The 144179-nt window shown below is 40.9% G+C and overlaps 1 protein-coding gene across 1 annotated transcript; it reads right to left on the reverse strand.

Moving 5' to 3' along the window:
• Nucleotides 1–55474: 55474 nt before the first annotated feature.
• LOC126455441 (glutathione S-transferase 1-1-like) lies at nucleotides 55475–102212 on the reverse strand. The gene is made up of 6 exons (XM_050091191.1): nucleotides 102068–102212; nucleotides 89329–89477; nucleotides 88881–88939; nucleotides 67595–67733; nucleotides 56000–56161; nucleotides 55475–55683 (listed from the first exon to the last, which is right to left on the reverse strand). Exons 2-6 carry the CDS (start codon nucleotides 89467–89469, stop codon nucleotides 55534–55536), a joined length of 651 nt encoding a protein of 216 aa, XP_049947148.1. The 5' UTR covers nucleotides 89470–89477; nucleotides 102068–102212; the 3' UTR covers nucleotides 55475–55533.
• Nucleotides 102213–144179: the final 41967 nt, after the last annotated feature.

Below are 144179 nucleotides of genomic sequence, written 5' to 3' on the forward strand. Positions count from 1 at the left end.
TTATACATCGACATAAATGCATATATATATATATATATATATATATATATATATATATATATATATAGTAAAACAATTACAATATATAAAGACACAGAAATGTCATATCTTGAGGTAACAAAACAAGGAAAAATAGATGGAAATAGGAGGATATGCATTTCCGGCGTTACATACCTACTGCAGCACAGTTCAGTGCTAATGTTCGTATGTCTCCCCAGATAACACATGTGGAAACTCACTTACAGAAACCATTTTATTAGAGATGATCATATCACTGTGAAAATAATAGTTTTACTTATTTTGATGTACTTGGGAGCGTAGTAACATCATGTACTTTCCAATGTTGGAGAGGTATATAATAAAAAAACTTAATCGACGAAAAATTAATTATGATGAATTTGTTTATGTTTGGTGCAAAGGTGATGGCTGTTATAGTAATATATCTGTCATTCATGATACGACTTTGTATTATTATAAACGAAGTTTACTGTTTATAAATCAAACACTCATTTACCTCCGCTCGGAGAGATTTCGTAACCACTTTAAGGCAGCTCCGCTTATCAGAAGGACGCCGCTTATCTCAAGATTGCCTTGACAAATGTATGTTTAAAGTACCAGTATGCGTATGTTAAAAACACGGATTTCGATTTATTAGTCTGCTTGTCGGCTAACGCTGTTGTAAAACGGCGAAAGCAAAATTCAGTGGGAAAATACGAAATATTTGTGCTGCCCAAATTCTTAATTTACATTTTTAATGTTATTGCAAGACTTTATATTCGTAATTTATTCGTTATTGAACGAAATCAATTAGTTTGACCGACTAATAGTAGCGAACAGTGCTGTATGATATGTGCGATTGGAGAATGTGTGGACTATATAAAATGCTGCGATCTGAAGTTTTCCCGGCGTATTTCCAATTTGAACAGTTCTCGGGTATCCGACCGACGCCACCCGGTCGGATACCTGAGAAATGTTCAAATGTATAAAATGCTGTTGATTAGAACGGAAGCTCGATCGAAAACACTCTTAAAGACTCAATAAACGTCACAGTGCACAATTTCTTAACAGAAAAATAATCAGCCTCAAATTGTTACACTCTCTTGCGATACTGTTTAAACTTTGTAGCAATTTGACGGTAGTTTCGCAGACTTATCTCGAACTGTGGGGTTTCTGAAGGACTATTTAAGTTGCCCAATGACTGTGTCAAATTGATACTATGTATAACTAGATTAAGGGACATAAAGAAATTCAGATCGTCGGACCTGCAGTTTGCGACGAAGATAATATCTACAGTAGCACCAAGTTTTTTAATTTACTGTAATTCAGCTGTTAACAGGGGATGTGTGAGGCACGAGTCAGTCGTTGATACGGTGCTGCTAGTACTCTTCTTCTCGCGTAAACGTGTACACGGAACGTGACGTGGACTCATTATGTTTCTATGCTCAACTTCTGCAACAAATTGTTATTGTTTCAGCAACTAGAAACAGTTCAAATTGAAATTATCACAGCTTGTTTCGACATTCTTAATGTTTCCTGAAGAGACATTCATATCGAAACAATAAGTGTTTCTTAGCAAAACCTGATACTGTGTAGCACATTTATTAGGACAGATCAATAACGAGTTAAATTGAATATTCTGAGTAAATGAGAGAGCAAGCGTATAAGCTAAGGAAAGTTCTTTCTCTAAATCCGATTGACGCTGATTTCCGCGCATTCACAGCACGACATCGTGATTTCAGAATATTAACCGTACCTTTTTATCTTCATTTTGAAAACAGAAACCCGCCGCTGTTTTAGTTGCAACATATTCTCTCCCTCAAGGTGAAGCCTGCGGCCATCAATGCATTTGGGCCGAAATGCTTTGTCTGGAGTTGAGTTCTGCCATGTTCATACCTTTCTTCTCATAAATTTGGCACTTGCTGTATGACACCCAATTACGTAGGCGGCGAACACACAGTACTACATAACTGCAGTACGGTGAAGGACCATCTATTTATCTGCTGATTTCTTTTCCAGTATTCGTGACGCCTGTGATTACTCTGACAATTGCAGTCGCTTCATTGTCAGTGTCTGCAGGAGAGTCGGTGCATACTTCCGAAGCAATGTCTCAGCATCCGGTGGTGAATACGACTGTTAAAGTAAGTGGTGGGATGCGTACTATGAGGTGGCAAATCTAGATGCTTCTTTCTCATGTGATACTCTTGGTCCATTCATAGACGACCGTGAGTCCCAGGACATCAAACTCAGGACACGATGCTGGTAAATCGGCGGCTTGCTTGATATACGAAATCGTTGTCACGAATCACATCACAATAAGCCAATTCAACCAGGGGTCTGAGGAAGTGACACATGGGTCTCTGGAAGCGACAACAGGTGAGAGAAGTTCTGTTGTTTTTGATCGTCAGTGGCCTCTGATGCATGAAATATTAATAACAATATATTTTAAAAAATTTGCTGTTATTAAGTAATTCATAGACACATTTGTCTGTTGAATTTCTGATTTTCTCTGAATTTAGGTTAACTCTGATAGACAAATAGCTCCGTACAGGAATATAAATACTAATATGAGTAGGCAGGCAGTTGAGAAAGCGTCGGACGCCTATCTCGACTACTGCTGAACATGTTAAAAATCTCCCTCCTCCTCGCATTGAAATGTTCGATCTCGAGACTCCTGCAGATACGCGGAGAGCTGTCGAAATTTTTGAATTAAATTGCCTATTGCAGATGGGGACTGTAACTGAAAAATGACTTCACTAATAAGTCAGCTACCAGAACTTAGCTGACACTACAACACCTATTTAACTGATAATTAAATAGCAATCTGTAATTTCTATTGTCAATAACTGGCGGCTACAAGAGTTGCAAGATTTTAATGGTGCATCATTTACATGGTATTTCCTATTAAATCTGTAAATAAGATAAAATCGAGATTCTTCTTGTTGGATCAGCTCCTATAACCTTCTGGGTACGTCTAAAGGACAGTGTACAACTGACTGACTCCAACAAAAACCATTAACATACACATTACCTGACAAAAAGTGAAATAGCCACAAATCATGGTCGGATGTCAATGTAGCTTCTTAAATACCATTGGCGGTTATTAAAATGATCAAAGTTGTAATTTGTCTGTGTCAAGTAAAACGGCCACCACAGTGCCTTTGTGTTATTACCAGGCCTGGCAGAGTATGTAACGATCGTGCGCGGCTTCAGATGTTGAGTGAAGGACAAGGACATGCTAGGTACTTTACATGTACATGTATATTCCGCTAGCCACCAACCGGTGTGTGGCGGAGGGCACAATTCCCGCCAAAGTCATATTCCCCCCCCCTCTGTTTCACTCGCGGATCGAGGGAAAAACGATTGTCTGAACGCCTCAGTGCGAGCTCAAATTTCCTTTATCTTTGAATGGTGATCGTTACGCGATTTGAAAGTTGGTGGAAATAATATATGCTCTACATCCTCGGCGAAGGTCGGCTTTCGGAATTTAGTGAGCAGCCCCTTCCGTTTAGGGCGTCGTCTATCTGCAAGTGTGTCCCACTTCAAACTTTCTATAAGATTTGTAACGCTCTCGCGATTGCTAAATGTACCAATCATGAATCTTGCCGCTCTTATTTGGATCTTCTCAATCTCTTGAATCAGACCCAACTGGTAAGGGTAGCATACAGATGAACAATACTCTAATACAGGACGAACTAACGTATTGTAAGCAATTTCGTTTGTTGAAGGACTGCATCGCTTCAGGATTCTACCGATAAACCGCAATCCAGAGTTCGCCATGCCCGTTACTTGTGTAATCTGATCATTCCATTTGAGACCATTTCGAATAGTCACACCCAGATACTTGACGGATGTTACCGCTTCCAAAGATTGGGCATTTATTTTGTACTCATACATTGATGGGGATTTTCGTCTTGTTATACGCAGTGGGTTACACTTACTAATACTCAGACATAACCTGCCAGTCATTACACCGCGCATTTATTTTCTGCAAATCCTCATTGATTTGTTCACAACTTTCGTGTGATACCACTTTCCTGTAGACTACAGCATCATCGGCAAACAGTGTAATGCCGCTGTCAATACCATCAACCAGATCGTTTATGTAAATCGTAAAAAGCAGCGGTCCTTTTACGCTGCCCTGGGGCACACCTGAAGTTACGCTTGTTTCTGTTGCCGAAGTCTCTCCATTCAGGACGACTGCTCTCTGTCTGCCAGAAAACTTTCTATCCAACCTCATATTCATCCGATAGACCGTAAGCGCGCACTTTTTGGAGCAAGCGACAGTGCGGAACCGAGTCGAACGCCTTCCGAAAATCGAGAAATATGGCATCAACCTGGGAGCCGCTATCTAGAGCCTGTTGTATATCATGCACAAAGAGGGCCAGCTGTGTCTTGCATGACAGCTGTTTCCAAAAATCGTGCTGGTTTCGGCAGATGAGCTTCTCAGACTCTGGAAAGGTCATTATGTCTGAACACAAAATATGTTCCATGATTCTACAACAAATCGATGTCAGTGAAATTGGCCGGTAATTATGTGCATCCGATTTCTACCCTTTTTATAGATTGCTATGACCTCGGCCTTCTTCCAGTCCCGTGGAACTTTCCGCTGTTCCAATGATCTCTGATAGATGATGGGTAAGAATGGCGCTATATTTGTAGCATAGTCAACATATAATCTTACGGGGACACCGTCTGGGCCAGATGCCTTCCTGGCGTCTAAGGATCTTAACTGTTTTACAAACCCGGATACACTAAACACGGTGTCACCATCGATCAGAGACTCGTGTGAGATGCGTTATCAGTACTGGCAGAGTTTGAAAGGGGCCTCACTGTGGATCTCCGTTATTTCGACCCAGCTTTGTGAGGCATTCGGATAAAGCCATATGTTGGACGGCATGAGAACTTGAGGGCAGACATACTGGCCGTGAAGGTTCCCCCATTCGACCACGTCTGACCACCACAAGGGAGTATCACAATACTCTACACCAGGCACATAGTAACCCATTCACGTTTGCGCCTCGCATCCGAGAACAAGTAATGGACTCACTGGAGCATTCCGCATCCTTCCACACCATCGATCAGAAACCAGCAGCAACTGGGCTAGGGAGTTAACAGACCCAAGCGTAGGCTGCCGTCAGTGCCACAGCACAAACGTCTCCGCTTGGAGTGGTGCCGTGATCAGGAAGCATGGAGTGCTTATGAAAGGCGTCGGATTGTGGTCGGCGATGATTTGCAGTTCCGCGCTGTCCTGGTCGACCTTCGTCGGCGACCATGGTGACGACCTGCGGAGCGGTCTCATTCTTCCAAATTTTTGGAGAGGCGCAGCGGCATTACTCCTGGCGTCATGGGGTGGTAAGCCATGGGGTATGACTTCAGGTCACGGATGGTAACTATCGAGGGAACTCTAAAAGCACAATGGTACGTAACGTACATCCAGTGACCTCATGTGTCACCTCTCATGCGATAGTACCGTGTTGCAATTTTTCAGGAGGACAATGGTCGTCCACACTTGGCATGTACCAATATGAACTATCTACTATATGTTGAAGTAATCCCATGGCCAGCAATAACACTAGATGTGTCCTCAATGGAACGTGTGGGGTCTTCTCTGGTGTAAATTCCGTTGCACCGCCGGTATGAAGGATATCAAGCACCATATACAACATTCGTGGACCATCTTGTATCAGGTGAGGACACAACAACGTTATGACACCCTTCCCAACTGAATCAGTGCACGCATCCAGGCCGTAGGTGATTCAACATGCTACTAACGAGTGAGCTCATACTGCCAAGCTCTTTATACATTTGACTCTGTTTTGTAATCACTGAAATGACCTTCGCAAACCTTGAAATTTCAATTCGTTACCTCTTGTCCTTCTGAGTTCTTCATTCATTGGATCAGATAGTGTAGGTTCGGTTATAAACAGCTTTCTTGCAGTTGAGTGCTTTGTTTCAAACATTTGCTACTTCGCTTGATCTTGTAGGACGAGTTGTCATACCTACAATACCACTGTTGCTCTCCAGAAGCAGATTGTAATTCAAAACGTTTGCTGTTCCTCTACATCCGGGATACTCACAAATTCAGCAGGACGAACTGTTATTTGAGGCACGCACTGTCAGGGAAATACGTCTGTTACATACATTTAGTGGCTGAAAACTCATGCAGATGATGTTGTTTTGTTACTATGGTGTTCAGTCCGAAGAGTAGTTACACGTACCTCTCGATGCTATTGTATCTCGTGCAAGCCTCTTCGTCTGCGAATATGGCTCTGAGCACTATGGGACTTAACTTCTGAGGTCATCAGTCCCCTAGAACTTAGAACTACTTAAACCTAACTAACCTAAGGACATCGCACACATCCATGCCCGAAGCAGGATTCGAACCTACGACCGTAGCGGTCGCACGGTTCCAGACTGTAGCGGCTAGAACCGCTCGGCCACCCCGGCAGGCCATCTGCGAATAACTACTCCAGCTTGCACACTTCTTGTTTTCATTACTGTGTTCATCTCTTGTCCTCCCTCTATGTTTTTTAGCCCACACACTTGCCTCTAGTACTAAACTGGTGATACCTTGATGTCTGAGAATGTGCCCTATCAACCAATCCATTCTTCCAGTCATGTTGTGACACAGATTTGCTTCTTTCCTCATTCTTTTCAGCACCTCCTCATTAGTTATGTGATTTACCCGTCCAATATTTAACACTCTTCCGTAGCACCACATTTGAAAAGTTTCTAATCTTTTCTTGTCTAAACTCCTCATCGTCCGTGTTTCACTTCCATACATGGCTACACTCCAGACAAATACTTTCAGAACAGAGTTACTTCCTAACACATAAATCTACATTCGATGTTAACAAATTTCTTCAGAAACGCTTTTCCTGCCATTGCCATATGTGAGTCATGACACGTCCTGTGCACCAGATGGAAGAGTTTTACGATGCCTGCGTCCCTCGAGGCTGTCAGTTCATCTGATGGAAAGTCGTCTACTCCCGGTGCCTTTTTTCGACTCAGGTCTTTCAGTGCTCTGTCAAATTCTTCTCGCAGTGTCATCTCATATTCGTCTACGACCTCTTCCATTTCTGTAATACTGCCATCAGATTCATTGTGCAGGTCCTCTAGTTCAGAAGGAACTGTGGTTGAGAAAAAACAACGTTTTTAAAGTTTTTTATATGTGCCTGTCGACTTTATTTAACGTAGAAGCCCTGCTCGGAGCTGTCTACGTGAGTACCATGCAGCTACCCGTGGGTAAAAATACTGAGTGCATGGCGTCGCACTACTGCTGTCTGCTCAGAGGGAACCAATGGTGTGCGAGGGATATATGACGTGAGTCCCTGGTGCGATCAGCGAAGGGACGTAGCACGGCCTCCTGTATTAGAAGCCGGAGTCGTCAAGCTGACAACGTCGTAGCCTGTGACGTCAGTAGGCCGGCTAGCGTGACCAGCCAGGCCCAGACTGAAGTTTTAGATTTCGCCGAATGCAGACGACGTGTCAGATATAAATACACAATCACTTTCTTTTTTTGCAGATTTTGTCCCTATAAATAAGACAGTAACCTAGAAAAGCTAATTTCTCGCAGTATTACGCCGACTTTATGTCGGAATTACGCATTTTATTCTCGTTTCCTTGCAACGACGAACTTTTCAATAACTCACGTGCTTCATAGCAGTATATTATGACGTTTCTTACCCAAGATTTGGAGATACAAGTTCAGCAAACAATTTTGTGAGGTGCCTACTGACATTATTTGCAGACTTGCAATTATTTCAGTCTGTTATTTGAAATGTATTATCATGTTCCTTCCTGTATAAATGACAAACTAATGTAAAAGTTTCTGACAGCTGCAACATATCTTTCACACCTTTGCATATGAGGGTGGCATAATAATAATAATTTTTAACCAATGTTTTTTGTGTATTGTTCATTAGTATGTTAGATTTTTTTTAAATCACAGGTCTTCAGAAAAATCTATAGTATAAAAGAATATCTTATTCTCTTTAACACTAACACTCCACTTTCATACACTGTTTATTCTATCCTGGTACTCAGCGCACAAACACTGAAAATTTGCAATAATGTCCTCATTTAGTAAAAGCAATGGCCTCTGACGAGGAAACTCGTAACAGTTCCCTTCAGAGTCCTTGTAAATCTCCACTCTTGATACATCACATTCTTCAAAATGTTTAATGCAAACAACACTTCTATTTGATGGAGTCCAGTCCTTTCTGGGGATATTTCTTGTCCATCGTTTTCTGTTTTCCTCTTCAGTAGGGAATCTGGACACTCAGATGTAACCCTCTTCCTTGCTGGATTGGAGTTGCTATTGCAACCAGGAACACAACTTTTTTCTGGCATCTGCAAATAGAATTATGCATTAATTGCGAACATGTTAAATCAAAATACTATTATGTAAAAATAGCAAATGAGAATTTGAGTGGACTGGCTTTTTCTACTGCTTGGACATCACGAAACACAAGTCTACAAATAGAAACAAATGTGTAGAAATATTCATAATATTAACACAAAATCACTTAGGAGAAGATTCTGTTACTAAACTTATGAATTCAAAACTTTATTTTCAAATTGTATTTAGAATATAGTAGAACTTTTGTTGCAATTGTGTAGACGAAAGTCGTTCACGTAGCACACTTGCACATGTACATGTAAAAACACCACAAACTTCACAGAATTGTATACTTACATTGTGTTATATCTTCGACTGTTGCTACAATTTTTGCAGAGTCCACTATAGCATAATTACACTGTAATGTCAGATAAAACAGACACCGCGAAAATATGTAAACAAATGCTTCCGTTTGCTACAGGCGGCCGTGGACGTAGCCTCGAAGGCGACGCTCTCTTCTCTGCTGGCTCCCGAACCGAACAGACGCACCCCCTTGCCCTGTACAGACTCTCTATATGCAGCTTCACCTTCCAGCTTTACCTTCCTTGCTTAGGACTGGTTTTCCATCTCTGCTCTTGATATTCACACTGACATACAATTAGATTTTCATAGGACATGGACAAAATACCAGCGCTACCAAAATTCTGCATGTAACAGAGAATTGACGATTTTTAAATACGCACCGGCTAAACGACAATTGTTTTACAGTTGCTCAAACCACAGAATTTCTCAGTCAGAACAATATAATATATCACAAATATGTAGTGAAGCATAGTAAGGACCTTCTCGTCACAGTGAACCAAATGTGAGAAATGGACGTTTCCGATAATAGTGGCAATTTAATATTCGTGTTGTGTAGTTCATTTACCGACACAGGGGATGTAGATTTGGTGTAAGTGATTCTCTTCGTGCCCTATACTACAAGACATTTTACATGTGTTTTCTTGAGTATCAGAAACAGCGTTTGGTATTGCCTTTACTTTCCAATATATTTTGTCCACCGTGATCAATTAAAGTTCGCTGAAGGTAGTAAAGTGCCTGAACGCTGTAGAAAAGCATTCGTTCATGAAATAGTTTCGATGAGGTGAGCCTCAGCACCTCGTACAGAGTGAGTAGATAAATAAAACAAATACAAAAATGTTCTCTCTGAAGACTTATCATCGTCGTCTGATCAATGATAGCTCATTACCCCGATCCTGTCATTCATTTCCTTTTTTTATTATTATTTTGTTTTCGTAATCCACGAAAACTGTACCACCATCACTCAACATGCTCTTACATCCTGTCGCTGCCGCTAACAAGTGGCCTGGAACTTCATACACAATTTTCCGTATTCCGAGACGAGAAGAGATTGCGGCACCGACCTCACAGACACTGGCCGATGCTAACCAAGTCGTCGGTGCGTCGTCTGTCTCGTGCGTGAGAACATAAAGTTAATGATTGTCCCGTGACTTGCTTCAGATTTTTCAGAGAATCGTGAATTAACGCGTAAATTCACTCTGGACAGGTGCAGGAAAAATACGGGCAGAGCTATGTGGAGTCCTAATGGTCAGCAGCTGGTGAAGAGCTCAAGCTGACAAGGAGAACACGAAAGAGGTGTGACACGATTTTCCAGAAACTTCACTGAGTGGAAGAGGAGTCAAATTAAGCGAAGACTTGTCTCGGCTTATCCGTAGATACTCGACCGTTTCTGAAAAAACGACCGTCAAGGTTCTCGACGCAATTTAGGGCCTTTTATCGAGCGGTAAGTTCGGCTGAAGTGTTGGCAAGGTTGGTAGGGTCGCGTGTTTACACTTTTACGCCCCGTGTTAGAAACAGAAAACAAAATGGTTCAAATGGCACTGAGCACTATAGGACTTAACATCTGAGGTCATCAGTCCCCTAGAACTTAGAACTACTTAAACCTAACTAACCTAAGTACTTCACACACAACCATGCCCGAGGCAGGATTCGAACCTGCGACCGTAGCGGTCGTGTGGTTCCAGACTGAAGCGCCTAGAACCGCTTGGACACTCCGGCCGCCCAAACCGACTGAAATTCACTTTGCGGGAAAAAGTCCACACAACGGTAATTTGACTGAAAACCATTTTAAATTTTTCTCATTCATTTATTGTTTTACACATTTATGCAGTAATCTTCTACGGATATAGGTAGATGTGAAAAAAAAATAATAATTTAAAGCAATAACCGCGTTTCGAACACGAGAACAAAAGCGTGTAGACGCGACACTAATCACAGTGGCAACGCTTCGACTAAAGAGGTTGCTTGCTGACCGGAATATAAAGTGCATCAGAAACTTTGACTGTCATTTGCTCAGAAACGATCGATTATCTACAGATAAGCCGACACAACGCTTCTTTCGACCGCTTTTCCACTCAGCAAAGATTCTGGGAAATCGGGTTATGCAACGGGGCTATTCTCCTTATGAGAACGACCACCGCGGAAAATCGAGAACTTGGTGACAGGATCAATAATTTGAACACTCCTTTGGTAATTGGTATTCGAAAGTTGCATCCCCCTACCCGTCATGTAACTACAAAACAAATAGTATAAAAATTCAAGAGAAAAGGATCGAAAGCCTTTAAAAAATTTACGAACAACGGCGTAAATTGTAGAGAATTCGTATCGGTTGTGGAAGGCAACATAAGAAAATTATTTAAAAGCACAAAAAGAAACGCAATAGAAAGCACTCTTTATACACTAAAGTACTTGCTTTGTTTACAGATAAATCAAATCGTTGCCCCTGTGTCCTTAAAGAAGTCTCAGAGAAGAATCGGTATGACCGGCCTGATTACGAAAAATATGTCGGAGTTGGTTCTTACAAATTGCATCAGTCACCGAGGACCTGGTCGGAGGCGAAGAGGATGTGCGAAGAAGAAGGCGCCCATCTACTGGAAATTAACTCAAAGACAGAAGAGGAGGTCATAAAGAGACTCATAGCTCGTCATCGTCGCTTGTTTATTGGACTGCGCCACAAGATACAAGAAGACTATTTCGACACAGTTGTTGGTAAGTGTCACAGTGTTCACAATAAAGCACTGCAGAACGTTTTCAAGAGAAGGCGAATACTGAGAATTATAACTTTCGTCAGCGTGTTTCAAACGTACCGACAGGCTTCATAGCTCGAGCTACATTTCAAGCTCCCCCAGACATTAAAAGCATAAGGAGATTCATATAGCTGGATAAATGACTTACGCTTGAAAGTATGTATCCCCATTCCTTTTTGTGCCTCTCGCAATGCCGTAATACACACATCAAAAGAAGTTTGCATCACCCCGGTTCTCAGAACTCCTGAAGAGAGACGTTGACTGTGGATATTGCATCACAGACGACACAGTCCCTTTGACTGTTCAGAGATGTCACTAAACCCGCCCAAAGATGTAGACAACCATGCATGAGCAGCGCCTATTAGACGGTGATGAGGGGGAGGGGGGGGGGGGGGGGAGGGAGTCCGACAGCCCATCAGTGCTATTCATTCCACCAGGAAGGAGGTACACGGCTCGTGTTGTGTTCAGCCATGCCTAGACGGTCAATACCACGGTTCGATCGCGTCCGTATTGTCACTTTGTGCCAGGAAGGGCTCTCAACAAGCGAAGTGTCCAAGCGTCTCGGACTGAAACAAAACGATGTTCTTCGGACACTGATACAGAGAAACAGGAACTGTCGATGACATGCCTCGCCCAGGCCGCCCAAAGACTACTATTGCAGTGGATGGCCGCTACCTACGGATTATGACTCGGAGGAACCCTGACAGCAACGCCACCATGTTGAATAATGCTTTTTGTGCAGCCACAGGACGTCGTGTTACGACTCAAACTGTGCGCAATAGGCTGCTTGATGCGCAGCTTCACTTCCGACGTCCATGGTGAGGTCCATCTTTGCAACCAGCGCAGTCTGATGGGTGCAACAGTATGCCGAATGGACCGCTCAGGATTGGCATCACGTTCTCTTCACCGATGACTGTAGCATATGCCTTCAACCAGACAATCGTCGGAGACGTGTTTGGAGGCAACCCTGTCAGGCTGAAAGCCTTAGACACACTGTCCAAAGAGTGTAGCAAGGTGGAGCTTCTCTGATGTTTTGGGGTGGCTTTATGTGGGGCCGACGTACTCCGCTGGTGATCATGGAAGGCACCGTAACGTGAATGCCATCCCTCGACCGATAGTGCAACTGTATCTGCAGCACATTGGCGAGGCATTCGTCTTCATGGAAGACAATTCGTGCCCAATCGTGCACATATTGTGAACGACTTCCTTCACCATAACGATGTCGCTCGACTAGAGTGACCAGCATGTTCTCCAGACATGAACCCTATTGAACGTGCGTGGGATAGATTGTAAAGGGCTGTTTACGGACGACGTGACCCACCAACCACTCTGAGGGATCTACGACGTATCGCAGTTGAGGAGTGGGACAATCTAGACCAACAGTGCCTTGATAAACTTGTGGACAGTATGCCCCGATGAATACAGGCATGCATCAATGCAAGAGGACGTGCTACTGAGTATTAGATGTACCAGTGTATATAGCAATCTTGACCACCACCTCTGAAGGTCTCGCTGTATGGTGGTTTAACTTGTAATGTGTGGTTTTCATGAGCAATAAAAAGGGCGGAAATGATGTTTATGTCGATCTATATTCCAGTTTTCTGTACAGGTTCCGGAACTCCCAGAACGGAGGTGATGCAAAACTATTTTTGATGTGTGTAGTAGTTGAGTTTTCTCTCGTGCCGAATTGCAGTAATCCCGCCAACTTTCAAACTGAAATGTGGATATCTTTGATGCTGAATTTGCATGCACATGCCTTTGACAAGAGAATGTCACGAAGGGGTAGAAGCATTTTTTTCTGCTGGAGTTGAAAATAGCAAGGTAACGCTAAAACCTCCATAGCCTGGAACTGCTAGCGGAGACAGAGTGGGATCACCAACGGTCAGAGGACATCGATGATGATGATGATGATGATGATGATGATGATGATGATTGTTTTGTGGGGCGCTCAATTGCACGGTCACCAGCGTCCGTTCAAACTCCCAATCTGTACACAGCCGAATCTAGGCAGTTTCACGAGTGATGATGGAATGATAAGGACAACACAAACACCCAGTCCCTGGTCAGAGAAAATCCTCAACCCGGCTGGGAATCGAACCCCAGGCCCCGTAAAGGCGGTCGCGTATGGACGCAGGTGCAGCTCATCTGGCCTGCTATGTTTCCATCCGACTTAAGGGACCGCTTTGTCTCCTCCCTGTATGGATTTACGAGTGCTACTTAGCTGTTTATATGATCGCGGAGCTGTTTTTAAATGTTGATTTCATATGAATTCCAACTGCATTAAATGAATTGATGCCACGTGCTTCGTGCATCTTCTGCGTATCATTCTGCACAGAATTGTATTTCGACACATGACCTCACTGCCACACACAGTAAATGAACATAATCACACTCAGATTCAAGTAGCGTACATGTAACTGGAATGCACCTGATGATGGCAGCACGCTGACGAAACGCGCATTGCTTATTAAATATTAGTACAAAGCGACTGAAACAATAACAATTAAGTCATAAAAATAAATAAAATGGGTGTACTAAACTTCGTCGTTGGTGGGACTAAAGTCAACACAGCTTCTCCCGGCAGTCGCTCTTTGATGACCGGTATATAGGTTCTGTCTGGCGGTAGAAGTTTTGTGAGTAAAATGTTCCGCCATATTCGGGGCAATTCGTCCTTTGTTGCTCTGGAAAATTAAAACAATAACTGAGCACCTTCCACTTTTGCTTAATATCTTCTTCATGATCTCTCATACAGTCTGCGGCAAAGGCGCTTCGGACTGCCTACCATGATCACTTCTCGTTGTCCTTTCTGGCGCAACGTCATTTTGCCTTCGCTTACCGGAAAGCTGAAGAGTTCCCCACCGATGGCCTGCGCTTGAATCTCCGTAGTGCTGTGCACCAAGCCCCTGTTGTGAGGTGACACTCTTTTACTCCGACAGTGAACAGGCTGTTCTCAGCTTGTCTCGACTAACGGGCAGGGATGCATCAGTAGCCTGGTGGATCGTGCTGCTCACGTGATCCACTCTTGCTGGACGCTCTCTCTACGTTCAAATACAGCCACTTCGCTATACAAGCTCCAGCTTGCGCTACTGAGCACGGACCTTGGCAGTTGTCTTTAGAGAACTGCTTCTTCTGGTAGATGTATCCAAACTGGGAAGCGGACACTGGACTCTTAGTATCCCCAGACCGGACTGTGCGAGAGACTGAGATTATAACGAGTGATAAATGGCGGAGTACGATTCTGTAGCAGTGCTAAAGTTTGTGCTCTGTTCCATTTTCTGTACACAGAAAGCCTCTGAACAACTCGAGTCCGAAGGTCGGTGGTAGAGGAGCCCCATGGCACGTGATGAGCATTAAAATCCTCACATAGATCTAAAGCCTGTGGAGTTCTGTGACAATGTCACTGAAAATCTTTATGTTAGTTGGGTTCTGGACAAGCAGCTAGGAGGAGCATTATGAACCTCTTGCCACACATACGCTCTAATAAAATCTGCTTGTAGACTGATATTGATGGGGACAGGAGAGCCATGGTATGCAACATATACAAATATTGCCTCTCCTCCCTTAACTCCCTCCCCACTTAAGTCGTTCTCCTGTGGTGATTATAACCGCTTAGCACAGGGGCCTCAGTCAATTTAAAATATATTTTTTGCAAACATAAAGTCTCGTCTGTCCCGGAAGCCTGACTTTCTTCACATATCTCTTGAAGTCATTTACATTCTTCTGTAAAACAGGAGGCATCTTATAGGTGAGATATTTATGTGTTCTTTGCTTTTACATTTCAGTCGAGATGAGGATGTTGCGAAAGAATGCAGTTTATTTGAGGGGGGTTGTTGGTTCTCTCAGGCTGATTTCAGAGTCCATAACCTCTGAAGTTTTGTCGTATTTGACCCACCATAAGAGTGAAGAGTGATCTGACGGCTTCCCTTTTTGTTATTGTGCACACTCCGCTCAATTTTGGTTTGAGGACCTGGAGAGATGGACTTGTAGCATGAGAAATCCGTTTGTCTATGGACTTTGTATGTTGTGTGGGATAGTCTGCGTTGAGGAACTCCGTAGATGAAACGCTCTTTTGGCGACTGACGAAAGTGACCTTCCGAAGGATTGTTGTTTTGGAGCCATTTACATATCTTTTTTTAGAGTGCAAATAGACTTTTGTTGTAGTTGCTTTAGTCTCCTGAATTTTGCTTCCATTCAAGAATACATGACAATCACAGTTCCAAACAGACTGGTTGCCATTGCAGTTAACACAGAATAAAGGTGGCGGACAACAGTTCGCAGCTTCAAATAGAGCTTGTCCAGATTTTGCGCTAGTTGCATGTGTGATGGTTTGCCCACAGTGGTGACGTATGAAACAGCATATGATCTCACTTTCAAACCGATGAATCCAGTCATCCCATAATGTTCCCACTCTTCTTTAAGTTTTATCACTTTAGTATGAGTGCCACCTCTGCACGATAAGGCCCCCTTACCAAAATTCAGGGTACTGTGCAGTTCAGCATCAATTGGGTATTCGCATAGCGCTTTTGCTTTCTGTATCTGTTCAGGTAGATGTGCTTTAGCTGTTTGTGCCAGTAGTGTTCTATTCCTCATTCTACCTGCTATACATTACAATTCTTTATGTAGATAAAAACCACTTGCCTAGTTGTATACAACTGAGATGTGGCAGGCTCCCCTGAAGGTGTGCCCTGTCAACTGTTTCACCTCAACAGTCATCACCCCCATTTGCAAATAACTCATCTCGAGATCAGGTTTTTTTTTAAAAAAAAAAATAGACGTTTCTACCATCCTCACGATTCAGCCGACTAAATGGCGAGCCCCAGTACTTGTATCACAAACCGCACCACCACAGTGCTGTACTGTTGTCATTAAGAGAAGCCTGCTTGTCATGTTAAATTTGTTCCAACAAATTGTTGTCTCTCAAAACTCTGCCACGTTACATTTGTTCCAACAGATTATTGCCTCTCACAACTCTATCATTTTACGTTTGTTCTGACAGATTGTTGTATCCCATATATTCTACACATACATCAACATCCACATTTATACTCCGCAAGCCACCTGACGGTGTGTGGCGGAGGGTACCTTGAGTACCTCTATCGGTTCTCATTTCTATTCCAGTCTCGTATTGTTCGTGGAAAGAAGGATTGTCGGTATGCCTCTGTGTGGGCTCTAATCTCTCAGATTTTATCCTCATGGTCTCTTCGCGAGATATACAAAGGAGGGAGCAATATACTGCTTGACTCCTCGGTGAAGGTATGTTCTCGAAACTTCAACAAAAGCCCGTACCGAGCTACAGAGCGTCTCTCCTCCAGAGTCTCCCACTGGAGTAGCGCTTTCGCGATTACTAAATGATCGTGTAACGAAGCGCGCTGCTCTCCGTTGGATCTTCTCTATCTCTTCTGTCAACCGCATCTGGTACGGATCCCACACCGCTGGGCAGTATTCAAGCAGTGGCCGAACAAGCGTACTGTAACGTACTTCCTTTGTTTTCGGATTGCATTTCCTTAGGATTCTTCCAATGAATCTCAGTCTGGCATCTACTTTACCGACGATCAACTTTGCATGATCATTCCGTTTTAAATCAATTCTAATGCGTACTCCTAGATAATTTATGGAATTAACTGCTTCCAGTTGCTGACCTGCGATATTGTAGCTAAATGATATGGGATCTTTCTTTCTATGTATTCACAGCACATTACACTTGTCTACATTGAGATTCAATTGCCATCCCCTGCACGATGCGTCAATTCGCTGCAGATCCTCCTGCATTTCAGTACAATTTTCCATTGTTACAACCTCTCCATATACCACAGCATCATCCGCAAAAAGCCTCGGTGAACTTCCGATGTCATCCACAAGGTCATTTATGTATATTGTGAATAGCAACGGTCCTACGACACTCCCCTGCGGCACACCTGAAATCACTCTTACTTCGGAAGACTTCTCTCCATTGAGAATGACATGCTGCGTTCTGTTATCTAGGAACTCCTCAATCCAATCACACAATTGGTCTGATAGTCCATATGTTCTTACTTTGTTCATTAAACGACTGTGGGGAACTGTATCGAACGCCTTGCGGATGTCAAGAAACACGGCATCTACCTGGGAACCCGTGTCTATGGCCCTCTGAGTCTCGTGGACGAATAGCGCGAGCTGGGTTTCACACGATCGTCTTTTTCGAAACCCATGCTGATTCCTACAGAGTAGATTTCTAGTCTCCAGAAAAGTCATTTCACTCGAACATAATACGTGTTCCAAAATTCTACAACTGATCGACCTTAGAGATATAGGTCTATAGTTCTGCACATCTGTTCGACGTCCCTTCTCGAAAACTGGGATGACCTGTGCCCTTTTCCAATCCTTTGGAACGCTACGCTCTTCTAGAGACCTACTGTACACCGCTGCAAGAAGGCCGGCAAGTTCCTTCGCGTACTCTGTGTAAAATCGAACTGGTATCCCATCAGGTCCAGCGGCCTTTCCTCTTTTGAGCGATTTTAATTGTTTCCTTATCCCTCTGTCGTATGTTTCGATATCTACCATTTTGTCATCTGTGCGACAATCTAGACAAGGAACTACAGTGCAGTCCTCCTTTGTGAAACAGCTTTGGAAAGAGACATTTAGTATTCCGACCTTTAGTCTGTCATCCTCTGTTTCAGTACCAATTTGGTCACAGAGTGTCTGGACATTTTGTTTTGATCCACCTACCCCTTTGACATAAGACCAAATTTTCTTAGGATTTTCTGCCAAGTCAGTACACAGAACTTTACTTTCGAATTCATTGAACGCCTCTCGCATAGCCCTCCTCACACTACACTTCGCTTCGCGTAATGTTTGTTTGTCTGCAATGCTTTGGCTATGTTTAAGTTTGCTGTGAAGTTCCCTTTGCTTCCGCAGCAGTTTTCTAACTCGGTTGTTGTACCACGGTGGCTCTTTTCCATCTCTTACGATCTTGCTTGGCACATACTCATCTAACACATATTGTACGATGGTTTTGAACTTTGTCCACTGATCCTCAACACTATCTGTACTTGAGACAAAACCTTTGTGTTGAGCCATCAGGTACTCTGAACTCTGCTTTTTGTCACTTTTGGTAAACAGAAAAATCTTCCTACCTTTTTAAATATTTCTATTTACGGCTGAAATCATCGATGCAGTAACCGCTTTATGATCGCTGATTCCCTGTTCTGCATTAACTGTTTCAAATAGTTCGGGTCTGTTTGTCACCAGAGGGTCTAATATGTTATCGCCATGAGTCGGTTCTCTGTTTAACTGCTCAATGTAGTTTTCAGGTAAAGCACTTAAAATATTTCACTGGATTCTTTGTCCCTGCCACCCGTTATGAACGTTTGAGTCTCCAGTCTATATCCGGCAAATTAAAATCTCCACCCAGAACTATAACATGGTGGGGAAATCTACTCGAAATATTCTCCAAATTATCCTTCAGGTGCTCAGCCACAACAGCTGCTGAGCTAGGGGGCCTATAGAGACATCCAATTATCATGTCTGAGGCTGCTTTAACCGTGACCTTCACCCAAACTATTTCACATTTCGGATCTCCGTCAATTTACTTCGATACTATTGCATTTCTTATCGCTATAAACACGCCTCCCCTTCACTGTCCAGCCTGTCTCTGCGGTATACATTCCAATCTGAGTTTAGAATTTCATTACTGTTTACATCTGGTTGCAGCCAACTTTCTGTCACTAGTACTATGTGGACATTGTGACCGTTTATTATTGAGAGCACTTCTGGGACCTTTCTATAGACGCTCCTGCAGTTTACTATTACCATATTAATATCTTCATTCCCTGTTGCGTTTTGCCTACTGCTACCTTGTCGCGTCTCAGGAGGCGTCTTGTCGGGCCTTGGGAGGGTATTCTCTAACCTAAAAGACCCACATGTACACTCCACACCTACTCCGCTACCCTTGTAGCCGCTTCCTGCGTTTAGTGCACACCTGACCTATCCAGGGGGACCCTACATTTCTCCACTCGATAGTGGAGGTCGAGAAATTTGCACCCCAGATCTCTGCAGAATCGCTTGAGCCTTTGGTTTAAGCCTTCCACTCGGCTCCAAACCAGAGATCCGCGATTGGTTCTGGGAACAACATTAGAAATAGTTAGCTCAGATTCCACCCCACAAGCGAGGCTTCGCCTTCACTGTCTCCGCCAACCGCCTGTATGAACTGAGGATGACCTTTGAACCCAGACAGCAGGAGTCATTGGTGCCGACATGAGCAACAATTTGCAGTCGGGTACACCCAGTGCTCTCTATCGCCGCCGGCAGGCCTCCTCCACATCTCGGATGGGACCCCCCGGCAAGCAGACAGAGTGAACACTGGCCTTCTTCCCCGACCTTTCCGCTATTTCCCTAAGGGGCTCCATCACCCGCCTAACGTTGGAGCTCCCAATCACTTATAAACTCCCCTCCCCCCGTGTGCCTGCTCGGACCTTGCTGAAGGAGCGGCCACATGTCCACTCACAGGCAGAGCGGGCAATGCCACACGGCCAGCCTCCACATTGACCCTCCGCCTCGTGCGCCGCGAACGCCGTTGAACCCGCCACTCCCCTTGGGGAGAGGGTGGCCCAACCGCGCCCGGTACCCGCGAAGATGTCTCGACAGCAGGGACAGTGGGTGAAGCATGTAACACCTGGGGTGTACCATGCGACGCACCAGACTCCCCACTGCCGCTACACTCCGAGGCAGCAGCCTGAAGACAGCTGACCGCGGCCATCAACACGTTCAGCTGTTCGCGAACAGTGGCCAGCTCCTCCTGCGTCCGTACACAGCAGTCACACATCCTATCTATCCTAAGAAATCAATTTACTGTAGAGAGTTAATCAGCTTTTAACTAGGTTGCTAATTCACTAAAGACGGCTGGTAGATGACTAAACTGTGGTTACTAGACACTTCTTGTAGAAAACAATGAAAATAGCACTACCTGTCTCTGGACTGTATTCAAAACAAACACTAGCACTATTGGCACTGTGGCTGACTAAAGGGACTCTCTCTGACTGTATTCAAAACAAACACGATATCTATGGTATTACTACCACTCGGCAATTAAAGCTTCGTAAAAGCAAAAACACACCGAAGAAGTGACAAGTAAGAAAAATACAGTTAATACTTAAATTAACGTAGCTCGCTGCACAGCAGACGTGACACAGACGGCAGTTGACTGTCACAACTCTATCATGTTAAGTCTGATCCAACAGACTTTTGTCTCTAACAATTCTGTCATGTTACGTTCGTGCCAACAGACTGTTGTCTCCCACAACACTATCATGTTTAGTTTATTCCAACATATTGTTGTCTCACACATCTCTATCATGGTAAGTTTGTTCCAACAGATTTTTGTCTCCAACAATTCTATCACATTCAGTTTGTTCCAATACATTACCGTCTCACACAACTCTATCATGTTTAGTTAGTTGCAACAGATTGTCTTTCTCAACTTTATCACGTTAAGTTGGTTCCAACAAATTGTTGTCTCTCACAATTCTATCAAATTAAGTTTTTTCCTACAGATTACTATCTTCCACAACTCTATCACTTTAAATTAGTTCCAACAGACAGTTATCCCATACAACTTCATCAGTGCAAGTCATAACATCCTTAGTGGCTGTGGTGTCACCGCCAGACACCACACTTGCTAGGTGGTAGCTAAAATCGGCCGCGGCCCATTTAGTACATGTCGAACCCGCGTGTCGCCACTGTGTGATCGCAGACCGAGCGCCACCACAAGGCAGGTCTCGAGATATGGAATAGCACTCGCCCCAGTTGTACGACGACTTTGCTATCGACTACACTGACGAAGCCTTTCTCTCATTTGCCGAGAGACAGTTAGAATAGCCTTCAGCTAAGTCAATGGCTACGACCTAGCAAGGCGCCATTAACCAATTTAAGATAGAGTCTCACTTGTATCCTCAAGCAATGCTGTATACCAATGAAGGATTAAAAGTTAAGTATAATAGCAGCTACGTACTTTTCTTGCTACCATTTATTACGTATCCTGTTTCAGACCTTTCTCTAGCCTAAGTGAGATTACGCGTGCCTTTCGGCTACTTCAGTGTGGCGTAGCTGTCTTGTTACGCCACAACAGTGGCAGTAATACACATACAATCATAAAATGGTGTAGACAATTTAAAACTTAGGCTGTATTTTATTTACTTTAGCTGGAATTAGATTATGATGGTATTAAATATTTCAGTGCTCAAGACTGCCTTCACATGAATTTTTCAAATATTTTGTAGAGTCTGAACTGCTTGAAATGTCATTTAAATGAGAGTGGGTGAGATGAATAACACCTTACTAAGGATATCACAGATACTGTTATACTTAGCATTATGGAATGTTTTCAGATGTGTTGAGCCACACCACCTGTTGGCATTAACTTTACATCTAATCTTGTGGTACGGAGGCATCAGTATTTTCAGTAATTTGTGACTTTGTCTAATTGTGAGAGTATAGCACTATATAACCTGGGGAATTGTGTAACAGATGTTTGTGGACAAGCTTTCGAAAGCAATGTTGTACTAAATTTTTTCTTCACTGGAAGTAAAATCAAGTTGGTAAGTGGATACTTCTAAAGAAATACAGCAGAAAACACTGATTCCCAGACTCCTCATTTTAGACAGACTGCAGGCGATCAAGAGCCCTGTCGTTCACCACTGCCTAACTACTCCTTCTTCTCTTTCGGTAGGTGAACCTGTCAGATTGACTGAGTATGGCAAATGGATCAAGAAATCAGACTCCAGCGACAGCAGTAACTTATGTAGCGCCATGTCGTTCACAGGAGAGATTGTAAAAGTCAGCTGTAACGACATTAATGGGTTTATCTGTGAGATGCCAGCGTAGAGCCGCCATCCACACCAGCTGATATGTCTGATACTGGTGGGTTCTTGCATTAACAGTCTGTGATGACAAGTTTGTGAAATAAATTATCTGTATATGTGTTGAAAATATTCTTACAAATATCTGTAATAGATACTTCTAGCTAGTTATAGATTTTAATGTGCCTTCAGTTGATCCTGCGAAATATAAACAGGCATTGTGAGTATCCCCACTGCGTTATATCGTTGAGTACATACTCCAGCACAAAGGAAGAAGGAAATGTTACTCATAGGAGCATTTAGTGATATTCAGTATTTTTAGGAAAGACATGCTACGTATTGAAGTACTTGAAAGAAAATGTCATGCTTTACATAAAAAAGCAGCTATAAAACAGCTCCTACATAACGGCCTGTAGAAGTTTTAAAAAGTCAGGTCAGTAGCTTGGCCCTCTCTTATATTAAATCGTTTCTTGATGTTATATATGCAGGTCCACTACTGATTTTTAATGATCATATAAGCAAACATAAAAACACTCAGACATTAAATTTGATAAGGTTAATCACAATGAAACAGAAGTAGGTAGTAGTGTTATTTATCTGTGGATAGCTATTACAAGGAGATAGGACATGTGATAACCTTACAGTTTGAGAACAACAAAAACAACATAATTATTATATATGGGTATTTATGCAGGTGGAGGTGTAGCTTCAGGATGACACATGTAATCAGCTGTGGCCCTCTTGTAGGAGCCATCCATGTATTTCATTGAGCTAATTTAGGTAAACCGCTGGAAACCTGAGATGGCGAGATGAAAATTGGAACCTTTGTTCTCTTAAATAAAAGGCCAGTCTGCGTAAATCAGCGCTACCTAATTCAATTCACCGTTACTGTTCAATACTGTTTCCAAAGAGGTTATTTCATACTATAAGGGGCTAGTACTACACTGTTCATTCTTTTCTCATTCCTAGTCACTACATACTATATCCACACATAATTTCGCACTGTAACACTACTCATACTATCAGCTGACTTCAGGATTACAGTGACGATGGTTCTTATCTTGTGTTCTGCCTGAGAAACAACGTCAGCATATCCCTGCACTGACTGAGATATTGAGCTCTGAAAGAGGATAAGGTGTTTGTATTACACAGTGCATAGCATTGGGAGCAATGTTTTCCAGAAAATAAAAGAAAAAAGAAGAATAATCATATGGTGAATATGTTATGTGAAATGATAGATGTGTTATCATTATTATTGTTGTTGTTATTATTACTTACTTGTGTTACATTTTAATGAAACCCCTACAATGTGTGTATGTAATACTTCACTGCATAGACTTAGAGATTAACAAATTCTATTTACCTGTCTTTTTAAGTAACATCTTTAATCTTCTTTGGCAATTTGTCACACAATTTTATTCCTTGGTAAAAAATACCATTTTGAATTTTGTGTCAATTCCTTCTTCATAAATATCAGTTCATTGGAGATATTAATTCCTTTATCTTGGACAGAGTTATTTATGGAGGACTGCGCCATTTTATTTCTCATATGCACAACTGACTGGCAAATGATCCCATATAGTGTAATTAAAATATCCAGTCTTTGGAACTGATCTTTACAATGAGCTCACCTAATACTTTTAGCTATTATTCTTATGACCATTTTCTGTAGTCTGAGAACAGTGTTCATCTTTTGTGCATTTGTCCCTTAGAAGAGGACTCCAGAGTTAAGAATTCGTTATACATACACGTGCGTGAAAAAGTCATTGCTTAGCGGCATGCACATATACAGATAGCTGTAGTATCGCATTATAAAATGGCGGGGCATTGGTGGAGCTGTCATTTGTAGTCACCTGATTAATGCGTAAATTTCCCGACGTGATAATGGCCGCACGACGGAAATAATCAGACTCCGAATGCGGAGTGGCACTTGGAGCTGGACGGATGGGACGTTCTGTTTCAGAAGTCGTTAGAGAAACCAGTATTCCGAGATCCATCGTAACAATAGCGTGACAAGAATATCAAATTTTAAGTATTGCCGCACACCATGGACAACGTAGTGGGTGACGGCTTTCAATTAACGACTGAGAGCAGCAGCGTTCGCATTGAGGTGTCACTGCTGACAGTCAAGCAACACTGCGTGATGTAACCATGGAAACCAATGTGGGGCGTGCGACGAACATATCTGTTAGGGCAGTGAGGCAGATTTTGACGTTAATCGGCTATGGCAGCAGATGACCAACGTGAGCTTCTTTGTTAACAGCACGCCATCGCCCGCAGCGCTACTCCTGGCCTCATGACCATATCGGTTCTACCCTAGACGACTGAAAAACCATGGCCTCGTCAGGTTAGTCCTGACTTCAGTTAGTAAGAGCTGATGGTAGTGTTCGAATGTGGCACAGACCCCACAAAACGTTGGACCCAGATTATACAAGGGCACTGTGCAAGCTGATGGCGTGGGCTGTGTTTTCACGGAATGAACTTGTCCAAGTGAATCGATCTTTGGCTGGAAATAGTTCGGCTACTTAGAGACGTTCATGGGCTTAATGTCGCCTGACAATAATGGAATTTTTATGAATGTCAATTGGCCATGTCATCATACTACAATTGTACACGATTGGTTCGAAGAACACAGTTTGGGTGAATAATTGCGCCACTCAGATCGCCCAAAATGAATACAACGAACATTTATAGGACATTATCGAGAGGTCAGTTCGTGCACAAAATCCTGCACATGCAACACTTTCGTAGTTATGGACGGCAACAGAGGCACCATGGTTAAATATTTCTGCAGTGGACTTCCAAGGACTTGTTAAATCCATGCAGTTCATGTTGCTACACTACTCTGGGTCAAAGGAGATCAGTGTATGAATAGTATGTTACCAAAAGACACTGGCTGCTATGCTCTTATGACAGGAGTCGAAGGACATGAATGCTGATGACATTCAGTTTGCAAGTATCTTTCTGTGATCACATCATTTCAACTGAGAATCTATGTTCCCTTCTAGTTATTCTGTATTAGTAAAGTAGTCTACAGTGGTACCATCTACATTTAATTTAACAGTGCCATTTTCCATTTCCAAACTGAAAATTTCGGCGTATGTTTTCTCCATGTCACGTTTAACGTAATTGCATACTGATCAATACTAAAACTTCTCTGAGGTGTAATTTATTTACTTAACAGTTTTTATAAATCAAGTGAAAAGTACAAAGTATGTAACGTCTCCATGAAAAGAAACTCTCTGCAACCATGACGGGCTGAGCTACAAGCTTCCATAACCTAGCACACCCGCAAACTCATCTGCTGATTGCTGCCATCTGGTCTGTATTAGCGAGTTGCACCCTACCAAAAGCCCAGGTGGCTTACCAGTCCCGCACGAGAATCGATGTTGTGGCAGGACTGGTGGTACATGCATAAACATTTAATGAAGTGTTGAGATGGGGAAGAGGCTTGTTGGTCGGAAAATAACTACCCAATGTATCTGGTAAAAACAGATTACATTTTTAAGTCCCTGTGTGCATCGCACCAGAATTCACGGAAGCCACTAATTCAAAGCAACATAACTGTGACGTACTAGCGACTGCAGTCACATATCAAACAAACCATGAGGTCCATAAATGGCTGCAAATTGTCTCCAACTAGATGAACATAATTATTTCTAGTCAATGATCGTTTCGGTGGGACCAGAAGACCTGGTCCTTCCCATGTAAACACACCCCACACCATTATGGAGCCACCAACACCTTGCATAGTGCTTTGCCGACAACCTGGATCCATCACTCCTTGGGGTCTGCACCACACTCGAACACTACCATCAGTTCTTACCAACTGAAATCGGGACTCATCTGACCATGCTTCATTTTTCCATTCGTCTAGGGGCCAACCAAAATGATCACGAGCCCAGGAGAGGCGCTGCAGCCCGTGTTGTGCTGTTACGAAGAGCATTCGCGTTGGTCGTCTGTTGCCATCGCCAATTAAAGCCAAATTATACCGCACTGTCCTAATGGTACGTTCACCGTACGACGTACAACGATTTATGCGATTATTTCACACAGAGCTTCTTGTCTGCTAGCAGTGACAACTCAACGCAAACGCCACTGCTCTCAGTCGTTAATTGACGGCCGTCGGCCACTACATTATCCGTGGCGAGAGGTAATGCCGGAAATTACTCGCCTAAAGTCTGTTAATTCCCTTTGTGCAGTTATAAAAGCTTCGGAAACCTTTTCAGAAGAATATGCTGAATACAAATGACTGCTCCAACAATGTCGGTTTGTACTCTGTGTAAGCGATACTACCGCCATCTGTATATGTGTATACCGCTATCTCACCTCATTGTAAATGTGAAACGCCAGGGTAGTTCGGATACTGCTTAGGACCACACCCCAGAAGATTCTGCTACATTTCCACACTCAGTCGAGACCACAAAGTCATCTACAACACTCAACAAATTCACAGTAACACAATAAGCATAGCTCTACTTACAGGTACCTCTGAGTTACTTAACACAACCGAATGAGTTAAACTTTGCTTTCTGAACTAACGACGTCTCAACCTTCACTTATCATCACAGATCGGAATATAACATTTGACCACCAATCAAAGTCACTCCCTACGAGACTGCACATGGATATATCTCGCAAGCATAAGACGAACTAGCAATAATGCTTACTGTGTCATTGAGGTTGTTCTGCTACCAGCTACATAGTCTACCTAAGCCAACATCCATTGAGTACTACTCAAAGCAAGGGAACACTACTCCAATAGCAATCTTCTGTCAGCCTGTGTCGTCAGAGATCTTGCTTTTCCTAATACGCTGAACTGAGTTACTTTTATGAGTCACAACAGTAGGCCATGCTTATACTAACTCAGAGGCCTTCTTGTGATGATTTTAGGGTCGATGCATCTTACACAACACATATTTTTTCTGCAAAGACTGCTTCTACCATGCTACAAGGATATGGAAGAGACCATATTCCTGCTACTTAGGAATGTCTTTCCCTTCTGACTGCATCTTACTTTTTAGTTTCGACAGAAGTATTCCAATGTCAGAATTACAGAACATTTAAGACAGCTCTTTCTTCCCTCTCTTGGGCTCGCGGCCTCTATGTACTTGCAGCAGTCACTTGTGTCCCATGGCCATGGATTGTCATCTTGTGTGACAATAGCCAAATGTGGCTGCCACTCGCCTTCTTGAACTCTTGACGTGTTGTTCGAGTAGTTCTAATATGTTGTTCAGTCTGAACAAAAAGCAAATATTAATTTTTTCATCATAAAAAACTTGACTATAGTTATTTGAAGCCCAATTGCGTAAAATTTAATATATAACAAAATAAAATTATACAATTACAATTTCATATTTAACAAAATAACTTATTTCGTTCAAATTTTAAAAATATACAAATTTTAAAAATGCATTGAAATTTGATAACATGAATTGAATTATCTTTAATTTGTTTTTGACTTGACAAATAAATTTTAAATCGATAATTTTCTCCAGTTTATCAGTGCCTTCTGTAAAGATTTAAATATAACAACTTGGAAAAGTAATTTTAAATGTATTGTCTGTAACTAATAAAATACTTTGACCATATTTGGTTATCAAAAGTTCAGCTTTCGAAACATTGAAAGATATATTATTTTCAATTCTGATATTTTAGTAGACCCTTCTACACCACCATTATTAAACTATTAAGTTCACTTAGTAGATGTTACATTCAATCGGTGAGGGTCATTTTTTCCATCTCACTTATATATAATAAATTTAGATATTCAAAAATTAAAAAACTTACAATTGAAAAGAGACGAAGATGAACCCACAGGTATGCTTCAACAACAAATACTTTAACTTTTAGAAGTCTAAACCTTTTATACAAATAAAACGAAAATATGGACATACTGTCACACAAATCTAAATTATTAGGCTTATGTAATTTCCTAAAACAAATAAAGTAAAAGATTACTCGAAATTAATGTAGATGAACTCAGAGAATTTATTGCTAATTACAATGAGAATTTAAAAGTATTGTAATCTTAGTAAACAAGGATTACTCAAACTTAATAAAAATCCTGAGGCCAGTATTAATAGTAACAATGTTGAATTGAAAAAACTTTAAGAAAACTTCATTACATCTGTAACATGAGAAATTTAAAAAGATATTCTAAATTTAGCAAACAAGAATTAATCGAACTTACCGAAAAATCTGAGGTTGATAATAATAATATCGATATGAACTGAAAAATGAAACTTTAAATGTACTTCAAGCAATTTTTAAAACGAAAATTTAAAGAATTAGTCGAAACTTAATAAACAAGAATTAATAGAACTTATCGAAAATCATGAGAGCAAAATTAATAAACAAGAATTAATCGAACATACTGGAACTACAGTGGGCAATATTAATAATAACAACATGGATTGAAAAATAACATTTTTCTAGAACTTCTGGTAGGTAAATATCAAGAATTTAAACAAAAAACAATCAAAAATATTTTTCAGGTTACAACTTCCTAAGTATTGTTGATGACGAACTTAAAACAAAATGAACACAGAAAAGCTTCAGCTTTTCAATCTTGAATAATAACTCATGAAATTAATAATACTGATAATATTGTAAGACCACAAGAATTTTTTAATTGAATTAAGGACTTGATCACTAAATTTAAGAGTATTTTGATACAAATGTGGACAGTTAAAGTTATACAAAGTTTTATTGTAGTTTTATGAGGCAAGAAGAAATTAAAGTGTTTAATTGTAAAACAAGTACTGAATTTTATTAAGAATAATAGATTTAGAAGAGTATTACAAAAATCAACCAACAAACTATTAATATAAATGGAACAACTGCAAAAAAATTTGCATGGGTTTTACATTGTAAATTAATTTAGAATTATGTGTTAATAGCCACAATCCAATTTGTCGCTTTTCACACAACGATTCACCAAAACTATTTAAGAATAAAAATCTGTAATAAACGTTAAAAATACCAATCAAAAATATTTTCTATATGCAATGAAATCAGCTTTGTATCTAGTATGTTGTGAGGCAGAAAGAGGTAGCACATATAAAAACATAGGTCCGGAGTCAGGTTAAATTTTTCAATAAGAAGCAATCAATTATCTAGCACAATTAACAGATATTCCACAATTTGAGAAAATCAAATATTTCCATTAATATTTATGCTCATGATGAAAAATTTATTGTAGTTCTCTTAACAACACAAAAAACAAACTTGAAAAATGTGTTAATGTCCATTTAATTCGTAATAAAAATAATTCTCATAATTATTGCATAATAGATGTCTCTAGATTGATTAGATCATAATCAACTAAATATATAGAAAAATTTATTCTTAAGATTGATGTTTAAGATTTTTTATTGACAAGAAAAACGAAACAAACACGAAAACGATTGTAAACAACATACAGAAGAAACCTATGTACACCTGGAAATGTAAAAAACATTCTATTTAAAATTTTATTATGCTTTCCTTTGGAAATTTACGCCAATCTTGAATGATTCTTAAAAGATATTACTGCTTCCAACGTAAACTTGGAAAATATAAATATCACAAACATATACAATTTCCTTTTAGTTAATATATAAAATAACCTAATGTCATTTGTAAAGCACCTGTCACATATACCAGAAATAATGTTATACAAAAATTTGAAGAAATGTTAAAACAATAATAATTAAAAAAGATGAAATAAATTTTTAAAATTTAGGAACTTATTTTATTTTTGAAATGATTTAGTTTTGGAAAAAAAAGATGGGAGATCATTTCATTTAACAGGGAAATATCGGAAAACCATACATGAAGACAGTAATCTTAATTATCAAACTCCTTGATTTATTTCATTTTATATTCATAATTAGCAAATTATGATGTTCATTGAGTATTAACTATATGATGAAGATCTTAACACTATTCTGAATAAAAACCATATTTGTTTTAGTATAATAATTGAACATGAATTAACTTTAAGATTTTTCGATACTTTTAATTTATGGAAGCACGTATCAATAAATAGTCTGCTAAACTTAAAAAAAAAACAATTTCAAGAAACAACAAAATGTCTTAAAGATGAAATATTGTATTTAATGATTAATTATAGCTTTATCTATACAGATACATGGATTGTGAAGCAAAATTAAAAGACACAAAATTACATAACGAAGGCCTTTAATAGTCAAGGCTTAAGAAAGCTCGTATAGAAATTATAGACTCTTTCCATGCAAAATTAGCTTGAAACTGATTCTATATTAAAAAATTAGAAGAATGTACAAAATTATAAAATAAATTATACATTTTTATATTAGCAGATATTTTCGAAAATTTTAGAAGTATTGAATTAAGTCTTACAAATTTTTTCCACAATATTATTTTACTGCTCAGGGCTATCTTGTGATACTATGAGTAAAATTGGTCTAGAATCATTAATCGATTACGATATGTTTTCATTTGTTGTAAAAGGAATTTGGGGAGGTATTTACGAAAGTATTAAAAGATATGCTACAAATAAAATTAAACTAGAAGTATTAAACGATTATGATATGATTTCATTTACTTAAAAAGCAATTTGAGGGGCTATTTACCAATGTAATAAATGATATGCTAAAGCTAATAATAAATACATGAAAGGATTTTAATTAACCACATGATGTAGCATATTTGGATGTGAGTAATTTATATGGTTGGGCTATCTCCCAATTTTTTCATTTAAATATCCCGAGTGGTTAGCTCCAGAAAATTGTAATTTTGCCAAAATACACAAAACACCAATCCATTATAAACACGAATTTATTTCAGAAGTTGATTCAGAATATTCAAGGGAATTACTTGATTTACACAAAGTAGGAAATGAATTATTAACAACCTGAAATAATAAATAAAAATATATTTTTAATTTTAGAAATTTTAAGCATTGTCTAAATCTAAGATTAAAATGAACAAAAGTCCTAGAATTTTAGTATTTAACCAATCTGGTTGGCAAAAAAATACGTTGACTTTGGCACTGAAATGAGTAACATGTGGCTAAAGATTTTGAAAGGTATTTTTATATATTAATGAATAATTCAGTTTTCAGTAAAGCAGTGGAGAATATTAGAAACAGACAAAATGTTAAAATAATATCAGCCCAAAAAATACAGAACATGTTTCAAAGCATTTACGAACACACAACAGTATTTTCACAATATTTAGTTGAAGTCAGTATGAGAAAAACAGTAATGACATTCAGTAAAGCTATTTATGTTGGAATAGGTATTTTTAGGTATTTCTAAAATAAAAGTATACGATTTTTGATTATAATTTTATGAAACCAAAAATGGAGAAAATATCTATTCATTTTAGAAGGACAGCATTTCTTTTTATGATGATATGAAATAGATGATAGACGAATTTGATACAAGTGATTATCAAAAAGATAATATTTATGACATTCTGCAAGTCAACAAAAAAGTTCTATGAAAAATGAAACATGAAACTGGTGAAATTATTATGTTAGCACATGTTAGCAATTAAAATTCCAAAATGAATGCTTATAGAGTATATACTGTCAAAAGCACGAAAATTGTTTTGAATTATGATGGTGATAAAAGTTTTATATTACAAGATGGAATAAATATTTTGCCACAAGCTCATCATAAAATAAGAGAATTAAACATGAACAGTGATGCCAAAAATCTATTAAATGAATTTAAAAGCTATTGATACGATATCAAATATTAAATCAAAATGAAATGAAAGAAACATTGAAGACAAATAGTGTTAAAAATATATTAAACGAACTTAATGGTTATACTAAAGATTATCCTGTATTGGCACCAAATTATGTCTGCCACTAATCAGTTTTTCAATATTCTTTCATCATATTCTAATTTTTTATGTTTTTTTCAAATTTTATTCTTCAAACAGAATTTCCACAAAGCACTGAACTGTATGATAGTAATTGTCTTTCTGCATCTGTTAATAAGGGTCTTTACTCTCTTTATCAATGTAATTTAAAAATATTCTCTCTTTTTGTTGAACACTTTGAGCATATATAGAATGCTTTTTAGGCACTCATTTACAAATTTCACAAGTATACGTTACACAATATACCGACAGGTCTCAGATACATTATGTAATGGTAAGACAGAGATTTAGGAATCAGGTTTTAAATTGTAAGACATTTACAGGGGCAGATGTGGACTCTGACCACAATCTATTGGTTATGAACTGTAGATTAAAACTGAAGATACTGAAAAAAGGTGGGAATTTAAGGAGATGGAACATAGATAAACTAACTAAACCAGAGGTTGTACAGAGTTTTAGGGAGAGCGTGAGGGAACAAATGACACGAACGGGGGAAAGAAATACGGTAGAAGAAGAATGGGTAACTTTGAGGGATGAAATAGTGAAGGCAGCAGATGATAGAGTAGGTAAAAGGACGAGGCTACTAGAAATCCTTAGGTAACAGAAGAAATATTGAACTTAACTGATGAAAGGAGAAAATATAAAAATGCAGTAAATGAAGAAGGCAAAAAGCAATACAAATGTCTCAAAAATGAGATCGACAGGAAGTGCAAAATGGCTAAGCAGGGATGACTAGAGGACAAATGTAAGGATGTAGAGGCTTATCTCACCAGGGGTAAGATAGATACTGTGTAAAGGAAAATTAAAGAGACCTTTGGAGAAAAGAGAACCACTTTTACGAATATTAAGAGCTCAGATGAAAACCCAGTTCTAAGCAAAGAAGAGTAAGCAGAAAGATGGAAGGAGTATATAGAGGGTCTATAGAAGGGCGATGTACTTGAGGACAATATTATGGAAATGAAAGAGGATGTGGATGAAGATGAAATGGGAGATATGATATGCGTGAAGAGTTTGACATAGCGCTGAAACACCGAATCGAAGCAAGGCCCTGGGAGTAGACAACATTCCATTAGAACTACTGATGGCCTTGGGAGAGCCAGTCCTGACAAATCTCTACCATCTGGTGAGCAGGATGTACGAGCCAGGTGGAATACCCTCAGATTTCAAGAAGAATATCATAATTCCAATCCCAAAGAAATCAGGTGTTGACAGATGTGAAAAATTCCGAACTATCAGTTTAATAAGTCACTGCTGCAAAATACTAATACGAATTCTTTACAGACGAATGGAAAAACTAGTAGAAGCCGACCTCGTGGAAGATCAGTTTGGATTCCGTAAAAATAGTGGAACATGTAAGGCAATACTGACCCTACGACTTAACTTAGAAGCTAGATTAAAGAAAGGCAAACCTACATTTCTTGCATTTGTAGACTTAGAGAAATCTTTTGACAATGTTGACTGGAATACTCTCTTTCAAATTCTAAAGGTGGCAGGGGTAAAATACAGGAAGTGAAAGGCTATTTACAATTTGTACAGAAACCAGATGGCAGTTATAAGAGTCGAGGGACATGAATGGGGAGCAGTGGTTGGGAAGGGAGTGAGATAGGGTTGTTGCCTCTCCCTGATGTTATTCAATCTGTATATTGAACAAGCAGTGAAGGAAACAAAAGAAAAATTCGGACTAGGAATTAAAATCCATGGAGAAGAAATAAAACTTTGAGGTTCGCTGATGAAATTGTAATTCTGTCAGAGACAGCAAAGGACTTGGAAGATCAGTTGAACGGAATGGATAGTGTTTTGAAGGGAGGGTATAAGATGAGCATCGACAAAAGCAAAACGAAGATAATGGAATGTAGTCGAATTAAGTCAGGTGATGCCGAGGGAATTAGCTTAGGAAATGAGATACTTAAAGTGGTACATGAGTTTTGCTATTTGGGGAGCAAAATAACTGATGATGGTCGAAGTAGAGAGGCTATAAAATGTAGACTGGCAAAGGCAAGGAAAGCGTTTCTCAAGAAGAGAAATTTGTTAACATCGAGTATAGATTTAAGTGTCAGGAAGTCGTTTCTGAAAGTATTTGTATGGAGTGTAGCCATGTATGGAAGTGATACATGGACGATAAATAGTTTAGACAAGGAGAGAATAGAAGCTTTACAAATGTGGTGCTACAGAAGAATGCTGAAGATTAGATGGGTACATCACATAACTAATGAGGAGGTATTGAATAGGATTGGGGAGAAGAGAAATTTGAGGCACAACTTGACTAGAAGAAGGGATCGGTTCGTAGGACATGTTCTGAGGCATCAGGGGATCACCAATTTAGTATTGGAGGTGAGTGTGAAGGGTGAAAATCGTAGAGGAAGACCAAGAGATGAATACACCAAGCAAATTCAGGAGGATGCAGGTTGCAGTAGGTACTGGGAGATGAAGAAGCTTGCACAGGATAGAGTAGCATGGAGAGCTGTATCAAACCATTCTCAGGACTGAAGACCACAACAACAACAACAGTTTGTTATTCCAATTATGGACGATTTTGAAGGTAAACTCTTTTTTGTTATTTCAATCTCATTATTAATTCCTTTTTCATATCCGCACAAAGGGCAGATCACTTTATTTGTACTCAGTATTTGTATAAAAGAATTTAATACATATTCTATATGTAAATGAAACCTATCGTCGACCTCTTCAAGAACAATTTTGAATATAATAATAAGCAAGTGCTTATGATATTTGTTGAAAAGAATAATACATGGTTTTATTCATATTAAATTGCTGATATTTTAGGATACATAAGTTGTAGGATAGGAATTAATGTACTTCTTAAACAAGATCAGTGTAAGAGATACAACAATTTCAATTGCAAACAAGTGCTATCTAAGAATATTTCTCCTCATACGAAATTTATCAAGGAGCATGGAATTTATTTGTGATTTATTAGCTCTCAATTGCCTTTTGCTGAAAATTTCTAAGTTTGTTTATATGGAATAGTTCAACCATCGATTCGTAAATACGATGGACAGAAAACAGAAAATTATAAAAATGATATAATGCAGTTTCAATTGAAGCAGATGACCAAGTATACATAGTGACTGTTTAAATAATGCTGTTAATGTTTTGAGACAAAATTTTGTTATACCAAAACAAAATCCAGAATTATGGCCTTTTTTGTTTTTTTCCATGTATTTGATAATAAATTTAATTACAATTTTTATGTTATTTGAACACAAGTTAAAAATCTTCAAAAACAATGTTCAAAAATGAATAAATACTGTAAGAAATAGACATTCAAACTGTGATGATTTTTAAGAAATGATTAAGTCCCTAATTTGATAAATTTATTCCAAAGGAAGAAACCTTCAATATTGTTAGTTATGGTAATTATTTCTATATCTGGGATATCTATTCACAAGATGGGTTGTTTGATGATAATATTATTCTCAGCACCATTTTTGATTTTGTTAAAAATATAAATGATCATCTAAATGTTTTTTCATATTTCAATTGAAAATAACATTCATAAAGTTTTTATAAACATCTAACAAACAAAACTGATTGAAGGTATCTAATTCACTTGACTCAAATTTAAAGTCTTCAAAAGATACTGGCCTTAATGCATTTTCCTTAACCATTATTTTAATATCGAAATGCAATCTATCTTCTTTAATAAAACAATCAGCAGAATGAATACTGTATGTAATACCAAGCACGTGTAAATTTTCAGTAAAAATTTAGATTTATATGAAAGAATTTTTGTAAGACTATTTTATTTTTATTGAGTCAACTATTGTGTGAACTATTGAATCCTAACCATTTAACATATGCTTTATCACCTTTCTTCCTCAAAATTTTTTCCAGCAAGGTAGACATCTGGTTATTTTGTTTTCAACAGTTATTGTTTCCAAAAATTTCCTTTCATATCTTCTCTGACTAAGATTCTTAATTTATATTTGATTGGATTAGAATGAATAATATCTTCAATTTCAAATATATCTGTTGATCAGTAGCCTGTGCATCTTTTCTCAAAGATTCCTTTTAATTTACTTATTGTTACTTTATCGCCCTGTTATGTTCGGCAAAAATATCTCGCAAATTTGTTACATAAACATTTTTTCATTTTCTTTACTATCATTTTGCGTTTTCTTTTTATCCTTGAATGTTTTGTGTAATTAGGTCATCAATTAAATTTTTAATTAGACCAATCCATTTATTAGGACTGTTAAGGGCAAATTTTTTTCCACGTTTTTCTTTCAATGGTCTATTAAATTTTTTCTCAGCAGTTTACGTAATTCTTGAATATTTATGACCATTACGTACAAAATATTTTTAATGAATTCACTCTTTTTAGTTTTCCACTTGAACAAAGTACTTCACTTCTTTGTCTTCTATTTTTAGTTGTTACTCTATGAGAATGATGAGTTCCAGCAAATTTACTACAGTTTCAACACCATATGAAATAGTCATGAAGGACTAATTGATTCTCCATTTGTATAGATTAAATCTTAAATACTTACTTTTCTCTTTGATGTTCGTCATTTCATTCTAACATCAGTTAACCAAATAAAATAATTTTTACATTTACTGGAACCATTTTAATAGATGCAGTTTTGTCGATTGTGCATAGCAACCTGCCATAAATTGGTACCATTTTACTTTATTCAAAAACTAACATAACTGGTTTCTAATTTTTTAAAATTCATCATCAGACATTTTTTCGTGCATTCATCTATACATATTATACGTTGGTTTCCTGTGAGTTGCCTTAGGATAAACAGTTAATTAAAAATTACAAATGTGTAATGAAAATGGTTGTGCTAGATGGTTGTGTTTTAATGCGACTTACACGTAATGTCCATCTGGTGCATTTGTATTAGCAGTTTTCTTGCAATGAAATACATTCTCAAGGATGTTTGTATTTTTACAGTCAAAATCGTCGTACTGCAATGTAAACCACTTTCTTGAAGTCATAAAGCGAATTTTCAATATGCATCACATTCATCTGTTCTCAAAAAAATGTTAACAGTTCCTATCAGAAATGCTTATACAAATGTAGCAGTAGTTAGCTTCTACACAACTTCTTGAACTCTAAATTTTGTATCGAGAAACGATAAATTGTATTCCATTGGGTAACTAATAGATATTCCTGTTGGACAATGTAGCTTCAAAATTTAGAGAAATTAATTCATTCAAAAGAGTAAATATACACGTTAAAGTAGATGAAATTTTCAACAGAGCAGCTACTGAGAGGATACCGGATACAGGAGAGAGTACTGAAAGTGGATTAGGATTTAGTAGCCAAATTATTGATCAAAATCAAAAAAACTGCTGCAAACAGTATTCCTAAAATTATTCCATTTGAATTAATAAATATAAATTTTAATCTAACTGAAGCAATGTTTGTTAAACATTGAATCATTTCCATCAAGAAACGAATATTATTGCTTCATTTAACCAAATGCAATATTTGAAGGACCAATAGTTTATGAAGCACTTTGCTCTATAAATGTACCAATTTTGATATTATATACAATTTAAAAATTTCTATAAGTGATGAGACTGATAGTTTGATTGACTTTAATGGTGCGACTGAAACAGTTATTTTAAAAATGTCTTAATGAATTTTATCCTATATAAATGAATAAGACTAAAAGCTACCAGTTTCACACATTACCTGTATGAGAAAATTAAAAATAATTTAAATAACACTAACAAACAAGCAGAGATTAATATAAATATTGGAGACAGATGGATTCATCCTAATCATGTAGAACTTTACATGAATTTCAGTGTTATTGAAACTGATATAGATGCTCCAACACATGATGGAAAATCCAATTAAAAAATTAATCGATAATTATGTAGCAAAACTGTTTGAAGTTATTACAATTAAAACAGGAAAAAATATTTCGTCTAGGACAGAACATCCATTTATTTCTTTATTAACTCTAGTTCTTTTAAAGTTGTCTCTATCCAATGAATTAACTATGGAATTTCTTATTCTTAATAATGGCAAAACAGAAAGTAAAAACCTAGGTACTTTATCCTTTAGAATTATTTGGAGGATTTTTAAAGATTTAAAGAAATAATCTGAGAAGCAGATTTGACAGTTTTACTTGGAGTTCAAGTTCTGAGATTCTCTTCTTAGGTGGTCTGATAAAAAATTTCAGGTGTTGAAATAAAAGATACCTTCAAAAGAAGGTAAAATTGTGGGATCGATTGAAATTCGTGTTCCAGCGGTTAAATATGAACCAGAATATTCGCTTGGACTACTATAAGAAAGACTAAAAAATCTGAAAATTCCCATATATTTCTTTGAATGACAAACCATAGAGATTGCGTGCTAAGTGGAGACAGAAATTTTGAACTAGGTATCACTAATTATTATAATTCTGCAGAATGTGATATGCTCTAAATTATTATTGATGTTTTCCAAACAAACAGAAAAATTAATCAGCTAATTGATTTTTCATTGTTCGATCATGTTAAAATACATTATATCTACACAAAAATGGAAGAAATTCCTCAAGAATTATGGTATCTAGATCCACCAAAACACATTTTAAAAGCTTAAAACACTTTTAGAGATTCTAAAAGATCAGCATAATTAAATAATAATCTTCTTGTAAATCCATTAAATTTCATGTAAAATTATCTGATCTATTTTATAAATAAGACTTGAAGAACGAATGTTTTAACTACACAAACAACAATGATGAAATTATGCAATACTTTTAAGGAAAAAATTACAAATGACACAGTTGGAAATGTAACTATGTATGATACAAAGAATTTTACATTTGATTCACAACACAGAATATTAACTGAAAATTTTTAATTAAGTTGACTTTTTGTTAAACACTAATTTTTAACTGCTTAAATTTATTTTGTTAAGAATTAAATTTTACCCAAGTGGGCTTTAAAAAACTATAGTCAAGAAAATATGGAATTTTATACTGAAAACATTGAATATTTGCTTTTTGTTCATACTATGCCAGAGTATATATATCGGATGTAGGTATTTCATTCAAAATGCATAACACTAGAACCAAACATCAGACTTAGATGCAGGCTGCATCAATAAATTGTAGAACTTCAGTCATCTATATTATGATCTGTTCTACAAAAATATGGTTCTGCTTAACTTAAGAAGGATTATGTTCTAAAATAAGCGAAAATACCTTAATAACTCATCACTACCACATCTCAAGGCTCTCATTTACTTTCTTTGCAGTGCTTTCTCCTGTTCTCTGTGTAATTATAGCACTGCTGTCATCAGCAAAGACAACTTTTTTCCTATGACTAACACTATTGGTAAAGTCACTGATATATAAGAAAAAATATTTGTCCTGTTGCACCATTCTCAGGAACCACCACTCTCAGGAACTCTTATATTAAAGTCTTTCGCTTGTGATAAGTGTTTCACAAATATTTTACCATTGCGTGAGGCTTGTGTTATCACTGCTGTTTGTACACTATCTGCCAGGAATCTCAAGAACCACTCATCAGCTGTGTTTCTTATTTCTAATTATACTTACTTAGAAGAATCTTATGGTTAGTAGTATCAAAAGTATTAGAGAAATTTAAGACACACTAATCCCACTTATCTTTGTCAAGATTATGAGGAGCCACTCTTGTGGATTCTACTATGACTTATCCTAGACGTCTACCACTTCAGAACCCCAGCTGTGACTCATTTACATGGTTGTATTTATTCAGTAGTAACTTAGAAGTAACATTATTGCAGGTCTTCAGGCTCTCCCAGCGAGGCATTGTCATCCTGAGAAATCGAGTTTTCTGTCGGTAATCCGCATCGAACTTGGACATTTCGATCGCTTAAGTCCCAGCCTTCATCATCCTTGAGGATGACCCAATGTGGAACAGGTTCACTCTGTCCAAGACACACACTGGTCAGTAGTAACAGCCATAGTACTCTCTAGTTGTAGATGTTCCGTCAGCTGTGCATGTACTTTTCAGCTATTGTGAGTTAAAAATTTCATCTAACGTTCTGTTCCACCTCCAAGCTGTACTGGACGTTCAGTCTTCTGACTGCCATCATTTAAGCTTTCCCCTTAGACTATGCTGTTCTGTTACCGTCACCAGCCGCGTCTGGTACTCCCTCCGAGGTACTCGCGCTCTGAGGGCGACTTTACTGTCCTCAGGTACTTGATTTGACGTCTGAAGTATCACCGACTCTACAGGATTATTTGTTCTGTCGTCATTTCGAAAGTTATTTCCCCCAGAGTTTGGATGTTACCTTTGTTGCATCTGTTGGAGATCGAGAGCCGATTTCCAGGCGGAGCGAAGCTCATATTCCGTGTCGCCATTGACAAGATCCCGTGTGACTTTTACTTCGATGGATCCCAGTGTCTGTGGGTCTGTGGTAGAATCTTGGCATCATCATAATTCATCGAATCATTGATTTCCAAACAACGTTCTGCTATAGCTAACTTGGAAGCTTCTTTGAGTCTGGTGTGCCACTGGTGCTCCTTAGAGGTGATGTCAGAGGTTCTCGTGGTCTTGCCGATATATGACTCATCACGCTGACATGGTATGTGGTAAACACCAGGTTTCTGTAGGCCCACATAATTCTTTACACTCCCTAACAGAGTGTTGATTTTAGTTGGTGGGCAGAAAACGCTCTTGACGTTGTATTTGAGAAGAATTCTGCTGATTTTCGCAGATATTGGTCCGGAAAATGGAGAAAAGCAACTTTCTTTGCTTCTTGGTGTACTTCTACCGACCCCTCTGGCGGAGAAGCTGGGCGCAGTGCCTTGCGAATATGTCTGGAAGAATATTCGCTTCTCTAGTACGCAGATTGCAGGTATTCTATCTTCGCTAAGTTGTCGGATCCGAAAGAGTTTGCGCCCAGTGAACCATAGTTTTGAGTACACCATTTCTTTGTTCACCGGGATACTACTGAATGAACCCTAGAATTGATTGGAGAAAAGTTCGACGGCGCTCTCCTAGACATTCTAACTTAAACATACTTCCCATGACCAAACAGTAGGAGCGGCAATGGAGCAGTCCACTCTCATCGAACTTGCAGGGACGGCATCATACATTGTATCCCCCCCCCCCCTCACAATTGATGGGTGGGACATAATATGCTGTAAACACAAATATTTTATTTTGATGTGGCTTGATGAAGCGGAGTGGGGAAGGCAGGATTAGCTAATTGCTAAATAATTAAAGTATTTAGTTGAAAATAATAGTGTAGGCAGGGAAATGACTTCCCTTAAGAGATTCACATTTACGTTGGATCCACATACAAAATGATCAATAATCTGTTTATGGAGCGATTTGAAGATGAGGTACTTGTGTCAGCCCCAAATCAACCAAAGTGTTTCTACAGATACATGGCTTATTTGGCTCCATGGCAGGAGCAAGCTCTTGTTTTCCTGGAACAACTGAACTCACGTCTCCCTAACATAAAATTCACAATAGAAGTGAAAAATGAAAACCTCAGATTCCTAGATGATCAGTGTGCAAAATCGCACCCTGACTTATTCCTCTTTGACTGGCTCGATGATGTCTTCTTCATTTCTGGCTGCTTGTCGAACCGATGGATATGGCTGTTGTCCACAACGTTGGTCAGCAGCGTGTAGTTAGATGCAAATGCGTCTGCCAGCGCGTTGGCTTTTGCGCCAGGTTTACTAACATGGTCGTTGCCGGTCTGTAATGGTGGCTGTCAGCAGGGCAGGAGGTTCTTCACGACCCTCCAGGCGCTGCCTTGGTCGGGACTGAGCATGCACACCAGGTCCACCCACTCAGTACTACTATATTCTTCGACTGCTGCCTTAATCTCTCGTCGCATGCGGTTGATGTAGCATTTCGTGTCTTGGCAAGTGAGCTGCCATTCACGTGGAACAGTTGCTCCTTCTCGGTGATCGCCATGAGGATGTGGGACGGTACCTGATGTGAGAAATTTCGTGGTCGCTGCGGTCACCCTGTGATAGCTGCATTTGCTACTCAAAGCATTCTTTGGTTGAAGAAGGCTAGGGCTGCATTGGCTCCAACTAATTCGGGACTTGCGCTATCGAGTGATTCGAGTATTTCCGTGTGGAAATGCCCACGGTCCAGGTTTCCATAACTGATAATGTCCATGTCAAAGGTGACTGGAACGTGTTCAGAAGACAGGACGTTCTGCATCTTCGCATATGTGAATTGTCCGCTTCAGGAGCGCAAAATCGATCATGTTTGGGCAGCTCAGTGGGGTAAAACGGTTCCAGGCTGGCTGCGCCATTTCAGTGAATGACGCAGGAGAGTTAGCGTCCCACAGGTGGAAATTGTGGAAATTTGTGGTAAGGTCTTTGGGACCAAACTGCTGAGGTCATCAGTCCCTAAGCTTACACGCTACGTAATCTAACTTACGCTAAGGACGACACACACACAAATACACACACACTCAAGCGCGCGCGCCCTCTCACCCATGCCCAAGGGAGGACTCCAACCTCTGACGAGGGAAGCTGCACGGACCGTGACAAGGTGCATCAGACAGCTCGGCTACCCCGCGCCCTGCTGGTGGGGGTGAGGCGAGAGTTCTATTCTGGATTTTGTGTGTTGAAGTCCCCTGCAACGAATAGTCTCCACTGCACTGACAGCAGGACATCATATTTAGCTTCACGTAGTAGTCTGTCATGCAGCCGCCGGTATATTGACACGAACATAATCTTTCCTGTGGTAGTGTTGACAGCCACCCCAGCGGCCTCAAACATGGCAAACTGCTGTAGGTGGACCTGATGACATCACAGTGACCTCTTAATGTAGACAGCAGTGCCCCCTTGTAGGTGGTCATCTCAGTAGCAGCAGTAGTTTGTTGCCCTCATGTTGACACCAGGTTTGAGAAAGGTTTCCTTCACAAGACAGATTTCATCATCCTCAGCCTTTAGGAACTGGCGAAATTCACTCTGCTGCGGACGTGGGCCGTTCGCATAGAATGTACAGATAGTTAGGCCATGGATGTGGACACTATCCACGCTGGGCTTGGTTCTTAACGACATTGGCGCTGAGGGCCCTCATAACTGCGTCGACGAGTGCAGGTAGCTGACACATGAGCTGGCTCTGTGTTCGCAAAACCGTGAAAGGTATGTGCTGAGATTCGATCAGGATAGAGCCAGTGAAAAATGTCGATAGTTCCCAACCTCAAGGTTGGACGAGTAGTACATCTTCGAGTAGTAAGATCTTTGACAGCTAACAGAGCTAGGTGCACGGGGTTAAAGTTTGAGTGGTGAGGAGATGAGCACAGACAGCAGACGTGTTTCGAGTCGGAGCTAGATGCATGCTGGAGGCAGCCGGGTCGTGACAGAATCAAAGTAAGAATTGGGGCTACGCACATAATAAGCTATATATTGAGCGAAACTCGGCACATACCTGGGGAAACTAGAAAAAATAATTAATAAAATAGGTTTTCTTTGGTTAAATAATGTCTAAAAGCTAGATAGAAATCCCATTGTTGATGCAATAAGCGTTTTGTGAAACTTTCTCGTAAATCCATGCTATAGAAGTTTTTTTTAGTTTTTCACATGTGCCTTAAAAGTTTGAACAATAAATATTTTTTAGATAAAATTAGAGTTTCATCTCACACCTTATGTCGTTCTCCGCATCCTGTGCTTGCATTGAACCAAAAGGTTCATCAAAGTAAAGTTCCCATGAGTAAAGCTAATAACTTAATTTATGAGAGTAAAATAATATATATGCCATTGCACAGTTGGCAAATTATTCAGATCAGGACAGAATTTTTATTAAGTAAGAAACAGGGCCAAAATGAGTAAAGTTATGTAGAATGACAATTTTATGCCATTGCACTACGGCTGAGTTGAATATATGCTTTATTATCGGCTAAACGGGAAGGAGTGCACGAGCTAAGTCCACAGACGCAGTCAGATGCAGGTTGGTGACTTTCATTTATTTCTACCACTAAACTTTCATGCAATCAGATGTGTATTTTGAGTATTAGTTTTCCAACAAAGTTTTCATGCAGTCAGATAAAGTTCAGTTCACTTAAATACGCAGTCAGATGCAAGTTTTATTAAAGACTAAAGCAGTCACATGCAGTTCAGTCTAGTTTAAATAGAGAAGTTTTATTAACAACACTTTCAACCGTAGTGAATCGCTGGCGTCTTCTCTGGGGCCTGCGACATTGGTTTTTGATGCTGGGATGGTGTCCACTGGCTGGTGTGTGTTCTGCACACTGTTATGTGGCGCATTGCTCTGTCTGACGTCCGCGCCGGCATTCCGCAGCTTTTAGCAAAGATGGCGGCGCAGGTGTGATGGTCTCGATGCTGGTGTAAGCCCTCACCAGTGCACTGGTCAGCTCTAGGAATCACTGTACAGCAGGCGCTGAACAAGGCACGCCTATGACAAGAGAAGACCAAGAAACGTACCCAGGATACGTGCCATTAACGCCACGTAGGCAGCGTGCACATAGGCTGCTGCTGTCGACCGAGCTATCTCAATCTCTCAAGCTCAGTACCTCAGCACATCACATCAGGACTCAGTTCACATTGCACCTCAATATGTCACACTATGCTCTAGTCTTCCACAGTGATAGCCATTGCCTCGCACCTTAGCTAGCTGGAAGGGAGCATTAGTCATTATATATACACTCCTGGAAATGGAAAAAAGAACACATTGACACCGGTGTGTCAGACCCACCATACTTGCTCCGGACACTGCGAGAGGGCTGTACAAGCAATGATCACACGCACGGCACAGCGGACACACCAGGAACCGCGGTGTTGGCCGTCGAATGGCGCTAGCTGCGTAGCATTTGTGCACCGCCGCCGTCAGTGTCAGCCATTTTGCCGTGGCATACGGAGCTCCATCGCAGTCTTTAACACTGGTAGCATGCCGCGTCAGCGTGGACGTGAACCGTATGTGCAGTTGACGGACTTTGAGCGAGGGCGTATAGTGGGCATGCGGGAGGCCGGGTGGACGTACCGCCGAATTGCTCAACACGTGGGGCGTGAGGTCTCCACAGTACATCGATGATGTCACCAGTGGTCGGCGGAAGGTGCACGTGCCCGTCGACCTGGGACCGGACCGCAGCGACGCACGGATGCACGCCAAGACCGTAGGATCCTACGCAGTGCCGTAGGGGACCGCACCGCCACTTCCCAGCAAATTAGGGACACTGTTGCTCCTGGGGTATCGGCGAGGACCATTCGCAACCGTCTCCATGAAGCTGGGCTACGGTCCCGCACACCGTTAGGCCGTCTTCCGCTCACGCCCCAACATCGTGCAGCCCGCCTCCAGTGGTGTCGCGACAGGCGTGAATGGAGGGACGAATGGAGACGTGTCGTCTTCAGCGATGAGAGTCGCTTCTGCCTTGATGCCAATGATGGTCGTATGCGTGTTTGGCGCCGTGCAGGTGAGCGCCACAATCAGGACTGCATACGACCGAGGCACACAGGGCCAACACCCGGCATCATGGTGTGGGGAGCGATCTCCTACACTGGCCGTACACCACTGGTGATCGTCGAGGGGACACTGAATAGTGCACGGTACATCCAAACCGTCATCGAACCCATCGTTCTACCATTCCTAGACCGGCAAGGGAACTTGCTGTTCCAACAGGACAATGCACGTCCGCATGTATCCCGTGCCACCCAACGCGCTCTAGAAGGTGTATGTCAACTACCCTGGCCAGCAAGATCTCCGGATCTGTCCCCCATTGAGCATGTTTGGGACTGGATGAAGCGTCGTCTCACGCGGTCTGCACGTCCAGCACGAACGCTGGTCCAACTGAGGCACCAGGTGGAAATGGCATGGCAAGCCGTTCCACAGGACTACATCCAGCATCTCTACGATCGTCTCCATGGGAGAATAGCAGCCTGCATTGCTGCGAAAGGTTGATATACACTGTACTAGTGCCAACATTGTGCATGCTCTGTTGCCTGTGTCTATGTGCCTCTGGTTCTGTCAGTGTGATCATGTGATGTATCTGACCCCAGGAATGTGTCAATAAAGTTTCCCCTTCCTGGGACAATGAATTCACGGTGTTCTTATTTCAATTTCCAGGAGTGTAGTTGTGATATGGACACGGACTATACTCAAGAATTAGTACATGTTATTTAATTGCTGTTAACCACAGAACTTCAGACTGGACATCATGGAAGTTAAGTACTGAATTGGTTTCTGTAATAAAGTGTAGTTTAATCACATCCAGTCAGGAACCACAAAGCATTACAAAAGGGCACAGCCACAACAGTCTCTGCTGTCGCAGGTGGTGAATTCCCCTTGGCAGCATCGCCAAAACAGCATCCTGGCAGGATGCATATGGCAGCTGTTCTGTGACTGAATGCATTGTAGCCCCTGTAAATTGCCACATGTGGTATTCCTTGGTCTGGTGCGGCCTGGCACAGTTGGCCCAGTGAACAGGCATGTGACACCAGCACACCACATGGTCCATGCTTTGGCAGGAGTAACACTGGGCTCTTCTACCTTTATCACGAAGAGCTTTGACCTAGATTGAGATGTCGGTGGCATTGTCTATCTGGAAAATTTTCCGAGCTACGATGTTGCTGGCCAGGACGACTAGAAACAGGGACATGTCGCTGTGTGTCCAGGGTGACTTCATCAGGCAGGCAGAGAAGGCTCGGAAACTCAGGGGTACGAGCTGGTAATTCAGGAATTCCAGCTCCATATTCAAACCACCTTACGCTGCTTCTGCATCTTGGCATTGTGGATGAGACAATGCCATTTCTGCTCCTCTACAACCGTCATGAGCTTGCGGTAGTGACTGGCATTTTCCATCTGGACTGTGTAAAAGCCCGAGCCTCCCTCACGAAAGTAATGGGGTTTGGCGATGGAGTGGATCTTCTGATGGAAAATTTGGTAACCCTCCAGCCACCAGATGGTGACTGTCAGTGGATGATGAGATTTCTTAGCCTGTTTGAGATTACTTAATCTGTTGCAGCATGGTCCTACCCTCTTTGGCTGCTTCCTGTTTGTTGCCATACCAGTTTGCAGTCTCCAAATTAACCACCTACACTTGCTGGAGCTCGACAGCTCAGCCCGTTTGCTTCTGATAAGAAACGATGAAGCCACTCCCATCTGTAAAACATGGAGCGAATCTTCTGGAAGCTGTTCTCTTCTGCTTCGCCCTGCACATGCCAGCCTGGGGGAAAAGTCCTATGCGGCCGCGGCATGATGCTTCCATGAGGTTTGAGTCACCACCATGCCCTTATCATGAGCGGGTGAGCTCGTCCCACCCATCTTCAGTATGTCAGTCGTTGTCTCATCGGATGCAGTTGTGGCTGGTGCTGTTGACATGTCGTGGGTTCTTTCAAGTTCAGCAGTCTGCTCAGAAGTTATGTCACCAGAGATGGCTGCAGTAGTCTGCAGCATAGTGGCGTCATTTACAGGCGTGTAAACAGAGTGCATGCACAAAACAATGGTCTTGTCCCCCTCATGCCTGCAGGGAATTCTGCCAGCAGCAAGGCAGTGCATACCAGCTGTCACATCCGCAGACCCTATCGATTGAGTTCAGTCTCAGCACCACGTTCTCGCTGGATCTGTGGGACGACTCCACGATCTACTCCCGGCTTCCATCTCCAGCTTGGCGGAAATGAGGTCTTCTGCCAACAATCATTTACTCCTCGTCTCTAGGGGGCAGACATGGTGGTGAATCCATGACCTGAGGTGATTGTCCATTTCGTTATCCATCTCGTTGTCCGAGTTAGGATCTGAGTCTGTCGTAAGTGGGGGTCCAGGTGGGGGTGCTGGAAGAAAAACTTCCGGCAGACAGCGACCCACCATCCCTTTGCTTTAGCGCAACAAAAACCCTGGTCGCTCGCTCTCCCATGGCAAGGTTCCCATCATGACAATTTGCTTTGAGAGAACACAACAAATTTCTTTTTTGCAGCAGGAAGCCTTCAGTCAGAGTATCCTAGCGGAGTGTGCACAGGTTTGCACAGTACTGCTACTTAAGCAACACTCTTCTCTAGTCAGCATCTCCCTACAGAGTGCCTGACATGTGTGAGACTGGTTCTGATCTATCTTTATACCGCTGTTGCACAAGGACACTCTGTGCTTCAGGAACCTAGAAACCTACGGCTTGCAAGGTAGGAAGACACCAGCTCAACATGCAGAGTTCAGAAGAGTGCAGCAATATGGACAGTGACGTAATCAGACAGTGATTTCAGCGTCAGTTCTACTACACGTCCTGTAAAGGAAACGTTATTGCTAACAGAAATTAGTGTATGGGTTCACGCATAACTACATGTTAGCAAAACTGAAAATCTTACATTTTTGTTATTAAGGTTTATTTTTACTGTTAGTATGACTTCATGACGTAGTAATCATAATTATAATATGTACAGGATGGTAGAGTATTGATGTTGGGCATTCACAAATGTGAAGCGAAATTCCTAACTATTCTAAGGTTCTTTAATAGTAAGATGGTTGATGAACATATATGGGTGTCGATAAAATACAAAAAAATTAAATGCAGTTGGGGCCAGAGATATTAATTAAGCTAAAAATGCATAAGAAAAATACCCAAAAATGAATAGGGTATGTATAGGGTGCGTAAATATCACTTCTAACGTAATTGCACGATTAAAACTGTTCACTAACTTCAGAGTATAAAGCTCTCTGCAGTGGCTGATCAATCCTTTTCGTTAGATCGGATATATGGCATGTTTTCCACTCAATTAAGCTCGACAATCGTAAATAAGTTGAATGTACGAAAAAAATAGGAGAGACGGAGACGACCGGATTTCTGAGTGTCTATTGAATATCACTTGCTGGTGTAGTGCGAGCTCGCGTGTTTACCTTTCGTCGGCGGTGGCAGTGGCTGTTGCTGGCATGAGCAGTTAAGCTGACAATCTATTTCAAATCTCTCTCGACTGTTAAACACTAGTCTGATACACTTCGTACATCTTTGGCGAAGCCGAGACTCCTAGTTATTCCCCAGATAACTTAACTGGCATGGTACACGCTATTTGACTGGGAAAGCACATGTGTCATGCCTTCAAATCACTCACAAGTGTTAGCTGCCAGTGCTTGCTGCAATTCTCCATACTGGGAGACTTAGAAGTTTAACTCCTTAAGAGTTAAGACATGCCTGTGAATAAGTGTTCACATAATTACTTTCGTAATCGTCTCTGCGCGGCGCCAGTCGCCTTGTTCAAACACTAGACGATTTGCTGCAAGAGAAGAGCGAATTTTTCTGTCTGCATTTTGCCTGCATCAAAGCTGGTGGCCACACTTTTTCTTTCTGGCCAATCAGAGCATTCGTACTTGTTATAACTCCACGCATTGGAGTTGCTATAGCCTATCGAAGGCATCATTACTTTTGTAGGGCAGAGTTTAAATTCGGCTACGTAATACTGAGACAAACAGCTTTTTTCCACGCTGGTTTTTACGGAGGTGGCCACAGTGAGTCCCCAATGTTTGGAGTTGAATTCCTCCAGACGTTTATCTGCCATCTCCAGCAGTGTTCCTGCAGAAAGGCTTTCCGAAGGATCATCATTAAGGACTGGGACAAGGGCGGCTTCTGAGAACGGCCTGCGCGGTTGCTACGGCGTCTCATTGTGTCCGCTGGGTGTCGCACTATGAAGGCTTCGGCCGAACGTGGCACTGGCGTTGCAGTCGTAAAATTCTCCTTTCCTCGGAATTGCATCTCATAGCTCCAGTCTGAGAAATTACTTGCGTGCACTTACTAGTGTGAGTGTTAGTGGTTTATATTTACGAAATGTAGGCTTGTTTATTCAAACTGCACATCAGTAAAATTCGTACATTTTCATATTACTTTGTCGTGTGACATATCAATTTAGCTGGAATTGTTTCGGGAATTCAGTGTAAGGTGTGTTATTTGTCTGACACCTTACTATCACCACCCTTCCGCGATAATTTTTGTAGTGTAGTTAGACAATGGTTGTAGCGTTTTCTAAGTCAGTCGAAAATCGTATTTTTTCTCAAGCATTGAATATTGGTCAGCCACTTGCTCTAGTCCTTATACTATTTAATTCTATTCGTTTCTATACTTTAATTTTTATCATGGTTAACTTTGTTAATGATTTAATGGTCTCCATAAGCAAAGACTATAAAATTTTTTATCAATACCGATATCAATTTCTTTTTCTTTATTTATTTAAATGTGTTGTGTGTGTTTAAGGTTTCATGTCGAAAATGGGGAGCCTTTCACATCAGTCTTCTAATACTAAACTCAACATTTTAGTTAATGGCTTAAAATCCTAGTTTTCTTTCTAATCTGTAAATTTACCTAAAATTTTAATGACTTTACACATAATATAAACAATGCAATATCTACATTCAATTATTACAAGTAGTACTAGACTAAAAATATTCTTTTAATAAATCCTACTGATATGAAATTTTTAAAAATTCTGCATTAATAAACCATACAAATTTCAAAAATATAATAGTCACAAACAATGTAATTCATACATATTATTCTTATAGAAATATTATTCTAATAGACAATATAGGTTTTAGGAAATGTTACATTAATAAGTGTGCATCAATAAAATTTTAAAATATTACACTCACAAACCGTAAGCTGACTTTACAAAAATGTTGCTTTCACATGATACATATATAGATTTTCTTTTTAACATATTATTCTACCTGTCACTATAAGTGTACAAAACATTTTTTTTACAAAAATGTTTCTCCTGCATGACTGATGAAACAAAGATTATGGAAAGACTGTTATACAATTCTTATTCAGGCACTTACATGTATTGTATAGAGAGATGTAAATTGCATCAAATCGATATTAATACATCGAAGTCCGATGTTAATGGTTGCGTTTTTGCGGCTTTTTCACTGTCTAACACTGATCATTACACTATTTCAACAATTACCTTCACATGATATCTACGAATCTCCCTGGTTGTAGAAGAGCCGAGGCCAGCAAGTATTTCTAAGTCCCCACGTCTGCCGCAGAAAGACACAGAGGCTGTGTCGGTATGCTCTCTGGGTCTCAACTTACCAGCGACTGACTGACCCCTTATTTACACTACCTTCGAGCGTCACTGAAAGCTTCTAGAACATTCTAGAAGGTTCTATATATATATATATGGCCCAGAAGCTGGCTACACTTACTTGTACATTTCCATTACTATGAGACGCGTGGAAGCTATTTGGTTCCCTGTTACCGTCACGTAAGCTTATTTGCCTCTAGGCGCCGCTGTGTCGGCGCTGGGTAAACGCGATCATCAAATACTGTCGCAACGTTTCCTTCCTGGAACGTGCTGCTTCGTTGCTTTAAGATCTGAATTATTCTTACTACTGTTAATTTATACTTGCTGTTGAGTTAGATTCGCAACAATGTTTCGACAAGGACTACGGTGGTAGCACCAGCAGCTCTAGCCAGGGCTTCATGAGGTTTCCCTTCGGCCGTAAGGCAAATGCCAGACCTGTGTTGCATATCCCTCCTACATTCCCTGTTGGGAGAAACTAAATCCACCCAAAACCACGATGGCCAAGAAGCCAAAACAAAACCCACAAGAAAGTATCGCACTTCCAACTAGCAGCAAAATAAACGAACTGAACAAATAAAGAAATATAAATGTAAATTACCCACGTCCGGCTGAAAAGGGCAGAGCAAGCCTTCGAACAGCCCACCCTTCTCCTTCCGCAACAGGAATGGAAAGAGAAAAAAAAAGACAGCTCTGGATTCAGCTTCAATGAGTACATGTTGAAGACTGCGGGTTATGCAATCGAAATATCATACAAGTACAACGCGGATTACCTACAGAAAATCCGACTTTCCAACTTGACGACATTATTGTACTTAGATAATTATTTATAAGTGTAACATTTCTTAGGAATTTTTTTGCTGTAGTTTCTCTGCAATAATGGAGAAACGCTCCTCACACAGTTCGCTAATGAGCGTGGATCGTTTATTAGTTTGTTGAACCCTCCCTTACCAATATGTTATGCTTTTATTCGACTCACCTCGTTTCCTGTTTAATGACATCCCAGACTACGTTGTTGTTCTTCTCTGCATGCATACTATTAGTATTTTGCCACTAAATGACTCTTTACCAGCCAACCAAAAAGTCCTATAAATATCTTAATACCTGTAATAGAAATTTAAGAACTCTTTATGACTTTCTGTCATTGAACGAATTGGGAGAACTTCCTAGTACATGCTGTTGCCCATTTGTTTTTATGAGCTGTTGCTGCTGTAGTGAGTACTTTAGTACATGTCTTTCCAAAATTGGATCACATATTTCAGAAGGGCCACAAGTCCACTTCTGTGACATTTTGTGCTATGTGCATTTCTTTGTTCTTTAGGGGTCGACGCATCATTGAGGGTGGAGGGTCTTCATATATCTTATATTATATCAGTATGAGTGAATCTGACTGTGAAGTTGAACCTGTCCATTAGAAAAGGAGGAGGAAAGGTGTACGTCATACTAAGCAGTACGAATGAAATGTAGTCAAAAATGCTAAACTAAAGGGACTGGAGTATACCAATTACCGAAGTAAGCTAATAACAGCAAAATCTGCCGAACAACCTGTACATGCAGTTCTAAGTATTTTGAATCCATTAGGCAAGATAATCAGTTACCAATTCTCACGCATTCTCTACATCTTAGCAGTAAAGATGAACAAGATCTTTACCTTCAAAGCCTAATACAAGCAGGAAACGTAAAATGCCATAGATCAGGGGAAGGGAAAAGTATAAAGGGAAATTCTTTGAACATTTCTAAGCTTATTTGCAGTAGCCGAAAAAAGAGTGAGAAGAACAAGACAGCTACTTCTGCTTGGAAAAAGCGGTAAAGATGAACGAGGAAACTCAAAGAGCGGTAATTCAATATCAGGACTCGAAACTACCAACGTTCATGAACACATATCATAATTTCCGACAAAAGAGTCTCATTATGATGGTAAAGCGTACCTTTACTTAATACAAAGATCATGTACGAGCTTTACAACGAAGTGAACCATCTTTCTCCTATCAAATAGGAATACTATGTGAAAATATTTAACAAAAATTAAAAACAAAAGTTTAAATGAGGCATCGCGACGGTCTGCGGTTTGTGATTTAATGGTGCAAAAGAGAAAAGCCAAGAAATTTTAAACTGATTTCAATTTAAGTGAAAGGCTGTGAGATGAAAATAAACATATTTTGAGTCTGATTTCATGCAGAATCTTCATCTGCCAAAAGTACCTGTTCAAGACCTATTTTATCTCCGGCAGCAGAGCATTAATGTTTTCGGCATTCGCAATCGGCCGGACAATAAGGCATTTCATTACTTTTATCACGAAGGTGTCGCCCACAAAGGTCGTAAAGAAGTGTGCACTTTCTTGTATCATTTCCTCACCTCCTGTGTCCGGAAGGACATAAAAATTGTCCATCTGTTTTGTGATAACTACACAGCACAAAACAAAAGTCACTGTTTAATGCGGATGTGACAAGCTTTCGTGAATGCTGGAAAATTTCAGTAAATAGAGGTGTTATTTCCTGTCAGGGGACACTCTTTCTTACCGTCTGATACAGCATTTGGTACAATCAACAGATCACTACGAAGAATTCACAGAGCATATACTGTTATGGATTACGTTGAACTGACCGTATCATCGAGTACAAGACGACAATTCTCTATAAATGTTATCTCAACAGATGAAATCTTAGGCTCCAAGTGGTGGTGGACAAGAGTTTACAAGAGAACAACTCATTCACTAGAGACAGTTACATGACGAACAGACCTGAAAGTAGCGTTCACTGTTTCAACACTTCATCATTTTCTCTTCAGTGATGAGGTATTTGGTACTGTAACAGCCTGTGGTTTAAATACCCACACATTCAGATTAGGACTACTTGGATTGCCTTGATCCAACGTCTATTTCTCTGCTGTTGGAGCCTATTCACATGACTAAATTCCTATCAACGCAAAGAAGACTAGAATTCTGGAGTACTGTTCATCTAATCTAATCTAGTGGCGAACTGCTGAGGGAGCAACAGACTTAGAAGATGTGTGATTTGTGACTTCCAATACTAGGAAACAGTTTGTTTTCATGAACAGATATTGTGAATTCTTTAAATATTGCCCCTAACATTTACTTACAAGTTCGTTAAACAGTTTGTTTCTGACGTAAAGGTTTTAAGACTTTTACTTCTCACTTACCACGGAAAAGCTCTACGTCCAAGAGAAATATTCGGCTCCAGACAATAAATAGACAAATGTTTGAGTCTATAATAAGTCAGAATAATTGCTCATAGTGTACCTCTCACATGGTAGCTGCAAACACTTAAGAAAATACCCTGTAAAATATTAAAACAGTTTTTTCCACTTTTTTCAAAACTATATTGGGTGGTCATAGGGCCCTTGCGAAATAGGCGATTCAGTTAAACCCAAATACCTAGAAAACTTGGAGAATTTCCTGTTTGCATTGGTTTCTCTATACTCCTCATCCTAACTTTGATTTGCTACTTCTCTTAAAAAATCTGATGTTTTGATTTCTGTTGAACGTATTCGTTAGGTCTACAGCTGATACTGTTGTTATTATTTGGCAGGAAAGGCGGTTATTTTGATTACACTTCTTGCGATATTGATCAACAGGGTCATTTGAAAACTCTGAAGGATATTTGTAATGTAGCTACTAGTTTCATTTGTAATACTTGTGTTTATGTTCACGTCTCTACACAAAATTATTTGAATTCTGTCGTTGAGACTTTAACTAATGAGGAGGTACTGAAACTGTATGAAGTAAGGGAATTTGTATGCAACTGAAAGGTTGAATTCCTATTGGTGGTCATAACACTGATAATTCAATAGCTAGTGTCAATCTTCTTCTAAGGAAACATCAAAAGAAAATTACAAAGAAGGCAATTCAGATTCAATGCGTCAGAGTATTCTTCATTGCAATCCAACTGAAACAACTTTGCTTTCTTTTAATTTTGTCCTTGTTTCTGTTAGGGAAAATATATACAAGAAAGAGTTAAAATTTTCCTCCGCACTGTTGTCTGCAGCATTTTCCCTGTCATTTACTGCTAGGTGCCTTGATCAAGTAATAGTTCGTAGTACTGTCATACAATACTTTTCTTCTATGATCTGAACCTAACTGCTCATGTTCTGTTAGATAAGTTATTGACCTCCGCTTTTGCATCACTATCAGTTAACGCAGTTGGATGTATACAAATGGTATACCTACGAGCCAAATACCTTCGAAGGCGGATGCCTCAGCAATATCAGCTGCGGAGAAAGGCTATGCAAATGTCAGTCTCAAGGATACGCAATTTCCCGAGTTCATCATACTTTTAAATCTTTTCCAAGTTCTGTTTCTTCTTCTGTCACTATCTCAAAAAGTTCTGGAAAATATGCTGGATCGGTATTTTCATTTAACGAAAAGGTGTCAGGAACACAGGAGATTTATTTCAGCAAAATAGTATATTTACAAATTCTTATTACGTAATTTACTTTACTGACTGTAGTCTTTGCACGAGAGCTTCACGTAATCCTTTGCGATGTTCAAAAATCTGTGGAGTGCAACCTTCAAAACGTGAAAGCCACTGCTTGATGTTAGAGTATTTCATGAGGTCAAGTCCAGCAGCCTCTGGAGCGAGCTGGAAGGAATAAGTTATAATAGTTAGACGCTTACTAAATAATTACTTAACGTGTGGATTACAAAGATTAGACGCTAATAAAGTAACTACTTAACGTGTGGCGTCAACGGCCATTGCAATAAAAAAAAAAGACGTGATAATTCTCGGCGAAGTAAACTAATTTCACTACGTATTGCTTCAAACAGCAATATTTTATGAACAACGAAGAACATTCTTATGCTATGTTATGAGTGTAACAAAAAAACAGAACGAAGAGTGTTATAAGCGTGTAGTCATTTACTTATGACTTTCGAATAGGATATATGTGCAGGTTTACCTCAACTCCAGCAAGAGTAATAGCTACAGCGTAGTCTGCAAGGGAGATCTTCTCTCCAGCCAACCACTGTTTGTCTTCCAGCATTCGTGTCAGGCTCTCTAGACTGTCGTTTACTTTGTCCACACTGCTGGGATCCAACGATGTGCCAAAAATTTGTGGCCGCTGTTGTAAAAAAGCATAATGTTAATACACAAGTCAATGATTACATAGTAACCATTACAACTCATCTAAGCGGACTTGCGAGTAAACATGAATTACAGGTAAAAAACTCACAAGGCAAGCAGAAAACCAAGGCGAATTTTTTGTCTTGCAGACAGTTGAACATTACAGACTTAACAACGATGTGGTCTCTTAATTCACTATTCGATGATCGATTGGCAGAAATTCTTCTAACTGCTCTCTGTTTCCAGTTAGTCTCTCATTGCTTCATATGATCCTGCTCCTACATCATGCTTCATCTGAATTAACGCTTATCCTGAATCACTCCAAGCATGAATTAGAAAACGAATGTGTCGGTCGAGGTGACTAATTAATGCACTACGTCTTTTCCGTTCTGTTGCTAGCAGCGATCTTTCTTTCTTCACCTACTCTTCTAAGAAATTTTCGTTTACTAGTCCATGCTTCTGAGTCGACTAAGGCTATGCTCCAGACGAAGCATCATTTAGGTTCCTTCACGTAAGAACCACCATTCTCTTGTACTATGTTACCTTTGCTTGTGCAGTTCTGTTATTTATTTCCATTGAGCTTTTAACATATGATATGATTTTGCTTTGTAAGTAGTTAACGGTATTTACTACCCAGAACGAACGGTGTATCATTAACTCTAATGCCTGCTTTCTTGATTTTGTTCGCTCTTGGTAACACTTTCTGTTCGTTCTCCTCAGTGACAACTCTGTCGAAGCGAATTTTGAGTTTTTTCTCCGATATATTCTTTATATTCGTCAATTTCTTTATCAATATACGGGTTGAACATATTTCACCATTAGCGTTTAAATAATTCGCTGATAGACAATCCATATACTGTTCATCGATCTCTGAGACCTAGGCCAACACTCAACAATTTTCATTAACCTATTCCATTTCACATTATCGAAGACTTTTCTTAGACCTACGAATGCAATAACTAACGGTTTTCTTACGTCTAGCAACAATGAGGCATTAGAAAGAAAGATCGAGTTTCCTGAACGATTAGACTAAGGTCGAAAAACTCATAGTTCTAGTCTCTGACGGAGATTTCCTGGAACTAAAACCTCTAAGCGGTGTTTTACATTTCATACGTTCGACCATAAGTCGAGTGCAGAGGTAAAGACTTGTGTGAGAAAATCGAGTCAGCGGCACATCTTACACAAACAACTAGCAGTCTTTAAAGTAGTTCGAAAGCAAAGATTGCTCTATTTCCGCAGAGGGGCAAAATGTGCTTGAACTGTAAGCGACAGAAACATTCTCTGTAGTGAGGCTAAGAAAGCACTGAAAGGTGGCTTCTTCGTCTGCTATCTCAATTAATCTCTCTCTGCAACCCTTACACCACCTTGCACAAAAATATTTGTGACGAGGACGAATGTCAATGCAGCAACATATGGAAAGGGAAAATACGTTTGTTGCACTCTTCCTTACGTTAGCGTTCTCGAAAAGAGTTGAAATGGTACTACATAAGTTTCTTAACCATCCGACAACAAACAACGTACATTTGAAAGCTTGTCGTGATGTCGAACTTACCATGCCTTTTATTTGTTGTAATAGGTCTCAACGTAACCGATAGCCATTCTAGAGACAAACGCGAAAAACAGTATAAAAAATATTAGAAAGATAGCACACTAAAAAAGAAAAAAGACGCACCACGAAGGAATTATTCAAATGGGACGGATATGGGCAGGCGTGATGTGCATGTGCAGTCAAACAAATTATTATAATTTCAGAAATACTGGATAATTTGTTCAGGAGGAAGAGCTTCACAAACTGAGCAAGTAAATAACGAGTTGGACCACCTCTGGCCCTTATACAAGAAGTTATTCGGCTTTGCTCTGATTCATAGGGTTGTTGGATATCCTCCAGAGGGATATTGTGGCAAATTCCGCCAAATTGGCACGTTAGTTTGCCAAAATCCTGAGACCGAGGGCCCTGCCCATTGTGCTCCAAACGTTCTCAATTGGGGACGCTGCTGGCCAAGGCAGGGTTGGGTATGCGTGACAATACGTGGTAGGAACTGCCGACGTGTGCGGGCGGACATCATGTTGTCGACATGAAGCTCCGGATGCCTTGCGATGAAGAGCAACAAAACGGGGAGTAGAATAGGGCCAACATGCAGCTGCGTGTAAGTCTGCCGCGGATGGCAGCCAAAGAGATCCTGCTATGAAAAGAAATGGCACCCCAAAACATCAGTCCTGGTTGTCGGGCAGTATGGCGGTTGACAGCTTGGTATCCCGCTGCTGAGCAGGGCGTCTTCAGAAGCGTATCGCTGGTCATCAGGGCTAAATTCGACGAGGGATTTACCACCAAAGACAATTCCACGCCAGTCAACGAGATTGCAGCGGCTCTGACGATTGCTCGGTCATCTCGTTCCGTCATCTCTCTCGATCTGTCGCTTACTTCTTGACACTGTATTCGGCCATGATTCACCCATTCCTGCCAACATCGTCGAATAATGACATCACTCGTATTCAGTGTCGAGCGCGTCATCGATGACTCCGAACGGTTCCTCTGAGTCCAACTACACGCCTTCTCTCAAATCCTGACATTAGCGTATATTGTTCACACGCCTGTCTGCGAGACATAGTTATTGTACAACTGAGTATATGGAATGAAAGTCATCTTTAGTATGCATTTTGTTAAAAATTTCTACACAAAACTCAGCTCATTTTTCTTTGTCACTTTCTCTTCAAGCTTGCAACAGTTCCAGTTTGCAGGGTCTGAATGACAGGTGTTTTTGTAATACCTTCCACAGTGTAACAGTAGGCCATATTCAATTCTAGGCTAGCATGTCTGATTGATATACCTGGACTAGGAATGTGAGACTGCAGAACTTGTTCAATTCGTGCGTCAGAGACTGGTGGCCGACCATGACACGGCCTCCTATGTGATGTGATTGTGAAACAGTTGTACCGATTAATGCTAGTTCGTCTTTGAGGCGGTGACTTGCGATATTTAGTGCACAATTGTCTCTGATCCATAGTAGCGGATTTGGTTCGTGAAACCATGAGGTACACTGCGTACATTCTGACCGTTATACGACTTCATGATGATGTTTGGAATAACTGACTTACGAATGCCACCTAACTGGAACTTCGGGAACTAACAGTGTTAGCGGGAATAAAACTTGAAGATATACTGCATTCAGTGCTGCATGAAACGTTTCTGTAAGTTATTAACCCTTTTCACAATAACGGTTACTTTCGTATAACTAATTTGTAAACACTCTGTATTGTCTATGTCAGTGACTATCGCCAATAACTTTACCAAAAGCTGTGTAGCGGTACACCGACCCGAAGTCACGCGCCTGACGATGCGACCAATGGGCGTAACGCGCGACTCGTTATGTGAACGTAGGCTGGCGCTCCGGCCAGGCGCTGGGGCGCTGTCTGTTCGCGCCGATCGAGTTGCCAGGAACAGCGGCCCCCAGCGCTGCTGGACGCTCCAGCATCCGCTGGACAGCTCACGTCGCCATCGGCCCGCCACTCGCTCGCAGAGGTCGTGAGTTCGTGGCTCTGTGCCACCTCGCGTTTTCACGCTTCGCCGGCTGGCGCCAACCGCCACCGCGGGGGTCTTACAGACGGACCACGCCCAATCATCAGTAATGGATTTCGTCCATATTTATGGCATATGCAGGGCTTGGCCAGAAATGAAAGTGACAGAAGCTACAGAGGGACAAGCGTTTAGAAAAACTAGGTACCGTAAACGCGGGCTACTTGAGTCCTGGAGGCTAACTTGAGCTCAAAATGAGGTGGAAGGATGTTCTTGACCGCTGGAAGCAATCAGATGCAGGTAAAAGAATCGGTGTGCTTCCAAAGGATCAATTCCACATGTTGTTGCGAGCTGTTTTAGAAGAAATTGGTCCAAACATGAAAAGTAACCTAAAGGCAAGTTTCAAGAAAGCTGGATTGTTGCCTCTAGATGAAAATCAGATCATACGCCGTTTGCCAAATCAAGACAAATCCAAGGCAAATGTAGACTTGTCTATGGTTGGGAATGTATTTCTTGAACGACTTCAAGAGAAGAGGGGCGAGTTTGTTACACCTCGCTCTACTAAGAGGAAAAAACTCCAAGTGCCACCTTCACAGAGTGTAAGTGTGTCTGATTTCTGCTCTACCAGTAATACCAGTGCCTCAGTGGAAAACACCCAGCAGCAGGAAGAAAGTATCTTCAAGCATCTTCAAAAACAACCAAGACCATCATACGAAAAAGAAAACAAAAATTGGAAGACTCCACGTCAGAAGAAGATGACGCATTCAGTTTGAGATCAGGAGGTGACTGCGACATCAGCCTCCACAATCGTGATGAGGCACACATAGGACACTCGTCAATGGCTTCTTGCCAAACAAAAGGCAAATCAACACCATCACCGGCACCTGTAACGAAAGATGACCTAAAAATAGGCAAGTTTGTTCTGGTAAAATGGAACGAGAAGGAATACCAAGGAGGCATCCTCGCTATAGAAGCAGAAGGTGTTAGAGTCGACTGCATGGAGCCTACACTAAAAGCCTAGAGGTGACCTAAAAATACGGGTGTCTTGTTGTATAAATTTGAAGATGTGGTAATGACAACAGAACCCTCAAAATTAATTAAAAGAGGTTTGTTTTCCATAACTGGACTCTAAACATTGTTATATCCCTACATTCTATTGTTTGTACAATATCTAAAAAGTGTTGTTCAAAATTAATATTTGTCCTTAAAATAAACGTTTGGAAGTTCACTGGATAATCAGAAATTATGTTTTTCAAATAACCATCAACCTACTTGAACCCAAACTGCCTTCAAATGGTAGTATCTATGGGAATTACAGTCTGGGTTCAAGTAACCCAACTGTAAGGCTAATAAAATAGAATAATAAAAATATTTACTATGTCACAAACAATGCGTACTGCACGTTAAAGTATCCATAATAAACGATAGTTTAATAATATAATGTATGTCTGTGAAAAAATCTGTTAGGCCCATTTTTAAAAATAATGTCAGAAGTTTCGAACTCTGGGCTCAAGCAGCCCGTGTTTACAGTATTTTTGGCGCTGGTCGGGTGAGACGTGAGCCATTTATGTTAGCATAGAATCTTGGCAGCGGTTCGTGCAGCCGTAAGGACCCAGTACGGTAATCCGAGTGTCGTGTGGTCGGGTCCTTATGCGGAATTTTTTTTTATCATTTTCAGTTATAGGGTTTCGTACCTCAATCGGCAAAATCAGAACACTTATAGGATCGCTTTGTTGTCAGTCCGTCTCTCTGTCTGTCCGAGTGTTAAAAACCTTTCTCCTCAGGAACCATTACACGCGTCAAGCTGACATTCATGTCACATATTGGGTCTACGAGCCCTTGGCGGTGTAAAAAATTATAGTTTCTAAGTCCATGCAATCAAAAGATACGACCATTTATGTCACATACTGTAATAGTCGCAAACTGACGCATCGAAACCTGTGGGTTACTTCCTGTTGACCTATTATTCATGAAATTTGAAAATAAGCAAGGTTTAACAGTACAAGTAAAGGGAAAAATTTGGGATAGTCTTAATTTGTAATTGTATAACACGAAAAATTATTCTTTCCCCATTTGTTACCCAACTTCAAACTTAAAATTAAAATATCCCCGAAAGTCTTGGAATTCCCGAGACCAATATCTTGTCAGTATCAATGTTGATAACAGGTAAAAATCGTCGATATTCTACACTCCCGGCATGGAAGAACTGTCTATATACGTAATTAAGTTTGTTCGGAACCCTCAGAGCTGGAGTCCTACTCGTAACCGCCACATTTTCTTACGATACTTACACTGTAAATAAACCGGAATAATGCTCAGTGATTGTCTGGCGCACCATATCATGTCAGAGCAGGACCCATTGCGTTTCCACCCACGGTACCCTTACAGTACAGCGGTTCGTCCACGATATTCTACGCCCCATTCTGTTGCCATCCACGGCAACCCCTGTTGAGCTCACATTTCAGCAAAATAATCTCCCCCTCGCACACGTTGAGAGTTTCTACTGCTCGTCTATGTGCTTGTCAATCCCTGCCTCGGCCAGCAAGGTCGCCGGATCTCTAGCCAATTGAGAACGTTTGGAGCGTTATGAACAGGGTACTCCAACCAGCTCGGGTTTTTGACGATCTAACGCGCCAATTGGTCAGAATTTTGAACGAAACCTCTCGGGAGGCTCTCTAAAACTCCGTCAATCGACGCCAAGCCCAATAACTGCTTACATAAGGTCCAGAGGTGGACCAACGCGTTATTGACATGGTCTGTTTGTGAAGCTCTTTCTCTTGAATAAATGAATCAGTTTGATTTCTTTGTGTTCCGTGCACATCATATCTACCGATTTCCGTCTCATCCGGATAGTTCTCCATCGATTTTAAAGTGTACATGAGAAACGTTACAGCAGCTATCCAGATTGCCGGTCACGTGAAACAAAAAAGATCATGCTGTTTTCGCACTCGAACCTCGTACCATCACACCAGCTTCTAGGCCCGTATGGCAAATACAATCTGTTTATGTTCGTTCTCCTCGGAAACTCCCTCAAAAGATGCGTCCATCATGATGCTGTGTGCAGAATCGGGACTCGTCTGATGACAGGATGCGATGTCACAGAGTCCACTGTTGTCATCGGGTACACAATTGTCGGCGCCCTCTCTCTACTGCTGCGTCAGCAACAATGGTGACCACGCTGACAGCCCGTGTTGCACTGTCCTAGAGGATACGTGCCGTGTTGTAAACACACCTCTACACGGTACAGCACACATCTGCAACTATACTCCACAACCCAAGTCACGTGATGTGGTAGAGGGTATTGCTGGTACCACTATCACCCCGACCCCATTGCCTGTTCCATTCACGAACGGCATGCGGAAGAATTACTGTCGGCAAGGCTCCCAATGAACTCTAATTTCTCTCTCCAATTGCCTGACTCTTCCTGGAAGATACAGTCTCTGAATTTTAACAGTAAATCTCTCCGTGATTCACAGCGCCTCTCTTGTAACGTCTGCAATTGGGGTTTGTTGATCATCTCTTTAACGCTCTCGCACTAAGTAAATGCATATTTTTCGAGCGCTGGTCTCCTGGACTCACTGATATCATTGATAACCTTCACGGCGTTGAGTGTGGCCGTCTTTTACACATCGATTCCCTCTTCCAAACCAATGTGAATAGCAGAATCATGGAACAATAAACCGTACATTGTACAGGCCACGATTATGCTGTTGTTAAATTCCGATGATTTACGATTTTCCTCTTATATTGATAGTGGACAATATTCACCAGCTGATATTTAGTAAACAACATACACCATTTTCGTAAAGAACATAGTACACTAATAAAACACAGAAGATTCACTGCATATGTATTTTGTTACAGGGTGTCCATACAGACCCACCATCAAGACCCGCTATCGTTTCAGAACGTCACAGCCTGAAAAATATTAGAGTTAGAGAATACTGGTTTCTTGCAAAATGTTTAGGAGCTCTCATTTTTTTTCCTTTGTCCTTTGTTCCGGATTAGACTTGGAGTAGATCGAAATGGCGACAGACCAGGAGAAGTAGCAATTTATAATCTAATATGCAGAATCCAAATGTGTGACAATGGTACTATGGAATTATCGACATCAACATGGGAGGGTACTACCGGCAAAGAAAAGCATAATGAGGCACTTTAAACACTTTACAGAAAGGTTGTGTCAAAGACCTTCCTCGCAGTCGATGTTCCCCTGTGACTCAAGCACGTGTTGACATTTCAACACAACCCACACAACTCAGTTAGTCGTGCAACATGCGAATTGCAGGAACCGAGGTTATCGACAAAATACGAGAGCGTGCTGAAAACTAATACTTCCGCATTTTTATGTGAATCCTCTTAAAACTTTTGAAATTAAATAGACGTTATTAACATTTTAAATCTTTATTCTTGATGTCTACATATATATTTGTCAACATATTCAGCCTGGCGACGAACACATTTCTCGAGAGATCTGGCTGTTGATTCCGTCACTGTAGAATGTTTGAATTCGTTGACGGAGCCACCATCACACCTCTGGCTGCAACGCTTCATCATCATCAAAACGAAGTTTTCTAGGGTGTTTTTTTAAGTTTTGAGAAAGAATGAAAATTGGATGAGGCCAAGTCGTTTTTATTTTATTTCATTTACGCGTCAAGTTCCATAGTACCAAATTGAGGAGCAAATCTCCAAGGTCATGGAACGTGTCAGTGCATGAAATTACAACATAAAAGTAATAACAGATAAAAATGAAGTGTATATGAACCAGAAAAAAGTCAAGCCATAAGTTTCAATCACGACAAGAATCAGCTTGATGTTTCAAGGAACTCCTTGACAGAATGGGGGATGATCGATGATCGAAGGCGCCGAATTGTAGCACATGTCGCAGCGCCCGTGTGTGGTCTGCCATTGTCGTTCTGAAGGAGAGTGCGCTCCATGTATGGACTAACTCTTCAAATTAGGAGCACGATTACACCACGCTGTTTCTCATGCACCGACAAAGTTACGTTATATGCCGCCATGTTTCACGGTACCGACCAATTCAGAGCCCTCCAGCGACAAAGGTTTGTAAATATATAGACACGAAGAATAAAGATGAAGAATATAATAACGTTTGTTTCATATAAAAAGTTTTAAAAGTTTCCACATAAAAAATTCGGAGATATTACTTTGTAGCGCGCCCTCGTATTACATTAGCGGTCACGCCTTTTTGGCTACGAAGAGCAAATGGCCTAAGGTCTACAGCCAAAGGATCGTCCTCCACGGATACATTCGCGTGTTCCATTCTGACCTCCAGAGATGCTCACAATGACTACTTGAAGAAGTTATTGTTTTTAGAAGAGACAATGTTTCACGTTTCCGGACATGTGAATCGCCACAACTTAGGGCTCCGAAAACCTACACAAAACACGTGAACACATCATTAGTAGCCTGAGGCTTAATGTTTGATGTTCCCTAACGCACGATGTCTTGCCATTAAACTGCACTAGTCAGTGATATTGCTACCCTTCATGTACGAATCAATGCAACAAGCAGAACTGTTGATGCTGCAGTGCTAATCTGTACATGGGCAGAACTCGAATTTCACGCCGGTGTCCTGTAAGTGACGAATGGGGTATATAATGAAATTCTGTCACAACATAAAAAACTTTGAGAGCTGCTAAACACTCATTGTTTCAAAGTTATGATTATTTGAAATGATAGTGGGACATCGTGAACATCCTGTATTACTAGCAAGTCATTGATACTAAGTATATATAACTGAGTCAATAAGAATATCTTTCGTGAATTGTGACTTAATCTCGATGATATTAATTTAACAAAATTTTATACACTTTGTCACTTATTTGTATGTAATAAACTACAAGGAAAAACAGCTGTTGTATTATAGATTTGTAACTAATATTATTATTTAATAACGATTGTAAATGGTAAACCAAAAATGTGTGACATAAGTGAATTTCTTTTGTTCCCCTTGAAATGCTGGATTTGAGACTACTGAAATCAAAGATTCAGCAGTCTTGTGAGAATGTGTTGAGGAAGTACTACTTGTAAACTGTCAGGGTGATGCGGAAAATAACAAAAGAATGAATAAAATACGTAGAGGAACAAATGCAAAGTCATGTTTACAAGTTCATGTATGCACATGGAGTGAGTCCCAGCCTGAGTAAGTAGTCTTTTAGCAAACAGGAATTTCCGATTAGACAACTGTGCTAACAACGATAATGACACTGATGGAGAATCGACATGAGGTAAGTAGGAGAAATATTCTCTTACTATAGCGTGGATTTCTTTCCGCCAGTGCTTGGCAGGCAAAACTTCCTGACGTTATGCGAAATTACATTTATTTGGTCACGAACCGGCTTTCGGCTTCTTAGGGCATATTCAACTCACAACTGAATGTCACAAACACAGATACAATGACGTGCTACTTACACAACTACTGTTTACACAGATGATACAAAAGGTATATAAATGATATATGGCGTTTACATAGAAAACTATTACATTTTTTGTCACGCAGGTATAATTATACATAATATATGTGACACATGCCACCTTAGAGTTAGATGATCAAACTCGATTTCCGTTTATCTTTCTTTCAAATTTAGTTTTGTATTTTATTGTATTGTATTGTATGTTAACCGGGGACCTAGAAACGACGGAAAGGCTCCGTCTCCGCCGACCATAGTGGTCCACAACCCCACGACGGCTCCCGCAGTCCACTTCAACCCTCTGCCGCCCCACATCGAACCCAGGGTTATTGTGCGGTTCGGCCCCCGGTGGGTCCCCCAGTGAACGTCCACACCAGACGAGTGTAACCCCTATGTTCGCGTGGTAGAGTAATGGTGGTGTACGCGTACGTGGAGAACTTGTTTGCGCAGCAATCGCCGACATAGTCTAACTGAGGCGGAGTAAGGGGAACCAGCCTGCATTCGGCGATGCAGATGGAAAACAGCCTAAAAACCATCCACAGACTGGCCGGTTCACCGGACCTCGACACAAGTCCGCCGGGCGGATTCGTGCCGGGGACCAGGCGCTCCTTCCCAATCCGGAAATCCGTGCGTTAGAGCGCACGGCCAAGCTGGCGGGATAAATTTAGTTTTAGTTCGAGTAATAGATCGAAATCATAAATTAACAATTTTTTTCATCAGTTGTTAAAAGTACCTCCAAAAAAAATTGTTTCCTTTTTTAGTTGATGTACTTATTTCTGTGTAAACACTCTACATGTCATATTTTTTAATCTTATGTGTCTTCTGTGTAAATAATGTGTGTGTAACTCGTACGTCATTGTACCTGTGTTTGCGACATGAAGTTGTCAGCTGAAGATGACCAAGAAGTTGAAATCCGTTTCGTGACCAAATAAATGCTAACTTGTAAAATATCATGAAATGTTTCCCGTGTAATATTATATTTAATATTACAATTGTACAATTACTTAAGATTATCGATAATAAGATGCAAGCTAAACTTCTAACATGTGCCGTAAAATCATATTCCCACAAACAAACAACATTCAGATATGATTTCCAAATAAGTAACTCGCTGCGTTATCTTTCCCTACATGAGAAGTGTAGATGGCGGTACTTCTATCAACTTTGTGCAGTAGAGCTGAGAAGTTAATAATTTAGATATCCGTGCCTGTAGTATGCGAACACCAGTTTAATGTAGGCCTCGTACCGTCCTCGTGGTGATACAGTCTCCGTGGCCTGGCAGGTGTGGGGCCGTTAGACAAATTCGGGACGAAATTGTGAATAATGTCGGAAATTAATGTAGTGGGATTTTCAGGCTTCTGAGGTAAATCAAGGACAGTGACTACCGCTGTTATTGGAGCTAAAGTGAGAAATGAGATAATCAGTTTAAACACGCTAAGAGTTGTTTACACATATACATAGAAACAAGCAACGTTGTACTTACGAAAACGCTGGCCAATCTGTTGAATAGATCTTGATCGAAAAACAGCTTTTGGTCGACGAGAACACGTTTGTTCACATCTTTCGGGTACAGAGAGTCGTCTTTTGCATATTTTGAGACGATGTACATGGATATAGCGCGGCTGTTACGGAAAAAGACAATAACATTATCCATATATCATGTTAAACTTATTATATCTTAGAACCTAACGTGTTACTTGTTTTCGTGTGGTCACTTGTGTTAGTAAATGTTTTGCCATCGATTACGCGCGCGTTATTTGAAATTTGTATGGAAGAGCTGGAATTGCATCATGCCACACGTCTGACTGCTCTACCTTATCACATCGATTGTTAGAGTAAGGGGGTTATCGACAGCAGATATCTCGCAGTTACCAGACAAGCTAAATTCTCGCAGTTCTACAGGAATAACTGATAGAGAGATTAGTCTCAGTAGCGTTGAGAGTTCTTTGGAATGGGGCTATAAAGCTCTTCGGAATCCCTATCAGATTCTATGAAGAATTCGAGGATGGGTAATCCACTTCATTAACCATAATTTACGATCGATCTTTCGAACAAAAAATACCTTGTCAGTAGTTGCTATGTAACAGCTGTCTACAGGAAAGGTAGCAGAAGTAGTCCACAGAACTAGTCCGGCATCATGGACATCCATATGATGTAGAATATTGTAATATGTTCTGAGCTCAAATATAACGCGGTACTCCGAACAGAATGACCTCCTCTATGACAACCAAAAGGGATTCCGAAAATAACTGTCACACGGAAAGACATCTGTTGCTTTTCTCCCTGACATCCTGAAAACAATAAATCAAGGCAGTACGGTAGAGGCGGTACCTTCCTCGAGCCTGAAAAATCTTTCACTCACTCCCATACCAAGGTCCGTTCCGAAAGTACGACAGTATGTAGTCTCAAACGAAATATGTGACAGGGCTGAGGATTTCTTGGTAGGGAAAAGACAGCATATTATCTTGGACGGTGATTCATCGACAGATGTAGAAGTAACATTAATCGTGCTCCAGGGAAAAGTGTTGGGATCCTTACTCTTCATTTTGTATGTTAATGATCTGACAGACAGTACTAATAGTAACCTCAGGCTTTTCAGAGATGGTGCAGTTATGTTCAAGGTGTTCGCAAAGTTGCTGTGCTGTTGCAACATATGTTCAAAATGACACCCAAGGCTATACAAGCCGCAATTCACGTAATTTTTTTGTAAAACACTTTCTGCAGATCTGATTTTAAAATTCTTTTCACCTACCCAGTTACTTAATCATAGCTAAAACTTGGTTCAAGAATCATAAAAGAAGGTTGTACACATGGAAGAATCCTGGAGATACCAGAGTATCATATAGATTATGTAATGGTAAGACAGAGATTTAGGAACCAGGTTTTAAATTGTAAGACATTTCCAGGTGCAGATGTGGACTCTGACCACAATGTATTGGTTATGAACTGTAGATTAAAACTGAAGAAACTACAAAAAGGTGGGAATTTAAGGAGATGGGACCTGGATAAACTGAATAAACCAGAGGTTGTACAGAGTTTCAGGGAGAGCATAAAGGAACAATTGACGGGAATGGGGGAAAGAAATTCAGTAGAAGAAGAAAGGGTAGCTCTGAGAGATGAAGTAGTGAAGGCAGCAGAGGGTCAAGTAGGTAAAAAGACGAGGGCTAGTACAAATCCGTGGGTAACAGAAGAAATATTGAATAAGTGCAAAATGGCTAAGCAGGGATGGCTAGAGGACAAATGTAAGGATGTAAAGGCTTATCTCATTAGGGGTAAGATAGATACTGCCTACAGGAAAATTAAAGAGAGCTTTGGAGAAAAGAGAACCACCTGTATGAATATCAAGAGCTCAGGTGGAATCCCAGTTCTAAGCAAATAAGGGAAAGCAGAAAGATGGAGGGAGTATATAGAAGGTCTATACAAAGGCGATGTACTTGAGGACAATATTATGGAAATGGAAGAGAATGTAGATGAAGATCTACATCTACATCTACATCCATACTCCGCAAGCCATCTGACGGTGTGTGGCGGAAGGTACCTCGAGTACCTCTATCTCTTCTCCCTTCTATTCCAGTCTCGTATTGTTCGTGGAAAGAAGAATTGTCGGTATGCCTCTGTGTGGGCTCTAATCTCTCTCATTTTATCCTCATGGTCTCTTCGCGAGATATACGTAGGAGGGAGCAATATAATGCTTGACTTCTCGGCGAGGGTATGTTCTCGAAACTTCAACAAAAGCCCGTACCGAGCTACGGAGCGTCTCTCCTGCAGAGTCTTCAATTGGGGTTTATCTATCATCTGCGTAACGCTTTCGCGATTACTAAATGATCGTGTAACGAAGCGCGCCGCTCTCCGTTGGATCTTCTCTATCTCTTCTATCAACCCTATCTGGTACGGATCCCACACTGCTGAGCAGTATTCAAGCAGTGGGCGAACAAGCGTACTGTAACCTACTTCCTTTGTTTTCGGATTGCATTTCTTTAGGATTCTTCCAATGAATCTCAGTCTGGCATCTGCTTTACCGATGATTAACTTTGTATGATCACTCCATTTTAAATCACTCCTAATGCGTACTCCCAGATAATTTATGGCATTAACTGCTTCCAGTTGCTGACCTGCTATATTGTAGCTAAATGTAAGGGATCTATCTTTTTACGCATTTGCAGCACATTACACTTGTCTACATTGAGATTCAATTGCCATTCCCTGCACGATGCGTCAATTCGCTGCAGGTCCCCCTGCATTTCAGTACAATTTTCCATTGTTACAATCTCTCGATATACCACAGCATCATCCGCAAAAAGCCTCAGTGAACTTCCGATGTCATCCACAAGGTCATTTATGTATATTGTGAATAGCAACGGTCCTACGACACTCCCCTGCGGCACACCTGAAATCACTCTTACTTCGGAAGACTTCTCTCTATTGAGAATGACATGCTGCGTTCTGTTATCTAGGAACTCTTCAATCCAATCGTCAAGAAACACGGCATCTAACTGGGAACCCGTGTCTATGGCCTTCTGAGTCTCGTGGACGAATAGCGCGAGCTGGATTTCACACGATCGTCTTTTTCGAAACCCATGCTGATTCCTAAAGAGTAGATTTCTAGTCTCCAGAAAAGTCATTATACTCGAACATAATACGTGTTCCAAAATTCTACAACTGACAGACGTTAGAGATATAGGTCTATAGTTCTGCACATCTGTTCGACGTCCCTTCCTGAAAACTGGGATGACCTGTGCCCCTTTCCAATCCTTTGGAACGCTACGCTCTTCTAGAGGCATACGGTACACCGCTGCAAGAAGGGGGGGCAAGTTCCTTCGCGTACGCTGTGTAAAATCGAACTGGTATTCCATCAGGTCCAGCGGCCTTTCCTCTTTTGAGCGGTTTTAATTGTTTCTCTATCCCTCTGTCGTCTATTTCAATATCTACCATTTTGTCATCTGTGCGACAATCTAGAGAAGGAGCTACAGTGCAGTCTTCCTCTGTGAAACAGCTTTGGAAAGAGACATTTAGTATTTCGGCCTTTAGTCTGTCATCCTCTGTTTCAGTACCATTTTGGTCACAGAGTGTCTGGACATTTTGTTTTGATACACCTACCGCTTTGACATAAGACTAAAATTTCTTAGGATTTTCTGCCAAGTCAGTGCATAGAACTTTACTTTCGAATTCATTGAACGCCTCTCGCATAGCCCTCCTCACACTACATTTCGCTTCGCGTAATTTTTGTTAGCCTGCAAGGCTTTGGCTATGTTTATGTTTGCTGTGAAGATCCCTTTGCTTCCGCAGCAGTTTTATAACTCGGTTGTTGTACAACGGTGGCTCTTTTCCATTTCTTGCGATCTTACTTGACACGTACTCATCTAACACATATTGTACGATGGTTCTGAACTTTGTCCACTGATCCTCAACGCTATCTGTACTTGAGACAAAACCTTTGTGTTGATCCATCATGTACTCTGAAATCTGCTTTTTGTCACTTTTGGTAAACTGAAAAATCTTCCTATCTTTTTTAATATTTCTATTTACGGCTAAAATCATCGATGCAGTAACCGCTTTGTGATCGCTGATTCCCTGTTCTGCATTAACTGTTTCAAACAGTTTGGCTCTGTTTGTCACCAGAAGGTCTAATATGTTATCGTCACGAGTCGGTTCTCTGTTTACTGCTCAAGGTAGTTTCCAGATAAAGCACTTAAAAAATTTCACTGGATTCTTTGTCCCTGCCACCCGTTATGAACGTTTGAGTCTCCCAGTCTATATCCGGCAAATTAAAATCTCCACCCACAACTATAACATGGTGGGTAAATCTACTGGAAATATCTTCCAAATTATCCTTTAGGTGCTCAGCCACAACAGCTGCTGAGCCAGGGGGGTTAGAGACATCCAATTACCATGTCTGAGCCTGCTTTAACCGTGACCTTCACCCAAATTACACTCCTGGAAATTGAAATAAGAACACCGTGAATTCATTGTCCCAGGAAGGGGAAACTTTATTGACACATTCCTGGGGTCAGATACATCACATGATCACACTGACAGAACCACAGGCACATAGACTCAGGCAACAGAGCATGCACAATGTCGGCACTAGTACAGTGTATATCCACCTTTCGCAGCAATGCAGGCTGCTATTCTCCCATGGAGACGATCGTAGAGATGCTGGATGTAGTCCTGTGGAACGGCTTGCTATGCCATTTCCACCTGACGCCTCAGTTGGACCAGCGTTCGTGCTGGACGTGCAGACCGCGTGAGACGACGCTTCATCCAGTCCCAAACATGCTCAATGGGGGACAGATCCGGAGATCTTGCTGGCCAGGGTAGTTGACTTACACCTTCTAGAGCACGTTGGGTGGCACGGGATACATGCGGACGTGCATTGTCCTGTTGGAACAGCAAGTTCCCTTGCCGGTCTAGGAATGGTAGAACGATGGGTTCGATGACGGTTTGGATGTACCGTGCACTATTCAGTGTCCCCTCGACGATCACCAGTGGTGTACGGCCAGTGTAGGAGATCGCTCCCCACACCATGATGCCGGGTGTTGGCCCTGTGTGCCTCGGTCGTATGCAGTCCTGATTGTGGCGCTCACCTGCACGGTGCCAAACACGCATACGACCATCATTGGCACCAAGGCAGAAGCGACTCTCATCGCTGAAGACGACACGTCTCCATTCGTCCCTCCATTCACGCCTGTCGCGACACCACTGGAGGCGGGCTGCACGATGTTGGGGCGTGAGCGGAAGACGGCCTAACGGTGTGCGGGACCGTAGCCCAGCTTCATGGAGACGGTTGCGAATGGTCCTCGCCGATACCCCAGGAGCAACAATGTCCCTAATTTGCTGGGAAGTGGCGGTGCGGTCCCCTACGGCACTGCGTAGGATCCTACGGTCTTGGCGTGCATCCGTGCGTCGCTGCGGTCCGGTCCCAGGTCGACGGGCACGTGCACCTTCCGCCGACCACTGGCGACAACATCGATGTACTGTGGAGACCTCACGCCCCACGTGTTGAGCAATTCGGCGGTACGTCCACCCGGCCTCCCGCATGCCCACTATACGCCCTCGCTCAAAGTCCGTCAACTGCACATACGGTTCACGTCCACGCTGTCGCGGCATGCTACCAGTGTTAAAGACTGCGATGGAGCTCCGTATGCCACGGCAAACTGGCTGACACTGACGGCGGCGGTGCACAAATGCTGCGCAGCTAGCGCCATTCGACGGCCAACACCGCGGTTCCTGATGTGTCCGCTGTGCCGTGCGTGTGATCATTGCTTGTACAGCCCTCTCGCAGTGTCCGGAGCAAGTATGGTGGGTCTGACACACCGGTGTCAATGTGTTCTTTTTTCCATTTCCAGGAGTGTATTTCACATGCCGGATCTCCGTCAATTTCCTTCGATACTATTGCACTTCATATCGCTATAAACACGCCTCCCTCTTCACTGTCCAGCCTGTCTCTGCGGTATACATTCCAATCTGAGATTAGAATTTCATTACTGTTTACATCTGGTTTCAACCAACTTTCTGTCCCTAGTACTATGTGGGCATTGTGACCGTTTATTAATGAGAGCAGTTCTGGGACCTTTCTCTAGACGCTCCTGCAGTTTACTATTAGCAGATTAATACTGTTATTCCCTGTTGTATTTTGCCTACAACTACCTTGCCGCTTCTCAGGAGGCGTCTTGTCGGGCCTAGGGAGGGAATTCTCTAACCTAAAAAACCCGCATGTGCACTCCACACGTACTCCGCTACCCTTATAGCCGCTTCCTGCGTGTAGTGTACGCCTGACCTATTCGGGGGGACCCTACATTTCTCCACACGATAGCGGAGGTCGAGAAATTTGCACCCCAGATCTCCGCAGAATCGTGTGAGCCTCTGGTTTAAGCCTTCCACACGGCTCCAAACCAGAGGACCGCGGTCGGTTCTGAGAACGATACTGCAAATAGTTAGCTCAGATTCCACCCCGCGTGCGAGGCTTTCCGCCTTCACCAACTCCGCCAACCGCCTGTATGAACTGAGGATGACCTCTGAACCCAGACGGCAGGAGTCATTGGTGCCGACATGAGCAACAATTTGCAGTTGTGTGCACCCAGTGCTCTCTATCGCCGCCGGCAGGGCCTCCTCCACATCTAGGCTGAGATCCCCCGGCAGGCAGACAGAGTGAACACTGGCCTTCTTCCCCGACCTTTCCGCTATTTCGGTAAGGGGCTCCATCACCCGCCTAACTTTGGAGCTCCCAATCACTAATAAACCCCTCGCCCCGTGTGCCTGCTCGGACCTTGCTGAAGGAGCGGCCACATGTCCACTCACAGGCAGAGCCGGCGATGCCACACGGCCAGCCTCCACATTGACCCTCCGCCTCGTGCGCCGCGAACGCCGCTGAACCCGCGCCCTGTACCAGCGAAGATGTCTCGACAGCAGGGACAGTGGGTGAAGCATGTAACACCTGGGGTGTACCATGCGACGCACCAGACTCCCCACTGCCGCTACACTCCGAGGCAGCAGCTTCAAGACGGCCGACCGCGGCCATCTACACGTTCAGCTGTTCGCAAACAGAGGCCATTTCCTCTTGGGTCCGTACACAGCATTCGTACACAGCAGTCACACATCCTATCCATCCTAATAAGTCAATTTACTGTAGAGAGTTAATTGACTTTTAACTAGACTGCTAATTCACCTCAAGGCGACTGATAGTTGACTAAACTGTGGTTACTGGACACTTCTTGTAGAAAACGATTAAAATAACACTACCTGTCTCTGGACTGTATTCAAAACAAACGCTAGCACTACTGGCACTATAGCTGACTAAAGGGACTCTCTCTGACTTTATTCAAAACAAACACGAAATCTATGGAACACTATTACTAGCACTCGACAATTAAAGCTTGCTAAAAGCAAAAACACACGGAAGAAGAAGTGACAATTTAAAAAAATACAGTTAATACTTAATTTAACGTAGCTCGCTGCACAGCAGACGTGACACAGACGGCAGTTACGACGAAATGGGAGATACGATACTGCGTGAAGAGTTTGGCAGAGCACTGAAAGGCCTAAGTCGAAACAAGGCCCCGGGAGTAGACAACATTCCATTAGAACTACTGACAGCCTTGGGAGAGCCAGTCCTGACAAAACTCTACCATCTGATGAGCAAGATGTATGAGACAGGCGAAATACCCTCAGACTTTAAGAAGAATACAATAATTCTAATCCCAAAGAAAGCAGGTGCTGACAGATGTGAAAATTAGCAAACTATCAGCTTAATAAGTCCCAGCTGCAAAATACTAACACGAATTCTTTACAGACGAATGGAAAGACTGGTAGAAGCCGACCTCGGGGAAGATCAGTTTGGATTCCGTAGAAATATGGGAACACGTGAGGCAATACTGACCTTACGACTTATCTTAGAAGAAAGATTAAGGAAACGCAAACCTACATTTCTAGCATTTGTAGACTTAGAGAAAGCTTTTGACAATGTTGACTGGAATACTCTCTTTCAAATTCTAAGGGTGGCAGGGGTAAAATACAGGGAGCGAAAGGCTATTTACAATTTGTACAGAAACCAGATGGCAGTTATAAGAGTCGAGGGGCATGAAAGGGAAGCAGTGGTTGGGAAGGGAGTGAGACAGGGTTGTAACCTATCCCCGATGTTTTTCAATCTGTATATCGAGCAACCAGTAAAGGAAACAAAAGAAAAATTTGGAGTAGGTACTGAAATCCATGGAGAAGAAATAAAAAACTTTGAGGTTCGCCGATGACATTGTAATTCTGTCAGAGACAGCAAAGGACTTGGAAGAGCAGTTGAACGGAATGGACAGTGTCATGAAAGGAAGGTATAAGATGAACATCAACAAAAGCAAAACGAGGATAATGGAATGTAGTCAAATTAAGTCGGGTGATGCTGAGGAAATTAGATTATGAAATGAGACACTTAAAGTAGTAAAGGAGTTTTGCTATTTGGGGAGCAAAATAACTGATTATGGTCGAAGTAGAGAAGATATAAAATGTAGACTGGCAATGGCAAGGAAAGCGTTTCTGAAGAAGAGTAATGTGTTAACATAGAGTATAGATTTAAGTGTCAGGATGTCGTTCCTGAAAGTATTTGTATGGAGTGTAGCCATGTATGGAAGTGAAACGTGGATCATAAATAGTTCGGATAAGAAGAGAACAGAAGCTCTCGAAATGTGGTGCTACAAAGCAATGCTGAAGATTAGATGGGTAGATCACATAACTAATGAGGAGGTATTGAATAGAATTGGTGAGGAGATTGTGGCACAACCTGACAAGAAGAAGGGACCGGTTGGTAGGACATGTTCTGAGGCATCAAGGGATCACAAATTTAGCATTGGAGGGCAGCGTGGGGGGTAAAAATCGTAGAGGAGACCAAGAGATGAATACACTAAGCAGATTCAGAAGGATGTAGGTTGCAGTTAGTGCTGGGAGATGAAGATGCTTGCACAGGATAGAGTAGCATGGAGAGCAGCATCAAACCAGTCTCAGGACTGAAGACCAGAACAACAACAACAACACCCAGTTACTTATGTTTTCCAGTCACAAAGCGTACGTGGGCTATTGCGATACAAAACAGATTTTGCTGCTCCCCAGAGAAGAATGCCAGATGTGTAAGGTCCTGCAAACGAGGGGACCATAGGTTTGTTGAGATGACACGCTTCCTAAAGAATTCTCTCAGAAGAAGCACAGTGATTTTAGCTGTGCACATAGTAGCATTATCTTGTAGTTGACTTCGTTTTCCTTTAGCTAACCAATGAACTCGTGGATATTTATTGAAACAGTACCGTAAACTGTCTACGGTTTCTTCAAAAAATAAAAGACCAATAGAGCGCCGTCTAAATATTGCTAGCCACGTTCCAATTATCTGGTTGTGCAATGGCGTTTCAAGCACACCTCGATGACTCTCCGTTGACCATAATCGCAAGTTCTGTGTGTTAACGTGACAGGAGAGTCTGGACCTGACCACGTCTGTATAGAAGGTGATATCAAGAATATCAGTGGTGTTCTTCCAGATTAAAGATGTACATCATTTGCAACAATGGATTCCCTTTTGATGTATGTATGCAGACAGAAACGACGAATGAAAATTTGTACAGAGGCTGAGATTTTTTTATGTGTTTTTTTTCCAAAGTCGAGATTCGAACCCATGTCTCCTGCTCACTTTTTTATTATTTTTTGTTTTTGTCAAGTGCTCTACCGAATTTTTTAAATTTTTTTATTTATGTTTGGTTAGGGTGTTAAGGGTATCCAGCAAAAGAAAACAGAAAAGGCAGGACTAACCCTACGGCGCACCGCCAGGTGTGACCCTACGAAACAAAAATAAACTGATCCGTCTTCAGGCGTCGCCATCCTAACTACCCCTAAGCTTCCCTTCCCCCCCCCCCCCCCCCCACCTGAGAAAACAAAGATAACTAAAAGGGACAATAGTTCCAGCGCCAATCTTTAAGGGAGATAGGAACGATAGTTAGGAGATCCCAACAACCATAAAAGAAGGATTTCTCTTTGTTTGGATGTATCATATCTCTTTGTTGGCCTATATGTGTCGGTTCACATTATCGTGGAAGGTGATCACGAATGCGTCACGAAATGCGGAATAAAACACACGTCATCTATGAAGGAGGGATGACGAAAGACACTGTGGTATTATCCTGCGAAAGTTCGTCGGTAACCGGCTGAGCGTACTGTGCGCGATCACGTCCCAATTCCAGAAGTCGAGGACTCTGTGTGGACCGTTGTGAAAGGCATTCTAATACCTGATTTTGAAATCAGATGTTTGGTTGGTGTTTCGTAAGCGCTTAGTGTGAAGTCTGGGGCAGCAGGAGGAACTCCGGGGAACCGGCATTGGCGCAGCACAGAGGTAACAGCCCACGATACACAGGATGAGAAGCCAAACGTCCTGTTTCCGAGCGTCAATGTTGTCAAGTTGGCAGCCAAAGCAAAGTGGCAAAGTAGCCAGTCCTGTATGATGAGGGCGACAACTGATCGGGAATTTACCACTAACAACGACGTGCCAGAGTGCAGACACATATGATAGTAAAAAACGGTGCATGGACGCAACCCCAGAACATCCGCCAATTAACGTCTATGTACTCTACTTCCATGGGCTTGTGAAGGGTGGGCGATGCAAACAAATAACAGCCCTTCGCACAGGGTGGCAGGTGACCAGGTGATCGTACCGAACATAGCTGAGTGCTATGAAATAAGTTACGATATGGTACATTAAGATCGAGATGAGTGCTATGTCAATCGGCATTTGGGGAGAAGCTGGTCGGAGGATAGCCAAGAGACTACGTGTTAAGGCCTGGGAGGACCCCCACCAGTGCTGCAGTACAGTATTCACAAAAAGCGCAATGTTGTAGCGGACCTGCTGACACGAAGTATCCGAGGGCCGATTTAAGTCGGTGACCAAGGTGTAATGGCATCAGGAGGATCTGGGCAACATGTACCAGTTTAGGGACCACATACATGCTGGTAGTTGGTTCAAGCTGCGCTGGACATGGCGGTAGCGTAGTGCCACATGGACTGTACAATCCAGTGGTGCAGTGGAGTGTGTAGAGCCTGTAAAGTATGTCCCTAAGTAACAAAGAGTGGTACTGACGGGGAGTGGGTGTGGCACCACAACCTGGGGTCCATGCCTGCTATGCATCATCGTCGACTTGTGGACGTTAAGGATGCTACCTGACATATGTCCCTACTCCTGAATCCAGTGGATGGCGTCATTGAATTCCAGTGTGGAACAGAAGGAAATTAGGAGATCATCTGCATAGGCCCTACAGTGATAGGTATGATCACACAAGGTGAAATCCCGTAGGTGAGTTGTAAGACTGGAGATGAGGGGCTCCAGTGCGATGGCATATGGTAGTGTAAACATGGGGCATCCCTGACGTGCAGAACAAGGTATAGGAATCGGTTCATCAAGTCTCCCATTGACATGGACCACAGAGGCAGCGGGAGCAGTAACGGTGAATGGCGTCCACAAAGAATGGCGGGAACACCGTAAACGTCTTGATCGTGAGGAGGAATGGGTGTTGAATGTAATTGAAGGCACTTATAAAATCAATGGTGAACAGTGCCGCACAGAGCCGACAGATCGCGGCTGTCACGAAGATGTCTCGGCATTCTCCCAAAGCCGTTTTAAGGGTAGCCCCACAACCATGTGCAGTCTGTTCCGGTGAGATGACTGTAGTTAAGACCGTGTGTATGCACGCCGCTCAGATTTAGATGCGTGTTCGTTGATGTAAGGGGCGGTACGTGGAAACATTTGCTCCTCCCGATCGCTTGACAGACATGAGTCATCAGTCTTCTAACTGGTCTGATGTGGGGTGCATCAAATTCCTCTCCTGTACCAACCTATTCGTCTCATTGTAGCACTTGCAACCTACGTCCTCAACTACTTGCTGGATGTATTCCAGTCTCTGTCTGCCTCTACAATTTTTACCCTCTACAGCTCCCTCTAATACGATGGAGGCCATTCCCTGATGTCTTAACAGATGTCCTATCATCCTGTCCCTTCTTCTCCTCAATGTTTTCCATACATTCATTTCCTCTCCGATTCTGCTCAGAGCATTCTCATTCCTTGCCTTATCATTTCACCTAATTTTAAAAAATCACGTGAAGCATCACACCGCAAATGCTTCGATTCTCTTCTGTTCTGGTTATGCCACAGTCCATGTTTCACTATCATACAAATCGACCGATGACCTCGCTGTTTTGTCTCTTCCACCAAATCTACCATACAATGCAGTGCTCCAAGCGTGTATTCTCATAAATTTCTTCCTTAAATTAAGGTCTATGTTTGATATTAGTAAACTTCTCTTGGAATAACCTCTTTGCCAGTGCTATTCTTCTTCTTATTTTCTCCTTGTTCCGTCCGTCATTGATTACCTAGGTAATAGAATTCCTTAACTTTATTTGCTTCGTGACCACCAATCTTGATGTTAAGTTTCTCCCTGTTCTAATTTCTGCTACTTCTCATTACTTTTGCTTTCTTCGATTGAATCTCAGTCCATATTCAGTACACATTGGACTGTTCATTTAATTCAGTAGGTCCTGCAAATCTCTTCAGTGTTAGTCAAGATAGCAATGCCATCAGCGAATCTTATCATTAATATCCTTTCATCTTGAATTTCAGTTCTACTCTTGAACTTTTCATTTATTTCCTCCATTGCTTTATCGATGTGTAGATTGGACAGTAGGGTCAAAAATCTACATTCGCGTCCTATACCATTTTTAATCAGAGAACTTCGTCCTTGGTCTTCCACTCCAATTATTCCCTCTTGACTCCTGCACGTGTTGTGTATTACCCGTCTCTCCCTATAGTTTACCTCTATTTTCCTCGTCTTGCACAATTTGACATTGTCGAATGCTTTTTCCAGGTCGGCAAACCTTAAGAACGCGTCTTCATTTTTCTTTCGTCTTGTTCCCATTATCAACGGCAACGAAAGAACTGCCTCACTGCCGCCTTCACCTTTCCTATAGCCCAACTGATCGTCCTCTAACACATCCTCAGTTTTCTTTTCCATTCTTCTGCTGTGAAGGTGAATTTGCGATAATTCTCGCACTTGTCGGCTCTTGCAATTTTCGGAATTGTGTGGATGATATTGTTCTGAGAGTCAGATGATATGTCGCCAGACTCATACATCCTACTCACCAACGTGAGCAGTCGTTTAGTCACCAATTCCACAGTGATTTTAGAAACCCTGATGAGATGTTTCTGATTCTAATACTGGATAAGGTTTTTTTGACCTGTCTACAGGCTGAGGCAGTCTTTCATACAGTAATTTCTTTTTCGATTTCTTCACATTTTTCATGCAGCCATTTCATCTTAGCTTCCCTGCATTTTCTATTTATTTCATTCCCAAGCGGCTTGTATTTCTGTTTTCTAGAATTTTCCTGGACATTTCTGTACTTCCTTCTTTCATCGACCGATTGAAGTTTTCTTCTGTTACCCAAGGCTCCTTTGCAAATACCTTCTTTGTAGCAGTGTTCTTGTTTCCAACTTCTGTGATTACTGTTTGTAAAGATGTCCATCCCTCTTCAATTGAACTGTCTGGTGTGCTGTTCATTATTGAAGTATCTATAGCCTCAGAGAACTTCAAGTGTATCTCTTCATCCATTAGTACTTCCGTAACGCACTTCTTTGCGTTATGATTCTTTCTGACTAGTCTTTTAAACTTCAGCCGACTCTTTATCCCTACTGAACTGCTCTTTCTGGTGCTGGGTAAGCATTACGATCCAGTATTTGATATCGGAACCTCTGCCTGACCATGATGTAATGTAACTGAAATCTTCCCGTGTCTCCTGGGATTTTCCAATTATACCTTCTCCTCTTGGATTCTTGAACGGGGTATTCGCTATTATTTGCTGAAATTTATTGTAGAACTAAGTCTTTCTCCTCTCTCATTCCTAATACCAAGCCCATATGTTCGATAACCCTTCCTTCCAACTCCCTTTACGTACTGAATTGCCTGTTCCATATCCTCATATACTTTCTATATCTCTTCATCTTCAGCGTCCGCCCCGATAGCTGAATGGTGAGCGTGACGGACTGCCGTCCTAAGGTGCCCAGGTTCGAATCCCGGCTGGGTTGGGGACTTCTCCGCTCAGGGACTGGGTGTTGTGTTGTCTTCATCATTTCATCCCCAACCGGCACGCAGGTCGCCCAATGTGGCGTCGAATGTAATAAAACCTGCACCAAGGCGGCCGGACCTGCCCCGTAAGGGGCCTCCCGGCCAATGAAGCCAAAACGCTCATTTCCATTTTTTCATCTTCAGCCTGCAATTTCAGCATGCTTACCCGAACTACCCTTGTCGGTATTGGTTTGCTGTCGATTCTGATGAGAAGAACCCTATCACTGAACTGTTCACAGTATCTCGCTCTCCTATTCCTATTCATAACGAATCCTACTCCCGTTATAGCATTTTCTGCCAGTGTTGGTATTACTCTATACTCATCTGACCAGAGAGCCTTGTCTTTTTCTCATTTCACTTCAGTGACCCCCATTATATTTAGATTGAGCCATTGCAGTTCCCTTTTCAGATTTTCTAGCTTCCCTACCACGTTCAAACTTCTGGCATTCCACTCCTCGACTCGTAGAACGCTATCCTTTCGTTAATTATTCAGTGTTTTTCGCGTAGTCACCTACCTCTTGGCAGTCCCCTCTCGGAGATCCCAATGGGGGATTATTCCGGAATTTTTTGTCAGTGGGAATATCATAAGGACACTTTTTCAGTTGCAGGCTATATGTCCTGTGAATACACATTATGTGTCTTTAATTCAGTGGTTTCCACTGCCTTCTGCATTCTCATGCCGTTGATCATTGCTGATTCTTCCCCCTTTAGGGGCAGTTTCCAACCCCAGGGGCAAAAGACTGACCTGAATCTCTATCTGCTCCTCCACCCTCAATGACAGAACCGTTGGCCGAATGAGGGTAATTTCTTATGCCGGAAGTCTTCGGTCGCCAATGCTGATGATTTTTATTCAAAATTACATGATAGCGAGGTTCGAACTTGGGATCGAGGGCATTTTGATTACTTATCAAAGACGCTACCCCTAGTCCACAGGTGCACTGGTCCCAATAGTTTAGGCACCAATAAAAGAATGCGAGTGACAAATTCGGGTGGTATCAGGTAGGATAGAGTAAAGAGTTCACGAAGCACCTCCAACCAGTGAGGTAGCATTAAGGTGGTGAAAGCCCAGTAGAACTCCTCCAGAAGACCATCTGGTCCCAGCGACGTCTTCTTCGCCATCTTGTCGATCGCGTCCGCCATCTCGTCACAGGTGTCGGCTCTGTAATTGTGAGGGTGCATTCAGGAGCAGGACAGAGGCGGTCCGTTCGTCGTCGTAAAAGTGGCGATAACGGTCAGCGAAGGCAGACACCACTGCCGCCCGCATTGTGTGGCGAGTGCGACTAGAGGTGTAGTGAGTGGAGACGAAGAATCGACGTCAGCGATGCAGGGTGGACCATGGACGGCGGTTACTCGCGTAGAACATCGTGTCGTCGCAAACGCACCACGATGTTGCACTATTAACGCCTCTAGAATGTGAGGAGACGTGCTTTAGTACGTTGGCGTTCCTCTCAGGTGACGATAGGAATGCATCGAGCTCGCGCCGAACAGTGTAGTGAAAATTGGTGGTGTCCTGATTCGACGTCGCTGCCCCTTGCCACACTGCAGGAAGATCTGGGTGACTGCAGGCTGCACCCGGTTCAGCCACCAGGACGGCCTTGTAGCGGCAGCGCGCTGTCAGCAGTGCGGTCTGCAAGTAGGGGAGTGTAACCTTCCGTAACACTTTGCTGCACCAGACCGACTGACGTGGTAGATGGCGCAATGGTCTAAAAACTCAAGGGGCCATTTTTTCTGTTTGGGAGATCTCGTTTCCAAGGTGGACAGGGACATAAAACCGATCTAGTCTGCTCGCAGAATCTTCTGTATAATGGATAGACGAGGATTGGAACTTATATAGTGGCAACTATTTATTGACAACCGATACAAAAGAGTTACATGTTTTCACTTGTTACTGTGCTTCAAAGAAGTTACCAGCGTTTTGTAGAACCCGTTGTGGAAGGCGTAGTATACCGTTAGCAGAGCCTGTTCTGTTGCTGGTGCGAATGGAGCGGTCTACTGCCTGTCGAATCTCTGGAACAGTTGTGAAGCGAATGGCACAAAGTAGCTCCTTCATCTTCGGAATCAAATAAAAGTCACAAGGTCTTAAGTCCGGGGAGTATGGTGGATGGTACAGTACTTCTCAGTGCCATCGACCGAACACAGCAGCCACAGCTTGCGCTGTATGAGACCACGCACTGTCGTGCAAAATGATGGGTGGGTTGCGCAGAAAGAGTCGCTGCTTCTTTTGCAAAGGTGGTCGTAGGTGATGCTCCAAAAACGAACAGTAATACGCGGCGACACTTTCTGCGCAACCCACCCATCATTTTGCACGACAGTGCGCGGACGCATACAGCGCAAGCTGTGGCTTCTCCGTTCGGTCGACTTAAGTCCTTGTGACTTTGATTTGATTCCGAAGATGAAGGAACCACTTCCTAGCATTCGCTTCGGAACTGTTCCAGAGATTCGGCAGGCAGTAGACCGCTCCAATAGCACCATCAACAGAACAGGCTCTGCTGACGGTATACTACGCCTTTCACATCGCTGGCAACGGGTTCTGCGCAACGCTGGTGACTACTCTGAAGGACAGTAACAGGTGCAAACATGTAACTCTTCTGTATCGGCTGTGAATAAATGGTTGCCACAATTGAAGTTCCATCCCTCGTAACCAGGCCATCGGAGTGGGTCATCACCCAAACGTCAACGAGACGAAAGTCTTCGACTAAGGTACACACCATAGGCCATCCGACTAATCAAGTGAATCGTCCTTCAGGTGAGGATGCAGTTGAAATCGCCGCCCACAACGAAGCAATAAATGCATCTGGAAATCGGATGGGCCACGTCATCTGCGAAGAACGTGGACCGCTGCCGCCGATTCGTGAAACCAGACATCGATGACGTGCACGCCAAGGATTGTTTGTTACTGCCACGTCCTGGCCGGACGGGAGGCGTGTCATATCCATGACCGGGGTCCCTCCGCTTATGTAAAAGGCTACTCCGCACCCCGAGTGATTGGCTACAGACGTGTACGTGTCATAGAAGTAAACTGGTGGTAGCGTGGCAACACAAACTTGCTGAAGAAGGGCGGCGCCGATCAGGGGCGCAAAGCATATCACGGAGGAACACCAACTTTGGTGCAGTGCCGACCGTGCTGACGTCCAGTGCGGCGAACCGGTACGTCCGTGCTAGCAGTGCTGGACGCGCGTCTACCATGGCCAAGGCGGTGTGAAGTAGGGACCGAAAACCGCAAGGAGGGCCCGCACCCTCTGGCCGCCGTGCGTCAATTCCGATATTAAAGAACAACCTCGTCCGGGGGTGGTAGACAGTCCTGTGGAGGAGGCATTTCGTCCCTCACGTCTTCACCTCACACGTCTCTGTGCCGAAGGTCTGTCCAGTGTCCATGTGAGCGTCATTTTCGCGATAGATCATGAGACGTCGGCAGGAAGACAGGAGTCGGGACCTCCGCACCAGTCGTTACGATGTATCCTGCAGTATCCACTGGTTGACCATCAGGCAGAAAAAAACTTGTTGTTCATCGCTAGTGCCGTCCGGTGACATCTGCGCGGGACCTTCCGCTGCCTAGGCTGCGCCTCCAATATCTTGGGAAAGAGGACCCGTGAGCGAGTGGCGATGTTTGCGCCGACGCGGCGAGCTTTGTTTACGTTCGCATTCTTCCTTATCAGACGACAGCTAGGAGGAGTGTCGACTTGGTTCGAAGACTTCGGTCGGTACAACGAAGGAGTCGAACAGGTATCGTGGAGAGGTACCCGTCTCCATGGCGTCCGTCGTGGGAGTCAGGGTGGCGGCCGTTTGGTCCGATGGAGCGACTGTATCGTCCTAAGGGCGGTGGGATGGCGGGACGTGTCGATCCGACAGACCGTACGACGGACTGGTCGATGCTGTAGGCGTGGCGAGGACCGACACGTAAATTTTTGATAGCGGAGTCAGCGTAGGTGACACGGACACTTCTGACAAGGGGAGCTGATTTCAAGAATAGATGTCCCATGCATGAACCAGCTTTAAACTTGTGATCACCTTACAAATGAGTTAGTATTTGACGGGGAGCATATAATCGAGTAAACGTTTAGGAAAGATTTGAAATTATAGAAACATAAAGTTTTTTGGAAATCGCTAAGTGATCTTATTATAAAACACTGGAAGAGCGTAGTATGGGTAATTTGTGCTCCGTTTTAATCAAAGGTTGTTTTTTCATCAATGTTTACGACATCATATCTTCTTAAGTTCAAATGGCTCTGAGCACTATGGTACTTAACAACTGAGGTCATCAGTGCCCTAGAACTTAGAACTACTTAAACCTAACTAACCTAAGAACATCACACACATCCACGCCCGAGGCAGGATTGCAGCCTACGATTGTAGCGGTCGCGCGGTTCCAGACTAAATAGCCTAGAACCACTCGGCCACCGCGGCCGGCCTATCTTCTTAAGTATATTTCGTACAATGATATAATGTTGCAGGCCTTTTCTGTGGAATATGTGGATAATGGCTGGAAAACGTGTTTGGAATAGAGTTATTGGTAGAGAAGTAATAAGTTATATGCCATGCCTGATGATGATGTTTTACTGCATGAACAGCGGAAACGTAGTAAGAGATAAACTTTTTTTCCTTTTATTATTTTGTAGGGAATTCCAGGGAGAAAAGTGTCGTAAAGGTTTGGAATTATCTCTAAAGTTTATTGAAAGATGTTAAGCGCTCTCATTCTCAAATACTAGACGAATTAGTGTAGGTAATTTGTGCGCAGTGAGTTTCGCTGCCTCAAGAGATAAAAAAGAGTTTCTAACTGTGATACATAGTTGTCTGTCTGTGCTAAACCTTTAACATACGATCGTACCTCTCAATGCGTAGATTACGACAGAATTTTAAATTCGGTCCATCATTATATGAAATCCTGAAAAAATCAGATTCTCCCTGGAAGCCATTAGACAGGCAAGCAGCAACCGGTTCTGTGAACTGTCTACCGTACCGTGAGCTACAAAAAAAATAATAAATGTATAATTATATGATTATATAAAAAATTAAATATCTCAACTTGAACAGCAGTACTTCTATTTACGGTCCGTGTAGAGGACTTGCTGTAAAACCTAACTGCAGATCCTCTTGAACAGAGTCTAAATGCCAACAAATTTTCTGAGTGAAGTGCTTCCTTAACAGGTGCCGTAGTCTGCTTCATTAGGAGAATACGGTGCTACATAACGTGCTTTAAAAATATTACACAAAATAAAAGAGGACCGAGTGCTTAACTAATGATCAAGGTTACAACGTCTAAGACATGAGTGCGCGGAAGCGCAGAATAGTTTCTTTACGTTAGTATTATTATTTCTTTTCAAAATAACAATTCACATCAATCTGTGCCACCTGTCCTGATGTATTAGTGTATTCATTATAATGATAATAATAATAACACGAAGTGAGCTATTCGAGGAATGGTGTCTAACTGCATCCGGTTTGCTCAATGGCTGACGAGAAAGAAGTGCTGAGGGACGATAAAAAGAGATAAAATCACCTAAAAAATTTGATGGACGAATGTCTATCAGCAAGTCTCTTTGTAAGCTTTTATTGTTTCTACTAATAACTGGAAGGTTGTATTTAATCAAAACACTTCGACCGTATCCCATTTCGTAATATAATAACATCAACAAATCAAACGTTCCAGATATAATGTTCAGACCAGCTGCATACGATCAGCACATTGTATACCAGCTTTTCTCTCGTAATAGCACGGGTAAGGCCTGCATTGCACCCAGATATCTGAGGGGAAGGGTGCGGAAACCTTGCGATGTCTCTGCCGCACTGCCTCTTCTGCAGCGGGTTAAACGTCCAAGAATGCAGAGCTAGACCACTTCGTAGAAATTCATCTCCTACTCAACGCAAAAATTCAGTCTCTTCCAGGAAAATGAGTCGGGCTACAGTAGTAAGCGAGAAGTGTGAATGTGTGTGTGTGTGTGTGTGTGTGTGTGTGTGTGTGTGTGTGTGAGAGAGAGAGAGAGAGAGAGAGAGAGAGAGAGAAAGAGAGAGGGAGAAAGTTCCGAAAATGTTTGAAATTATGTAAGAAGTTTGCTCTCATTCTGATACACTATGTGAATACAAAAAAAAAGTGTGTGAATTCCTAAGGGACCAAACTGCTGAGGTCATAGGTCCCTAGACTTACACACTAGTTAAACTAACTTATGCTAAGAACAACACACACACACACACACACACACACATGCCCGAGGGAGGACTCGAACCTACGGCGGTAGAGGCCGCGCAATCCGTGACATGGCGCCTCAAACCGCGCTGCCACTCCAGAGCGGCGGGTCATATCAAATACGACATGATTTCAAATATCATGTTACATGATATGCAACTAGTATACAGTTTTTATACTAACCTGATGGCGACTAACCGAAACACGTAGTAGTAACAAGGCACGCACTCGCCTTAAAAACTTGTTAAGCGACTCCAAAGCTGAGACAATACGACAGAAAAGAAATGGAAGACATCAACATCAGCGAAAGCTTTAAGACACGGAACTTCGGAGGACCTGCAAAAGTAATCACAAAGAACCCGTTCATCAGCATTATAAAAATTATGAACGAAAGTAGTAGAACTCTGACGTCCGTTTTGTAGTCCAGTAGCAGTTGTTCAAATCAGAATCTCTTCTCTCTGAAAGAGCTCCGATAAGACGAGTCTTATCTCTCGCTTCACGTGAGACACTCTGATTATGTCACTTGAACATACTAACAGCCGGGACCCCTTTAGGAATGTCATCGGTCACGAGCCAAGACCGTCTTACTGCTCTCCGTAAGTTATCATTACTTTTGGTACTTGTTTAATATTCAGTCTAAGCCAAAAACTGGCAGAAGAAAATCTGAACGTAGTTAAACGTTTTTTTAAACAAGCAAAAAGGTTTCGAACCATCATGGAACGTTACTTAAAACACGTCTATAGCGCTGATCCGTCAACACATATTCAGGCAAAGACTACCAGTACGAACATGTTACCATACGAACAGATTTTCTTGAATGTAGCCTATATTTGTACGCACCAAAGCTTATAAGATCGATTTTAGTAGTTGCATCTTGTTTATTTCTCTTTCAAAGGGAGAAAGCACATGCCATACATGCCAGAACATATCTTTCTCTGAAGTAGGTAAGACTTAGCACATACCTCTCAGTAAGCCACAAGCCGTTATCTTCCAGTACGGGAACTGTGTGTTGTGGATTTCTCTGTAACAAGAACAGTTCCAGCTAACAACCTCGAGTAAAATTTTAAAGATCACTTTTAATTAACGATACCATAAAACGTACCCGGCTTAAGATATTAAAAGTAAAGTCAGTACGCCTTTAACTAATGATAATTCTGCCAACAACGCTATTACATATATTTAATGCTAATTAAGTAAGATCATTACAGCATAATCTAATTCTTAAAGAATATGACTTTCTTAGTAAAAGCGTAAAAAATTGCAAGGGTATGTCATTCTACATACTTTGATTCATTATCTGCATGGTGAAATTGAGAATTATTCCAGATAATATATATTCCGTTAAGATTTTGCAAGTTGTCTAGTTGAGCTAATTTATAGCCACGTTGTAGCTGGACACAAACTTGTTACCTTCAACCATTCAGGCGTCCTCAGATCAACCCTCGGATTGACATTAACAATTTTCAGATCGACTCCAACAGCACCAGCCACGAGACGAACTAAGCGGCACGGGATGCTCAGGTTGCTGTTGTAGAGAGTCAACGGCGACATGGCTGTTCCTAGAAAACAACGCACATCTTAAATAGTTCACAATACGGTTGGCAGCTCTTTTGCACTCGTAGGTTTACGGGCACACGTTCATCGATCAAGTAACACCGTTCGACAACGTAAAACGGCGCAAGGTATTTGAAATTAGCAGAAAAGTAGGTAAAGCTGTTGGGAAAGACGGATAATATACAATATGTAGAATATGTAATAAAAACAATATGAGTGAATATGACCAAGACAGTAGTACATGGATTAACAACGGCGCAAAAGAAAGGATGCAGACTCTCTCCGCTAGTGTTAAACCATCAAAGAAGCAATGACGAAAACAAAAGGAACGTTTAAAAGTGTCATCAAAGTTCTAGTAGAAAAGATATTAATGGCAAGATTCGCTGATGACATTGCAATCCATACCGAAAGAGAGAAACAATTACATGAGCGGTTGAATGGAATTATTTAATAAGCGCATAATATGGTTTGAGCGCAGACTAAAGATACAGGAAACTACTGAGGAGTAGAAGAAAACAGTTTAGTGATAAACTTAAAATGACAATTTTGCACCATGACTTTGGCTACCTTTGAAGCAAAGTAGCCTATGAAGGACGAAGCAAGGATGATATAGCAAGGAATCTAGTACAGGCAAAGACGACATTGTAGGCCAAAATAAGTCTATTACTCTGTTGTGCTAAAGTTAAGGAAGAAAATAACTTTCGCAAGACGTGTCACTGCCAAGTAACATACCTCGATGAAACTTGGACGTTACATAGAAACAACTGCTACAGTATAGTACAGAACGTGAATGAAAGAAATAAAGAATGAAACGAGCAGAAATGAACGCTTTTATTCAAAGGTAATAACTACAGTGAAGTAACCGGGATCCTCTGGTTCCAAGAGCTGATCCAGCTGCACTCTTCCATATGGTGCGCATTGTCATCCGTAGAAATGAAGTCGCGGCCGAATGCACCCTTGAAAAGACCCACATAAAAAAGGAGTACAGTGTCACAATAACGTTGACCGGAGAATAAAAGAAGATTTGTTGGTCAGTATGTCGATGCAACATTATACCTCCCGACACTGAAACAACTGGGTCACCTTGACGATCACGTTCGACAGTATTCTAAGTGCAACGCTTACCGTCATGTGGGAAGAGGCGTGAACATCTAATGCACACGGGAGTATTTCCGAACATGGTCGTTTTGGTGGTCCAGGCGTTATGGTGTCGGGAGATGTAATGTTGCATCGGCATACTGACCTCCAAATCTTTGACTCACCAGTCAACGTCAGTATGACACTGTATTCCTTTCCAGTGTGCGGCTCTTCAGGGGTGCATTCGGCTCTGACTTCATCTCCAGCGTTCCGTGTCTCAGTCTGCATACCCTTATAGGATTTCTTTGTTGTCTGTATGTCTGTGTGACTGCTAAGAACCCTTTTTCTCAGGACTGGGTAGACCTATCAACTTCAAACTTATGTCACGTACTGAAGTCTATTTTCCCTTACGTGTGCAAAAATTTAAAGCTTCTAAGCCACTTCAGTCAAAATATATGGCCATTTATGTTACATATTTTGATACTCGAAAACTCACGCATCAAAACCTATAGGGTGCTTCCTGTTTCTTAGAATCATGAAATTTGGCGAGAATAAACATCTCGCAGTACAAGTAAAGGGCAAAATCCGAAAACTGCTAATTTGCAATTATATCACACGAAAATATTTTTGTCTCTTCTTTATGCATCTGTTTGATTATCTGATACGACTCGTATTCTCTGGAACAGTTTGACGTAACTATTTGAAATTTTTGTCACGTATTATGATGTTCTTTTGGCGACGTAAAAATTGTAAGCTTCTACATAAATGCAATCAAAAGACATGGGTATTTATGTCACATATTTTAATACTCGCTAACTCACTCATCGAAACCTATAGGGTACTTTCCGATGACGTAGAATCATGAAATTCGACGAAAGGCACGGTTTCACACTGTAAGTAAAGTAAAAACATTGAAATTCGTGAAACTGTAACCATATCTCATACCAAATATATTTTGCCACTAGACCATACATTGTATTCATCACCCTTAAAAAGCGTAATAGACGAATATAACTGCAAGCAAGCGTAAAATTTAATTTTTAGTATGTTTTAGTAAGTAAATAAAAACTGTTTTACTGCATAAACTCTCTATCTACATATATAAACTGAAGTCCCCTGGTCGCTTCTTTTAGTATGTCCGGGCTAGTCTGAGTGAGGTACAACTGTACAGATATTGGTAAGCTATTGGAATTTGCGGGACCAGTATCTTAGATGTCGATAATAGGCAAAAATCGTTGAGTTTCTCGATTCCCAGGATGGATATATATAAGTTTCTACGAAATCCTCAGTCGCTAGTCCTACTCGCATGAGGCCAATTTTCTTATGGTTACCGTGCGACCGCATCGAACAGTGCAGGTGAAGGAAGTTTTGGAAAAAGGCGATATTCAGCGAATAAACTGACCTTCCCGTTCCCCCGTCTTAAATTGCATTGAGGGCCTGCCTTTGAATAAAAGTATCATTTTTGTGCGTCTCACTGCGTGTTTCCTTCACTTACCTTTTGTACAATAACGTAGCAGTTCTTTCTATGTAAGGTCAAATTCCATGTAGGAATTGTACTTGGCAGTGACACACAATGCGAAAGTTACATTCGTCCTTAAACTTTGGAAACTAATATAGTATCAAATACAACGCATAATTTGAGGAGAAAACTTCTGAGAACGTGCGTCTGGAGCACAGCGCTCTACAGAAGTGAATCGCAGATTGCGGGAAAGCCGGAAGAGAAAGGAATCGACGCGTATGAGAGGTGGTGTTGCAAAAGGATGCTGAAACTTAATTAGAATGATAAGAAATGAGGATATCCTGTGGTGAATCGTTAAGGAAAGGAATATTTGGAAAATGCTGATAAGAAAAAGGCATTGGTAAGCTATCGGAGAACAACGTCCATGCTGCTAGAGGGAGTCGTATACGGTGAAAACTACAGAGGAAAAATTGTCATTTCCCTACATATTTACTTTTTTATTATGTTTACATTTAGATGACTGATTTGCAAGAAAGTAAGAACTGAGGTGAATGAGTTAAAAGAAAATTATGTTAGTAAATATAATTTATAGGTTCAGACTCAGGCTCATTGTTATAAGGAAAGCCATCCAGTAACATGACTAAATTTATCATCCTTTATAAAGGAAAATTTCAATATACCACCTAGAAAAACAGAGGGACCATCAAGGACAGCAAGGGACGTAGTGCCTTTTACCTTCACCTTATTTTTCTTATTGGTCCTAGTATTGATTTCAGTGTTATCAATCACCTTGGCCCACCCTACAACATCCACATTCGTCGATACAAAAGGCATCACACAATAAAAATAAGATGTATCTATGTCCTTATTAAAAACTTCACCAACATTAAAACTAATGTAAGTACTGATGTCACGATTGTTAAAACTTTCAAGGCCACCTACACTTTCAACACCTCCACAACAAACAATAGCCATGGTAAGCTATCCAGTACCAGAACTAAATTTCTCATCCTTTTTAAGAAAAAAATTCAAAATACCACATGTATTGTAAGATTCCTTTCATACTATGGACTCGTGGACATCGTAAGGTGGATCAAGATGAAGTGTGTGTAAGGGATCTGGCGTTTATAAAGGTATAAAACTTGTTGGTGATTTGACTGTATATTATCATAAATGAAGAACGCTGGTCCCACACCCCTTCCCCAAAACAAACACACTACACACTGATCTTGCCAAAAGCGAGAAGCGATTCTTGGTGCTGTAGTCTGAGGGCACTCTGGGATGCTATCTGTGTTGCACCCCTGTGCATCTCTGTGAATCACAGCTCGATTATGTATTGCAGCACAGAGCTGCATTGCCACACGTAGTTGCGTGGGTTGCCTGTGGTTATAAGCAGTCTTTATTTTTTCATACAATAATAAGCCTAAGACTGAGCCTGAGTGAAATATGCTTCTAAACCGTTACATTTGCCCTCTAGCCACAGCTGCTTAGCAATTTTGCACTTCCTGTTAGTTTCACTTTTCAAACGTTTGTAATTCCTTTCTCCCACTTTGTCTGCTGCAGTTTTAAATTTTCTCTTTTCATCAATAACCCTTTAAACTGTATTTATAAGCTCTTATGTAGACAAGTTGTTACTATGTCTGCTGCTGTCAGATAAAATAATTGCCTTTTATTTCATGTACAAAATAGTACTCATCATAACATTCAACTGTCTGTATTTTGAATGTTAAGTAACCTGTTTGTATTTGCGGCTACTAGATGGCACTCTTGGTGTAATGTTCACCTGCCTGCAATTGCTAACGCGTGCGCCTCAGTCTGATGCTACAGCTCGACTTCTCTGTACTGTTTTATAAATTTTGGACTAAAGCTTTATTGCTTGATATTTAATTTTATACATGACATATAAGTAATGTTTCTTTTTTGTACTACTAGTTAGTACTTAAAAAAAAAATTTCCTGTAATTTTGTAATTATGTTATAGGCCAGTTTGAGAGTTTTACTTCTGATGAAGGTGCTCTTAGCAGTGCCCAAACCTAGGTGAAAAGACTTCTTTTTTGTGACTGAGGGCTGCCATTTCTTTAGTTTTGCTGCTACCCCTATTCAGGAGCCACACATTTGTCTCACCTCCCAACACATGACTTTCCATTATGGTTGCACCCATGGTGACTTTGTTGGACAGGGTAGCGTTTGGCAGCACAGATATAAACAGTAGGAGCTCTCATCATGTGGGTGGGCATTGTCTTGCTGAAATGTAAGCCCGGGAGGGCTTGTCATGAAAGGAAACAAAACGGGGCATAGAATATCGTCGACATACCACTGTGCTGCAACGGTGCCAGGGACGACAACCAAAGGGGCCCTGCTACGAAATAAAGTAGCATCCCGAAGCATCACTCCTGGTTATTGGGTCGTATGGCAGGCAACAGTCAGGCTGGTATCCCAAGGCTGTCAGGGGGCGTTCCCAGACACGTCTTCGGCCCAGAATCTGGAGACGTCCTGGACAGCAGCGGGATACGAACCTGATTGTTGCCCGCCATACGGCCCGACCAACAGGGGTGACGGTCTTCGTTGCCATTATATTTCATAGCAGACCCCTTGGGTTGCCGTCTGTGGCACCCCTACAGCACAGCGGTACGTCGACTATATCCTCCGCTCTGTTGCGTTTCCCTTCATTGCAGGCCATGTTCGTCTTGCATTCTAACACGATAATGCTCCTCTACACATGACGAGAGTTTCTGCCGCTTATCTTGGCTAGCAAGGTCGTCAGATCCCTTCGCAATTGAAAACGTTTGGAAGGTTAGGGACAGGGCCCTTCGACCAGCTCGGGATTTTGACGATCCAACGCGCCTTTCGGACAGAGTTTAGCACAACATCCCTCATGACGATATTCGACAACTTTATCAACCAGTGACAAGCCGAATAACCGCTTGTATAAGGAACAGAGGTGGACCGACGCGTTATTTACTTGCTCAATTTGTGAGGCTCTTTCTCTTGAACAAATCATCCAATTTTTCTGAAATTGTAAATATTTGTTTGTCTGTACATTTACATCAGATATACCGATTTCCGTGCAATTTCGAAAATTCCTTCGTAATGATTTCTTTTTTCTTTTTTTTCTTAGAGTGTAGCCCGCATCTCGTGGTCGTGCGGTAGCGTTCTCGCTTCCCACGCCCGGGTTCCCGGGTTCGATTCCCGGCGGGGTCGGGGATTTTCTCTGCCTCGTGATGGCTGGCTGTTGTGTGATGTCCTTAGGTTAGTTAGGTTTAAGTAGTTCTAAGTTCTAGGGGACTGATGACCACTGATGTTAAGTCCCATAGTGCTCAGAGCCATTTTTAATTCTTGCATTGACCACTTCGAATACCGCTTCGAATCTTATTTTGCAGATGGATTTCACTGCATGCACAGTTGCTACAATCGCAAGCTTATGAAAATGATTACACATCTAAAGGAAGCGCTTCCTTTAGTCAGAAAATAAATTTTAATTTTTATCTTGTAAAATGACTTTTCACACCTCGGGTGTTGAAAGACGGAAGAACAAAAAAACTAAATATACGTATAATTATAGTCATTAGTACAGTAGGCAAGGCTATTGTCTTTCACCCACCTTGTCTGATACATATTTCCAAACAATAGTCGTCTGATAAAAGGAGGAAGGATAGTATAACGCATAAAACATGCTGATTACGTGGTATTACTAAGTGAAAATGATAAGGCAAGTAACAATATGTGAGGAATGTGTACTAAAGATAAATTTATTTTTAGAAGGTAAGCAAGGAAGATGAAATAGCTAAAATTTTTGACGAGTTAGTGGAACAAGTTGTTAACTTTACCTACGTAGGATGTAAAATAACCAGAACTCTATCAAGAAAGGACAGCGATTGCAAAATAAATATTTTAAAGAAGGAGGAGTATTCTGTGTGGTTTATGAAATAAACAGTTAAGTAGAAGACTAGGGAAGCGGTTTGTGTGATGTGTTGACCTGTAACTGTACCCCAACATGGACCATGCTACGCAAAGGATTTTGAGATGAGGCTCTAGACAAGAATGGAAGGTGTGAAATTATGGATATAATAGGGCGTGAGCTTGTGTTCCACAGGGTTAATTAGGGAAGACGATTACTGGAAACAAAGAGGAGGAAAAAATAGGCTTGGCACTGATTGATAATAGACTACATAGTACAGTATACTCTACGGAGGATGATGACTATGAAGAGGAACAGAGAAATAAAAAAATATCCGTTAATTGACATCAAGAGAAATGCATCACACGCAGCTACGAAAAGGTTGTCTGAAAACTGAGAGGACCGATTAGTGTTGAGTGTGAGCAGTGACGGACCTACCTCATGAACAGGACATACCACCGTTATCATCACTACCGGAAAGAACCATAATGCTGCTGACAAAGCTGAATTAGGAAAGTGAACAACACAAACTATAAAAGTCTTTCTTTACACTGAGAAATCCGAATAAACGAACAACCCAACCAGGAGGCTCCATAAGCCGTAGACAGAGAGTGCAACAAACAACAATAAATAAGCAGACAGATATAACGAGTGTCCCATAAAGAAATCATCTTCTGAATGCCCAATAACATACAAATTTATTTATGAACTTAACTAATTTGTATAACTGCGGTGTATCCTATCTACGATCATATACGTAATAAATTACTCTAATGCCCTCCACGACTATGCAGTCACACTCTCGTTCTTTCGACAAAATTTTCACTAACTTTTCGGCATACGTGCACCTCTGGTTCTGAAATTACATGGCTGAACCTCGGACATGAGCTCTAGAAGTGATCGTACTTCTTTGCCGTATACAAAAGAATTCAAATGCCCCACAGAAAGAATTCACATGGTGCCACATCATAAGACCTGGGCAGCCAATTCACGTCCCCGTTACTGGAAACCGCCCGGCCAGGGAACCTCTCTCGTAATAAGCCCATTTCTGCAATCCATTTTTATGATGTTACACCATATTGTTGAAACAAAACCTCTTCAACCATTCACATGATCTAGTTCAGATCGTAAAAACTATCTTAACACAGTTCTGTAGTGTTCGCTGTAGTGTATACATTAAATGCGTTTTCGGGGCCATATTCGAAGATGTTCCGTCCAGTTACGCCCTCAACTCAAACTATACACCAGTCACACGTTGCCGATGTAATGGCTTCTACTTAATTACAAGAGAGTTTTCTCTGTCCCAAATCCCACAATTTTCCTTGACCACAAAACCATTCAACTGAAAGTACGCCTCATCAGTCAACATCATTTTCTTGATGAAATTGTTGTTCGCTCTTTGTTTTGCAAGCACTGAGTGTATAAAGATTTGGCGTATAACGTTTTGCGCTTTTCGTGGGTTTTTTGCCTTCATTGTTCGTCTCAGTTGGTCTTTATGGCTCCAAAGGCGTATATTTTCTTTCAGAAATCAGTGCATGCTTCTTCTTGGAATATCCAGTTGTTGAGAAAGTCCACAAATAGATTTCACCAGATTTTGGGCAACATTGTCACACTCAATGGCGATTTTTTTCCGCAGACCGATTAACACGTGGCTAATGTTCACAATCGAAGTGGTGTTCTCAAATATAGAAAACAGTCTCTTCACAGTTGAATTGTTGGGTACATTACATTGATCAAGTATTTCACAGAGTTTACAAAGGATCTATGCAGAACATTCTGCACTGTTGTAATACTTTTTCACTATGGCAACGTTTTGTTCCGTCGTGTAGTTCTTCTTTATTAACCACAAAGAAAACTGATGAAACCTGTGCAACGTTCAAGGCTACCAACTTACTAGACCAAAAATGGCGGGAATTTCAAACGTACATTCTTTATGGGACACCCTTTATAAAACTACAGGGAAGAACTCTTGCCAACTTTGACGCACCAGACGTAGAAGAGGTCAGTAAAACAAGCAACGAACGCCTCCCTACGAGCCGACTTAAAAAAAATTACCTTGTCAGTAAAATTATCAGTCGAGGAAGCAACCAACAATAAAATAAAAACAGTAGTAATGAAAATACAAAAAAGATACACCAGATACTGTGAAGTGTGAGTACTATGACTGTCCTAATGAAAGGTTTCGTGACACTTTTGCAGTGAACAGCCAACCTCAGGGCCCCAAACAGAGATATGGCCACAGGCAAGGTACCACTGTGTCTTCCCAACTACTGGATACGCCCCTAGGTCCAAGGTCCCCGTCGTTTGTGAAGACGAACCCCGTTGACGACATCATGAAACAATTTTTGGCTTCCCCTTTAAAATGATATCAGTAAAGAAAATTAACTAAAACCTTTGTTCACAGTAGTTCAAGTGTGATATTTCAAAGTAAGAGAGAATTCCCCAAAGTCGTATTCGCGCTATCTCTAGTACAGACGTGTTTATAATTAAAAATGGTTCAAATGGCTCTGAGCACTATGCGACTTAACTTCTGAGGTCATCAGTCGCCTAGAACTTAGAACTAACTAAACCTAACTAACCTAAGGACATCACACACATCCATGCCCGAGGCAGGATTCGAACCTGCGGCCGTAGCGGTCACGCGGTTCCAGACTGAAGCGCCTTTAACCGCACGGCCACACCGGCCGGCTTATAATTAAAGATACAGAAGGGTTACGTATATTTTACGTACTGTAATTTGTTAATTATACTTGTCATTCAATTGTATGAGAAGCATTGCCATGCTGTTACCATTCAGTACGTGACACTACAGTTCCCTGAGCACGGGCAGTTAGTCGCTGCAGCGACCAACCACCGGCGCGGGCATAAAACCAAGCGCAGTACATCACCGTGGAACTCTGACATTATTAAGTCGGTCTACCGTAGGGAAGGCAAATGGTTGACCTCAGTTTATTGAGACTATTCTAAGAAAGTGTAGCTCAACAATAAAAGAAACAGCCTATAGTGCACCTACTTGTGCGACCCATTGTTGAGTACTTCTAGGGTGTTTGGCATCCCCATCAGATCGGTTTAAAGAAAGACAGCGAAGCAATTCAGAGGCGTGCTGCTAGATTTGTTATCGGAATGTTCGATTAGTGCCCGATTATTACGAAAATGCACTGTGAACTCGAATGGGAGGCTCTGAAGGGAAGAAGATCTTTTCTGGAAACACTGTCGAGGAACTCCACCGGCAATTCCGGCAGACTGCAGAACGATGATAGTACAAATAACATGCTTCTACCTGTGGGACAGGGTACCCTCTGCTTGCGGATTATGTATTAGGGGAACATGTCTTTGGGCGTCTGCCATACTCCACTGAACAACAATTGGGGCCTGGTTATGTTACCAAATTATACCTTAATCTTTCACAAATTAAGTACACAGCTAGACATCGTACATCCTCGATCGATTGCATAAAAAAAACTGAAATGTCCGACAGGTGTCGAAAACAGAGAGGAAACATTCATCCCGTCATCCTGGGTGTTTTTCATTGTACTTTGAGAGCTTGAGAAACGTGTTTGCCCTACATGAGTGTTTATCGCTGCCTGACACCTACATGGCAAGCTCCGTATCAGTCTGCAGGGGCACCCTGTGGTTCCCTTTCCCGTTCTTTAGTGAGAGCCGATGAGAGTTCTTGAAGAGTCTGTGGTTGAACAGGGCGACCACGAAAACGTCTGTCAAGCATATTCCACGTATGCACGACGGGGCTTAGGTCAGGACTCAACACCGGGCGTGCGTTACTTCAACGTCGAGGTCTCGCAAGACATCCCTACTAAAGCCCGCCACACAGGCCGTTGCTTTAGAAGGAATTCAGGGCCACCACTGTATGCAGCAGCTACCATGTAGTCCAACGGCAAGGCAAGTGTTCGACGTACTGCCAGGCGGTAAGGCGCGGTAAGGCGACCATGGACAACGACAAGATCCGTATGGCTGCCAATACTGAAGCCTCCCCGGAACATCACACAACCACGGAAATCTGCAGGTACTGCTCACCTCCAAGTTTCGCCAACCACGAAGTTGTGAGTTGTTATGATAACAGCAGAACTGAATCCGAGCTGGAAGATGTCGAGTAGGTACTCGGCTGGATCGTAAGGTCCTCTCTTGTAACCTGTTCATTACACTCTGATCGGACACAGCAGCTGCACTGGTCCTTCTGAGGCCTTCTTACGGTGCTCTGGCGGTTCCCATACGACGCCGCAACGCGAAGATAACCATACACCGGTCTTCTCATGGGACTGTAATGCCTAGGAGATCAACTCAACTCGCCTTGTGCCGAGCGGTCTAAGGCGCTGCAGTCATGGACTGTGTGGCTGGTCCCGGCGGAGGTTCGAGTCCCCCCTTGGGCATGGATGTGTGTGTTTGTCCTTAAAATGACTTAGGTTAAGTAGTGTGTAAGCTTAGGGACTGATGACCTTAGCAGTTAAGTCCCATTGATCATTTTTTGAACTCGCCTTGTGTACTGAATTGTCTCCCTGTGGCTTGTCCACAACCTGACGCTTGGAGAGGCACTGGAATCCGCAGCAACGCGACCGAAAGTCCATCTTTTTTTGTGAAAAAAGACCTCACTTGCAACTTGCACTGCACAAAGACGTCGCATTGACTACAATGTCCACAAACGACCTCACTAGAAAATACTGGGACACCAGTACTCACTTCCTCCTGATAGGTCACCTGATGCTGTAATGCAAAACACAGGCAGATGGCGAATGATTGTAATTGTTGTCTACATTTAAAGCGAAGGTCTCAAGCCATGCAACAAGACCACGGGCACAGCCTGTATCAAAATAGATTTAACATACAGGACGTTGATACACGGGATCCTCTAACTGTTTTGAACAGTGTAGCTAATGAATTACATCCATTTGCCGTTTTCTTATTTTTCTATTGTAGTCCCAAGCGAGTCTCATGTTGAACAGACGTTTTCTATTAGGAGACGTAACTGGAAGAAGCTTTGCATATGCAAGAGTAAGCGGCATATTGTAGCTACAGAAGCACAAATGTCGTTTTCAGCACTAAGCTTCCCAGTATAAACTGAGGGAACTTTGCCTTTGGAGAAAAGACAGTAGTTAGGAGCTTATGAGCGAAATCGAAAGGTTCTTTATTTTGAGTGTTATGCAATCGGTGGAAAGAGTTAGCATGTACTTTATTTTGTCTTAAAGAAAGGCAGAGATTTGTAGTAACAGGAGGAAAGACCGTTACGCGTAAATCCCAGTTTCAAAGGCCCAACATTTTCTGCTAAAATAAAGTTATTGAAATAGCTGCACTTTTTCGTGTTATGATTCAGTGGTTGTAGAATCCCTGTGACTTCGTTAATTGCTCTGTCATATCAGAAAGATCACACAAAAAAGAAAGAAAAAAGATGCAGATACGCGTTTGCTGCTATCGAATGGCAATCACAGAGGATTAATGTTTTTAAAAGAAAAAAATTGTAAAGTAACTTTCTCCATAATAGCCTTAAGATCAGTGACAGTATAACAAACTAAATTCACCATACTTTGAGATGGAAAAGTAATATACGACAGTTTGTAAGCAGACTAACAAATATGACACTGTCCCTATTAAAAATCTATTTAAGATAATTCATCAAAGGAAACTAACCTCGGCAGAAAATATACTTAATTTTGGTGGGTACAAAACTACTGTCAAGAAACTTATTCAGCGATTTCATTAATATCTGAAGTAAATTTGCCTTAGTGGGACGCACGAAATATTGGAGTGTTTAACACAACTGAAAGAACTTCCACTTCATGCTTGCCAGCTATGAATGAGGACAGAGGTTTGTTGTTTAAATTCCGTTAACTTAACGTTATACCGTAGGCAATAACGCTCGCGCGCACAGTCCTTGTGCAATGTTCGCAGTACACTAGGGAACTGACGTTAAATGCGAAACAACTGTCGAGTATATTGTTCACGCCTCTGGTTTGTTTGGAAAGGCAAATGCTCTGAAATATTATGCGTGTGGATCGGTAATATCTAAAAATGTGCCTAGGGCCTATGCTAGTGACTTCTTTTATGTCCTCTTCCTGGTAACAGCTTCTACAACATTCTACAGCCGTCTAGACATTCATTTCACAGACCTATAGCTTTGCAGCGTAACAGAATAACAGTTGATGCGTTACATACCGGACGAGGTGAAAGTAGCACGTGCTGCCTGCAGCCCAACGTAGATTCCGTAACACTCTCGTCAGCTGCTGCTCTCCGTATTGCGTCTGACTGCAGCGTCATGGTTACGTAACGTCCTAAGCGGTGCGATAAAGCTAAACACTCCTGTGTGTGTTGCGCGGCGTGGAGGGGGCAGAGCGCACGATGACGTCAGAACGCGAGCCAGCGCTGTAGCGTCCTGACGGGTAGCACGTCTTTGTTCAGCGGTGTCCAGTAGCGTTCTGCACAGATCAGACAAACGATGGAATCTGAGGCATTGTAAACTAGTTTGATACATATCTGGAAGATGTCTTATAATCTCCCTATTTGCTTAATGCTTTCTATTGTTAAGAACGCCCATTTACATCTGTTGGTTGCTCATTTTTTCCATTAACTTTGCTATCTAGTCAAGATGTCTAAGTGCTTTTCATTGTTATTAATTTTTTAAAATATTTGTATAGTGGTCAATGTGCCAAGCACATTTTTTCTACGTTACGCCCTTATCTGGATAAGGTTTTAAGTTACTAACGCAGATGTACTGTGCTGCACCTGCTTTTTATACGAGCTATAGGCGGAGGCCACAAACGGGAAGACAACTTGTAATCACACACAAGGACCTCGCGCGCGCTATCGAATCGGATGACTCAGACGTGGCGCGATCACCTACCCGTGTTGCTGAAAACTCCTATCCAGCGCCCGACCTCTACGTCAAGATAGTGGAGAGTTCAATGTAGCGCCGCTTCTCCATCTGCCCACGGTGCCACCATCAGCTTATCATCAAATAAACCTGATCATTGAACCCATTCTTCAGCCCTTTTTACAAGCTAATTCATTTTTGTGTTTAACGTTATGCGCGTGATTAGCATGTGACATAAGGCCTTAATGGTGCTTCATTTCTTTCATATTGATATTTGGTTTCGTTTGACTTATGTTATGGACACGAGCGCCCTCATTGTGCTTAGTTTTCGTTAGCTTCTAGGCACACTATGGCTCTGTGCTCCTTATACGAGGCCTGTCCAAAAAGTATCCGATCTTTGGCCAGAAAAAAATATTCTGGGTACCTGGCGGGGTTGGGACCCTGATCCGCTTCAAAGTACTCTCCTTGTGCTTGCACATACATAGCCCACCGATCCTTCTGCTGCTGGAGACACCTCTGGAAGTCTTCTTTTGGAATGGTATTCAGTTCCATCGTCGTGTTCCACATTATCTCTTCTCTACTCTCAAAACGGGATCCTTTCAGTGGCGTCTTCAATTTTGGAAAAAACCAGAAGTCATAAGGGGCCATGTTTGGAGAGTAGGCAGTTTGGCCAAGAAATTTTGGATCAAGTGAGATGTATGTGCAGGGGCGTTGTCGTGATGCAGTTGCCAGTTTTTCGACGTCCACACGTCCGGTCTTTTGCGCCGAACTGCGTCACGGAGTCACCGGAGAACATCTTGATAGTACTCCTTTGTCACTGTTTGTCCTTCTGGTGCGTATTCGTGATGCACAATTCCATGGACATAAAAGAAGACAGTCAGCATCACACTGATTTTGCTTCGCACCCACCACACTATCTTCGGCCTTGGAGACTAGGGATTCTTCCATTGAGACGACTGTCGTTTTGTTTCTGGGTCGTACCTGTACACCCATGACTCATCTCCAGTTTTCACGGTGTTCAGATACCCAGGATCAGTGTTGGTGGTGTCCACAAGGTCCTGTGCAACGTCAAAACGGAGGTCTTTCTGTTCCGGCGACAACAGCTTGGGCACGAATGTCGCAGCCACTCGGTGCATGTTCAAACCATGACACAAAATTGCATTTGATGAATCTTTACTCACTCCAACCTCTTGGGCATTCTCCCGCACGGTCAAACGACGATGTGTCATCACCAAATTTTGTACCCTCTCAACAACAGCTGCACTCGAGCCTGCCAGAACGCTGGTCATTCTCCGCTGATGTGCGGCCTTTTTTGAATCGGTTGAACCACTCCTTAATTTGTGTCACACCCATCGCATCTTCTCCAAACACCTGCTGACTCTTAAAAATTGTTTCGCTTTGAGAATCATCAAGCTTTTGACAAAATTTGATGCAGTATCTTTTCTCAACACGTTCAGTCATCTTGGGATAATCGGTAATCCGACGCAATCCGACGAACATGTTGCGTAGCACCTTACCGAGCGACCGACAGGCAGCGACTGACGTGCTGGAAGGCGGGACAAAATTCACGCACACGCATGATGGTCCCTTCCTTAACTGTGTACTTACCGCTCTATCGTCTCTATTTTTCGCGAGAAAATAAATTTCGTATACTTTTTAGACAGACCTCGTATAATTGAAACCCTTCACAATCAAACTATCAATCTGCTGGCACTCATCATCGTATGTCTCACGTTTCTTAATAATTTACTTATGATGCGTAGTTTTTGTGGTCACCATATCTTCACATTTTTTACATTACTGTTTAACTGCTTGGCAGTATTATTTAAAAAAATTAACCAAGCTACGTTTATAATCCGTTTATTGCTGTACACTTATTGTTATTAATTTGCTGTTACGGCAGCGGAAGCAAAAGGCTAAAACTCTGAATGCTATTCCTGTAGTAAGATACCTGGAACATAAGATCACAGTGTATATGACTGTATAATTTTAGTTTTTCCTTTCTTTTAGCTCAGACACTGGAATAACAATGGAAACATACGTACAGAAAATAAATTGAAGAAACAAACAGTCTCTAGGTTTGGCTTAGAAGCCCCTTCAAACTGCATATCGTTATGGCCGTACTTCCAAAAAATATTCTTCCTGAATGGTGATTGATACCAGCTAAGACAATGGACAACTAAAATACAGAAATGGGTAAGAGGGAAGCCGAAAGTTCCAGCTCAAGCATCACAGGAATATTTGAACATGAAGAGATTGATGGGCTCTCTCATCCCACAATTCGCCATTAGCGTCCATGAAATGGAAGCGAAATGCTAATGCTTCACGAGAAGACATACTGGCATCGGAAAAACATAAACTTTTTCTGACGGAGAAAAGACTAAGTGAGAGTGAAGCAAATAAGAAATTAAAATGCACTGAAGATTATGTCTTTCTCGACAGTATTTTGTCATCTACGAAGAAGTTGTCTACCAAAGAGAAATTGCAGTTTCGGGGAAACATCGATGAGTGTTTGAAGGAAGATGTGACCGAGAACCAGACTGGTTATTCTTCTCTACCAGGACGATATCAACATCAAGTGAACTGTTCTTTATGGACCTCCGGCATGCTGCAGATGAAATACGTCAGTAGCTTTTCCTTTACTGAAATAAATGTTTGGAATTCCGTCCAGAGTCGCGTAAATATCCTTTATTTATTGGTGGTGACTACTTTCTGCCATTATGTCCATTTTCAAGCCATCCATCTTCGCAGGTATTTACAGTACATTCAAATACGCATGCTTAAAAACAGCCACAGCAGACACACTAGAGTGGCGATACAGACAGCTCAACACGCAATAATCTAACTATGCTGAGCAGCACAGAGTTCACTCCTAACGCAACTTTCGACGGAATTCCAGCCATTTACTTCGGATGATTCTTGGCAATTTGCACATCATACATTACTCAAATTACCTCTGTCGTAAAAACTCATACAACGCATTAAACGCTCCAAAAATTCTTTCTGTTTCACAAGAATGCGTGTTCGTTTTCTTATATAGCATTAGCCGCAATTTCAGGTCAAGGAAGCTAAGTTCATGAGGCTGATTCTCTATTTCTTACGTGAACTTAATTTTCGGGCAGAAGCAATTCAGTGTGTAGCTAAGAAATATGAAGACATCGACATCACCTTTGAATAGTATGGTGGTATCATCTACATACCGCCTGTAGAAAAAAAATTTTATCAACCAGGCCGGGTGAAACTCAATGAATCTTATCTCGAAATGATTAATGAAAATGTCATTTAAAAACCCGGCTAAGCAGTTCCCCATAGCAATGCCTTCGATTTGTTGGAACAGTTGTCCATTGAAATTGAAATAATTGTACTTAAAAAAAATTTTCAAAAGCAAGGTCATTTCTTCAATTTCTGTAGTCTGTAATTCTTTTATTTGTTAAGGTTGTTTTCGATAATGGCGACTGTCTCCTCTGTTGGAATGATAGGGTAAACAATGGTAATGTCAAGGGATGCAAATAAATGACCAGAAAGAAAAGTTATATTTTTTAATCACTTAATTAGCTCTTTCCTGTTTTTTTAAAGAAGATTCAAATGTGTAAAACTTTTTAAGAATAAATAAAAGGTTTTTTACATAGGAAGTAGCCAGGGCTACCAAGTCCATGGACAATCGGACGAGTCGGCCATTGTTCTTTATGTATTTTAACTCGTGATCGCAGGTTTGTAGTCCTGTGGTTCATAGACAACAATATCGTAATCTCTTTAGAGTATTCATCATTTCGTCTCCCTCGACGATTTTTGCACTTCAAGCTTCCCTCCAATTCTAAATTGGTGATCCCTTGATGCTTTCGAGCGTGTCCTATCAACCGATCCCTTCTTCTAGGCAAGTTGTGCCACAAATTCCTCTTCTCTCCAATTCTATTCAGTAACTCCTCATTAGTCACGTGATCTACCCATCTAATCTAAAGCATTCTTCTGTTGCACCATATATCGAAAGCTTCTATTCTCTTCTTGTCTAGACTACTTATCGTCCATGTTTCATTTCCATACATTGGTACACTCCGTACAAATTCTATCAGCAAGGACTTCATGACACTTAAATCAGTACTCAATGTTAATAAATCTATCGTCTTCAGAAACGATTTCCTTGCCATAGCCAGTCTACATTTTATATCCTCTGTACTTCGACCATCATCACTTATTTTGCTTCCCAAATAGCAAAACTCATCTATTACTTCAAGCGTCTCATTTCCTAATCTAATTCCCTCATCATCACCTGATTTAATTCGATTACATTCCTTTATCCTCGGCTTGGTTTTGTTGATGTTCATCTTTTATCCTCCTTTCAAGACTCTGTCCATTCAATTCAATTGATCTTCAGGTCCTTTTCTGTCTCTGACAGAATTACAATGTCACTGGCAAACCTCTAGTTTTTTATTTCTTCTTCATGGATTTTAATTCCTTCTCCAAATTTTTCTTTTGTTTCCGTTACTGCTTGCTCAATATACAGATTGAATAACATCGGGAATAGGCTGCAACTCCGTCTCACTCCCTTCTCAATCACTGCTTCCCCCTTCGTGCCCCTCGACTCTTATAACTGCCATCTGATTTCTGTGCAAATTCTAAATAGACTTTCGCTCCCTGTATTTGACCCCTGCCACCTTCAGAATTTGAATGAGAGTACCCCAGTAAACACCGTCAAAAGCTTTCTCCAAGTCTACAAATTCTATAAAAGTACACTATGTGATCAAAAGTATCCGGACACCTGGCTGAAAATGACTTACAAGTTTGTGGCGCCCTCCATCGGTAATGCTGGAAGTCAATATGGTGTTGGCCCACTCTCAGCCTTGATGACAGCTTCGACTCTCGCAGGCATACGTTCAATCAGGTCCTGGAAGGTTTCTTGGGGAATTGCAGTCCATTCTTCTCTGAGTGCTGCACTGAGAAGAGGTATCGATGTCGGTAAGTGAGGCCTGGCACGAAGTCATCCCAAAGGTGTTCTATAGGATTCAGGTCAGGACTCTGTGCAGGCCAGTGTATTATAGGGATGTTATTGTCGTGTAACCATTCCGCCACAGGCCGTGCATTATAAACAGGGGCTCGATCGTGTTGAAAGAAGCAATCGCCATCCCCGAATTGCTCTTCAACAATGGGAAGCAAGAAGGTGCTTAAAAGATCAATGTAGGCCTGTACCGTGATAGTGCCACGCAAAACAACAAGGGGTACAAACCCCCTCCATGAAAACCACGACCACACCGTAACACCACCGCCGCCGAATTTTACTGTTGGCACTACACACGCTAGCAGATGACGTTCACCGGGCATTCGCCATACCCACACCCTGCCATTGGATCACTACATTGTGTAGCGCGATTCGTCACTCCACACAGCGTTTTTCCACTGTTCAATCGTCCAATTTTTACGCCCTTTACACCAAGCGAGGCGTCGTTTGACATTTACCGGCGTGATGTGTGGCTTATGAACAGCCGCTCGACCATAAAATCCAAGTTGTCTCACCTCCCACCTAACCGTCATAGTACTTGCAGTGGATCATGATGCAGTTTGGAATTCCTGTGTGATGGTCTCGATAGATGTCTGCCTATTACACATTACGACCGTCTTCAATTGTCGGCGGTCTCTGTCAGTGAACAGACGAGGTCGGCCTGTACGCTTTTGTGCTGTACTTGCCCCTTCACGTTTCCACTTCACTATCACATCGGAAACAGTGGACCTAGGGATGTATAGGAAGGAGTGTCGAAATCTCTGGTTCAGACGTATGACACAAGTGACAGCCCATCACCTGACCACGTTCAAAGTCCGTGAGTACCGCGGAGCGCCCCATTCTGCCCTTTCACGAAGTCTGATGACTACTGAGATCGCTGACATGGAGTACCTGGCATTAGGTGGCAGCACAATACACCTAGTATGAAAATGTATGTTTTTGGTGTTGTCCGGATACTTTTGATCACATAGTGTAGGCTTGCCTTTCCTTAACCTATCGTCTAAGATAAGTTGTGGGATGAATATTGTGTCGTGTGGTCCAGCATTTCTACGGAATCCAAACTGATCTTCCCCGATGTCGGCCTCTATGTTTTACCATTCGTCTGTAAGGAATTCGTGTTAGTATTTTGCAGCCGTGACTTATTACACTGGTAGTTCGTTAGTTATCACACCTGTCAACACTTACTTTCATTGTAATTGGAATTATTATATTCTTCTTGAAGCCTGAGAGTATTTCGTCTGTCTCATACATCTTTCTTAGCAAATGGAAGAGTTTTGTCATAGCTGGCTCTCCCAAGGCTATCAGTTGTTCTAATGGAATTTTGTCTACTCCCGGGGCCTTGTTTCGACTTAGGTCTTTCAGTGCTCCATCAAACTCTTCACGCAGTATCATATATCCCATTTCATCTTCATCCACGTCCTCTTCCATTTCCATAACATTCCCCTCAAGTACATCGCTCTTGTTTAGAACCTATATACACTCCCACCTTTCTGCTTTCTCTTCTTGGCTTAGGACTGGTTTTGCATCCGAGCTCTTGATATTCATACAGATGGTCCTCTTTTCTCCAAAGGTCTCTTAATTTTCCTGCAGGAAATATCTATCTTACCTCTAGTGATATATGTTTCTACATAGTGATATATGCTTCTGCATCATTACATTTGTGCTCTAGCCAAACCTGCTTAGCCATTTCGCACTTTCCGTCGATCACGTTTTTGAGACGTTTATATGCCGTTTTGCCTGTTTCATTTACTGCATTTTTGTATTTTCTTCTTTCAGAAATTAAACTCAATATCTCTTCTGTTACCCAAGGATTTCGACTAGCCTCGTCTTTTTATCCACTTGATCCTCTGCTGCCTACAGACCGTACGAGATTCTTATCTATGAACCACAGGACACAAACCCTGCGACCACCAGTTAAGAAACATGAAGAACAGAAGCACACGTTCATTACATTTTTCTTTAACTTGATGTTCGGTTTCGTTTGACGTATGTTATAGACAAGAGTGGTCGGTGCTACAAATATAAGTGAAATTCTTTATAGCTAAACTACCAATCTGTTGGCGCTTATCATCATATGTCTCGTGTTTTTTAATATTTTATCTTTGATGCGAAGTTGTTTTGATAATCATATCTTCGCGTTTTTTACGTTAATATTTATGTGCTTTACATTACTATCCAAAAATTGTAAAGAAGGTACGTTTATAATCTGTTTATTACTCTGCACTTATTGGTGTTAATCTGCTGTTAGTTGCGACCCAAGCCCGGTAATCACTAATATTCTTATTCTGTATCTTTTTTTTTTTTTTTAGAACTCTATCGTCTAGAGTCCGCCTGTCGATTTCTTTCCGATGTAAGCTCAATTGTATGCTTTTCTGAAGACTAGTCAAGAAGTTCATTTAACAAAAATTTGTGTGCAGCTGACGACTGATTATTTCTGTTCTTAAAACTTGCTTCACAGCTGGTGATTAACAACCAAGAATAAAATTTTAAATTAATGGGAAATGGAAATCTCAATACGCCACACCCATAAATAATGTCTCGAACCGTAAGTCCTTTGCTACATATTTTTATCGCAGATGTGGAGCACCCTTTCAAGCCAATTTAATGGATACAGTTCCAGAAAGAATCTGAATGATGACAAAAGGTATTTTTGGTCAGCGCCTTTCTCGTGCTCGAAAGTGCGTTGAAAGCACAGTAGCCGCCGGAAACCGGTCGCCACTTTACGTGACGGTATTGGGTCGTCAAGTTCAGGATTAGGCCGGGTCGTCATCCTTGTGCGGGGGTTAGCCATCGCTCGGTGGCAGATGGCCTGATCTGATGCACCCGAAGGCGCTAAGAAAACATGATTAACAAACAAGCAATTAATGTTGAAAAACATTCCGTGTTGTCTCCATTCACGGCAGCCAGCAGTGGCGGCAGGCAGCAGGTCGCTACTCTCGCTGGAGTGTCACGACGCCCACACGCGCCGCGCCGCGCCGCGCCACGCAGTCACGGCTACGACAGCAGTGGCGGAGCCTGCCCAGCACCCGGCCAAGACACTGCACGCAGGCTGCCGCTCGGCCGCTATTGTCTGCGGTGCCTCTCGTGTTAGCAGTTCAGGATTGTAGGTTACCAGAGCGATCTCACTGTCGCTGAAGACAGCGCCCCAGAATGCACTCATTGGCCCTAGATGGAGTGTGCCAGCAGGCCGGCAGCTGTGGCCGAGCGTTTCTAGCCCCTTGAGTTCGGAACCGGGCTGCTGCTATGGTTGCGGGTTCGCCCTGCCTCGGGCATGGATGTGTGTAACGTCCTTAGGTTAGTTAGGTTTAAGTAGTTCTAAGTCTAGTCTCAGATGTTAAGTCCCACAGTGCTTAGAGCCATTTGAACCATTTTTTGACTGCTGACAGGCCCACCAGCTAGGCATCCAGAGGCCCTGCTGGTGGATGCTGCCCACAGCTTCCCATGAGTGTCGACTCTAATGGCAGCACTGCGTCTTGCTGTTTCAAAGTCCCCTGGGCAGGATTCGCTGTTCCGCCAGAGGTCGAAGACAGTCTCCACGAACAGCAAAGGTTTTACCTCCTAGTTGGTCAGCTGCAAACTGAGGGCAACCGTATCAAGCCACTGGATAAGAATAATACTTATGCAAGATCCGTCTCGCGCGCGTTGCTACTGCGACGCTACGATGACAATCTAATCTAATCTACTTCACTTGACGGCTTATTTTACGTGTCAGCTTTCGTGGCGAGTTCTACTGTGGCTGAAAGGTGCCTTAATTTCGCCTTTCAGAAAAAATCGTGGACGTATTCTGCAGCGTCGGTACTCTGAATAATCATTGTTATGTCCGACACAGGGCTTACTACTTCATTCTGCCTGATCAACACAGTGGCGTGGTCCTCCTCTCTCCACGACCTCATTCTGCTGCACTGATGTGTTAGACACCCAGCTCTTACTGTGTACGGCTATTACACCCCTCTTATGGCTGCATTTCATGTAACATCAGAAATCCCTCCTTGTTAACACTCCGCCAAGCGTATTGACCTGGTTTGCTTGTCTTTTGTGTTGCCAAGGGAAGACTTCTAAAATTCTGCTCCTTTCCCAAGCGGGTTATATCGCGGTGCTTCAGCATATTTGGAATTTTAAGTGCAAGGTGACGCATATTAAGATATCGTTTAGAGACAAATGCGTGTCTTATAGGCAAACCAGCATGTCTTTTACGTAAGATCATTACCGAATGTGATAGAAATATTGATCCACATTACAATATGACTGAAAGACGATATAACAGTTAATCACTAGTGGCATAAGACGTGCGAGACATGATTGTCAATAACTTTTGTCCGAAGGCAGACTTACACAGTAAAACCATCTTCATTAAGCTTCCATTAAGCTGTCACTCCAAATATTCCTTCCAGTTGGCCCATTTCTTACAGCGAGAATGATTAGATTAACAAATTTCTGGCCTTTATTGTACTGCTGTCATAATTTCTTCAAAAGACACGGTTCGCTGCTCACTGCAGCTCGGGAAACGGTCTGGTTTGGGGTGCACGCTCGGCTGGACGTTGCAACTGCCACGTGCACGCCCCTCCCAACACGCTTGCCCGCCACGACACTTCCGTGCCGCACGCTGCGATGGAAACCTCCCTCAACGCTGCCGTCCCCCCACCTCTCAGGCCAAGGCCGTAGTCGCGCTCAAACTTGTTTATCGGACCAGTGGCTCCCCCTTTCAGGGAAACCTACAGCTGACAACCTGTAGCATCTTCTCTGTACCAAAAGGCCGTTACCTTTATTCCAACCTGTTTTGAAAACTCATTTCATACAATTATTTCATTTTATGAAGTTAGGCAACTGTGCACTTGGAAACTTTTCTTTTTTTCTCAGTAAAACTGCGAAGCAAAGAAATTCGTGGACGAAAGATTTAAGTTTTACATATAAGCCCATGATGTTTGTTTAGTAGTTACAAGAAGAGGAGGGGAAGTTGGTTCAGTTACAGGATAATGAAACATAACGATTAACAATAAGAATACTGAGAGTACTACAGTTAGGTGCCTTCAAAGTCGTAACACATACACAATACCGGCATTAGAAACACTCTGAAGATGAAGCTATTGTTGAAGATTTAACTCAATGCAAAATATGATCCTAGAGATGATATCCAATACTTCCCATCCGATGCACGCACTTCCCTAAAAATTTGTGTTATACGTAGCTTTTTAAGGGTCTTGACAGCTAATAAAAACAACTTTTCGAAGTTTGTACTACAAGTTATACGTCAAATGTATGACGAATACATACATTGCTGTTTAGTGTTCGTGACTTAGAATACCATCTAGCTGCATAAATTAGTGAGAGACAAACCCTGAGATAGATGTGAATCAACAACAAGAACCTTATGTACTCGCAATTGATCGTAACAGAAAAAAAAGAAACACGAATGAAGCTCCAAAAAGTAACAAATGTCAACAAAAATAAAACTGACCAATAGCGACATTTTATTGTTTACAATTATTTATATTACAGTCACGACATAGACTAAACATGTTATTCCTTTGGTTTAATGCCACTTTGCATTACTCTCCTTCTTCAGCTAATTATGTGGTCGTTATACACATTGCACGTAAAATGCCTTGTATAATCTGTTTTACATATTCTTATACTTGCCTACTACACAATTTTTTGTCTCTTTGCCCCTTCCTTTAACAAAATAATTATTTCTGAATGCCAAATCACATATCTCATTAAACGGCCCATTCTTGCAGTAAGGCCTGTCCATTGACGTCTACCACTTCTATTCTTTCCTGCTGCTTCTTTCTATCTCTTAAAGACATTTCTATGAAATCATATTTGGATTGATTTTATCTAGTTTATTTATTCATTTCCACATCAAGTTCCGTAGGACCAAATCGAGGAACAAATCTCCAAGGTCATGGAGCGTGTCACCATATGCAATTACAACATAAACGTAATAACAGATTTTAAAAAATATGTTTATGAACCCAAAAAAGTCAGGCCATAAGATTAAGTAAACGCAATCAACAATACAACAAGAATCAGCTTAATATTTCAAGGACCCATGAGCAAAATCTTCAGTTTTGATTTTAAAGCTCGTGGATTACTGTTAAGATTTTTGAAAACGGATGCAGCAGTACACTGCACACCTTTCTACACAGATCCAAATGCAAGTTGTATTTCTGCCGAGTATTGAGAGGCCAATGTCAAAATACCCAGATTAGTGAACAGGGGTCGACAAGAGGTTCGCGAAATTACACCACTTACTGCCCGAACCGCCTATTTCTCAGTCAAAAATATCCTTTTAGAAGGGGAAGAGTTACCCCAAAATATAATACCTTAAGACATAAGCAAATGAAAATAAGCAAAGTAGACTAATTTTCGTGTCTAATGATCACTTACTTCGGATCTCGTTTGAATAGTAAAAATGACAACTTCAACTCTTTGAACAAGAACCTGAACGTCGACTTTCGATGACAGTTTAATATCATCTGAAAACTTAGGAGTTTGCACTGTTCAGTTTCACTAATTATATGCCCATTCTGTGAAATTAAAACGTTGGGTTTTGTTGAATTGTGTGTTACAGACTGAAAAAACTGAGTCTTACTATGATTTAGTGTTAGCTTATTTTCTACAAGCCATGAACTTATGTAATGCACAGCACTATTTGAAACCGAGCCAATGTTGCACAAAACATCCTTTACTACCAAGCTAGTGTCATCAGCAAACAGAAACAATCTACAGCTACCAATAGTACTAGAGCCCCCCCCCCCCCCCCCCCCCCCCCCCCATGAACCATGGACCTTGCCGTTGGTGGGGAGGCTTGCGTGCCTCAACGATACAGATAGCCGTACCGTAGGTGCAACCACAACGGAGAGGTATCCGTTGAGAGGCCAGACAAACGTGTGGTTCCTGAAGAGGGGCAGCAGCCTTTTCAGTAGTTGCAGGGCAACAGTCTGGATGATTGACTGATCTGGCCTTGCAACACTAACCAAAACGGCCTTGCTGTTGTGGTACTGCGAACGGCTGAAAGCAAGGGGAAACTACAGCCGTAATTTTTCCCGAGGGCATGCAGCTTTACTGTATGATTAAATGATGATGGCGTCCTCTTGGGTAAAATATTCCGGAGGTAAAATAGTCCCCCATTCGGATCGCCGGGCGGGAACGACTCAGGACGTCGTTATCAGGAGAAATTGTTGAACACGTGAGGCAATACTGACCCTATGACTTATCTTAGAAGAAAGATTAGGGAAAGGCAAACCTACGTTCCTAGCATTTGTAGGCTTAGAGAAAGCTTTTGACAATGTTGACTGGAATACTCTCTTTCAAATTCTGAAGGTGGCAGGGGTAAAATACAGGGAGCGAAAGGCTATTTACAATTTGTACAGAAAGCAGGTGGCAGTTATAAGTGTCGAGGGACATGAAAGGGAAGGGAGTGAGACAGGGTTGTAGCCTAGCCCCGATTATATTCAATCTGTATATTGAGCAAGCAGTAAAGGATACAAAAGAAAAGTTCGGAGTAGGTATTAAAATCCATGGAGAAGAAATAAAAAATTTGAGGTTCGCCGATGACATTGTAATTCTGTCAGAGACAGCAAAGCACTTGGAAGAGCAGTTAAATGGAATGGACAGTGTCTTGAAAGGAGGGTATAAGATGAACATCTACAAAAGCAAAACGACGATAAAGGAATGTAGTCGAATTAAGTCGGGTGATGCTGAGGGAATTGGATTAGGAAATGAGACACTTGAAGTAGTAAAGGAGTTTTGCTGTTTGCGATGGTGGTCGAAGTAGAGAGGATATAAAATGTAGACTGGCAATGGCAAGGAAAGCGTTTCTGAAGAAGAGAAATTCGTTAACATCGAGTATTGATTTAAGTGTCAGGAAGTCGCTTCTGAAAGTATTTGTATGGAGTGTAACCATGTATGGAAGTGAAACATGGACGATAAATAGTTTAGACAAGAAGAGAATAGAAGCTTTCGAAATGTGGTGATAGAGAAAATTGCTGAAGAATAGATGGGTAGATCACATAACTAATGAGGAGGTATTGAATAGAATTGGGGAGAAGAGGAGTTTGTGGCACAACTAGACTAAAAGAAGGGATCGGTTGGTAGGACATGTTCTGAGGCATCCAGGGGTTCACCAATTTAGTACTGGAGGGCAGCGTGGAGGGAAAAATCATAGAGGGAGACCAAGAGATGAATACACTAAGCAGATTCAGAAGGATGTAGGCTGTAGTAGGTGCTGGGAGATGGAGAAGCTTGCACAAGATAGAGTAGCATGGAGAGCTGCATCAAATCAGTCTCAGGACTGAAGACCACAACAGCAACATAGTACTAGAGGGCATAGTTTATATAAATAAGGAACAGGAGTGGCCCCAACACTGATCCCTGGGACACATCCATTTGACTGTACCCCACTCAGACTCCACATCACAGCCATTCTCAAAAATGTGAATAATGACCTTTTGCTGTCTGCTGCTAGTAAGTGAGCCACCTGTGAGTTACCCCCCATATTCTGTAAAAATGCAGCTTCTGGAGTAATTTTTGTGATCAACAAAATCAAACGCCTTAGCTAAATCAAAAAACTTGCCTAGCTTTCGAAACCTTTTGTTTAACCCATCCTGCACTTCACAGAGAAAAGAGAAAGCATTTTCAGTTGTTAAACGACGTCTAAAGCCGAACTGTATTTTTGACAGCAAATTGTGTGATATAAAATGATCAGTTATCCTTACATACACAGCCTTATCAATGACATTTGCAAACACTGATGGAATAGAAATAGGTCTAAAATTATCTACATTATCTCTTTCTCCCTTTTTACAAAGGGGCTTTACTACTGAGTACTTTAATCATTCAGGAAACTGACCATTCCTAAACGAAAAATTGCAAATATGACTAAGTACAGGGCTAACATGTACAGCACAGTATGTTGATGTCCTGCTAAGCACTCCATCATAACCATGAGAGTCCTTAGTTTTCAGTGATTTAATTATTGACTCAACGTCCCCCTTGTCTGCATCACAGAGGAGTATTTCAGACATCAATCTCAGAAAGGCATTTGCCAAGAGAGTTATATGATTCCCTGTAGAGACTAAATTTTTATTTCATTCACCAGCAGTGCTCAAAAAATGATTGTTAAATACTGTCCATATATCTGATTTATCAGTGACAGAAACATTTTTACTACGAACTGACTTCATATCGTCGACCTTGTGCTCGTCACCAGATACTTCCTTCACAACTGATCATATGGTTTTAATGTTATCCTGTGAATTAGCTATTCTCTTTGCTGTGGCACATACTTTTTGCCTTCCTAATAACATTTTTAAGCTCCTTACAGTACTGTTTGCAATGGGCCACTATAGCTCGATTGTGACTGTTGTTGTTGTGGTCTTCAGTCCTGAGACTGGTTTGATGCAGCTCTCCATGCTACTCTATCCTGTGCAAGCTCCTTCATCTCCCAGTACTTACTGCAACCTACATCCTTCTGAATCTGCTTAGTGTATTGATCTTTTGGTCTCCCCCTATGATTTTTACCCTCCACGCTGCCCTCCAATGCTAAATTTGGAATCCCTTGATGCCTCAGAACATGTCCTACTAACCGGTCCCTCCTTCTTGTCAAGTTGTGCCACAAAAATCCTCTTCTCCCCAATTCTGTTCAATACCTCCTCATTAGTTATGTGATCTACCCATCTAATCTTCAGTATTCTTCTCTAGCACCACATTTCAATAGCTTCTATTCTCTTCTTGTCTAAACTATTTATCGTCCATATTTCACTTCCATACATGGCTACACTCCACACAAATACTTTCAGAAACGATTTCCTGACTCATAAGTCTATACTCGATGTTAACAAATTTCTCTTCTTCAGAAACGCGTTCCTTGCCATTGCATTTTATATCCTATCTACTTCGACCATCATCAGTTATTTTGTTCCCCAAATAGCAAAACTCCTTTACTACTTTAGGTGTCTCATTTTCTAATCTAATTCCCTCAGCATCACCCGACTTAATTCGACTAAATTCCATTATCCTCGTTTTGTTTTTGTTAATGTTCATCTTATAGCCTCCTTTCAAGACACTATCCATTCCGTTCAACTGCTCTTCCACGTCCTTTGCTGTCTCTGACAGAATTACAATGTCATCGGCGAACCTCAAAGTTTTTATTTCTTTTCCACGGATTTTAATACCCACTGCGAACTTTTCTTTTGTTTCCTTTACTGCTTGCTCAATATACAGATTGAATACAATCTAAGAGAGGCTACAACCCTGTCTCACTCCCTTCCCAACCACTGCTTCCCTTTCACGCCCCTCGGCTCTTATAACTGCCATCTGATTTCTGTACAAATTGTAAATAGTCTTTCGCTCCCTGCATTTTACCCCTGCCACCTTTAGAATTTGAAATAGAGTATTCCAGTCAACATTGTCAAAAGCTTTCTCTAAGCCAACAAATGCTAGAAACGTAGGTTTGCGTTTCCTTAAGCTTTCTTCTAAGGTAAGTCATAACGTCTGTATTCCCTCACGTGTTCCAACATTTCTACGGAATCCAAAGTGATCTTCCCCGAGGTCGGCTTGTACCAGTTTTCCCATTCGTCTGTAAAGAATTCGTGTTAGTATTTTGCAGCTGTGACTTATTAAACTGATAGTTCGGTAATTTTCACACCTGTCAACACCTGCTTTCTTTGGGATTGGAATTATTATATTCTTCTTGAAGTCTGAGGGTATTTCGCCCGTCTCATACATCTTGCTTACCAGACGGTAGAGTTTTGTCACGACTGGCTCTCCCAAGGCCGTCATTAGTTCTAATGGAATGTTGTCTACTCCCGGAGCCTTGTTTCGACTCAGGTCTTTCAGTGCTGTGTCAAACTCTTCACGCAGTATCGTATCTCCCATTTAATCTTCATCTACATTCTCTTCCATTTCCATAATATTGTCCTCAAGTACATCGTCCTTGTATAGACCCTCTATAAACTCCTTCCGCCTTTCTGCTTTCCCTTCTTTGCTTAGAACTGGGTTTCTATCTGAGCTCTTGATATTCATGCAAGTGGTTCTCTTTTCTCCAGAGGTCTCTTTAATTTTCCTGTAGGCAGTATCTATCTTAACCCTAGTAAGATAAGCCTCTACATCCTTACATTTGTCCTCTAGCCATCCCTGCTTAGCCATTTTGCACTTCCTGTCAATTTCATTTTTGAGACGTTTGTATTCTTTTTTGCCTGCTTCATTTACTGCATTTTTATATTTTCTCCTTTCATCAATTAAATTAAATATTTCTTCTGTTACCCAAGAATTTTTATTAGCCCTTGTCTTTTTACCTGCTTGATCCTCTGCTGCCTTCACTACTTCATCTCTCAGACATACCCACTCTTCTTCTACTGTATTTCTTTCCCCCATTCCTGTCAATTGTTCCCTTATGGTCTCCCTGAAACTCTGTACAACCTCTGGTTTAGTCAGTTTATCCAGGTCCCATCTCCTTAAATTCCCCCCTTTTTGCAGTTTCTTCAGTTTGAATCTGTAGTTCATAACCAATAGATTGTGGTCAGAGTCCACATCTGCCCCTGGAGATGTTTTACAATTTAGAACATGGTTCCTAAATCTCTGTCTTACCATCATATAATCTATCTGATACCTTCTAGTATCTCCTGGATTCTTCCATGTATACAGCCTTCTTTTATGAGTCTTGAACCCTTGATTCGGTGAACAGCAGTATGAAAGAAGGCTTTTTTATGTGATTGTGGACGAGTAGAAGATACAGGAACGATCTGGTCGGTATATGTCACTTTACAAAATATTGAAAGAAATTTTATTTGTTTCTATAGTAAGCGTCAAGTCAAGGAAATTTAATTGACGGTCCTCATTTTCAAATTCGATAGTGAAAGAAATTTTCTCATGAAAATCACTGAATAGGTTAAAGATACGATCAGCACCTTCAGCTGGTCCTTTGTAGATGATTAGAATATCATCAACGTATCTGGAATAAGAAAGAATTTGAAAATGAGCCCATCAATTAAATGCCGGGATGGTTCCTTTGAAAGGGCACGGCCGATTTCCTTCCCCATCCTTCCCTAACCCGAGCTTGCCGTCCGTCTCTAATGACTTCGTTGTCGACGGGACGTTAAACACTAATCTCCTCCTCCTCCTCCGTCAATTAAATTTCCTTGACTTGACGCTTACTACAGAAACAAATAAAATTTCTTTCAGTATTTTCGTAAAGTAACATATACCGACTAGATCGTTCCTGCACCTTGTAAGTAGGCTGTTTAGGTTTTTTTATTGGTAACGCCACCTCTGTATGAAAATCACTGGCTGTGCTGTGTGCAGTCTGTGGCTGCTTTGCATTGTTGTAATACTCGCCATTGTAGTGTTAGGCAGCTGGCTGTGAACAGCGCGTAGCGTTGCGCAGTTGGAGGTAAGCCGCCAGCAGTGGTGGATGTGGGGAGAGAGATGGCGGAGTTTTGAAATTTGTCATGAACTGCTATATTTATATATGATGATATCAAGGTAAATACATTGTTTGTTCTCTATTAATATCTTTCATTTGCTAACTATCCCTATCAGTAGTTAGTGCCTTCCATAGTTTGAATCTTTTATTTAGCTGGCAGTAGTGGCGCTCGCTGTATTGCAGTAGCTTGAGCAGCGAAGATTTTTGTGAGGTAAGTGATTTGTGAAACGTATAGGTTAATGTTAGCCAGGGCCATTCTTTTGTAGGGATTTTTACAAGTCAGATTGCGTTGCGCTAAAAATATTGTGTGTCAGTTTAAGCACAGTCGTGTACAATTGTTCAAAGGGGACGTTTCAACCTCTACCCATCCACAATCGCATAAAAAAGCCTTCTTTCATTCTGCTGTTCACCGAGCCGTTTCCATTCCATTTTCTAAAGAAAACTTCAACGAAGAAATCAATTTACTTAAAACAATAGCAGTTAACAACGAGTATAAACTTAACATGATAGATGACGTCCTTAAAAAGAAAACTGCTAGAAGACTTACTACGCTAGACACTTCTGTTATCGAGTCCAACTAAAAAAAAAATTCTCTAATCCTTTCGTGGGGCCTATCTCTTATCAGATCCAACGCATTCTTCGAAAGAAATACGATTGCAACGTTGCTTTTTCTACTAATAACAATTTTTAAAAAAAAGAAAACTTCATTCATGTCTGCGATATTTGCTCCTCTTCTATATAGGACAAATAGGACGTGCCTTCACTACCAGATATAAAGAACACTTGCTAAGAAAAAATGGTACTAGCCCCCAAAATACGCCTTTTGCTGACCATCTCCTAATTACAGGTCATTCACCTAAAGCCATCTGCATTAGCAACATTTTGCACACCGAAAAGAAAGGGCGTAGACTAGATATTCTAGAAGAATTAGAGATTTTCAAGCATTTTGCTCGAAATGATAGCCTCATCCTTGACAAACAGCTGCAGCTACGTAACAAAAATTTTTTCAACGGTATAAAGCCGTTACTCGATATCTGACTTCGGGTCTCCTAGTGCTGGTTACCGAAATGTTCTTTTCCTTCTAAGGTAGTCGTATGTTTTTCAGTTATCAAATATTTCTTGGCTACATTTCACGTCAATATTTGCTTTCTACAACTTGTCATTCGGTCCTATCTACACTTTCATAATGATGTTTTCATGTTTTATCTTATTGTTAGAAGCTTGCCGGCCGCGGTGGTCTCGCGGTTCTAGGCGCTCAGTCCGGAGCTGCGGGACTGCTACGGTCGCAGGTTCGAATCCTGCCTCGGGCATGGATGTCCGTGATGTCCTTAGGTTAGTTAGGTTTAAGTAGTTCTAAGTTCTAGGGGACTGATGACCACTGATGTTAAGTCCCATAGTGCTCAGAGCCATTTGAACCATTTTTTTATTAGAAGCTTTGATGTAGACAAATTATGTTGTATGCCCCTATCAAACAAACACTGCTTTCCGTTATGTACCAAATACTGTTATTTATAATCATTTCTGCCTATATTTCAATGTGAAGTAGCCTAATTGTATCTACGGCTACTAGATGGCGCGCTCGTTGCAGTGCCAAGTTCACGTGGCCGCATTTGTTCACGCGGGCACCTCAGTCCGTTTTGCAACCTGCACCACGCAAGTAACGAGCAGCCCTTAGAGGCTTGCCATCATAGATTTCTTTATCTTAAATATCTTTGTGACTAATGCTCTTTTGGAATATTTATTATTTTATAAATGACATATAAGTACTGCCAGTCTTTAACGATGATTCCGTACTTATACCCGATCATACGTTTTTAGTCATAATTCTGTGACCTTGTTATAGAATATAGACAATTCTCTGTTTTAAATTCAGAGGAATACACTCCTAGCAGTGTTGAAACCAGGTTAATTTGTTAAAAATAGTGACCGTGGGCTGTTTTTCTTTCAATTATTTACCAATAATTTCCGAGTCAACATTTACAAGCAGTTCACTAAGTTTATCTCTAATACCTCTTACATTTTGATGAAATATGCTAATTCCTTCTCTACTTGCAAACATGGCGTCCTCTGAAGGTGATCCGTTAGTTAGAGATACTTCCTTTAAGCAGGTATATCTATCAGCTGACTTCAGTTTAAAAAAGGTGCAGCTGTAACACCAACTACTGCAGGATTTTTTCCATGAGTGATCCCACCACCACCCACCACACTGTCACCTATAAGCTTTGCCAGCCTCCCCTTCCCATAACTATTGAGGTGCAGGCCATGCCTAGTGAAACCCCATCTACTGATAGACTCAACTGGCATTGCTGAAATGTGACCCACGCCCTCTGCCATGCTTCTCCAGGCCCATGTTAACACACCTAACAGCTGCATTAAGATGAGGCAGATCATGACGCTGAAACAGTTACACGAAATGCACATTTCTTCCAACAGTTTGAGCCTCTCGAAAAGAACTGAAAGTGAACAAAAACAGAACTGGTATGATGTAAGATCATCAATACTCAACATGAACAACAAACGAACCAACACACATTCCTGGAGTACACCCAAGTGACTTTAAATGTCTTGATGACTCTCCATCTAAGATAATATGCTGCATCCTTTCTACGAATAAATCCTCATTCCAGTCACATATATCGTCCGATAATCCATATGATCGTACTTTTGATAATATGAGTAGGTATGATACTGAGTCATATGAGCCGGCCGTTGTGGCCGAGCGGTCCTAGGCGTTTCAGTCCGGAGCCGATCTGCTGCTACGGTGGCAGGTTCGAATCCTGCCTCGGGCATGGATGTGTGTGATATCCTTAAGTTAGTTTGATTTAAGTAGTTCTAAGTCTAGGGGACTAATGACATCAGATGTTAAGTCCCATAGTGCTCAGAGCCATTTGAACCATTCTGAGTTATATGAGTTTCGGAAATCGAAAAATACTGTACCTATGTCACGTGTAGGATACAGTGGCTGATGTAGACTGATCAGTTTTCGTCAAAAACCCTGGCAGAGTTCATTCGTTTGTCCAGGAGAGGCCGACAAGTGTTTTCCACCTCTGAGGCGGTCAGCGATAACTCGGTAACTGAATTGAGGCACGCGCCCTGCAAACTTTCTCAGACGATACTACAGGAACCATTCGCTAAAAAAAAAAAAATAAAAAAAATGAACCTTTAGTTATAGCTTTATATGTCAGGGACACTGCGCGAAATTCGGAAAAGTTTGCAATAGAACTTAGAGGTCGCTATGATTTTGCGTTTGGCACATATTACCATATATATTTTAATATTGCTGCATATGACATTTAGCTAATATATTGAGTTTTTTTGGACTTGGATAGAGGTATCTATCTGTCAACAATTTCGAAATAATTGATTTTATGTAGCGCTATCATTTGCGACAGCGCCACGGCAGCAATACAGGCAGAGTGAAACATCTACCACATTGCTCATATTTCATAAAGGGTTTGAGATATCGAAATGCGATTTTGACAAATGATAGTACATCAAGTGAATGCCATGTCGTTTTTATGTAAAACTTTTGTATCCACTGTGTTATCCCATAAACTACAGACTTTTTCGATGAAAGAATGTAATTTTTAAGTTCCATCGATAGCTGGTGAAACGAGTAGTGCTATGGGTTTTGAAACATCATAAGTGAAGACATTACACGTTTTTTTACACCAAGGATGTGCTTTTTCACAAAGCTACTGACCTTACTTTTTAACTCAGTCCCTCACTTAGTGAACTTAATAAACCACTATTTCAGAGTTCTCTCGCAATTGTGTCTGCTCAACACCTTAGTGAAATGAGATGTGATTTGGTAAAAGAAGCAAATTTGAATATGGCAACCAGAGAAACATGTAGCTTTTACTCAAAATTCGCCACTCATGATGTTTCTCTGAAAGTTACAAATGGTTAACAAGCCACACAGAAGTAAATCACTGCATTTTCGGAGGAATTCTTTTTAGACTAACCAAAGCGGACGTGACAGTAGATCTTTATGAATGGTCACAATGCAAGTGTGGGTGTGGAGGGGCTCCACTGAATATTTACAAATATTTGAGCGTAGGCAGAATGGCACCTCCCCTCCAGCACTCGGCGTCTCCCCTACAATGGCTGCCCATAACTCTCAGCACCACCGCCCTCCCTACAGTGCCCTGCAGTCTACACATATACTGGCCACGGTACTCTGCATGGACTACACCTGACTGCCTTGATCCATAGCTTTCAGCATGTGGTATTAGAAAAATGCAAGTTAGGATTCATATGATCGATGTTTCCGAAATCAATGCTGGTTGGCATGGAGGAGGTCCTTCTGTTCGAGATACATCATTATGTTTGAGTTCAGAATATGCTCTAAGATACTACGATAAATTGACGTCAAGGATATTGGACAATAATTCCATTCTTAACTTATGCTACCCTTCTTGTAGAGAGGTGTGACTTGTTCATTCTTCCAGCCACTGGGCACACATTTTTGTTTGTGGGATCTGTGAAGGGTTATAGTAAATGGAGGGGCTAATTCAGCTCTGAATAGGGATTCCATTGGGCCCTTGGGCTTTGTTCCATTTTGACGATTTCAGCTGTTCCTCAACGCCACTGACACTAATTTGTATTTCACTTATCTTTTCAGAGGCACGAGAATTAAATTGGGGCAATACTCCTCGGTTTCCCTTTGTAAAAGAACATTTGAATACAGAGTTTGGAGTTTCTGTTTTTGCTTTGGTACTCTCTATTTTAGCTAATGATTCGTCCATGAGAGACTGGACATTAACTTTGTTGCCACTAACGTCTTTAAATATGACCACAATTTATTTGGGGTTTCTGGAAGATCATTTAACAGCATACTACTTACTAGGAAATAACAGTTTCATAGGTGTGTAATTTTTCAAATCACATGTGTAATCGTAATAACTTTTTCATACACATAATAACTTTTTCATACACATATATCATAAATAATTTGAAACTGGAAGAAAATCTGTGTACTTCGTAATCAACAGACAGATAGATAATGAAAGAGATAATGTATTTATTCAAGTATAACTGTGTAGGTATGTAATGAAATGTACTAAAAATTTTAGATCTGTAATGAGATATAATAAACGGTAAATTAAGTAATGAAAATTATCTATTTATAAATGCCTTAAAACTGTATGTATTTACTAAAAAGTACATGAAGTATGACTTCAGCTGATCTCCCCAGACTCCTTATTTAGGCCTATGCAAATTCTTCTTTCAGTTTAGAGGAACTATTAAGTTCTTCTTTAATTTTTAATTTGGAACAGCATATACCAATTATTGCTGGTTTCTGGGTGAGTTTTAGTTTTACTGTACTATACTGACGAGTTTCTCTTACTATACCTTCACGAAGTTAGAAACTGAGAATTCTTTAATTTCTTTTGGTTCTATTTATCCTTGTTTCTCACTTACGTTGTGACTGATGTTGCTTACAAGATGTTAAAACTGTAAAATTATGTTAATTATTTGATTGTTTATGAAGACTACTTCTGCACAGGGGTTTCATGGGCATAAACTAAGTTGTGTTGAAGGATAATTAGGCCCATTTTTAAGGTCAATTCTTGGAGGCTGGTGATGTGAGCATAAATCTCTTCCACGCCAAAAGCTGAGACGGATAAATCATCTATAAACCCCAGGCAGTTTGTTCTTGTTGAGGGATTTGCCCCAATTTTAATTTTATGTGAGCTTTTTTTTTCCAAAGTCTTCATGACAAAAAAAAAAAAAAAAATGGCTCTGAGCACTATGGGACTCAACTGCTGTGGTCATCAGTCCCCTACAACTTAGAACTACTTAAACCTAACTAACCTAAGGACATCACACACATCCATGCCCGAGGCAGGATTCGAACCTGCGACCGGAGCAGCAGCGCGGCTCCGGACTGGAGCGCCTAGAACCGCACGGACATCGCGGCCGGCTTTCATGACATAATCAAGGCCTACATTAAAAAGCAGTGGGGATACTCCATGACCCAGTCTAAGACCAGTTTTTATTGTGAAAGTATTTTAAATATTTCCCTTAATTTTAACTTGGAATTTCTGTTGGTTAAAGTTCTGCCAAGGAATTTTGTTAATTTGGAACGAAAACAGTGTTATCTGAGGGTTATAAAAATATGAATTTGTGGATATTATCTTATGCTTTCTCTGAAACCTTTGTGTGAAATAAAGAGCGCTTTCTTTGTGTGTTTGTGCTATTCCATTATTAGATTCAGACGTGCGTTTGGTCTGGAAAGCTTCTCTATGAGTTTTCCCTTACAGAAGCTTTCCAGGCCAAATCCCTCCTTGGTATTCTCCAAGTTATGGTTCCAGAGTGTTTTTGACCTTGTTGTAAACTATACGAGAAAAATTTTCGTATGTGCAGTCTACAATTATTCCTCTGCAGTTAAGTGTCATGTGGCCGCAACAGCACACCTAAGACCATTTGTCTGGCTTGGCTTTGGGTGAAACTTGCATCACTAAAGCGCTGCAGTCGGTGTGATAAACAATGAATGTATCCAGGGCTCTGGAAATTTCTTTGTGATCCATGTTGTGACTAGACATTCGTGCAGATTTATGACCGCAGCTTTTCTTGCATATACCCAGGTTATTGCACAGATTGCTTGCCTGGTTCACTGCTTCCATTGTAATTGTTTAGTTCTTTGACTGTGCATCCAGTCTAAACAATGGCCAAAGGACCTATTATACCAGACCAGTGGGTCATCACAATTTAAAATATTGATGAATATCTCAGTGAGGATGTCTACTCTTTCTAAGTTATTATGTGCTAATTTTTCTGACTATTCTGTCAGCATAGATGTCTGCCGAAGGTCTTTTTAACAGTCTCATGACTGGTTCTTCTTGAAATTTCCTTTTTTCATTTATAGGGTTTTTTAAGATGTTTACATTTTTTCTCATGTTTCTAGGGTGGACTTACTATAGCTTATCATTTCTAAATTTGATTCTTCTGATTTTTTGGTATGATGGTTTATCCAAGCTTGGCTGAGAAATGTACCAGAGTGTAACAATTATTAGCAAACACTCATCTTCATTTCTTGGAGATCTCCGATGCTGCAGTATCTGTAAAATTTGCTGCAATTTGCTGAGTACTTGAGTGTGAGCAGTTTATTTCGTACTGCTCAGATAAATTTCAAAAAATTCATATTGATACAATGAATGTCCACCCCCCCCCCCCCCCCCCATGATCCATGGACCTTGACGGGGAGGCTCGCGTGCCTCAGCGATACAGATAGCCATACCGTAGGTGCAACCACAATGGAGGGGTATCTGTTGAGAGGCCAGACACACGTGTGGCTCCTGAGGAGTGGCAGCAGCCTTTTCAGTAGTTGCAGGGGCAACAGTCTGGATGATTGACTGATCCAGCCTTGTAACACTAACCAAAACAGCCTTGCTGTGCTGGTACTGTGAACGGCTGAAAGCAAGGGGAAACCACAGCCGTAATTTTTCCCGAGGGCATGCAGCTTTACTGTATGGTTAAATGATGATGGCATCCTCTTGGGTAAAATATTCGGGTTGTAAAATAGTTCCCCATTCGGATCTCCGGGCGGGGACTGCTCAAGAAGACGTCGTTATCAGGAGAAAGAAAACTGGCATTCTACGGAACGGAGCGTGGAATGTCAGATCCTTTAATCGGGCAGGTGGGTTAGAAAATTTAAAAAGGGAAATGGATAGGTTAAATTTAGATATAGTGGGCAGGAGGAACAAGACTTTTGGTCAGGTGAATACAGGGTTATAAATACAAAATCAAATGGGGGTAATGCAGGAGTAGGTTTAATAATGAATAAAAAAATAGGCATGCGGATAAGTTACTACAAACAGCATAGTGAACGCATTATTGTGGCAAAGATAGACACAAAGCCCACGCCTACTACAGTAGTACAAGTTTATATGCCAACTAGCTTTGCAGATGATGAAGAAATTGAGTAAAATATTCCGGAGGTAAAATAGTCCCCCCATTCGGATCTCCGGGTGGGGACTACTCAGGAGGACGTTGTTATCAGGAGAAAGAAAATGAGTGTTCCACGGATCAGAGCGTGGTATGTCAGATCCCTTAATCAGGCAGGTAGGTTGACCTCCATATCTCTGACGCGAGCCCACTCAACAACAAAAAAAAAACCGACGTCATATTATGGCCCCCACTGTCCCATGCAACTTTTGTCCCACCAACTTTTCAGCTCATATCATACTTTTGGAGTTATTCTTGGTGGCAATAGTTAGTCACTCACCCTGTAGTATTCCTTTAAGTCTTATATTGTTGATGAGTTATTAACTGTCATTTAATGGTACTCGTGATGTGCTTGTGTTAAATTTTCACTGTGCCAATGCTTTGAAATGGCATACCGCTACTGCAGGCTATAACACAAAACAGCTACGCAAAACTAAATATGGCACCTGCCACACCGATTATAGACATTGTGCATAATGTCAAAATGACGTCACGTTTGCAGGCAGTCTTGGGAGATGAGCTCTACTCCATTGTTTCTGGTGCTCCGAATTTTTATGCTTTCAATGTTTTTATGAATGCATTGGTTCTCTTGGACAAGTAAAAATCAAAGCAAAAATTGAAATACTAGAATTTTTATTTTCTTAATCTTCAATTACTATTAACGATATAAGATTCGTGATACAATCTGTTTTTAATAAGATTTAAAATGCCTAATTATTTCATCAATAATTCCATTTTAATTTACAATGTCGCAATAAATATTCATGTAACATAAGAATACTGGATTTGAACAAGGGGCGCGAAATTGTACTCTCAGCCATTGCACTACCAACTCACTTGCTTTTACTATGCGAGAGTGGCCTGATGAAGTCGTGTTAAAAGTTTGACCATTATTTTCTCTTAAACTACCTAGTATTGGCACCTAAGGCGAAGCAGATGCCACTTTATTTTCACCCCTCTTCTACCATGCCAAGTTTCCACTGCATCAGATAAGGACACGTGACTGGTGCCCCTTGTTGGACAAGGAAATGTACTACCTCCGACACTTTTTAATCTAATTTTAGAAAACAGAGACAAAAGGGGGACCCAACCGCTGGAGTATGACTGGGTAACAACACAAGAAACTGGCCTGCATATTCGGATGATGATGTTCTAATAAATGGTGCAAAAAAGGACTTGCAGCTCATGAAAAATTCTCACAGAAATATTACAAGGCAAGCAGGGCTACAAAGCAATGAGGAGAAAACTGAGTACATGATCGTGAGCATGGTACCCAATTATAACACTGCACTGAAAGTTGTTTAAGCCACTTTTAAAAGAACAGACATATTTAAATACTTAAAAAGCATTTTTAGCGAACAGAATAGAATGGAAAATGAGATTAAGGCAAGGATCACAGCTGCAAACAGGGATATTTTGGCTTATTGGATGTGCTATGCAGTATATCGGTTTTGAGAAGTTGTAAAATCAGACTATACCAAAGTATTATTCTCCCTGTAGCTCTATACGAGTCTGAAACATTAAATTTAAGACAACAGATAAACCAGACCTTCTCGTCTTTGTGAGAAAGATATTAAGGAAAATATTTGGCCCCAAGAGGGGCACACAGTTGTACGAATGGAGGATATTTAAAAAAAATCCGGAAATGGCAGACCTATACTTAAAAGCTAATATTGGTCAAACAATGAAGAAAGTTAGATTGATGTACATGAAGAGGATTATGAAGTAGTATTCTCAGGACCTGTGGAGATCTGAAAGGGCTGAGGAAGGCCACAGACAAGATGAAAGGATGATATCAACAGAGATACAGAGATGAAGGGCCTGATAAAAGGAGAATGGGCCACAAAAGTCAGGAACAGAAATGATTGGTGGCAGAATATGCAGAAAGCATATGGTCTCCTAGGGCAAAGTGACAATTAAGATGCCCTATTCCTACATAATGGCCCTTAAGTGACTGTGAAGTCATTAAAACACATTTGAGCTTGCGTATCACCTGCTGATGTAAAAACCTACATCAACTGAATTAAGTAAACTGATTGACAGATAATTTTTACTGCCAAGTGCTGTAATCAATGAAATGCTTTTGGAATAGTCGAAATTCACTACCAGATACATTAAAAATTTTACTGACATTGCCTCTAATTTTGAAAAAAAAAAAACAGCATTATTTTAACTACTGGCAGATAAGTAATTGGAGTGGAGTATTCTCAAATAAATACAAAATGCAGTGGGAGGATAAGTTCATTGAAGAATGTAATGTTCAAAAGTGCATCTGTGGACCAACAATCACTAACATTTCATCCGCGTCATGTAAAAATAAATAGCAAATCCCATACCTCCCCAGTATAATCATGAGAATTCATTGATCCTTGGTTAAAAACTTGGTCTCATATAGAGCACTGTTTAAGCAGAGCTTGAAAGACATTTTGATAGGTAACTCCTTCTATTCTAAAGCTGAATATCTTAACAGGGGCTATTAGACCAGCTTCAATAAAAATGTATGTTAGGTTTCAGTTTTGACAGCACTTAGTCACAACAGTCAAGATTATATATGTTGTATATGATAAATTTATTAAAAGTGCATAACTATATTTCATTCTGACAGTGTATTCATTCTGTAAATATTAGCAGTTCCAGTTTACTGTAATGTATCCACATATTTTGACAATCTCCTGACAAAATGATAGGGCCAGTGAGTATTATATTAAAATGTTCTATGTTTTTTATGTTATAGTTTCTGACAAGTTGCACATCCATAACAATCATCTCATTTTTGGGTCTGTGGAATGAAAACTGAATCTACTAATCTAATCTAATCTTGTATGAATAAAACTAACTGATTTCAATTACGTGAAATATTGTATTGGAAAATATCATCAAGGACGAGCATTACCAGACACATGATTACAAAAGCCAGGTCATTAAATACCATGTGTAAATGCACAAAAGTCACATTTTTCTCCATAAAGTGTGAGACTAAAGACTGATTCTTTCCCTACAGTTTCAACATCTTTCTCAGAAATTTTCGATTTTGAAGAACTGTCAAGAATGTTTGTTATAGGACAAATACAATGGTGTGCTGTACCTGCTGAGTTACATGTTTCTGGACCATTATTTTGATGTTCTTAAAATGAATCATGAATTTTGTGCAGAAAAAATTAACCAACTTGTTGTATCTTTAGTAATTCTTCCTCTGTGTAAATATGAGGACCTGTATAGAATAGCACCATTGACTGAACAACAATCTAATGTCAATACTAAACACTAGCTGGGAACAGTAAGAAATGCCCAAAACATTGACAAGGGGCCTCAATACGAAACACCCACTAATTCTCCAACGAAGCCGCTTGAACCGGAAGATGTACGTGGTGAACAGAACAGAAATATATCTGTGTTTGTTAAGATACCCACTGTATACATGTAGCCAAGAGATACTATGCTTAAGTCTCTCCGTAGCACTCAGGGGCCAAGCAGGTAACATGAGTAGCACTGTAGTTAATGCAGATTAACAAGTTTTATGATGTCCACACAACTTAGGAAGAGCTCCAGCAGTTAACCTCAACATGTCCAAAGCAGCAGAAGGGTTAAATATCATAAATATAACTGAGAATTAAATTTATGAACATGGAACCAGGGCCATAATGACAATGGTTGGGGCTCCAGCGCACACATCCAAATCATGGCCCCATCCCTCAACTTCCATGCCTGCCCTCTCCATGCTTCCATGCTCACAAAATGTCACCCACACATTGTTACATGTCCCCCAACCCTCTTTCTTTCCCTTTGTGCATATTATGGAAATCATATGCTAGAGAATAAACTCTTAATGCCAATATTTCATACAGGTTGAAAGCTTTGACAAGCAGTTTGTCAAATGGTCATTAGATGCTAAACATTTGATGGCACTGTTATAAGAGATCATTTACTTAATCACATCAGAATCATCAAACACTCTATATAACAACAAACAATGGATGAATCATGTAAACATAAATTTGTAAAACTGCCGATTGTGTATAAACAAACACGTAACCTATAATGTTATGGAGCTAGGAAATTTTGGACCAAAAGCTGGCTGCATCTAATGGAAATGGTGTTCATGCGCTCTTTAACAGTGCAAATGCTTGGGTATGGATCACACTGCATAAGGCTGGTAACAGTCTGCTCTCGTCCAAAATCTCACAGCACCACTTCTCCAGATAATCCCCATCAACCTGTGTTGCTTCTGGTTCTTACAACTGCAGAGCACACTCTGTTTTAAAGACCTTCGTATGCACCTGTTATGTCCGTACTCTAAAACTGCAAGGCCCCTTGTGGTCTATTTTTTTCTAGTACTTTGCTCCGAATTATTGAAAGAGTAACACAGTTCTAGGATTCAGTTTTCTTTTTAAGACTTACTGCTACAGTTCACTTCTCACATTATTTAATCATAAGAATTATGTGTGTGAGAGGGTTAAGAATGACAACAAATCTTTTTTAATTTCACAGATGGTGTCATACTCCCAGACCAACATGCTGAGTTTAGTGACATTAGTGTTACACTGAAAGCACTCAGAGAACAAGGTTTTGAATTCTGTCACCTTACCATGCTGTAATCAAACAGTTACTGCAGGATGTGTTGGTATACATCCTCTTTATACATCTTTGTATATATATATATATATATATATATATATATATATATATATATATATATGAATTAATAGAGGGAAACATTCCACGTGGGAAAAATATATCTAAAAACAAAGATGATGAGACTTACCAAACAAAAGCGCTGGCGGGTTGATAGACACACAAACACACACACAAAATTCTAGCTTTCGCAACCAACGGTTGCTTCATCAGGAAAGAGGGAAGGAGAGCGTAAGACGAAGGGATGTGGGTTTTATGGGAGAGCATAAGGAGTCATCCCAATCCCGGGAGCGGAAAGACTTACCTTAGGGGGAAAAAAGGGCGGGTATACACTCGCACACACACACATATCCATCCGCACATACACAGAGACAAGCAAAATGTCTGCTTGTGTCTGTGTATGTGCGGCTGGATATGTGTGTGTGTGCGAGTGTATACTGTCACTTCTTGGTAGAACAAATTAATTATAAATGAAAAACATAATATTATGTACATTCTACATGATTAATTTATTTAGTTAACTGATTTTTGGCTTACAACACTATCATCAGACTTGAACTGACTATTGTCATCAATAAATTACAATATTGTAAACAGAATTGGAAAAGATATTCTCACATGTAGTGAGGCACAAACTCTGAGTAAATGTCATCTTTGACACTGCAATGGTAACGTAATGAAAAAGTCAAAAAGTGAAGAGTAAATAACTGTAAAGGGAAAAAACCTAGGAAAAATATTAACATCGAAGAACTTTTAACATTGCAGCGCATCATCAGCAATTGTGAATAATTTAATGATTATAAAGAATCCACCTGGAATGCAAATAGAAACCAGATGTTGACCTAGGTTTCAGTGCAGATAACCACGCCTTCTTTGGAACACACTAAAACTACAAACTGCCTAAAGACCATGTTGGACCATGCCTCTTTAGGCAGTTTGTAGTTTTTGTGTGTTCGAAAGAAGGCGTGGTTATCTGTGCCGAAACCGTCAGCATCTGGTTGCTATTTGGAATTGAGGTGGATTCTTTATAATCATTAACATTAAACTGAAAAACAGTGCCTACATAACAATTTGAATTAAATTAACTTTCCAAATAAGTAAAAGAAGCTATGAATGAAAACACAGGACACTGGTGTAATATACAGTATTTTCATTCTTAAAGTTCAAAATATTCTACGAAGAACTAAGGGAACATTCAATCAACACAATAAAATTAGTTTTTGATGAGAGTATTAGAAAAGAGTTTGAACAGGTATCACATGTGGAAAGTGATACAGAAATGGAGTAAAAGATAGAACTGACAGGTTTAACAACAGAATACATTGACTACATATGCAGCCACAATAAAATAAATAAATACAGGAAAATAGAAGTGTGAAAGGAACAGATAGTGTGGGATACATTGGAAAACTGTAAGGATTAAGAGAAGTTTAAAAGTAGGGAAGTGTTGAACCATGTTTTGTCATTTAATATTAAATAAGGACTATGGGCCAGGTGTTTGTTGATTACCAGGGCTTCCAACAAGCTGAGTTTTTGGCCTTTGTTTGCTAATTGGAGGGAATAGGACTGGGGCTCACTCATCAGTACATGGTCAGAAAATGTGGATCGCAATTCTGCAACCTCCAGCTGCATTCATGTTCAGCTGGTCTAGTCTGCCTGATTGCCCAGTACAAAATTTATCGCAATCAGGACAATTAATTTTTATACTCTACTGTAATTGGATCCTATCTCTGCTGTTGGAAATACACAGAGCTGTGGTGTTCCTCAAACACTAGGCAACCCTATAGTTTCAGGATTTCATTGTTTTTGCTACACTCTGTGATACATGTGCTAGATATGGGATTGCACACCACTTCCTGCAGACACTTGAAGAAACAGCAGAAGGAGCATAGAGGACAGGCATAATTTTCAGTTTCTGTTTCCTATGAAAGATATCATCAAGCAAGAATAGGTTGTAGCCATTGGTTGAGGCAATAAATTTTATTGTGTCTAATTCTGCCTTTAAACCTTCTTTGGACATGGAAACAGATAGGAAATGGTGCACCACTAAGTGGAAAGCTGCATGTTTGTATGCTACCAGTTGTTGTGAGTAAGAACACATTACTGTGTCTTGATGCAATTTTTCTATAAATTTTGAAATTATGTTTTTGTGCTGATGTCAATGGTTAGATGTACGAAGTTTATGGGTTTGTTGCGTCTCCATTTCTTAACTGAAACCTTTCATATTGATTGTTTCAGTTATAAAAAAAAGCTGTTGAGGTGTCTTGCATTGTCTGTCCATGTCCACATTACACCATCTACATGCCTGAACCAGTATTTAATATTTGCATTTAAAGGTTCTTCATTCAAAAATATTGTCCAAAATTCTCCATGAATATTTCAGCCAAAAGTGGACTTAGATGGGATTCCACAGCTAAGCCAGCTACCTATTATACAAAGTATTGTATTGTATTCTATTGTATATGTATTGGTCCTATGAATCATACACTGTACAGGGGTACATAATGATATAGGACAAGTCAAATAATTTGCAATAAAGTTTAAGAGAAAAACTGTTGTATGGTTTTCAGTATATAGCAATATAACTCTAACATATGGGAATAACATTTCACAAATACACAAATAAATTTTACACAGACACATTTCATGCTTTCGGCCTTGATTATACAGACACACGCATATATGTAATAGACCACATATAATACACAGATAAACCTACATGTACACATTTCTTATTTTGACCTTAATTGTATAAACTATTTAAACTTTTCACATATTTACATTGTAGATAAAAATTCATCAGCACTATAGTAGCAATTCTGTAGCAAGTAGTCACTCACTGCAGTTTTGAATTTATGCATGCCAGTTATTGCCTTAATTTTTTTAGGTAGTTTGTTATACAGTTTTTTTCCTGCTTGCAAGGGTCCTTTTTGTTTTAATGATGCATGTGAAAACTGCATATGTAAATCTTGATTATTCCTTGTGTTGTATGAATGGATATTTTGGAGCAATCTTGCTATTTTCATCTACGATTTTCCTTATAAACATTATTGTTTCTAGAATATATGGGCATGGTAATGGAACAATATGAAGCTTTTTAAATGATGGTTTGCATGAACATCGAGGTGCTGAGCCTTCCATGGCTCTTATAATTCTTTTTTGTGCAATAAAACAGCTTTTGCTGGGTGGTGAATTTCTCCAGCAAATTAAACCATATCTTAGTAGTGATTCTGCTTGGGCATAGTACACATTTTTTATGGCTTGCATTGATGTGCATTCAGCAAGAATTTTTATACTATAACAAATGGTATTCAATTTACTACATAGGTGTTGTGTATGTTTCTGCCATCTTAGGTCATCTTGGATCCAAACACCCAAAAATTTGGTGCTATTTACAATTTCAAGTCTTTTGCCTAACAGTTCTATGGTTGCAGTTAAAGGCTGTTTATTCTGCACTGTGTGTAGATGCATAGTGTTTGTTTTATGTGTGTTTATTATTAAGTTGTTCATTGCGAACCATTCTGATACATGTGAAGTGCTCTTTTTTATTTCATTTTGGAGTTCTTCTAGGGTCTTTCCTTTGATAAGTATATTTGTATCATCGGCATATTTAATGTACTTATAGTTAGGGCTGGATGGTTCCAGGTCATTTACAAACAGCAAGAACAAGATTGGTGCCAGTACGGAACCCTGCGGCACACCATATTTAACACACTGTTCTTCTGATTGATAGGAAGTTAAATTGTTTCCTTTTTTGTACAAGACTTCAACTATTTGGGGGCCTCTGACACCAACTGCTTTCTAAGCAGTAGACCATGGTTAATGATGTCAATGGCTTTTGAAAAATCTAGGAATATTGCTGCTATGTGTTCTTTTTTATCTAATGCATTTAAAGCTTCATTTAAGAAATTGATAATAGCTGTCTCATTGGATTTACATTTTTTGAAACCATGCTGTGTAGCTGAGAAAAGTTTATTTTTTTCAGTGAATTCTATGAGTTTTTTATAAAAGATTTTTTCAATTATTTTAGAAAAAACAGATAGTAAAGAGACAGGCCTATAATTTGTTGTATCTGTTTTTCACCCTTTTTGTACAATGGCTTCATTTTAGCTATTTTTAACCTTTCTGGAAAGATTCCCTGAGAAAGTGAACTATTGCATATGTCTACCATGGACCTAACTACTAAGGGTGCACATTTTTTAATGATATGGTCTGGTATGTTGTCAGTACCAGAGGAAAATTTTGATTTTAGCTCCCCTATTGTTTTTAGCATTTCCTGTTCATCTGTTGGGTATAGGAAGAGAGACTTGTTACTAGGGATAGTTTTAATCTGATTTGCAGTGACAGCATATCGAAAGTTTTGCTTCACCAGAATCTCAGCTGCCTCAAAGAAATATGAGTTAAAATTATTTGCTATCTGCTGGGGATCAAATATTACAGAAGTGTTTTTGTTCAGTTTGATATTATGGTATTCTCTCCATTTCACTCCTGTTTCATGCCTTACAATGTCCCATATGGCTTTCATTTTATTTTGTACATTTGCTATGAAGGAACTACTTGCCATTCTTTTTGCATCTTTTATGACTTCAGTTAAAATCTTTTTGTAATTCTTAAAACAGGAATCAAATTCGGGGGATGTGGTGTGCTGTCTAGGTATTTCCTGAAGTAATCTCTTTTTCTTCACAGATATTTGTATCCCTGTTGTGACCCATTTTATTTTCAGATCCTTTTTTGTGACTGTCTTTTTATGGAGTGGAAAGCAAAGTTCGAAATAATAGCTAAAACTATTTAGGAATTTGTTGAACTTATCATTCGTACTTTTACATTCATAGATGTCCTCCCAAGTTTCTTTACACAGATAATTAAGGAAATGTTGTATATTCTGGTCATTATACTTCCTAGATGTAGTAGTTACACATTCAGTTGAACTAAACGGTTTTCCTAATCTTATACTAATTTATTGGGCAGTGTGGTCCCCAAAGCCTGTATTGTGGGGTTGTGTGGTATGTTTCAAGGGCTTATTTGTAAATATTTGATCAAGGATTGTGGCTGAGGTTTTTGTGATGTGTGTTGGCGTTTCTATAGTAGCCTTTAAATTGAAAGTTGCTAAGAGGTACAGTAAAGCAGTTTTTTGATTGGAATTACTTGCAAAGTCAATGTTAAAATTCACACATATAATTAGTTTTCTATTTTTTTGTGTAGTCTTGTGTAGGATATTTTCAAGGTTCTTTAACATGACGTTAATATTGCCAGTTGGCGCCCTGTATAGACAAATTATAGCAATTTTTTCGTCTGTGATTTCAATTCCATTTACCTCAATATCTTTCTCTACGTATAATTTTTCTAGATATGGTATACATTTAAAATTTATGCTATTTTTAACATAAATGCTACTACTGCCATGTTTATACAATTTCCGACAAAAATAACTACCCAATACAAGATTTGGAATTCATAGTATATGAAGTTTCTCTTTGTCAAGCCAATGTTCAGTAAAACATAATACAGAGGTGTTTTTCATGTCACTTTCCAACAAAATTTGAAATTCATTTACTTTGTTGTATAGCGATTGCACATTTTGATGAAATACTGTCAGGTTTGGAGTTAAACACGAGTTCTGAAACATACTATCCTTAGTACTTATATTTATATTGAAATTTCTGCCTGGAAGATATTTTTCATTTTCAATTTTCACTTTCCCTTGGAACTGGAAATACTTTTGCACTAAGTATGTCAGGGTAGTCAGTGTCAAAGTCATTCAATTCCATACTGTTAGTGTTAAACCTGTAGATCAATTCAGTCACAATAATAACACATTCCCCTACTGGTACAATGGAAAACAAATTGCAGACATCAAAGGATACTAATTTCCTACAGTGTGAGATAAATAGGTTTTCATCTTCTTTCCAAGGTCCACTGAGTTCTAAATACATGCTTTGGTGGCAGTCATGTGTATACAGGGCATTTGTAAATGAATGGTACAGTTTCAAAAATTATTTTTAAATTGACTTATTACTTTATATGAGCAAACCTTACAACATAAGTACAAGTTTTTGATGCATCAATCACAATCTTTAATATGTGCACCCTTGATCACCCATCTACATGGTAATCAAATTCTTCTTGTTCTCAGTGTAGCAAGTCCTCTATGATGGTCTACGGTACATGCTTTATTTCATAACACACTTTCTCAAGGGACACAGGCAATGGCAGTACATAAATTCAGTCTTTCACAAACCCCCACAAAACGAAATTGCAGGGTGTTAAATTTGGCGAACAGGATGGCAAGAGAAGAATGTTATCATCTGCTGTTGCAGCAGATCCAGTCCAGCATTAGTGAAGACCAAGATTAAGAAGCTCTCATGCATTCCTTGAAAATGGGGTGTTCTCATACATTCCTGCAAAAATGGGGTGGAGCACCACCCAGCTGCAAAATGTAGTCATTGTAAATGGTGTTCAGCTGGGGTTACAACCAGATTTTGAATATGTTTCGAATTGAGTTATCTGTCACCGTTTGCTCTTGACAAAAAATGGGCCTTGCACTTTCCCATGTGACACTACACACAAAATGTTCACTTTTGGAAAGTTACATATCAGCATATGTGATTTCTGGCTTGCCCAGAGATATACATTGTGTTTTCACCTTGCCACTTACGCGGAAAGTGGCTTCCTCACAGGAGGTGAGGCTTTCTATTAAAAAAAAAATGTGTGTGTCCCATTTTTAACTCCAGCACTTCACAAAAGTCACACCATTTCACTTTTTCTGCTGGTATAAGACCAACACGAATCCCACTTTGTGTAGTTTAAAACATAGCTGCTTGCACAGTACACTCCACAACTATAATCTTTGGCATCAACAATTCCCTCCTTGTTTTACTAAGTGACTTTCAAGGACTTCAGTGAACTGTCTCACACACTCTTTTGACATTTGCATCAGACATACGAGGTGCTATCCAAAATTATTGGGACTGGTGCTGCCATCTGTTGTAAACCTTACCTTTGGACTAATGATCACCATCACCCTCAAAGTAGTTCCCATCCGCAAGTACCCACCGGTCCCAGCCCTTCTGCCAGTGGTCAAACATTTTCTAGAATTCCTGTTCTTTGAGGGTGTTTATTACTGCCAGCAATGCTTCTCAAATCCTCTCTAGAGTGTCGAACTGACGTCCTTTCAACTTGAGTTTCAGTTTTGGGAATACCTAATACTAAGTCTCAAGGTGCCAAATCTGGCGAATACAGTGGGTGGGGTACAACCACCATGATGTTTTTTGCCAAAAAGGTCCTGGCGAGCAAAGACATGTGACAGAGCACGTTGTCGTGATGCGGCAGCCAGTTCCTTTGATGCCAAAGTTTGGGCCGTCACTGCTGTACGTTTTCATGGAGTCATCGCAAAACACCACAGTAGTATGTGGAATTCACATTTTGGTTGGGTGGGATGAATTCTTTGTGCACAATTCCCTTGGTACCAAAGAAAATGATTATCATGCTCTTCACTTTACTCTTCACCTGTCTCGCTTTTTTGGGTCTTTCACTGGCATGATTGTTGCTTTGTCTCTGGATCATAACCATATATCCAGCTCTCGTTGTCAGTGATAACCCGTTACAAGAAGGTTGGATCATCAGATGCGGTCTGACGAAGGTCAGTCCTGTTCGTGGATCCATTGTAAAATCACCACACACCAAACACAGAGTATTACGGAAATCATTGTGGACATGCAGCACATCCTCCCAGCTGAATGCCACTCTGCACACTGACTCATCAGATATGCAGCTCCCGCCACCTAGCAGTGCATAGATCTACTACTCCTACTTTCCAGATAGCAGCACCAGACCCAAAAATTTTGGATTCCACCTCATACAAGGTTGACCAGGACTGTTCCTCTGACAAAGGCATCCAGATCCCACAAATTTTTGGTACCATCTTTTCCTGCTGTCATGCCATCTTCAATACAGAAGTTACACCTGCGTCGTAAGCATGACAAGCAAATAGTGGGTAGCCCATCAAAAACTTGAATAGATGTCTCTGTTTATACTGTAAGGTTTGCTCATATAAAGTAATAAGTTGATTTATTAATAATTTTTAAAACTGCACCAGTCATTTATAAACACCATATATGGGGTGACTCACATAACATGTAATCGGGTTTTATTTTGTTAATAGTTCTCAATACTAAAACGAGGTTTGCAGCAGAGAAATTAATGAAAACCAGACTCATAAATTACTTAGATGCTCACAAACTTCTAAACTGGAATCAACATGGCTTTCGCTCGGGCCACAGCACAGAATCAGCTATCCATGCCTATACCAAAGAGATTGTCAGGAGTCTCGATACTAAAAAATGTGTAGTGGGAATTAACTTCGATTTATCTAAAGCTTTTGATACAGTAAATCACAAAATTCTCTTAAACAGGATGGAGGCATTAGGTGTAAGGGGAGTTGTGAAGCAGTGGTTTGAATCTTACTTTGAAGATAGAACTCAGGTGGTAGAAATCATTGCAGAACATAAAAATCAGAAAATCAAGTGGGTCTCAGATGCAAAAAAATTGGAAATAAGTGTCCCACAGGGCAGTGTTCTTGGTCCCTTATCATTCTTGCTTTATATAAATGACATAAAAAATCCTAATATTTCTACCAAAATAATGTTATTCGCAGATGACACTAGCATAATTATAAGTGATGATAAAAAATCATTAACCACCACAACTGATATAGTCCTGAAATATATTCAACATAGGTTTAATGCTAATGAGTTAACACTTAACCTAAGTAAAACAAATTATATACAGTATGGCAAAGCAACTCAAGACATGGACCTCCAGTTAAAACTAATGGATAAGAAGATAGAGAGTGTACAATCCACAAAGTTTTTGGGCATGCACATTGATCAAAACTTAAGCTGGAAAGACCATCTCAAGTACTTATCCCACAGGCTCAATTCGGCATGTTTTGCATTGAGGATATTATCTAGAGTATGCAGCACAGACTTACTAGACTAGTGTATTTTGCTTACTTTCAGTCCATCATGTCTTACGGCATAGTGTTCTGGGGTAAAACTAAATCAAGCTTAACAGATATCTTCAAATTTCAGAAAAGAGCTATACAAATCATAACACATAACTCTCCAAGAACTCATTGTAGGCCCCTTTTCAAAGAACTGCAAATACTCACAATACCATCACTGTATATTTTTAAAAGCATTCTATGTACAAGAGCACATATGAAAAATCTATGTACAAATGAGGGCTGCCATAATTATAATACTAGAACTCGTAAGAATTTGTATGTAGAAAGGGTAAGGACAACACAAACCCAAAAGCATGTAAGTTATTTTGGAATAAAACTTTACAATGCTCTGCCAGTGTACATGCAGGAAATAATAGATGAAGTGAAATTTAAGACTGAGCTTAAAAATTACCTTTTAAGCACAACTTTCTATGACGTAGATGAGTACTCTGATTGTGTGTAAATTTATTGCCAAAAATTTTAATTTACATGTCTAAATTTGTACTTTTAAAAATTATTATGTCTGTAGTGCTTGTACTAGTATGATAACTTTGTTGTGACAATTCCTACATTATGTAAATGATTTACAGAAAGTTAATAAAATGAAATGAATGAAATGAAATGGAATGATAGTATGCTCAGGAGCCTGACCTCTGGTATGTGATAAATAGTCTTAACTCTTGTACTGATCACGATTGTGAAGCCAGTAGGATTTTTTGAAATAGAGTGATGTACTTTTTAAACAGCATCCAAAAGAGCTTGAAAAGATGGGTACAGTGATGTAAGGCTTGTTAATGTTGAGGTTGAAACTCTTCCCAAAAGAATTGGAGAAATATTCTAAAACTCACATCAGCTGGAATCAGCTAATGCAATGCAAATAGCTCATGTCACGCTATGTCACTGTATGAAGCCTTTCAAATTGCCTGCACTGCAGAACTAGCAGACACTGCGTCATCTACTGGCAGGTCATTTCTGATTCAACATTCCTTGCATGCAGATACGTACATCAGTGAGTAAAATTTGGAGGTGATAATTTTATATGGTGATTGGTGCCACAAAACATGTTGCCAAGGAATGTGGTATCAGGCAGAAGTGTGTCATTCATACAAGGAATGTGGGATCAGCAAGAGGAGTGTCATTCACATCTTGCACCAACATAAATTCCATTTGTATCATCTGCCACTACATCAGGCACTTGTAGGACACGATTTTAAAAGTCGTATAGAAATCATCAATTTGCTCTGCTTCACTTGTAAGACAATATTACATTTTTCCAATGTGTGCTCTTTACCAACAAAGCAACATTCATGAAATAGGGTAGTGTAAATTTACACAGCATTCACTACTGGGAGACTGAAATTTTGTGCTGGCTTTGTTAGGTACATCATCATCATCCATGACGTGTAAATTTATAGTGCAGTATCATAGGAAATTCCTTTGTGGAACCTTACCTCATCTCAGACTTGTTAAGTGAAAATACATACGCACACTTTATTATGAACATTCTCTCTGTTCTCCTAGAAGTAGTACCACTGGATAAGCGACAGTATATGTGATTTCAATACAATGGTTGCCCAGCTCATGCTTCCCATGTTGCAACACAAATACTGAATGAAAAGTTTCATGATCATTGGATGGAATGGAATACTGCAGTACAATAGCTGGCCAGGTGTTTTGATTTGTATCGCCCTGATTTCTTTCTATGGGGGGCACTGAACGATGTAGTCTATCATGAAGCCCCAACTATGCCATATGTCAAGCACCAGTGAACTGCCATCTTATGTATTTTCAATTGTTCATCTATCTCTTAAATGGCAAGTGAAAATGCATCCTGCACTCATTGATAAACAATTTGAGCACATATGCAAGTAAAATGTAAAAGTATGTTTCATTAAGAAAAGTGTTCATATTGTGGGAGACTGGTTGCCAGTCATTCTGAATACACTGTTTAGCTTATTTAAAGTGTTTTCCATCTAATTACTGTGCTGAGTGGTATTTATAGACACATTTGCCTGAGAGCACATGGTTTACTTTAAGAAGTATTCTGTTGTCTCCAGGCAAAGACACATAAGGTATTATTTTTGTTCAAATCTAAGAAAGTTAATACACTAGCTTCCTTTTTCCCTTGAATGGGGATGTTTACTGTTATGACTGAAAGTAAACAATGACAAGGAGGGTTTAAATGGGAAAGTGCCTGATGAAACTGTCGTTTCCATAAAAACCTGTAAACACACACACACACACACACACACATATTTGAAATAGTTTCCCTAAGCCCCAAATGACACACCCAAAGGTAGCAGATGCTGTAGTTCCATATATAAGAATAATGGCAGTCCCTGTATCTATGTCAAATAGAAAATGAGGGTTTATCTTAGTGGTGTTTACCCATCTTGCTATATATAATGATGGAGCGTCGCATAGCAGCTCTGCTTGGTGATGTTTATACTGCAA

Source organism: Schistocerca serialis, chromosome 2 (assembly GCF_023864345.2).
Source record: "Schistocerca serialis cubense isolate TAMUIC-IGC-003099 chromosome 2, iqSchSeri2.2, whole genome shotgun sequence".
Lineage (NCBI taxonomy): Eukaryota > Metazoa > Arthropoda > Insecta > Orthoptera > Acrididae > Schistocerca > Schistocerca serialis.

Excerpts from the sequence above, each read along its gene's own strand:
- LOC126455441 (XM_050091191.1), bottom strand. The coding sequence starts at position 89,469 with ATGTCGCCGTTGACTCTCTACAACAGCAACCTGAGCATCCCGTGCCGC. Across the intron at positions 88,940-89,328 it reads GGACGCCTGAATGGTTGAAG|AGAAATCCACAACACACAGT; the intron begins GTAACAAGTTTG and ends TTCTTGTTACAG. Across the intron at positions 67,734-88,880 it reads GGCTTGTGGCTTACTGAGAG|CCGCGCTATATCCATGTACA; the intron begins GTATGTGCTAAG and ends TTTCCGTAACAG.